We start from the raw sequence: 144,179 nt of genomic DNA, 5'->3' as shown, positions 1-144,179 counted from the left end.
GGTTTGAAAGTTCAGACAATTTTGTCTTAGTCTTGACGTCTTGGATTTGATTTTGGAATAACTTTTGGTCAATCATCTTTAGGTGAATCTTTATGTCTTGGTGAGCTTTGACAATCATGCATCTCTTTTGTCTTGGACTATTTTTCTTATACTTAGTGAATTTTGGAAGTTGTTGTGTTTGCTATGCATAGGCAGTTTGTCTTTCTGTCACATCTTTTTTTGGCAAAGTTTATTCCATTTCCATGTGATGCTTTATTTGTCCAACCCTAGGCGGGCTTGGATGATGTCAAATTTTTATGAAAAATTTTCATGCTTGTTTGTCCTGACAAGGTGAAGTTCTCAGTTTATTGGACAAATTTCGTGCTTGGTTTCTTTGGACAAAATCTTTGAACATGTCTTATTCCTCAGCGAATTTTGGAAGGCTTTCTTCGGGCAAAATTTCCACATCTTTGGACAAATTTCATGCTTTATTTTAGACTTGGAAGGTTATCACATGTGCATCAAATTTGAACAACCTTTCTGTTCTAAGGCAAGTTTAGAGGTCTGATCATGATTGTAGTAGTTGGACAATGTGAATTCAGATTACTTTCTTTTTGACAGGGTAGGTCTACACAAAAGTTCTCCTTTTTCTGGGAAGAGGATCAAGGAATCTATTAGAAGTTTTTCTTTCTTTATGACAAACAAGGCGAATTTATGAAAGCTTTATCTTTAGCAAACCCTCAATCTGCTGTGTATGATGATCTGGATGAGTTTTGTATTGTCTTTCTCCAGATTTGTCTTACTTCTTTATCAAAGGCAGATTTGATAGTCTTCTGGACAAGGTGAAGTGCAGATTTGAAGGATTATCTTTCATTCCCAAGGTGGATTCAAGGATAATTAATGGATGACTCGGAATTTTACCAGCAACTTCATTATTTTATCAGCAAACCTTGTTAATGGTGAACTTGAGCTTTTTGATTGTCCTCTCCAATCCCTAGGACCTGCCTTATTCCTCCTTTTATAAATTCGAACTCTATTACTTGGCACACAAGAAAGCGGTTTTAATCAAACTCTTCATTGCTTTCTTCTAGAAGGGAATTTGCAATTTTAGAAAGCTTTAATGTTTTATTCTATCCTCAAAGAAATTCGAACTCTTCTTTAGAAGCTTCCATTATATTTTAGAAAGTTTTATTTGTTTTTAAATCTCCTTCTAGAAACTTGAATTTGAGGAGGACATGTCACATTGTTTTATTGCTTTATTTGCCAAGTCATCATCTTTAATCCCTTTTGGAATGCCATGTCATCTTCCACTTCACCTAAGTGGACCCTACATTCTTCTTCAAGCTTTGGCGAGCTTTGCACATCTTCCTTGTGCCATTTTTTTTTCTTGCCTAGGCATATTTTGAAAGTGTGATGAACAAGGGGGCTTTGAAAATTCTTTGACATGTTTGTTTATGCCTTGGATGAATCTTTGCCATCTTTTTTTTCATGCCATAATTTTAAGGCGAACTTTGAAATTGTTGGACATGGTAAAAATTGTACATACAACCATTTTTCACTTGGTTTCTTGTTTGCTTAACCTTGAGTAGGAGTTAAGTAACCCTTGCCATGGGTTAGTTAACCCTTGGTAGGAGTTTAACACTTATTGGATATTTTTTCTTGGACAATCCTGCTCAAACTTCTTCCACATTTGACATCCTTAGACAATTTAATTGGTCATCGGCCATTCCTTTTGCTTGACCTTGAGCCTTGTCAAACTTGTCTGCCATTTTTATTTCTCCAACCTGGGCGAAATTTTCAATGTGCCATTTCACTTGCCTTCCTTTGACTTGGTCAACAGTGTTCATGCCATGCTGATACCTTGCTGGTTTATCTGAACACAATTCTACCCTGTTTTTTGCACTTGGAGACCTCATTTCTGAAATCTGAGAACATGGGTACTGATATTATAGCTAATCTTCTGGAACAAAACCCTAATTAGGGTTTGCATTCTGCTTTTTACCCTTAAAGACAATTTTCAAAATCTGAAAAACATGGGTAGGAATAATTTGGCATGAGGATCAAAACCCTAATCTCGAAAAAAGCAAAAAAATTCAAACCCTTGCTTTTTACACTTAGAAGCAAGATTTTCCGAATTTGAAGACGTGGGCCTGATCAAAACGACCTAAAGAACAAAACCCAGATCTAAAAAAAACAAAATTTTCGAAGCTCTACTTTTTATATCTAGAGGTAAGATTTTCAAATTCCGACAAAATGGGTAGAAATAAAATAGCTCAAAGAACAAAACCCAGATGCCAGTTTCAAAAAAGAAGAAAAAACAAAAATTTCTAAAAATAGCAGGTTGTCAGAAATGACTCAAAGCAATTGCGATTTTCGCCCTTTAGACCTTCTGAACACTTTGGCAGCATTCAAATTCAATTTTGATTATAAATTATCAATCTGGCCTGGAATGACCTTCAAAACTCTAACTCTTAATTCTTTGAAAATGAAGGTTTATGAAAATGCAGGGCTAGGACAACCTAAAAAGAAGCGAAAACAGGGGGTCCCCATCTGCGATGGGGCGATGTGTGAATTAGGTCACAACAGGTCCTAGGTGTTAGGGTCAAGGTTTTTTGTTTTAATCTTGGTCTAAGTGCAGCTTGCATAGGAGATATTGTTGTAGGAAAATGGTAGACACATTGTAATGTCCCTGTTACCAGATTTTCACCTACAGGCTCAATCAGGTAGAGCCACTAAGTTTTTGAGCAAGTGGTATTTCATAGCCCTTTTCAAAGGATGTTACATTCAATTACAAAGGAAATAGCCTCAAAAGATTGCAAAGTAAAATCATTTCATTGATATAAATGTACGAAGCATAGAAAGATTAGGCAAGTCTTTTTGAAGAGATGTAATCTTTATTAAAATGATAGAATGCATGTCTCACACAAGGAGCCGTGAGACTGACTATGTACATCTGATATAGTTAAGAAGGAGCATAAACATGAATGAATAAATATAAATTAAGCATGTTAAGAGGGTGACCAGTCATTGCTTGAATGACTGGTTCTATTGGAGTCATCCACCTTTGCTTGCTTTGCCTTGTCGCCTTGTCCTCCATCATCCCAACCCTTAAGTGTTTTTCCAGATCTTGCATTGAGTAAAAACAATGAATTAGAACATGTTGTTCTAAGCAATGCCTGATTACGATTTGAACATGTATATCTATCCATGCACGCATATGTAATTCCTACATGCATCAGGTGCATATAATCAGAATCACGGAAAATCTCAGAAGAGCAAGTATCAAATCAGAGGAAAACTCAAATGCTTTTCATTTTTAACTTGTTTGCTTCATGTGCAAGAATAGGAAAAGATAACTTGCTGGTCGTAAACTTCACGATTGAGTGGGGGTAAATGAGGCTCCCACAAGGGTTGAGCCCAACTCATATGAAATCAATAACAATGTCTCATACAATCAAGTTATATCAGAACTGATGACAAATGCAGAGCAACAAAATACCAATATGCAATCACATGATCAGCCAATAAGCGTAAATGATAGCTGCCCTTTTCAAAGGATGTATACAAGTATGTTTATGCAGTATAATGAGAAAATGCAGTACATACATGAGGCTGTCCATAAAGACCTTAATGCAACATTCAGAGTTTCAGACTCAAAAGACAGTAATAGTAATGTGCAGTCCAAATGGTTTTCAAAGCAAAACTATCATGGACATTTTCAAGGTCACAAAATTCCATTTGCAGCCTCATATCCCACAATAGCGTAGTGGTCTTAACTTCATGATTTGAGCTTTCAACTTCATACTTTGTAGTATGAGTATTGTGTAAGGAGTAGGACAATGCACAGACCTAAGCACCATGTATTCAAATACTCTTCTCAGTCACAAAGAGGTCTAGAGGGGGCTATCTTGTGGGACTATTCATATAGCTATCTTTTGCAGCAATTATGACAGTATGAAAACTTCAATAAATCTACATTTTAGAGTCTCAAGCACTAGGAGAACAGCGGGGGAACACAAGGAATGAGAGTATTCACAAATTTCTCAGTCCAAAGAGGGCGATGATCACCATCTCTAATACATTCATCGTGTTGTCAAAAGTGGACCCAATATGATAGTGGGAAAGATAGTGCTTTATCAGATTTTTGCAGCATAACAGTGATCAGTTGGCGGCATTCATAGCAGTCAAAAGGGAGCCATAACAGTGACAGCAAGCTCAGAAATTGCAAAAAATCACTCATATGCAGTCCAAAACAGCATTCAATGGAGCAACATTCCATTTTTTCAAAAAACAAAGAGTTTTTACCAGTCACATACATCTAAGAGCAGATCTGAGGGATGAAGAGGCACAATGAATTTTTAGGAGATGCATATGGAGAGGCAGGTCAGATAGGAGTTCTCCTTGAAATACACAACAGTATGCAAATAAAAATCCATGATCTGCAGAATATGCACAATAACAAATATACATCCACAAAAATGCAGTTACAACCTTAAGCAAATTCTTTCCCAAACAAGAAAGATATTCAAATTAAATTGAAATGCCATGCAATGATACAGTAAAATACAACAAATCTTCTTTCCAAGCGAAGTGAATGTTCAGAGCAAATTTCAGTTTTTTCTTTTGTAAAAAAAAAGAAGAAAAAATGTACAGCTGAAGTAGCCATTAATGGCGGAAATTTGCAGAAAATCGCCCAGAAATCAGAAAAATCACGCCCAACACACAGAATCGGCAAAAGGATACACAAGAACAGTCAAAAGTCGTGACATTGCAGGCCCAGATTCGACTTCAAATCATAAAAATGGAGGTCGCTTCTCGGAATTATGCAATATGGGCAGCTTCCCACACATTTTACGCAAAAATCCCAGTGGAGTGCGTTTAGAAAACGCCTAAGATGGTGCAGATTCGATCGCTCAAACCCTTGCAAAAATTTCCCAGGCGGCTTTCACATCAAGTGTGCCCAAAATCAATAACAAGCTTTTCGAAATTTTCTAGAAAATCGGCTATGGCGGCACCCAACACTCAGAGTTTACCAATTTACATCTCCAAAAACCTAGCATGGTGGCAGCAAAGATGAAATGTCGAATGCCAAAGGAGAAGAGAAAATGAATCTTTTTAGGGTTTCTTTTCCCTAAAGTGTATTTCGAGTTGCCTAAGGCATTTGCCTTTATTTTTATTTTCTTGCTTTCTCCTCTCTATACCCCGTAAAATGCCTATGGGAGGTTCGATTTTTACATTTATTATTTTTTGTAATTTCAAATACAATATCTATTAAGTGGTTTAGCAATTATCACTTAATAAATATTTGTTAAAATAAAAAATATAATAATATTTATTAAGTGAAAATTTATAAATCACTTAGTAAATATTATATTTGAAATTACAAAATAATAAATGTAAAAATGTAATAAGTATAATACTCATCAAAGTCAAATTATTTTCATTTTATTTATTACTTATTGCTTGGATCCCAATGTAATAAATGTGAGATAAAGTTTATTAAAGTGAAAGCAGATTTTCACTTTATTAAATTTTTTTTTTTTATCATTGTCTTGATCTTATTGTATTAAATGGTAAATGAATATTTGATAAAGTGTTAATTTTAAAGACCACTTTATTAGATATTTATTTGCATTTATTAGGAGGTCAAAGGGATATTTTTGCATTAATGAAGGCTTGGAGGCCTGTTTGGGGATATTTGGGGGTCATTTATGGTGCAATTAAGAGCTTTTATGGCAGAGCATGGGGTGGCTTGACTTTTAGCTCAAGTGCTTTCAGTTTTAGACTTGTTTTTGCCCCTAAAAGTAGGCTTTTTAGGTTGAATTCGACCAAGTGATTAGGGTTTACTTGATGGGGTGCAGCTGTTGGAAACAACATATATACTTCCTTCCTTCTTCATTGTTGGGGTTCTCACTTGTTCATTTTTTTGGCAGACTGTAATTTGAGATTTCTTTCTGTAGAAATGATTGATTTTGTAACACATTTTCAGGAATAGTACAGATTGGTGATGCCTTTTTGCAGTAACAATCAATTCATACCTTCCCATTATCTTCTGTTATTGTGGGTCCTTATTGTTTAGTGCAGGTTCTTGTGAAATTCCTTGTCCTTGGAGCTGTATTTTTTCATGTTGGTACCTTTATGCAGGAACATAATCATTTGCAGGTTATAAGCCGTGTTTCAGTAATTATCAGTTTTAGGTTGTGAAAGGGTTTTTTCCTCTTAGGACTGTGATTATCTAGCCTCCTTATAAATCACTGATGCAAAGGTTATCTTTTTCTGGGTTGTGAAAGGGAGCTTTATTATTACTGTTATACTGTGTGTCACTTTATTTTTGCTTTGAGTTTTTCAATATATCATCTGGTGTATCGCCTTAGGGTTAGATTTTAATTTTACATGTCCTCTTCCTTACTCTTTTCTCTACAAGAATTGTTAGTTTAGGTGAAGTACTTGGAAAGAACCAACTTACTCTGGAGGTCCACTTCAGTTTTAGGTCACCCACAACCTTGAAGTGTTCCCATGTTTCAATAGGCAGCTGAAGTTCACAGCTTTAGTTAGGGTGCAAGCTTTATTGATAACAGTCCCCTCCTTAGGCAATTCTATTTTTAGTAGGATTAGCCTATCAACAGGGTTCCCGTAGGCTAATACAATGGATAGGGAGCCTATTCAGGAGTCATGTGGCCTTTTTGGAGGTTTATGTGGCGTTTCAAGAGCTCGGGACCAGTCTCTTGTTTTTTAGGAGACTGATAGTTCACCTATCGACCACCCGGAGATTGTGGAGCCTTGCAAGAGGCTTGATGAGTCATTTCAGGTGTCCATATATAGTTTCCTATTTTTTAGGAGACAGGGAGTTGGCCTTCTAATTTTAGACATCACTAGAGGACTAGGTGCATCATCAATTTCTAGTTGGAGAGGTAAGTTGGATAGATTCAGAATAAACTTAAAATATTAAAGTACTAAATTTAATGTTTTAATTAAATAAAATAAAGTATTTTATTATAAAGTTAGTTTATAATAATTTAATAAAAGCGACTTAATAAAAGGGGGCCACCAAGGGGTACACCCACCTAGAGACATAAAGTTGTTTTTAAAAGACAAAAATAATAAATAAAAAGGTCAATGAGGAGGTACGCCAGCCTAGGAGAGAATTTAATAATATATTATTAAATCATGAGAAAACCCTAAAAGTGAAATTAGGGTTTGAGGATGAATAAAACGACATTTGGGCTTTCATTTTGGTAGCTTGGACATCATTTTTACGGATGGGAATTGGAGTTTTCAGAGCTCTGACATTCAGAGCAAGATTTGTAGGCTATAAGGACGAAAACCCTTGCAATTTAGAGGGCCCACAGGAGTGGAAGATCTCCCAACGGTTTGAATTAATAATTCTTTTAGAGAAAATTGTAGAAGAAGTTCACTTTTAGGTTGCATCAGAGGAATCTGCAGGGTATCTTTGACATTGCAGACCAAGGAGTAGATCTGAGCCAATTGAGACACCATTCATTAGCATCATTCACACCTACAACCAACCATACCATCCTTGCTTGCAAGAAAAATTATTACAAGGAGTTGGCATGTGTTTCAGAGAAGTTTTAGATTAGAGAAATTCTACAAATAATTCAGATCTGATAATTCCATCAGAAATAGCCTTTCATCAACAAATTTATCATTGTTCCAGTTAGGCGTTGGGGTTTGGGGCTGCTTGGCAACCCTAGGCATTGAAAATTTAGGGTTATTACTTATTGCTACATCTTCAGAATTATGGGAAACTAATTTGCTGCTGTTAGGAAAGATATCGGATATGCTGTTAATTGTATGTTGATATATCATGGCTTGGCATGAGCCATTGGGAAAAAGGGTATGTTCCAAATTACATTAATTGCAAATAAAAACCCTAAGTTTGTTAAATATCTTATAATTTGCATGTCAAAGCTATTTCATATTATTTTCCTGCATTTATTTCCAACATCTTAAAAACCACAAAAAAAAGGAAAATTGCAAAAAAAACACAAAAATAGAAAATCTGAAAAAAACTCAAAAAAAATCAGAAATTGTATTATCATATCATGGGTGGGATATTATAGTGGTATCAAAGCTTAGCTTTCTAGCCTAAGTCACCAGGTTTGAATTTGAATTCGAAGTTCGACAACTTTGAAATTCAAATGAAGTTCGATGAGGGAAAAATTTGAAATGTATAAAATTCGAATTAAATTCGCCATATGTAATTTTTAAATTGTTTTAATAAATATATGTAATATATCTATAAAATTGCCTAAATAGTTTAACATTGATAAATAGATTTGAAATCGTTCCAAAAAGATGACATATTTATAAAATATAAACCATAGGAAACATATGCTAGGGCATGAACGACAGGCAAAAATTGCAGGCGAACTTCTCTTGCAGGTTGCGACTATCACGGGTCTGCGACTACTTCTCCTGCAGGCCGCGACTCACGACAGACTAAAGATGTGTTTAAAAAATATTAACAGAAGAAGGCCAAAAAAATTTTAAGAAAAAAAAAAAAAAATTTTTTTTGTTTTTTTGAAGTTTGGCGAATTTCGAACTTCAAGGATGAAATTTGGCCGAACCTGGTGACTTAGTTTCCAGCTATCCTGTAGGGGTTCTAATAGTGATTGAATAGATGGATACTTCCGATAAGACAATTATTGAGTTGATAGAAGTACTCACCAAGCTTATGAGGGACCCAAATATCAAGGGGTTCTGTGAGGCAATGATTAGATCCAAGCATGAGGTTAAATCTAAAAATAAAAAGGCAACCATTATGTTAGAGCATGGTACAGGCATATAGGTTAGCACTGGTGAAGTTGATTTTATTTCAGAGAGGAAATTTGATTTATCTTTGTTTGCAGCTTACTTTGAGTATGAGGTTATGTTGTGACGTATTCACACATCGCCCCATTGCAAATGGGGACCCCTACCTTTTGCTTTCTAGGGTTAGTTTTCTTGGTCTTCTAGGTTCTTGTCTATTAGCCTTTGCATTTTGGGTATTGCCAAAGGGATCACTAAGATAGCATGCTCTGCTTGAGCTAGGGTGAGTCAATGGATGCTCCAGGTCAGGGTTTCTTTAAAGGCCTTCCTTAGGTCAAGTTTTGCTTTTGTGTCTGGTCTGAGTTCGAGGAAGTCAGTGAAGCTTTGTGAGTGAATATCATATTTGGGGGTCTGAGATAGGTCAAATTGATGAATGATGAAGTCTTGGGCATTGATTGATGAGTAGTTAACCTATTTATCCTTTGGGAACACCTTGGACAAATCTGGACTTGGAGATTTGATGAAAAGGTCAAAATTTGAGCCTAGAGGAGAAATTTTGCTCCTGACCCTTCCAAATGGTCCAGAGCGAAATCCTTGGAAAAGACCTAAATTATCATCAAAAACATTGAAATGATATCACCTTGAAGATGAATCGACCTGAAAAAGATGAAGGAATGATCTAATAACCAAGTCAAAGGGCAAAGTTGAGGAAAAAATGAGAAATTCTAGCCCAATTCACCAATTTTGCTCCTGACCCTTCCAAAGGGTCCAGAGCGAAATTGTAGGATAGGTCCTGTCCTTCTAGGGGTACTTGGGCGAAATGGTTAAAATGTCTTTGTTATCCAAAATTTTGAGCCAAGAACTCCTCAAGGTGGTTTGTTAGAGGTAGGATTAGTGTGATTGAGGTGGAAGTTGGGATGTTTGAGTGGTCTCTAAGGTAAAATCTCAAATTTCTCTCTTGGCCCTTCCAAAGGGTCCAGAGCGAAATTTCACCAAGGACCCAAGATTTCACCTAAGTCAAAGAGTGGTTGAGCGAATTTGCAAGGATATGGAAGGATATGCATCAAAAGGTTGATGTCTAAGGCAAAGTCAAGTCAAATTCAAGGTGAATTAAGCCTAGAACAAGAATTTCGCTCCTGACCCTTCCAAAGGGTCCAGAGCGAATTCCTCTATAAGACACTCCACCTTGCCCAAAACTATGAATTAATCCATGTCCCAGGTAATACTGAAGGAAAAACACTCATTTGGATGAAGAAATATGAGAGATGAAGCCGGGATTTGAGCCCAAGGAGGAATTTCGCTCTTGACCCTTCCAAAGGGTCCAGAGCGAAATTCTTGTAGGACCCTATTTCTTCACAAAATCTTGAACTAAATGCCAATTCAAGGAGCAAATTCACTTGACGATGATAGGAGGAGGCCTGAGAAGTTATGTCCAAAGCATGGAAAGGAGAAAGGAAGTGAGAAATGAGCCTAAAATGAAAATTTCGCTCCTGACCCTTCCAAAGGGTCCAGAGCGAAATTCACATATCCTCTATGTTGCTACTTGTTATGGACAAGTTTTTGACTTCTAAGGCATGGATGGAAGGACTTTGATGTGTTCTAGCCTTTGAAAGGTGGATTGAGGCGATGGAATAGTGAAAATCAACCCAAAATAAGAATTTCGCTCCTGACCCTTCCAAAGGGTCTAGAGCAAAATCCTCAATTTGACACTCTATTTTGCCTAAGACATTGAAAAGTGAGGATTTTGAGCTAAGTGGATGGAAAATAGACTTGATTGTGGTGAGGAAAGGTGAGTTTGATCAAGTTTGAAGGTGGATTGAAGGGAAGAAGTGTGAAATCAACCTAGAATGAATTCACTCCTGACCCTTTGGAAGGGTCCAGAGCGAAATTCTCCATAAGCACTATTTTCTTGTTTTGACCAAAGCCTTGTTCCTTGGACATAATGGGGGTAAATTAACATGTTTTTGCCTTTTGAAGTGATAGAAAGTAAAGAAGATAAAGGATTTTGTCCAAGATTATGAATTTCGCTCCTGACCCTTCCAAAGGGTCCAAAGCGAAATTCTTGAAAACACCTATTTTCTCTTTAGATGAGGTCCAAACCTTGGTTCCTATGGCGTGGATGGAAGTGGAGTGATGTATTCTTGCCTTTTGAAGAAGATTGGAGTTGAAGAAATGAAGAATCAAGCCTAAATCTTGAATTTCGCTCCTGACCCTTCCAAAGGGTCCAGAGCGAAATTCTCAAAATCTCTTTTTTCTTCAAATTTTGTGTCAAGACAAACATTGACCAAGGTGATTTGGATTTAAAGATGTCCCTAGGCATGCATTTGAATAATTGGTGGCTACCAAAACTCAGGAATTTGGACCTAATCATAAAAATCGCTCCTGACCCTTCCGAAGGGTCCAAAGCGAAATTCTAAATAGTTCCTGTCCCTGGCCATGGTTTTTGAGGGAATTTCTCCTTTCAGGCCTTTTTTGGGATCAAACAAGTGTTGTCTTCGTGTGAGAGGGATCCAAAGGTGAGAGTCAAAGGAAAACAAGGCAGGAAAGATAGAGCTAAGTGGGGGAAAGCAAGCAAACTATGAATTTCGCTCCTGACCCTTCCAAAGGGTCTAGAGCGAAACTCCCCAAATCACCTAATTTGCTCATGATGGAGGCTAAGATATAGATTCGTAGGCCTTGGTGGAGAGAAGACTAGTGTATGCTTGTCTTGGGAGGCAATTTGGAGTAAAGAAATGATGGAATTTGGACCTAATCATAAAAATCGCTCCTGACCCTTCCAAAGGGTCCAGAGCAAAATCCTTTGAAACTTCTATTTTTCACCTTGTTTGAGCTGGGCAAAAGGCTAGTTGTGAGATCATGATGGGAGGAGGTTTGAAGATTAAGTCTAGGATTGTGAAATGTTGAAATAGATGGTCTAATTGAGCAAAACCAAAAAAGTCACTCCTGACCCTTCCAAAGGGTCCAAAGCGAAAGTCTTATAGGGCCTATCCCTAGAGAGGATCCTAAGCGAATTCCATTTTGATGCTTTCTTATTAATGATTTAAGGTAAGAAATGCTATGATCGAGATACATATATCATGTGTACTTAATCATCTTTTGGTTTGTTTTGCAGATGGAGGAGGATCAGGCCAAGACAAGGATGACCTATTACAATCCCATCATCATCAAGGACACTCCAAATGCATGGAGGAAGACCTCAAGTGTTTGAGAAAAGCATTGGGAGATTATAAGTGTTCAATGAGTTCTAAGCTATCCTCAAGGACTCCATTCTACCACATAAAGACCACAAGATGACAAAGAAGAATGACCTTACCAACACTTCAAGGCGAGGTATGCTACCGGAGAAAGAAAAACTTGACAGTAAGGAAGCCTCATCAAGCACATAGAGAATCAAGGAGTGCATCATTCATCGCATCAAGGACGAAGGAGGATCAACCAAGGTCAGGTAAAGGATACAGTGAAGAAGCAAATAGTTTCAGAAGAGTTAATCAAAGATAAGCTTCTCATCAAATATCAAGAGATACAAGCAAGTACCAGACAAGGTGGTGTCCCAGTCACTATTCCTCCAGTCTGATAGGTCCACCTCAGCATGTCCAGATTCAATGTACCTGACTCACCAGTGATGGCACAAACTTCGAGGCACCCACCCCTGTTTCCTATTGGCTCTCAAATATTAAATGTAATTATTTCATTGGCTAAAGGAGTTTGTTGTAACAAACCCTAATTAGGGTTTTTCATCTTGAAATCCTAGCCATTGATTCTAAGTCAATCAGAGCCATCAAATTGTAAAGAGCTCCCTATATAAAGCTCTGGCTCTTCATTTGTAATGGTGAATGATGATGAATAGTTAGTTCATAGAGGTTAGAATAGCTAATGAAGAATAGCAAATAGAATAGCAATTAGAGTAGAATAGGAGGAGAAGGCAAGAAATTGTTGCCTAAATTGTAAATGAACTCCATTTTCATTGAAGTTATGGTGAAGTGTGTTGTTTCTTTGCAATATGCATGGTCTCTTGTTGAATCTTCATTTTAGATGGTAAATAATTAGATTGAATGAAGGAAGTTATTGAATGCACTCGCGTGGAATCCGCCTAGTCCAAACCACTAGCCTCTTGCTGATTGTAAGGGCGCCCTGCATGTTCAACTGGCATAAAATAAGCTTAATCTCGAGTTGTTACATGTCTATTGTTCATGCATTAACTTGAATGGTGATCAGTGTCCGATGGTGTAACAATTTGAACATCTTCAAAATTCCCTTAGAAGATCGCACTGAGTTGGTGTCAGATTGTTCAATCTGATGGTGAGGCCCAGCCCAACAGGACTTCACCTAGTCATTCATCCATCTTCTTGCATTCTAGGTCTTAGATTAGATTCTCCATACCTTGCACCTTTTGATATTTCTTTATCTTCCAGCCAGTAGATAGGATTCACGTTCCAGCAGATTAGACACTCAGGCATTCGAATGTAAGTCCCCTTGTGATTCCAGCATAATCACATCACACCAACAGAGCTTATCCACACGTAGAGACCCTACATACTAGAACCTTGGAGTTGCCTCGATTGATTCTTAGGCAAAATCTTCAGCATTCGGGGAACTTTGTTCAAGAGAGGATAAGGTACCTTTAGGTATTTTATTTTGTCATAGCATGTGCATGAAAAGCACATCAACAGGTTAGCAACCTTGATGTTTTGGATTGACAGTACGCCACTGAAAGTGATGAGGAGGATTCACAAGCGAGTTGGGACAGCTATGGGATCAGTGATGATTGGTATAATAATTCTGATTTAGATCTTGATCATAGCAGCAGTTCACTTCCTACACAAAATCAAATTTGGATGACCTTCATAGCCCGTTGTTTGAGATGGGAGTTGAGGAGATGTATGACAATCCACTGTATGAATTGGAAGGTGGAACATCACTTGATTCTAGCAATACACTTGGCAAACAAAGCATAATTTGGGATCCGATAGCTGATGCAAACATGAGTTGGAACGTAATTTCCAACTTGATGTTAACCTTATTCCACACCATAATGTGATTGGCTACCCTCCTAGGATACCACTAGCTGAGAGACGGTCTAAAGAGAAGATGTTACAAACTGATAATGTTTGGTTTGTTGTGCATATTTCTCCTTGGAGTTGGATAGAAATAGAAAACATATCAGCTATTGAGGCTAAGATTGTGCAAGTAGACTCTAGCATTAAAGTCTACCAAGGCAATGAAACACAAGGTATAAATAGTCCTAGTTTTTGGGCAAGGACAGCAGTATTATACCTCTTCATTCTCAATAAATTACAGTACCTATGCCACCTTTTGGGACTGCACTTGTAAGAGCACATGAAGTAATGGAAGAAGGCACTTTCCAGTTACTAGAGGATAGCATGATTGGACATGGCAGCAGGACTGTTATTCTGATTTATGGCAGCAGTTCTATCCCTTCATTTGTACTAGCCATTGTGCACGAGGAGAAGAAGGTAGAGAAACCCTACAAGTTTGGCACTTGGGGTTTGGAATCATCATGTCTTGAGGAGACTTCTTCCAATGTTGGTATACCATTCAAAGATAGGAATGAGACCTTAATTCTACATCCAAGGCATGAAATAAATAAGTTAGTGCAGTATGTGGCCAGGCAAGTAAAGCAATAAGATTCAGGGTATAATTTAGAATTCTTTTTGGGTTCACATAACTTGCTGTTTGTGGTTTTGGTGTCACCTCTAGTGGAGAGATTTTTGAGAGTATACTACATGGACTGGGTTGGAGTCATGGAGTACTTAATGACTATATCATGCCAAGTACACTCTAGCATTGAAGGCTTCAGAGGCAGCGAAAAGAATGCTACAGTCAGTCCTAAATCTCTGATTTATGACAGCAGCACTATACTTCTCCATATTCATGGGTTAGCTGCCCAAACTCATGAAAAAATAAATAATATTTCTTCTCCATTTGATGGTATACAAGAAGTAAGGGTTGGACATAATGTTTTGGATGATGCTTCTTGCGAGAAGACTGAATTTGTTCACCTTGGGACAGTGTAATGTCCCTTTGTCTCACATACAGACCCCCTCCGTTGTCTAGTTTGCTTGTGTGTGAGAGAGAGAGGAAGCTCCGAGTGTGCAAAGTCGGACTTTCTTCGGCCTTTGAAACAATCTGAAATACACCGAAGATGTTGAACGATTCTAAGAGGCCAAAATGTCTAAAACGCAAAGCAATAAAATGAAGTTCGAGCCTTTTTCCAAGCCTTTACTTTCATGCATGTTGAAACAAATCCCAAATTAACTGTTGAAGTCGTGTCTCCTTTGAGATAGGCAAAGTGAGGCGTTTGGTCGTAGTCTCCTTGTAAACATTAAGAGATATACTGAAAATCCCCCCGAAAATACTTAAGGCATCAAAACAAAGCAGACATATAATTCGAATCAAAAGATTTCTCCATCCTTTCTCCTGTCTATGTTGTAGAAAACATCGAAATCATTCTAAAATGTCAAAATGCTTCAAGTGCGTGCATGTAAAAGTTAGTCGAACTCTATTTTGCCTGCAAAAATACCGAAATGGTAAGTGTTGATGTGTTTTTTATGCACATGCGAACACAAAATAAAATACCCAAAAGTATCTTATCCTCTCTTGAATAAAATCTCTCAAATGCTGAAGATTAGCTTAAGGATCACTTGAGAAGACTCCAAGGTTCATGAATGTAGGATCACTACGTGTGGATAAGCTCTGTTGGTTGATGTGATTATGTTGGAATCACAAGGGGACTTACGTCGAATTGTCAAATGCTTGAAATGCTGGAAGTTGATCATCTGATGTTGCAATATCGTGATGCTTTATTGTCCTAACTAGCTTGATTTTGAAAAAATGACAAAAGGTGAAGGGTTGAGAAGGTCTATTCTAAGGCCTAGAATGTAAGAAGATTAATGAATGATTAGATGGAATCCTACTGAGCGAGGTCTCACCATCAACTTGAACAATTTGACACAAGCTTAGTGCAATCTTCTAAGGACGTTTCAAAGATGTTCAAATCATTACCATCAAACATTGCTCACCATTCAAGTTAACTCATAAACAATGGATGCATAACAATTTGAATTTAAGCTCATATCATTCTAGTTGACCATGCAAGGCATGCTTACAATCAACAAGAGGCTAGTGGTCTGGACTAAACGGATTCCACATAAATGCGTTCAACAAATTCCTCCATTCAATCTAATTAACATGAAAACAAAATGAGAAGTAGAAATCGTGAGACTTGTTGAAATAACACATTTCACCATAACTTCAATGAAAAGAGTATCTCATTTACAAGTCTTCAACAACAGTTTCTTCTCCTATTCTATTCTAACTTCCATTCTATCTTCTATTCTATTCTCCTCCTGCTACTAACTATTCGCTATTAGCGTTTTCAAAATGAGGAGCTTGAGCTTTATATTGAGAGCTCATTACAATGAATGGCTTAGATCAATTTGAGATCAATGGCCGAGATTTTACAATGAAAACCCAAATTAGGGTTTGTTACAACAAACTCAATTTTGGCCAATGAAATAATTACAACACTTTGGCATGACCAATAGATAATGAGGGTAGGTGCCTCAAAGTTTGTACCATGTACATTGAATCTAGACATGCTGATGTGGAACTTCTCAAATTGATAGAGATGGTGACTGGGATGATGACTAGGATGCCACCTTTAACTTGCACTTTGTAGGTTTGATGGATCATCATGAAGGAATATTTCTTGATACTCAACATCATTTAGCTTCAGCGATGATGACGATGATCTTCTAACTTTGATTACCTCTTCTGAAACTATCTTCTCGAATGCCTTGATCATGGAAGTCCAAGGTATAGATCTTAGTTTTGAAGTATTGATGAACTTCTGATGTCACCATTGTCTCTCTCCTTCGGAATTCCTTCTCTTGTGACTCCCTTCTTGTCATTGATGTTGTAGATCATGTCTTTGTGTTAGTGAATGCTTCTTGTGTGATCTCCTTATTTCTTTCTTCATCTCCTGCAAAACAAACAAGCAAGTATCAAATACACATGATATATATACCTTCCATATAATCTCCTAGTTTGATGTAATTATGTGATTTCATGTGGTTTCCAGGTTTAATAAGAGCAAATAAAGAGAATTCGCCTTCATGAAGGGGCACTTGAAGTTGTTTTTCGCTCGTAGAGAGGGGCTCTTGAAGTTTACTCCACCCTCTGAAGTTCATGAAGTTACCCTTATCTTTTGAACTTGCTCTTTTTCATTTTCTTGAACTTCGCTCATACCCTTGGATTCTTGAACTTCATTGATGTATCTCATTTCCTGAAGCTCATTCATCTCCTCCATTTTGTGAAGTTCGACATGAAGTTCTTGAGGTCTTGGAGATGAAATGAATTTCAAATGAACTTCCCTTCAATCTTTTTGTTGTTTCATTGATTTAATCCTTACACTTATACAAAGCTCTTAAGGAAAATTCGCTCATCACCCTCCAATCATGAAGTTCGCTCATGTAGGTGAGTTTATGAAGTTCAATTCACTTATGTATGTTGATTCATGAAGTTGATATTTACTCATGTAGGTTAGAACATGAAATTGAGATTCGCTCATGTAGGTGAATTCATGAAGTTCGCTCCAATCTTTCAACTCATGAAGTTTGCTCCATTCTTCTAACTCATGAAGTTTGCTCCAAATCTCCAGGTCATGAAGTTCGCCTCCCTTGTTGAGTTCATGAAATTCTTTTCAAACTGAATCCATTCAAGGTAAAAACTATCAAACATCTTACGCTCCTCTACTTCCCATTTTGCTCATGAAATTCGCTCCATTTCATCAACTTATGAAGTTTGCTCCAAATGTTCAACTCATGAAGTTCGCTCCAAATCTCCAACTCATGAAGTTCACTCCATTTGATCAACTCATGAAGTTTGCTCCAAATCTTCAAGTCATGAAGTTCGCTCCAAATGTTCAACTCATGAAGTTCACTCCAAATTTCCAACTCATGAAGTTCGCTCCATTTGATCAACTCTTGAAGTTCGCTCCAAATCCTCAAGTCATGAAGTTCGCTCCAAATCCTCAAGTTATGAAGTTCGCTCCAAATCTCCAAGTCATGAAGTTCGCTCCAAATCTCCAAGTCATGAAGTTCGCTCTAAATGCTCAAGTCATGAAGTTCGAACCTATTGAAGTCTTGGAGATGAAGTGGATTACAAATGAGCTCGCCAATCATTTCGTTGCATATGAATTCATTCTTCGGACTATCTCAATCAAACGCTCAAACTCATATTTACACACATTCTCAAACACGACACTCAAAGGAAATTCGCTCTTGATGCTTCCTACATGAAGTTCGCTCGTGTAGTTCCAAACATGAAGTCGAAGTTCACTCTCCTAACCTTGAAGATGAAGTCTCTCCTGAAGTTGAGCTTATGAAGTGGATCTCAAAACAAGACTAAACTCTGCTTTGCTCACTCTAATTATCAATCCCTCTTCACTCATGATTGAACTGTTGATATCTGGACTTTACAAACTTACTCCACACTCATACAAGGCTATCCACCTGACTCTTGTCCTTTTGACCACCTATACCCCTCCAATGCAAAGGCTAAAAGCTAAGGACTCTAACACAACCTAGGAAGCAGAAAAAAGTGGGGGTCCCCATTTGCAATGGGGCGATGTGTGAATACCTCACAACAATAAGGGCAAAATAACACAAAACGTGAGCCAAAGTTCAGCTAATGAGAATCAAGGATTTGATAACCAAAAATAAAGTGTTTTATTGTCGCCCTTAAAAGAGCCCATAAGAATCCGTGAATTGGTTTTAGAATGTTTGAGTTTAAGTGTGGCATGAAGAAGGCAAAACGTAATCGATTGTTTAACTTATCCTCGCCTTCGCTTTTACTGAAAAATCCAAATTCTGTGTGGAGCATTTTTGGGGGGCAAAGATTGATCTCAGTTTGTGTTTTGAGGTAGAATCTCCAGACTTGGCTCTAGCGGATATAATGGGAGCGATATTATTCCCTGCGCCCCCCTTCAAATATCTAACTATGCCAAAACATGGTGTTAAAAGCCAAAGCAAAAAAGAATAAAGTATAGGCTTTTTGGAAGAAAAGAGGGAGGATACAAAAATGTTGTCTCATTGGCTTTGATAAAGCCGTGAAAACTACCGAAAATATCAAAGCAAGTAGGGTAGAGAGATTGGAGGGTTCGAACATTGTTTTCAAAACAAAATCCACCTCTCCCAAGCTGAGGAGAATAGCGAAAAGGTGTAAAGACAAAGGGGTGTTTACAAAAGTTGATTTAAAAAAATGGGGGTGGAGTTAGGATTTTTAAAGATCACCTCGCCAAATTCAAGAAGTCTTCAGGCTTTCTATCATCAATTAAAACACCAAGGCGTTTATCCTCAAAAGTCCTATTGTAGCTTCTAAAACACAGAATTGCTACCAAAATGTGACTGAGGCAAAAGATAAGGTATTGTTTTATTTTATTTGTCTAGTTTTGATCTGTGGCATGTTCTTTTCAGGTCCAGGCTCAGCAATAAAACAAATGTTGCAAGGAGGTCACACGTTAATACACAATGAAGTTATGACAAAGAAAATCTCCATACCAAGAGGTTTAGGACATCGAATATTGACATTGCGACATGAGGAGACCAATATTGAGCATTCATTAATTCATGATGACATGATTAAAGATGAAGAACACAGAGAATGCCCAGTTGGAAACAACAAAAAAATCAGTTTGTAAAAACAAGATTGTTTATTGTAAAATGACTACCTGTGGGCCCCGTTTAATGCAATTTAAAACAAAGGGAACACAGGTTAGTTATTTCTCAACTACTTGATTTACCTTGAGCCCAAAAAGTCGTCTTCTAGCCAAAATTGATTGAGAACAGTTGCAAGTAGCTGAAGAAGTGGTTGAAAAGGGACAATTGAGAAGTTATGAGAATTAATAGGTATGGGCTAAGGATGTCAGAGCTTCTAGAAGGCAGATCTGAGCCACTAGATGGTTTCAATCCTCACCATTGATTCAAACTGTAAAACCTATAAAAGGAAAATGCCTCTCTCTTTGTAAAGAGTTAGATTTTTTAGGAGTTATAATTGTTAGACAACTAGCAAATCAGGAGCAGAAGTAGAATAGGACTGCTGGACAAAAATTGTTGTAATGGTAGTTGAAACAAATAAATAAACATTGAAGTATAGTGTTTGTCATTTTGTTTTCTTCTGTTTGCATGGTTTCTCTTCATCTAGTTAGTTAGAGTTCAGTGATTTTAATGGTGACTTGTGAGGGTATTTGGTGTGATTTCAGGTTCATACCATTGGGGGCTTGTTGATTGTAGGTCCATGTGCATGGTTAGTCTGAACCCTATTAGGTTATTATTGTTCTTAGTTCAGCTATGGGTATTTGTCTCAGGTTGCGTCATAATTGGGTGTCTGAATGAATATCCATAGTCTGAAAATCCTTTTATCCCTTGGAGATTGCACTATTCCTATGGAGTTGTGAGTATATCATTGGCTAAGCAGGAGTTAGTTTAGGAGAAATCTGTCTACTTGCTGCACCAACTGTTACTATCATTGTCCTTAGGATTCCTAAACCAACTTGTTGTATTCGTAAGTCCCCTTTGTGTTACTAGCAAAACATATCACTGCCGAGTTATCCTGAGCAGTCAAGACCTGACATTTTGAACCTTGAGGTTGTCCCCTTTGATCATCCAAAACAACATTAGGAATTTCCTTATTCAAGAGAGGGTAGGATACTTAGCATTCTATTTTGTGTTGACTGAAAGATTAGCGTGCCCTTTTCCTGCATCAAAAACAACAAACACTAATTATGGTTTAGGTGGCAAGATCTTGGCCATTCATTGTATTTGGGAGCACTATATAAGCTCCATTCATTTCATTTGTAAAAGATCGATTAGAAGAGTTTTGAAGAATTGTTGCTTGATGCTACCAGAATTAATAAAATCATTGAATTGTTGGTGACTTATTGTGTTATGGAGCATTTGCTTGTTTCTTCATCCTTTTAAGAGAGAACTTAATATTTGAAAAGATAAAAAAGATAGAATAGGATTTTCTTTAAGTAGTTAGATGAATGAAAGATGCATGTGCATGATTGATAGTGAAGCTCTCGTGGTTCATACTACTAGTACTCCATCGATGATGAAGTATCCCGCGTAGTCAACTGAACTTACTTTTAGCCAAACTTCAATTACTATTTCATCATTGATATGCTTCATCTTGAAGGTATCCATGCTTGTGGTAGTGATTTAAAAATCATAAAGCTATCCCTAGAAGATTGCACTAGTCTTGTGGAGATGTTCATGGCATGTCAAAGAAAAGCTTAGTTGAGCTCACTTGAGATTGTCCTTTGTCTTGCATTCCTAGCATTAGCATAGCGTTCCTAAACCTTACTCCTTTTTAAACTTTTTTATCAAAGATCATTAGTAGTAGGAAAGAGCAATATCGCAATATCATTTGAAGAACAACATTCTATGAGCTTGAAGAAACAATTACGTAAGTCCCTTTGAAGGTACAACAAACATATCACACCATTGAAGCTATCCAACACGTCAAGTCCTGACATTGTAAACCTTGGAGCTGTCTCAAGTGATCCTTTCCGTGTTCAGCTTGTTGGTTGAAAATTTTGTACACTTGGGAAGGCGTGCAAAATTATTGTTTCAGCACAGCATGCGACTTAAAAACTCTCCTAATTCTAAGGGAAGGATCCCCCTTTCCTACTTCTAACTATTACAAATTGACTATAACCTATAAATACTAGTTTCACTTGAGTGGGACAACATCTTTTTCTCTTTTTTCATAAAAGAAATTACATCTTAAAGTAACAAATTCAGAAAATTTAGAGAAATCTCAACAATTATAAAAGTGCTTATACAATAGGAAGCAAAGTTTCCATAAAAGCACAAAGTCTTCTGTCGCTTCCCTAGGATTGGAAAATAGAAATAGAAGCTCAAAGTCTTCAACTCTTCTACCATCCTATCAACCTTCTAAAATGATGATTATGGTAACAACGTACAACATAGAGGAGCTAAAAGTCTGTCAATATAATGCACTTCTAAACTGCTATGAACAAGAACAATTACAAGCACAAAGTCTTGTAACTTCTTTTTATCATGAACACTCAACTATGCTAATTTAACCCTCAATATTGGCAACACAAAGTCTGTAAATAATCAGATTAAAGCTCTTTCCAACAACCTTACTATAATCTCAAGTATATGCAGAAAAATATATCACTATAACATAAGAACACAATGAATATATGAACAAAGTATCAACACAAAGTTTAAAAACTGAAGTGTTCTCCTTATATTGCTTGAGAATCAAATTTACAAGTATATAACACAAAGTCTTTATTGTTGTAAATTTCTGCAGAGTTTCTCTTGCTTTCTAAAAAGATAGGTTCTTATTACAGAGAGTACCCTCCAATATATAGGAGAGGGGCTAAGAGCAAAAAGTGGGAGAAGTCCAACTAACTAAGACTTATTCCACAATTGACTATGACTTATTCCAAATTATAGTCCTACTGTCTTTCAACTTGTAATTTGTTTACATGTAATTACAAGTTATAAGAATACAAGTAATGTGACTACTTGCAATTACAATTTTTTATATTACATGTAATTTGTCAAAGGGAAATTACATCCTACAACAAAACAAAAATATGATTCAAGTGTCTGGAGACACTTCTTGTTCCTTCCTATTTTTGGCCATGAAAACTTGGAATTTGCGAATTGACTCCTGCAATTCATCAGGATTTGGACCTGTTGTATTTCTTACAACAGCAACAGTTTTGATGATGACATCGAAATATCTTATTGTTGCTACTCTATATTCCTCAAGAATAGTTTGTATCTTATCAAGAAAGATTTGGTAATTTACAAATTTATTGATTAAAGCCACTGTAAACTGTTTAGATTTAAGCTCCCGATGAAACCTTGACACCCACTTACAGAGTATCACATCTTTAGGAAGAAGCTCCTCATCTTGACTTACCACCTTCCAGGACATTTCTTAAAACTAGAACTGCTCCATTTTAGTACTCATTTGTAGAGCAACTTCCACATCTTTAATCAGGTCCCTGACAACCAATGACTTATTGATCTCGAGCTCTTCAAATTCAATGTATCTTTCTCTAGTTGCTATCATAGTTTTTTTGCACCGGATCTCTAACTTCACTTGATCCAACTCATGCCAAATTTTCAAATCCTTTTCCATAGATTCCAGATTTTTCTTAAAAGCTTCAGAAGTTTGGTTTAGCTTCATCTTTGCTATTCTCACATTGACCAGTACTTGTAGAGCTTTCTTCACCACTTAAGTTCTTTGATCTGCCAGTTGATCTACCCAAGAATTGATAGCCTTTACCTTTTGCCCAATTCTTTCAACTTGTTTGATGGATTCTTCGGAAGTGGAAGAAGTCAAGGGATCGATCTTTTCTGAAGGTTTCATGTTTTTTTGGATCACTGAAATAGTTGTGCATTCTCCTCCTTGAGTTTATCCTTCTTTGCTAAGAGCTTGTCATAACTCTAAACCAATGAGGCTGCAGAATCTTGAGCATCATGCATGTAATGTCCCCTTTTCCGCTCTAGTTTGTTTTGGAGACCGTTAGCCTATTTCGGAAACCCGTGGGCTAGTCAGAAGCAGAAATTAGGGTTTCCTACCTCTGGGAGGACGTTTCTGCATTTTCGAAGGCTTGCATGTTGGAATTTGTTAGTTTGGGTTCTGGATTCCTTCTGGGTTTTTCAGAATGCTTTGCAGTGAGGGTACATGCATAACAAGTTCTGGAGTTTGATTTACTTAGTATTTTTAGTAAGTGGAGGCAGAAGCAATTGAGTTATCTGGGTTTTTTTTTGGTTTTTTGTGAGCTCTGCGATGGTATAACATGCAAACCAATTTGAGGACCTTTTCCGGACTTACTATTTTTAGTAAGTTTGGCAGTTGCTTAAAATGTGGTAAAAATCACTAGGAAACACTTACTATTTTTAGCAGTATGCTATTTATAGTAAGTACTATTTTTGGCAGTGCTATTTTTGGCAGGGGGTACTGCAGCTCAACTTAGTGGCTATTTCTGGCAGTATTTTGGCAGGATCCTGTGTTCACTCAGATGACTATTTTTGGCAGTTCAGTTTAGAGCTCCAACTCAGTTCAGTTTTGGTAATTTCTAGCATTTCAATCCTCGGCTCAATTTGGCAATAATCAGTATTTGAGGAGAAGGTATTTTTAATATATTAATACCTTAGGCATAAGGTTTTAATATTTGATTATTTTATGGATGGACGTCTTAGGAAAAAGAAGAAAATAATAATTTTATCCTAAGTCTACTTGGGCGAATTATTTCACCCTCTTGTTGGACGCCAAAATACAATGTATCACATTTTGGAAATATTTAGTGGGACTTAAGCTTATGGATTGAATAATTTCGACGCCACTATGGATAAATAAGGGGGTTGAATTAAAAGATAAATGTATTTTACATTTTTGCCTTCACTGGAGTTGGACGCCCACCTTGGGAGTGGACTTACATTTTATTTAAAAAATTATTAAGTGATTTTTGGTGCCCATTCATGTGATGGAATTTCATTTCATTTGGAAATGAATTTGAAGTGAATTTGGGGGAGATTTGTTCTATAAATATAGGGTGTGGGGCTTCATTTTGGTATCTTAGAACATTTTACATTGTTATGCTGTCGGATTGACTCCAGACTATCTTCGAGGATGAATACCTCCTAGGGTTTTTGACAGACTTCGAGTGTGAGACATCACTCCTAGCTATGATTGGATCTTCTGAATGTGTGGTTCGATTTGTGTGGGCATTGATTTGTGTGGAAGTTGTTATTAGGGCGATTTCTACCTCAGAATGGCGAGATTTTCAGTGTGGTGTGGATTTCAGTGTTGCTAGTTTTTGGTGTGGCTGAAGCGAAGATTCGATCGTATCTCCTTCCCTGTGCAATCGATTATTCTGGGTAATAGCTCATTGGAAGCGTATTTGGAGGGCAAAATTTTTTCTACCTTGGTGTTTCTTTTGGTGTGCTTGCTGATTTTTGGTTGCAAATCGTATTTTTGCTGCTGGCTGTACCATTCCTGGGCTTCCTTGGGTTGCGTGCCGACTGTTTGTGGTGTTTGCGGTGCAGGTTTGGAGTTCTTGTTGCATCGCCTCAGTTGTAGTTTTCATTTGCTTCTGTTTTCATGTCATTCCGAGTTGTTTTGGGTGAGTTATGAGCATAATAGTGAGTTTGATAGTGGCTATTTTCTGCGTGTTATGCGGACAGCAGATTGTATTTCCAGTTTAGTATGTTATTTCTTTCTGGGTGGGTTTGAGTTTGTTAATTGTGACAAGTTTGGTGATATTCAGCAGTATTGGACAACCTAATCTCTCTTTCTTTTGCATTGCATCTCTTATTTGTAAGGTTGAATATTAGTACTATCAACCATTTCTGGATTGTAAAGCATACCCCGCTGAAAAGTGGAAGAGGCCGGCTTGCTGCCTACATTTGATCTTTGTAATTATGTCCTCCCGCTGAATAAGTGGTCGAGTGATATTTTTGTTTGTAATGGTCCTCTCGCTGCATAAGTGGTTGAGTTGAGCTTTGTTGTAAGTGTTTAGTCCTCCCGTTGAAATATTGCGGTTGAGTGATTCGTGCTTAGTTTTGTTCTTGTTCTCCTTGGCTGGTTTACTGCCAAGCATTCTAGTTTTCTATTCCCGCTAGAATGTGGAAGGGGCTGGCTTGCCGCCCAAATTTGTAATCAATTTCAGCTTTCAAGCTTCTAACGATCCCCTCAACACTGTATGCTCTCACCCTCCCAGATTGGGCTCTCGGTGATCAAAAGGTGGACAGGGTTACTTTCAACAACATTTGGTTTTCATTTCCTAACCATAACAAGTGTTGTGTTGAATATAATTGTGGAAAATATTGTGGGGATATTATAATGCATCACTCCGACATGCGTCTGTTTTCCTAGCTCCACTCTTGTGAACCTATAGTCAGATAGCTACATTTCCCCTTGTGGCTTATCAGTAAGAGGTTCTACCACCTTTGCATACTTCATCTTGTTGCTATCCGAATCACTTGCGAAACTTTTTTGGCTTTCTTGGCAGCCTTAGCTGCTGAATGTCAAACTCATTAGGAGAAATTTCCTGCTTCTTCCTCTTAGGAGTGATGGAGCTCAACGATGGTGGTAAATCTAATGACCTTGCCTCAGTAACAACAATTGTAGTTTGGGTAGAAACGGGCTCAGTTTGCACTGCAGTTGTTATTCTAGGGGTAGCTTCAGTTTGAACAACAACAAGTGTTTGCTTGGATGACATATCATGACAGGCTTCAAACATGAACCTATCAAAGTTCATAGCAGAGGTGTAAATTTCAGGAGTGACATACTTGATAAGATGGCATATGAAGGATTTGCATCAAAAACATTCTCCAAGTTGTCATGTGAGGTATCCAAAGATAATTTTATAGCTGATGATGAAACAACAGTGCAAGTGGATACACTTTGGCACAAAAGGAACAATATGAACCGTAGAAAAGGAATCAACATTTGTGTCTATTGGAGACATAGGGACATCGAAAGACATTTGGGAAGGGCCATGTGAGGAGAATCTGTGCTCAAAGTAGTGGGAGATTCTGGAGCATTCTCCTCTTGTTGTTCATCCTTAGGATCAATAACATGGATTTGCACTTGAGACTTTTCTTTTCCTTTCAACAATACCCCTTTTGGAGGAATAACCAAAGCTCTACGGACGCTAAGTTTGATTCTGGTACCAGAAGAAGAATCACCCTCTTTGGTCTTGTCTCATTTTTAGATTTACACCCAATAGGTCCCGCTGAATCATCCTTTGCTCCAACCTTAATCTTTATGATTTAATATCATTGCTCTTCAACCAAGCATTGGTATTAGCAAGGATAGATTGAAATCTATCAAAGATTGAGGTGCATTCTTTCTATGACCACTGCATAGATGGAAGAGGAGCCTTCAAAACCCTTTACTCTATATACTCTAGATCGAGTATTTTTCCATCATCTACCATGCCTTCTGGAATCTTAGTCAGATTCAAATCTACAATCTGATCCAAGGTGAGCTAGCTATAGTCCTGCTTCTTTATGTCTTCCTCTGTATGAAGATTGATCCGGATATCCTCGATGTGATGAACATGAGTGAAGGCCCTTTTGATTTTATCTTTCATACCTTTGTAGTCAAAATACTTCCTAGCCTTGAACTTCTTCAGCTTAATTTATTGAAGCTTCGTCTCCATTTCCTTGGCTCTTGCTGAAGTTGTCAAGGAGTATTTGCCAATCTACAATGGATTGTGTGAAGATATATTGACACCTGACTTATGTTGAGCTAATTGTTATGCATGAACTACCATCAGCTGTCTCCCTAATTCCATCAGGATGATCTGTCAGTGGGATATCTTGGAAGCATATATGGATGAGCTTCAAAACAACCAACTCTCATGTAAGTGAAAGTCGGGAATTGAGGAACAGGCATCCTTATTCATTCACTTTTTTGCAAGCTTCCTTGGACACTCTTTTGTTTTTAAGTGTCTTATCAAATAGACACATGAAATGACCAAAGAAAGCATCTTGCACCCTCCTGTAATGAACCCTGCTAGGTTTCAAGGTGAGCTGATCATAGTATTTCCACATTGGTATTAACATCCTATCACCCTTGGTAGAAAGACCTGGAAACTGTCTTAGTGATGTTGCTATGTATACCAGATAGGAATTCATGTAGAATGTGAGAGTGGTTGGAACTTGTGAGAGTTGCTCACACAAATTATCATTGATCACTTCAGCCCAAAAAATATGTGATTGAGCCTTCCTCATAACCATGATGTATTTATACATCCAAACCTCAAACACCTTAGATTGCTTCAACCCTATTATCATGCTCAAGAGTGTGATCATGTCACTAATTTATTCATTGAAATCAGAACGGTACAACTTGGGCCATCGAGACAAGCAGGTTTTGGGTGTCTTAAGCCACTTGGAATTAATGTGCCTTATGCAATCTCCCTTTTTTTGATTATAGTGATCAAGAGAACTCTTCATAGTTATATTCACATACACTGGAGCAGCAAGAACCTTAAAGATTTTGTCAATGGTCTCTACATCTAGTCTGATGACAACATTGTCATCATCATCCTTGATTGTCTTGGATTCCTTATCAAAAGGAGTAGCGCAGGCAAGGACAAACTTTGGTCTGTTAAGAAGCAATTGCATGCCATGGTCTGTTGATTTTTTTGCTCTCTCAAGGAACTGACATATCAATATGCCTAATTTCTGTATCTTTGATCTCATGAACAAAAGAACCCACTTGAGAAGTAGAAATCTCATTCTGGTAATTGTCATATTTGTACTTCATCCTCTTGTTTGAAGGGGATGCTGGTTCCTTTCTCATTGAGCAGGAATTTGTAATGTTGCAATGAAAATCCCAATGAGTTAAAACATCATCCCACACTATTGGAGAAGCCATGATATCTTCTTTAGATGAAAGAGTTTGTAAAACAATGCCCAAATCTTGACCTATCATGATATCTTATCACGGGGAAAGGGAAAAATGAATGGACTAGCTTGTATGACATGATATGAAAATGACACATATAGAGATAAAAGGCAAATTTCAGATCTTGGGAGGCGGAATGCAAGTGCAAGTGAAACATGGTTAACTTGGAATACAGAGTTTGTAAAAACGTGAGTTTGCGAAGGACACAGGAAATGAAGATGATTGCACTTACAATTGGGCCTTAAAGATTTTGTCACAAGTGAAGGTTATTGCAAAGAAAAATATTACCTTGCAATCAAGTCTCCAAGACCCGATTGCAAGTGAAACTTATTTAACATTCTTGCAACGACAGTTGCAATTGGGTTTCAAAACCCCGATTGCAAGTTAAGGAAAGACGAATAGAAGACAGGGGACATGCTTGCAATCGGGTTTCTAAATCCCGATTGAAACTTATAATCCAAAGGCAATAGAAAGACTTGCAATCGGGTTTTAGAAACCCGATTGCAAGTAATCACAACTTGCAAGAGAAAGATAAACACCTACATACTTGCAATCGGGTTTTGGAGACCTGATTGCAAGCAAACCACATGACAAGGAGATAAACGAAAAATTTCAGTCGCTGTGATGTCCCCGATATAATTAAATAATAAATCTAATTATTTTGTTGTAAGGCCCCAAATTTAATAACAAATCTTTCAGGCCCTTTTATTTAATTAGATTAGACAAGTTTTGGTTGGTCGTGTCGGCCCGTTTGTAACCCTTCGGGAAGTTTCCCGGAGCCCATATATATGGCCGTGTTAGTCATTGTTGTAGGCATGCGAATTTTGATATTTTTCTGTCTTGTGCGAATTCCTGTTTGAGTTCTGGTTACCGCCAGTTCGGAGGTGAAAGATCCTCCCTATTTGGTTTGTGTAGTTTCGGTGGGATTTCCCCCTCACCCTATTCTGTTTATGTGTACTCATTCCAGATTTGGCAAATCTTGAATCTCATCATTGTTTATCTCTCCAGTTGCATATCTGTTAATACATACTCAAGAAATTCCAAATATTCAGAATTTATTATTTGCAGAAGGTCAACCTTTCATCGCGCACTCACTGGAGTACCTCACATTGCCACCGTACACCCCTTACCGCACCGTACCTCTCATCCCATCATACATCACTCCAACCCACATTCCCGTGCGGCCTCTCCATCGTACGACCCTTCACCTCCACATTACCATACAACCCCCCTTCATCGTACGGCCGCTCAATCCTCTCCACCGTACGACCCTCCACCGCCACCCACTGTACAACCCTCTCCACCGTACGAACTTTCACCGCCACCCCCGTACGACCCTCTCCACCATACGATCTTTCACCGCCACCCACCGTACGGCCCCTCTACACCGTATGGTCACTCTGCCCTCACACCACCACCATACAACCTCTTTACCGTATGGCAGCCCCTGCACTTCACTCCGTACGGCCTTGCTGGTGCACCATCGTATGGCCAGTCGTTGAACAGTCTGGGAACATTACAGGTTCTTCAAAACCCAACATTATTGCCTCCGAAATTCTCAGAAGAAAAACGTGTCTTTAAAAACAAAGACGGATTTGCAACAAACCAAAAACAAAAGAAATAACAGAAGACAAAAATGCTAAGACACTAAGAAAAAAAAACAAAACAAAACAAGAAATTGAACTTGTAAGAACCCTATTGGTTCTTTGCTTCTATACTGCTCTACTACTGAATGCCCTGTCTGAATTTGTTTTGGTGTTTTGAATAGATATATTGTTTTTTTGTGTTTTGAGGGTTTATTGAAAACAAATAACCTAAAACTGAAACTAATTACAATAATCTGAAAATTTTGAAACAACTGAACTACTGCTGCAATGTATCTTTGTTTCTCAAGAGGATGGGAAAATACATTATTTTTTAATAATAAAAATAATGGCAGCAACAACATGGAACCTGATTTTTATTTGATTCTTCTTTGCCTTCAACCGGAATTGAAGCATTTTACTATTCACGGCAGCATTGTAGCGCGTCAGTATTCACGGGTACTATTCATGGGGTACTGTAGCACGTCACTGTTCATGGGTACTGTTCACACGTCACTGTTCACACGCACTGTATCAAATAACCATTCACAGCTGCACCTTATCTCTCCCTTATTTTGTGAATTTGATGAACACTGAAATAAATACTGTTGCAGCACAATCAGAACCTCTGTATGAGATTCTCTCAGAATTATCAAATTCACCAGGTATTTCACTGGCTCAAATGATGATCACATAGAAGAACTACGTTCTCCAATGGCAAAGCTGTAAACCCTTCTCAGAGTTCAAAATCACAATGATCAAATATATATTTTTTTTCCCCCAGAGAATGAGCTCTTAAGTCCCTTTTATTCTTTTCTTATGAGAGCTCACACACTAACCCGGCCAATGTGGGATAAAAGCTATATTCCCACTTTCAAAAAAAAATTCATTTAAAACTCCATAGTTGGTGCGCCAATAATCCTTTTACATTAATTGTTCACTTGGCCCCATCTATGAGAACTTGACCCTTCACTCAAGTGATTTAAGTTATAATATAAAAATCATATTATAACTTAATAATATGAGCTCAAAACTATTAATATTTATTTAACCAAACAAATATTAATATCTCTCTAAATACTCATCTGTTTTGCACACCGTCTGAACTGTAAACTTGTATGAGGATTTTGCATATGACCCACCCTTATTTCTAAAAATAGCAGGGGTCCATCTCGATCACCCATTGTCTTACTATAAATAGTAAGTTCTGCATGCGGGGCCCAAAAGACTTCAAACGAACACCAATCCTACGTAACTCTGACCATTGAAGGAGAAGCTCCCCTCAAATGACCCTCTATCCAACCTCATCAGCCTACGAGGGTCTATTATAGGCCAATCTACTTAACTGACGTAATGTCAACTAGAAGGGGACATCACAGAACTCACTTGGAAATGAACTCTTGAAATGTTGAATATGCTTGCTAACACATACTACAAACGTGGCTCCGAAAGGGAAGGGCTAAATGAAGATATGAAACTCCACACAAAGGCTCATATAGATGTTTTGAAGGAGGTGCAATCCTTTTTTGACCCAAAGATTGCGTTTTAATGAAGCTCCTCTTCTTACGCGAGTTTTAAATGGGTATAATCCAAAACAATGAAAGGAAAAACGAATTGGGTTTTGAAACACCCGATACAAGTTGCAAGGTACTTATAAACCCAAAGAAAATGATTTTCGGGTTTTAAGAACCGAAACGCAAGTGATTTGTCAAGAAAAACAAGTCACTAGCTTGAAATCGGGTTTTAGGAAGGAAAATTGCAAGTAACTTCATTTCCTTGTAAAGTGAACTTTACTTATAATCGGGTTTTAGGAACCCGATTGCAAGTGTATATGAACTTTATAATTACATATTAACTTGTAATCGGGTTTCTAAGAACCGATTGCAAGCAAAGACAAATGACTTGCAATTTGCATAAAAAGTCCCTACTTGCAGAGAGGGACTCAAAACTTGACTTTGAACAAAAGGCTAAGAAAATGAAACAAAGGCCGACAAAAACTTGGACAAAGATGTCAAACACACCCACTAATGATTTGACATCAACAAATACGAGTTTTAAACCTCGTAAAACGTGCCTTAGAGAAGAAAACTACGAATTTTGAGTAAAAATATGGAGGGGTTGTCTATTTTTGAAAGTTCGAAAATTGAGACAACATAGCATTTGAGAAGTCTTTGTTCAAGAGAGGATAGAGTATTCAATACTTTATTTTGCAATCGATCGTGCATAAAAACACCATCCACAGTATTCTCCTATTTTTGATTAGAGATAGGTAGGGGCTTTTGTAGCCTTGCTAGGAAAGCGTGCAGTTTACTCTACTGGTAGACAACACATTCCCAAATGTGTTTGAGTACATCATCCTTAAATCCTTTCCAGGAAAATATCTCCCTCGCTTGTAAGTTTTGAAGTAGCCTTGATGATCTAAAAGAGGTGTGTCATGGAAAACATTGAGAATCTTCTCCATTTTTTATTCAAATGTCAAGTAAATTTTGTCCTTATAATAGATAATGTCATCAATCACCTTGTAAGAATCATCTTGATTATTTTCATCCATAATTTCACATACAAAAGTATTCTTAGAGTATTATTCAACAGGAAGATGGGATCCAATTAGTTGAAATCTTAGACATAGCACACAATGTGGGTTTATTGGATAAAGCATTTGATACCAGATTGTTCTCCCCTTTAAAATATTCAATATCAAAATCATAAGATATTATTCGCTTACCTACTTTTATCCATTCATTTAAGTCCTTTTGTCCAAGGAAGTACTTCAAGCTGTTGTTGTTGGTGGCATATTGTATGTTGGGAATAAAAAGTAATTAAGCAATTAGGAAATACTTTATTTAGTGATGTAACTGAGGGTAGGTAGTTACGGGTGCGACAGTTGTCCCTTGCACCCCCTCGATACCTTTATAGACCATGTGATGTAACTTGCCATAAGTATGATTATGAATGGAATAGTATCTTTTCTGTTGGCTTGCAATTGATATTCATTGTGCAACTTAATATTGTGACTGTGCTTATTGGAATCTATAGCATTACTGTCCTATGTTATGTATTCTGTCTGGATGCATTAATTTGTTTGCCCAGAGGGCAAACATCTGGCGTCGTTGCCGAATTAAACTTGGGAATGACGGGAGTATACTACATGGCACAACGATAATGGGCCAACCATTGAATGAAGGGAGGAGCAGCCCTGAGGAAGACGAGCCCGAAGAATTGTTTGAAGGGGAAAGGGCATTGACGATAGATTTTAGGTGCTTAATACAAGCGTCCATTGAAACTCACGTATGAAGGGAAGCGGCATGAGAAGACGATCCTGAGAGTGTTGTGTGGACTTCCCTCGGAGTGAGCTCTGCGGTGAACCAGTTGATGAACAACTTGTCGAACCTATTGGTACAATCTTTCCTTGCCCTTCAAAACCGACGAGAGGAAACATACCGTGAGAACTAGCGGCAACAAATCTTACAGTATTTTTAAGAGAGGAGTCGGCGCGAGGAGGAAGAACGTGACGAAAGTCGCCGACGAACCTTCAATCCCATGGAACGAAGGAATTGATGCTCGTGACGTTGAATAAGGACAAAAACCGTGTGCCGAAGGGACAATAAGAAGACAGGTACTAGGCAGCAGCGAGGGCACTAAGGTTGGAGCAACAAGCCAAACGTCGAAGACGGTTGAAGAAACTTGTTGAAGAAGGAAGCGGAAATGGCAATGATGGCTCAAGTGGTGAAGGCCAAGTTTCTGTGTTAATAGAAACCACTAGAAAGAGGTTGGGGGACCTTTCCCTCACGTTGGAAGAGATTGGCGACGGGAGCCGTACACGCCATTTAGAGGTGCAGAGACTAGGAGAGAAGAGGAGACCGAGATCGAGAACAGAGAGGTGGAGGATACCGGTGCGAGCAAAGGTGTGGGGAGGACACAAGGGCACGGTAGTAGAAGCAATCTATTTGGTTCAGACACCCTGGTAGTCAGAGTAACCTGGTGGGACCCAACGTACCAAATCTCGGCGGAGTACCTTTTGGAGGACCAGTGTCTGGGGGAGTTCCTGGAGGGTCGAGTTCTGGATGGTAGACTAGGCCGCACCCAAGAAGCGTAATGGTGAATAGGCAGAAGTTGCCTAAATTCACTGGAGATGGGAAGGAAGACCGTGTACGACATTGTCGTACATGTGAAACGATTTGGTTGGCCAATGGAGTGACCGACAAGGCTGAATGGGTGGTGTAGTTCCCCACCACCCTATGAGGGGTAGCCATCGACTGGTATTTCGATATCGATAAAACGAAGATAGGAACCTGGGACGAATTACATAAAGCCTTCGAGATGGAGTTTCGACTCCTCTAGGATGACAATGAAATAGTTGCGGAAATCTTGAGTATGAAGCAAGGAAAACACGAGACAGTTAGAGCATATAGTTGACGAATGAAGGAACTGCTGGGAAAGATGGACAACCAGCCGGGGGATAGATTAAAAAAAAGGTGGTTCGTGGAGGGTTTGAAATCGTCCCTCAAGAAGAAAATGAAAATTGTACCACCCACGTCCTATGAAGATGCCTATAACTGCACCATGGACTTGGAAAGTGAAGGCAAGATGTCTAGTAAGAAGAAAGACAAGTCCTCTAGTGAGGAGGAATCCTCGGATGGAAGTAGTGGCGATGAGGGATCCAGCAAGAAGGTGCAAGCCCTCCAGAAGGACATGTACCGCATGATGAAGGAATTTAAAAGTATGAAGGGAAACATGAGCAAGAATGAGGAAGTGTGGTGCACAGAGTGTAAGGAGGAAGGTCATACAAAAGGCACCTGTCCTAAAAAGGCCTTCTGTGAAATTTGCCAAGTGTTGGGACACTCCACCAAAGAGTGTCCCTACAATATGAAGACACGAGGGAATCAGGTACTCTTCACCCAGGAGCAGCCGTCACCATCCACTGCCGCATCCCAACCTCAAGCCAACACCACGACATCATCCGATGGTTACAAAGGTAACCGAAGGGGAGGAAAAGGCAACGATAATAGCAACAATAACCGTAGCCGAATACAGTATGATGCCAAAGGACGGTTAATGATTCAATGTCGGGCCTGTAACCAGTGGGGACACTTTGTGCGGGATTTCCAGAAAGAGGAAACCCCCCCAGAACTTGTGCAGATGGCGCGGTCCTTGGGACCACGACGACACAAATTGCCCCAAGCCAGGGGTTAATCTTCTCAATATTGAGAAAACGGGCGATGATAAAGAAGTGTTGGCAATTACCCATGCTCAAGTCAAGAAGGCCACTTATCCCGACCCTTGTACAGAGAAAGAGAGATTACGGGAGGCAAAGGCCGACATTGAGCGGGAGATGACGACAGAACGACGCAAAAATGAAGAGATGGTGAGTACCTCATCCCGTACTGAAGTAGAAAAGAACATTATTGGGCAAGTCTTGCAGATGGAGGTGTCGATAAGGGTGAAGGATCTTCCGGACACAATGCCGCAGCTGAGGACCGCCATTCTCAACACCGTACAAAGCACCGCACACACACCTTCAGGTGTGACCCAGACGGAAGTTCCGGTCAGCCCTTCGGCTGATCCAATGTTGTTGGCATTAAATAGTGATCGACATCTTGCGGTAGTGGAAATGGGAATCTGGTGCAGGGCACCTCTTGGTTTTGGATTTTGTTTGTTGTTTGTGTGTTGGTAGATGGACCTACACCCTAGAATGGTGTTTTGAATCAGCATCGATCTTTGGAACCTATGAATGTAATAAAGAACCTCTTGTAAGGTCAGTTGGCTCTAGGTCATTTATAAACCTAGTGACCAAATCTGACCATGGGTTCATCTAGGGTAGGAGGTATGTTGTTAATTGTCCCCTAAGTCGTTTTAGGCTTAGGATTGGTCTACAAGTCCATTAGGGACTTTGGAATGTCAAAATTGAAAAGTTGTCAAAAGATGTAAAAAGTTGCTAAAGTTGCTTAGCAACATTTCCCCACCGATTGGCAAAGAAGTTCCAATGGTCCTAACTAGTTGAAAATCAGTTGTAGCCATTGGGGGAAGGACTATTTGTGCCTTAGAGATCATTGGTGAGTTCGTTGGATGATGAATGTAAGGAGTTGGTGGTTTGAATAAACAAAAACTCAGATTTTGCCCATTTTTTACAGGTTTTCCGTACTGTACGATCTGATAGAGCATTGGTTGGCATGAAGTTTTGAATTGGTTGGATTGTGGTGTGAGTGCAGGTTCGAATGCAAGTGGTTTGAGTCGAATTGGTGGAGTCTGGAGCAAGTTGTAGGCAGTTTATCAAAAACTGTCATTGAAGGACCCGATACATAGGGTTTCACCAAAAACATGACCCTAACCTACAAATCCTATTGAGGAACTCGTCGGCCCTTTGGGAAATGCAGGTTGAGGGTGTGTATATTGTGATTCTAAAGGTGTGGAACTTGGGAGTGAGTTTTGGTGTGGTTTCCACCATACCCTAGGTTAAACAAAACCATGTGTTTAGCCTAGCCTTGAGGAGGAATGAGAGAACAATCACCTAAGGAGAGTTTGGGAACCGATTTAAGGGTGGTTTTGGTTCATTAGATACCTAAGGAACATGCCCAAGGAGTGAGTTAGATTCTGCAACCCCATTCTTAAGTAGTTGCTTTGGAAAACGGACCTAATTAGGCCTATTAGGTCTGCCAACCCAGTAGGTGCTTAGGGGTGTTGGAGCAAGGTCATAACTCTATCTCTTGGAATTGGATGTAATTCCCAAAAGGGTACTCTGAAATGTAATTTGTTCCTCGGATTCTTTGAAGGAAATTTGAATTATTTGAGAAATATCAATCAGATAGGGCTACAAGGAATAGGCCTAATTGGGGGTTCCTTGACCCGGGTGCAGTAGGAAGTCTCCAAACTTGGGTGAAAGGCATAGGATGAGTGTCCTTGGTTGTCAAATAGCCCTAACCCTCCTTAGAAGTGCTGTGGTTGATTGAGTACATTAATGTGTGTGTAGAACCATAGTTGTGGGTTGAGATAAGCCTTGTTTAGGCTTAGAAGGGTGAATTGGGTCTTCTTACCTTCTTGTTGCCCACTCTGCATCAGAATTCTCGGGTCTATCCTTAAGGATACCATCGTGGACGAAGGATCTGGGGTGAATGTGCTACCAGAGGATACATGGAAGAAGCTCGGGAAGCCGACACTATGGCCACCCACATTCGATTTGGTGGGAGCAGACCAACATGATATTAAGCCACTTGACACCCTGATGGCCCAACAGGTGACCATTGACACACAACCCTTCTTACTAGATTTTGTGGTAATCCCACTTAAAAAGAAGGGCTATGATGCCATCTTAGGGAGAGGGTGGCTGGTCATAGCAAAAGTGAATCACAATTGGAAGAAGAACACCCTCTCCATAGAGAAAGGTTGGTGGAAGTACGTTATTGATCTGAGGACCTAGGCTGTCAGTGAGGAGCTTGCATCATCGGACTCTGACTCAGACGACTCAAACAGATGGGAGTGGGATTCCTACGAAGACAGAGACGAGATGGAGCCAAATAGTGAAGGAGTGCTTGAACTCGATGGCTGCTCGGAAGATGACATGTGCTCATTGAATGGACTCTTCCATTGGCAGATGGAGGACTACGAGCTGTTCCAATGCAACATGCTTCAGATAGAAGAGCCCGAAGAGAAAGATGTGTTCCCACTAGAGTACGGAGAATACAGAGAAGGGGAGGCCCGAGTGGATGAAGCTCTCGCACATTGGTTTGAGAAAGACAAACCTATTAAGTATGAGGAGTCCAAGTTGAAGGTGACCAACCTCGGAAAGGAGGAAGACCCAAAAAACATATTGGTGGGGGACGATTGGGATCCTGTGTTGAAGGCAACAACTTTCAAAATCTTCTTGGAGTATAAGGATGTTTTCGCCTGGACATATAAGGATCTAAAAGGAGTGCCCTGAGATGTGTGTACATCGCATTCAACTAGTACCTGGAGCCCATCCGGTGTGGAAGAGGTCGTACCGGATGAACAAAAACTATGCCGCAAGGGTCAACGAGGAAATAGAGAAGATGTTGGAAACTCGCATCATCTTCCGGGTCCAGACCAACAAATGGGTGTCTCCTATTGTCATTTCCTTAAAGAAAGAGGCCAATCGAATCTAGATCTGTGTCGATTTTCAGTGCCTGAATGCAGTCACTATCAAGGATCCTTTTCCCATACCTTTCACGGATAGCATATTGGAAGAGGTAGCCGGTCACGAGATGTATTCTTTCATGGATGGATTTTCTGGTTAGAACCAAATCTCCATCACCAAGGAGGACAAGCTCAAGACCACCTTCGTGGTGGAAGACGACGTGTATTCATACAACTGGATGCCATTCGGTCTATGCAATGTGTTGGTTGAAAATTTTCTACACTTGGGGAAATATACAAAATTGTGGTTTCAACCATAGCACACGAGTAAAAACTCTCCTAATTAAGGGAAGGCTCCCCCTATCTAACTAAAACTGAAATAAAAACAGGATGGTACAGTAGTCTTCCTTCTTTCTTCAAGAAAGACAATATCCTTTTCTCTTCACAGAAAAGGATAGCGATTGAATATGAACAGTAGTAACCACTTCTAAGTAAAATGAGAGAAAGGAAATGAAGTTTCCTGAAAGCGCAAAGACTTCCGTCACTTCCTTTGGGACGGGACAACAATATCAAGCTCAAAGACTTGACTATTGGAAGTCCTATCTACCCTTTGCTATACTAAATTTTACCATGAATAAAAGACGACAACTCAAAGACTAGAATAATTTATTCTTTTAACACAAAGACAAGAACTAATGCAAGCTCAAAGACTTGCTGCTATTTCTTATCAAACAGTAATTTTTCCTCAAGAATAGACGCAAGCTCAAAGACTTTCTGCTCCTTCAAGAGAGTTTCCTATTTTAATTAATCTTCTCTACTTGCAGCTCAAAGACTTCAAATCAGATTGGACTAAGCTCCTTTAGAAACACTTTGCATAGAAGAAATAAAAAGATTCAAACTCAAACATGTAGCTCAAAGACTCAAAACTTGAGTAATCCTTCTTTACTATTCTTCAAAACCTTCAATTCACATACATAAGCTCAAAGACTTCTTGCTGTAAATTTGGCAGAGTTTTTGCTTGCTTTCCCAAAAGATATCGATTACAAAGGACCCTCTCTTCTATTTATAGGAGAGGAGCCTTGAGAAAAAGGTGGGAGGATCCTAACTAACTTGAGAAATTCCCTGAACCACCAAGACCTATTCAACAACTAATTATGACTTCATTAACTAACTAAGACTTATTCCAACTACAGTCCTAATCGGACACAACTTGCACTTGCCTTACAAGTAATTACAAAAATGCAAGTGATGACAACTTGCAATTACAAAAATGCTTTTACTAGTAAACTTGCCGAAAGGGAAACTACAATTTTGAAATTACAATTTTAAAATTTTACAACAAGTGTTAAAAACACTTAAGTTGTAACTCTTGAAGATATGAACAATTCGAACTTCTGAATAGCTTTCTGCAATTCATCAGGATCTGGTTCATGAGTGTTCATAGCCACCACCCTAGTCTTTATGATGACATCATGGCATTGGCATAGCGTGGAATTGCCCTTTTCCAATGCTGACCAGATTTCCTGCAACTCAGTTTGATACTTAATCAATATTTGAATCGAAGCGACTGAGAATTGCTCACTTCTCCATTCATCATGAATCTTGAGTTGCAGATCTGCAAGAACTTCTTCCTTGGGCAGTAGCTCATCATTCTGATTTAAAATGTCACAGGATGCCTTCTTACAACGGGAGGTAACATCTTGAAAGACTGCTTCACGCAACTTTAAGGTTTCATCAATTTCTTCAATGAGTGATTTGAGAACAAGAGATTTGTTCTCCAGAAGTTTCTCATATTCAATGTACGTGACTCTGGAAGGAATTACGTCATGCACTTGAAGAACGCTGAATTGATGTTGAGGCATCTTTCGCCAAGAAACTAAATTTCCCTCAACCTTCTCCAAATTTAGTTTGAAAGCACCCAAGATTTGATTCAACTTATCTTCAATGATCTCCAATTTAACCATTGTTTCAAATACCTGTCTTATGACTTGTGAACATAAGTCATGCAGTTGATCAACCCAGGTGTCTAAGGCTTGAACCTTTTAGGCGGCTCTCTCGATACCTTAGATTGGTTCGCTGACCCTGGAAGAAATCAGTACTTGGCTTTCTCCACTTGAAGGTTGAGTAATACTTTGGATGGCTGCCATGAGTCTTTGATTCTCTACTTCCAGTTGATCTTTCTTAGTCAACACCTCATCATACCGTTGTACCAATGTAGCCACTGTTTGTTGAGCATCATGCTTGACAACCTCATGAGTCTGCTTACCCAGTTGAACTTTGGTGATCCGATAATCAGCTGCTTGCATTTCTTCAACTGGTTTATCTGATATTGGTTCAGCAATCTCTGCCACTCTCATCCGGTTTTCATCAACGATCACCCTTGAAACTGTCTTTGCCCTCTTAACAGCTTTAGGTTTTGATTGTTTCAACTGTTGGTAGTTGAAGGGATCAGGTGAGATCACCTGCTTCTTCCTCTTTGCAGTGAAGGAACTGAGCCATGGAGGTAAAGCCATTAACTCTGATTCTGGGATAGAGGGAGAAGCAGTTTCTATTTGAATAACAGTGGTGACCTTGGGAGAAGTGTCCGTCTGGATAGCCACCATAGTCTGCTGAGTGACGACAGGATGTGATGAAGATGTCATGAACTCATCAAAACAGGTCATAGAAGTATCAATATCAGACACAGGTACATATGAAGGATCTTCCGAAAAGATATTCAACAAATTTTCCTAAGGATGGCCTTGAGATGGTTCTGCTGCTGAAAGTGGGAGGACGTTCTGCGGAGATTCCGAAACTGAAGGGGCAGATTGAGAGCTCACATCTATCACAGGAGGAAACATGGGTACCTCGATAGGAAGTGAAGAAAGAGAATTATGTGGAGACTCTATAGAAAGTGACTGAGGAGCATTATCAGATTGAGTTTCTTCCTCTGAAGCTTCAAGATCAATCACATGAATTTCCAACTGTGGCTTCTCCTTGCCTTGAACTGTTATTTCCTAAGGAGGAAGCACCATTGCACGGCTGACTCGCAATTTAATCCTCGTACTAGAAGACGATGCACCTTCTTTGTTGTCTAGTTGAATTTCAAACTTCCGCCCAAGAGGACCTGTAGAATCATCTTCTTTCCCAACCTTAATCTTAATGAGCTTGACACGATTATTCTTTAGCCAGATATTGGTATTGGCAAGAACTGACTGGAATCTATCCAAGATAGAAGTACCTTCCTTGTGGGACCAGTGGATAGAAGGAAGCGGAGCCTCATCAACATTCTGATTGACAAACTCAGGATAAAGAACGTTACCATCATCAATCATACCTTGTGGCATGTTCACGAGGTTTAGATCCACAATCTGTTCTGCAGTGAGTTGGCAGTAATCCATCTTGCAAATCTCCTTTTCGGTACGAAGATCAGCCCAGATATCTTCTATCCGGTGTACATGGATGAAGGTCTTCTTGATCTTCTCCTTCATGCCTCGGTAATCGAAATCAGCTCTAGGTTTGAATCTTTTCAGTCTGATTTCCTGCAACTCAGTCTCCGTAGCCCTGGCCTTGATTGAAGTCATTAGAGAATATTGAGCAATCTTCAATGGGTTGTTGGAAGAAATACCCATGCCAACCTTGTGCTTAACTGACTAGTGTGTATGCACAACCATGATCTGCCTTCCCAATTCCATGAGAATAATCTTATCTGTTGGGTGCCGTGGGAGCATGTAAGGCTGCCCGCCATAGCATCCAACTCTCATGTAGGTAAAAGTTGGAAATTGGAGAAACAAACAACCATATTCTTTCACCTTTTCCCATGCTTCATCTGAGACTCTTTTGTTCTTCAGGTTCTTGTCAAATTGACACAAATAATGACTAAAGAAAGCGTCCTGAACCCTTCTGAAATGAGACCTACTTGATCTTAGAGGCAACTGATCATAGTATTTCCAAACCGGTACAAGCATGCGGTCACCCTTGGTGGAAAGACCTGGAAAATGTCTAAGTGACGCAGCAATATACACGAGATATGAATTCATGTAGAAGGTGAAGGTAGTAGAGATGACTGCAAGTTGTTCACACAAAGCATCACTGATGATCTCACCCCAACAGATGTGCTGAGACTGCCTTATTAACATAATAAATTGGTACATCCAAGGTTCAAAAACATTGGAATGCTCCAATCCCATCATACGGCTCAGAAGAGTAATAGTATCACCGATCTCATTCTTGAAATCAGATCGATATAACTTTGCCCATCTGGTAAGCGCAGTGCGAGGTTCATGAATCCATTTGTTGATATGACGCTTACAGTCTTTCTCCCTTTTGGCAAAGTATACAGCTGCACTTTGCTTGGAGATCTCTATATAAATAGTTTCAGAAGGTATTTTGAAAACCCTCTCTATAGCTTCTGCATCCAGGCGAATGATCACTTCTCCATCATCATTTTTAATAAGTTGTGTCTCTTTATCAAAATGATGGGCACATGCTAGAACAAATTCCGGTTCTAGGGCAGCAACTGGAAAGGATGCGGTATGATGGATATGGCTGTCCAGCAACCGTTGCATATCCCCCTCCTTCGGATCTTCAATCCTTTGTATGAATTTGGACATGTCAACGTGCCCTATCTCAGTATCCTTGATATGATCAAGGGAGGAGGAAACCTGTGACTGCGGAACTTCATTTTGGTATTTATTATACTTATATTTCATCTTTTTTCGAGTGGGAGATGATGGTACATCTATCATCTGGAAACAACTGGGAATGCTGCAATGTAAATCCAAGAGTATCAAGGCAACATCAAAGTCAGTACCTTTAGACATTTTCATTCCTCCAAATGGGAAAGTTCAACTTTCGTAGTTTGGCTTTGTGAGAGGAAATATAAGAGGTGGAAAAATAAGCTTTTGACTTATTTCGGGTTTTGAAACATGTTTTGCAAGTACACAAGAGGGAAGTACAAACGTGTAATCGGGTTTCCAAATTCCGAATGCAATTATAATTGCAAAACACGAAGCATGAATAAATGGAAGGAGAATGAATTTTCAGTTTGGAAGTTGGGAAGAACACATTTGCAATTGGTTTTCTAAATCCAAATGCAAACTTATTTACAAACTGAAAATCGAAGGAATGGACGAAAAAAGGTATTTAGGCTTGCGGAAAATGATGAAGATGATAAGTATGGATGAGGGAATTGGAAGCGGATAGGTAAAAATGCATTTCAGGAAGATCACTTGGAACTTTTTCATGCCGAAATGGGAAGAACTTTCAACTTGCAATCCGGATTTCAAAACCCGAAATTGGGAAGAACTTGATTTTTTCGTTATTGAAACTTGATTTTTGGACTAAGGAAGGTTAAGTCTTTGTCCAAAAAGGGAAGAACACATCTTGAGGTAGAACTTTTCACACTTGCAAATTTCTTTGCAAGTTAGGAAAATTGCAAATTGGGAAGAACACATTGGGAAGAACACATCTTTCTTGTTTTGAAACTTGATCTTTTGGACTAAAGAAGGTTAAGTCTTTGTCCAAAAAAGGGAAGAACACAAATTTTCCTCTTACTTGCAATCGGGTTTTTAAAACCCGAATGCAAATAAAGGAGGAGAATTGCAAAGGGGAAGAACAACTTTACTTTACAAATTTCTTTGTAAAATGGGGAATTTCCTCTCATAAACCCAATATGAACATGAACAAAACTAAAACTAAACAAGGAAATGCAAGGAAAGAAATAAAAAGGAAATACAAAAAATAAAAATTACCTTGCAAGGTTGAGAAGAGATCCAAACTTGGAGAAGCAACCCAACATGGAAGATGATGCCCTTTAAATAGATTTTACACAAAGGAAGAAACTTAGCCACGCATGGTGACCAAAGAAAAACCGATTTGCTATAAAAATGCCATGAAAAATGCCAAGGAAGTAGTTCGAAAATGATTTGATTCATCATTAAATACAAGAGAAAGCAAAAACGATTTAGGATTGAAAGCGTACCTTGAATGAGAAAGGTGCGAAACTTGCAAAAAACGTGACTGGTTTTTAGGGCGTTTTTGCAAATCGATTACCCAAAACGCGCATAAAACGGTTTGAATGAAGTTTGGAATCCAACACATTTATGATTAAATCAAAAACGCCTTAGGAATGAGTAGATTCGAACCTCCAAACCATGGCAAATGGCACGAATACAAGATTCAGAAAAAAACGTTGAAGAAGACAAATGGCGAAAATCAGTTTGATAGATGCGTAGAACAAGGGTTTGAATCCTTCAATGTTGCAGCAAATCCGCATTTGGAAGGAATCCCTATCTTTCCTCCAAAAAATTCGAACCCAAATCAGTTTGCAAAGGCATGGGAGAAATTTCAGGTTTTAGAAATGAAACAAGAAGTTTTCAAAATGTTCATATTTTTGCCTCTAAGGCAAATTTCGGGTTTTAGAAAAGGAAATACAAGTTAAATTACTTGTAATAGGGAAATAGAATTCCCTTTACAAGTGATTTTACTTAAAACATGTAAAGGGATTTTAAAATCCCATTTACAAGTTCTATTTAAAAAAAAATAAAAAAATAAAAAAAACTTTAAGTCATAAAAACATGTAAAGGGGTTTTAAAAACCCATTTACAAGTTTTACAAAACACTTAAAAGTCTTTCTACTAGTAAAGGGGGTTTCAAAACCCTTTTTACCAGTTTCCAAAAACTTTTAATTGGAGAAAAATTCCCCTACAAGACTAAAAGCTTCAAGGGGGTTTTGAAAAACAAATTACCAGTTACTGGTAATTATCGAAAAATTCCCCTACATTGAAGCAAAAACATAGCAAATGGACTCGTAACGCGACGAAATTCGAAACGTAGCTTGGGGATGGATCAACGATCGATCTAGTCCAAGGATGGGGCAAATTTTTGCCTCGAGAAGCGTGCCATAGAGTAAATGTTTTCATTTTTTAACAAAAATTTTCATGTGATAGTCCGATTTTTGAAATCAAAAATTGAGGACAACACAATGCGCCGACAACTTTTCAAAGGATCATCCCGCACATCTTTGACAAGATTTTTGTGGGAAACTTCAAAGCTTTCCTTGACGATTGGTCGATTTACAGTGGGTAGGACACACATCTGGTAGCCCTAAGGGAATGCATGGAGAGATGCCGAAGGGCAAGATTGGCACTCAACCCTAAGAAGTGTAGATTTATGGTGCTGCAAGGCAAACTGCTTGGGCACATCGTTTGTAAAGCGGGGTTGAAGACAGACCCTGATAAGGTCCAGGTGATCGTGGAGATGGAGTCACCCACATATGTCATAGGGGTAAAATCTTTCTTGGGTCACATTGGTTACTATAGAAGGTTTATAAAGAATTTTGCTCGGATATCCTATCCCTTCGATAAACTAACTCGAAAGGGTGAGCCGTACACATGGGGGACCCCTGAAGGTGAAGCTTTTGAAGAGTTGAAGACCAGGCTAGTGGCAGCCCCTATCCTTGCATACCCCAATTGTGACAAGGAGTTTCATGTCCATGTGGATGCCTCCAATTTCGCAATTGGTGTCACATTAGCTCAGGTGGGTGACCATGGACTGGACCATCCAATCTATTTTGCGAGTAGATTATTGTCTAAGGCTGAAAAGAATTACAGTACAATGGAGTGAGAGGCCCTAGGAATGGTCTATGCTGTGCAGAAATTTAGACATTACCTTCTGGCGACGCCATTCACGTTTTATGTGGACCACCAGGCACTTATGTATCTAGTCAATAAACCAATTATTCAAGGAAGGATCAGTAGATGGTTGCTTCTGTTGCAGGAGTTTACATTCACTATCATTGTGCGACCTGGAAAGAGCCATGTGATAGCTGATCAACTATCAAGGATAAGGTCGGGGGAGCTGCCAGAGGGGGTTAATGATGAATTTCGAGATGCACACCTATTCAAGATCGCAGTACTGCCATCATGGTATATTGCTATTGGGGAATATCTCTCCACCTCCGTGTTTCCGCAACGTATGCCACCTGGAGAACGGAAGAAACTTGTGTTAAGAAGCTGTACATTCCAGTTAATTATTGGATTACTGTACAAAATGGGGCCCGGCCAGGTGTTGCGTCGGTGTGTGATGGAGGAAGAGGTGCCTAGCGTTCTGAGGGAGGCACATGAGGGCCCCGCGGGAGGCCATATGTGACCGGACACTACGACACAAAAGGTGCTACTTGCAGGTCTATAGTGGCCCACGCTGTATAATGACGCTAGAGAATGGGTAGTGGGTTGCGACACGTGTAAGAGAGCCGGGAAGCTGCTAAAAAGGATTTCATGCCCCTCAACCCCTCGCATGCTCAAGAGTTATTTGAGCATTGGGGGCTGGATTTTATTGGGCCACTTAAGGCCAGTCGTGCTAGGAGGTGCTGCTACATTGTGGTAGCCACAAAGTATTTAACCAAATGGGTAGAAGCATGAGCCTTGCCTGACAACTCAACCTTGAGTACTGCAAAGTTCATTTATGAACAGATAATCGCACGATACGGCATCCCCATCTAGTTGACTAGTGACAGGGGTGGAAACTTTGTGAACCACATCATCAAACTACTCATGACTGAATTCAAAATTTTTCACTCGTTGTCCAGCCCTTATTACCCACGAGCCAATGGGCAAGCTCCAACAAGATTCTAGTCGGAGTGACCTATAAGTCGTGTGGTGTCGAGGGAGAAGACTGGGAAGAAAAGTTACCCTCTGCTTTGTGGGCCTACTGCACCACCTACAAAGTAACCACATGCCATATGCCATTTCAACTCATGTACGGGCCGAAAGCTGTTTTGCTAGCTGAGTTTATGGTGCCAAGCCTCCGTATTGCAATCGAGAATAGACTGGGGGATATGGAGAGCCTAAGAGAGAGGTTATATGCCTTGAACAAATTGGACGAGAAAAGGATGATGGCTTAGTGGGCCACCAAGGCAGCCCAACAACGCAGGAAAATGTGGCATGACAGACACTTAAAGAGGATGAGGCTCACTCCGAGACAATTGGTGCTGAAGTACAATGGGCACAATGAGATTAAACCCAACAAATTCAAAGTAAGATGGTTAGGGCCATATAAAGTTCGAGAGGTGGTTGAAAACGGGTCAATCAAGTTATGGACCTTAGATGGTCGAGAAGTGGTGGAGGTTGTGAATGGGTCTAAATTAAAGCCATATCATGAGCGCAGGCAGCGGATCGACCCAAAATCTTCTGGTGGACATATTTAGGTAAAGTTGTTTGTTTTTTTTTAAAAAAAGGAACACCGTTCGGTGGAGCCGTCGCTCCCGTGCGGTGGTGATCACCGCGTGATAGAGCCGTTTGCTCCTGTGCGATGTTCACCGTATGGTAGAGCCGCGTGCTCCCATGCGGTGGAGCCGAGGTGCTCCTGTGCGGTGTTCACCGTACGGTGGAGCCGCTCCCGTGCGGTGGTGATCACCGTATGATGGGCCCTGCTCGTGCGATGACCTCCATCGCCGATAAATCAAAAAACTATTTTCAATATGCGGGGAGATTTGTAAAGGAGGTTTATTGTGTGGCCTGGATCACTTCGGCCCTTGTATCGGGTTGCCTAGTTCACAATTTCTCGTGCGGTATACACTTAGTAACCGTACGGTGGAGGAGTACGGCGACGAGGCCACGATATCACCTCTTCCCGAAGGTATCATCTCTCCCCGACGGTATCGTTTCTTCCCGACGGATTTCTTTAGAGGGTTCCAGGGCGTCAAAAGCATCGTCCATAAGAATATTTGCGGTGGAATGTTCCGTATGAAGTGCTGAGCTAGCCCTATATAGTAGGGTTTCATTGGGAGGTAATCATACGAAAGGTTTAGTTACCAGCAGCCGTCCGGAAGTGATCAATCAACAGCGGGCCTCTCACGGTATTAGCTAATTGTCAGAAGTGTTTAGCGGCGCGCGCTATAAGGTGAGTTTGTGTATCATGGGAATTCGTAGTTGGAAGCCGTGGGACATGGTGACGGATCGATTTGGGTTAGCATTCTAAGGCAGCCACGTATTGAGGGGAGTAAGCTCTTGTTGAGATTGTTTCCCTAACCCTATTTCTTTTAATATTTAAAAGCACAAGAGACAAAACAGAAAGCAGTTAATGGACCCCAGTAGAGGAAAAAGTTGGAAAAAACAGTTGCAGCAGCAGCTACCTGCTACAGTGCCGTCACCCTCTGCCAACAAGAAAGCTATTCGGATTTTGCCTTTAGGTATCAAAGTAAGGGGCAACATGGGAGACAACAGAAAGAGTAAGGCTCATAAAATTAGTTCGAAAGTGCAGATACAGATGGCGGCAAAAGACGAGGTAACATTTGAGACAGTCACTTTCAAGGGCTTGAATGGGGCTGATTGTAGGAAGTGGTGGTTCGAGACGCCCCACGACGATGCCATCAAGAAGCAGTTGAGACATGCATAGGTGCATTGGGCTATCCGGATGCCCATCTTTTGTATTAAGAATTTTGAGGTAGTGCTCAGAAGCATGATCCACGCGTATGACAAGCATCAGCGGTAGTCAGTGTTCAATTTGAACACCACCAGATTGTGGTTTCATTTGCCTCAAAACTGTTTACGAGAGTTTTTGGCATTCCAGGGTCTCAAGGAAAGAAAATTGACAAGAATCAGAAACCTAGTGCCAACTTCAAAGAGATGCTCTTGAAGTTAATGTGTCGCAGCGATCTCACGCAAAGGGAACACGATAACTTGAAGCATGCAAGCAAGGGCAGAGGGATGAAGAAGACTTCTCTACGCGAAGGGGAGTGGAAATGCTTGTTGGATGTATTGAAGAGTCGTCTCATAGGGGCAAGTAGGGCATCCGACATCGCCATTGCCCAGGTTGTCCTCATGAATGGACTAAGGAATCGGGTGGTGTATGACTGGGCATCCCCCTTGGCGAACCGGATGGACGAGTTTATGAGATTGCAACAACGCACATTTTACATGCCCCACCATGCCATAGGATTATTTCTCGATGTGGTGCATCCGACATCGCCATTGCCCAGGTTGTCCTCATGAATGGACTAAGGAATGGGGTGGTGTATGACTGGGCATCCCCCTTGGTGGACCGGATGGACGAGTTTATGAGACTGCAACATCACACATTTTACATGCCCCATTTTGGAACTTGCAATTGGCAACAAAATCTTTGTTTCTCTGTTTAAATGCAACTTTGAAATCTATTTGAAATTCTGAATCCACTTCCAATTTGACTAGGATGCAATCTTTCATTTCCAATGACAAATTACCCTTAGGGTTTTCATCCTAGGGTTTTGAGTTGAACAGACAGTCCAAACTTCACAAATGAAAAATATGAAAATGCCTTAAGATGTGTAAATGAGCTCCTCCATCTTTTTTTATAACCTTCAACAAAACTTTTCAGAAGTTTTGTTTTAAATTCATCTTTTATTATAATTATAATCTTTTAGGCCCACATAAAGTGACTTCATTTTATTTTTTCTTTTAGAATCTGACTTTAAGTCATTTTATAAAAATTAATTACATACATGTTGGCCGCAACATTAATTTAAGGCAACTTAATTTAATTATTCCCTTTCCAATTCTCCGAATTAACCCGCGGGAATAAAATAGGCTAATAGAACTTCCTTGAACATCTAGATTGAACAAGAGGACATTATAGGTAGGCCTTACATAATCAACACAAACCCTCATCATTTTATATCTTTTTTATCACCCACAAATGAAGAATGTTACCATATAAGTTTGTTGGCAATTTCTTTATTCTTGTAACCCTTTCTTTGTGGTTGTTTTCTTAATTTCTGTTGTAAACTGAGAGTATCGTATTAATTTTATCTCCAACTCAGAGTATTTATCTGTGACCAACTTAGTTTGAAACTTTGACGACTGCATCACATGAAGAAAATGGCGGCAGAGATTCTTGGAATATGAGGAGGATGGGCCCTTCCCTGTTTCATAACAGCATAGGAATTTGTTTGTTCTCTTTGTGAATCAGGGTGAGAAACAGCCTTCGCCTTTCTATTGTCAGTTTTTATAGGGCACTCCTGTGAAGGAGCAGGAGTTGAGAAAGCAGGGTGAGGGGGATTATCCTTGATCTTAGGTTGCTTAGCTCTGGACATGCTTGAAAAAGGTTTCCTTTTTGTCATTGTAACTTTATATATATAATAAGCACATTCTCACAATCTATTGGCTGCTTTTGAGACTGTTCCAACTAGTATAATCTTGTTTTTTTCTTTTCAAGGTCAACATTAACACAAGTTCTAGCATGTTTAAGAAAAGCTTGCTGCAAATTAATATTAGAAGCTGCAATATATTGCACAGTGCATTTCTTGTGGCCCTGTTCTACAATCAGTTGATTCTCCACAAAGTTAAGTTAGAATATCATTGATTCTTGTACAAATGAGATCTACATTGGGTAAGTTATTCTGTTGAATTGAAAGCTGGAACTTTAGATTGAAAACTTGCTGAGTACTTATGCAACTTGCAATTGCTCACCGGAACATCTTATTGCTGAGAAAATCGCTCATTTGCTTGCCTACACCAAGTTTTTCTGAGTTAATGAAATTGAGTATTTTTTTTATGTGCTAAATTTTGTCACATTTTTTCTCAGTCACCAAGTGTCAGTCAAAATTGGGTCTGCTGAGTTTTGTTTTGCTAGGTCACAAATTTCAAAAATTTGCCTGGAGCACAATGCCCATTTAAGAGAGTAGCTCATCTGGATTGATTAATGAATCAATGTCCTTCCCGAGTTTACCTTGGTTGCAAAAAAGTCAGTAAAATAAATTCATGTCATCATCACGACTTCAGTTGGATTTGACATCTCTCAATTCAAGAATCCAGTTTGAAGTTTTTGGACATGGCCATGATTTGATAAGCCTAAAACTTATTCCTTGACTCTCACAAAAGTTTTGTTCAACTTCAAGTTTCTTGAGTTGTATTCTAATTCATGGCACTTTTTTCAATTTGTGGTTGCAGCCATTAGAAAGTCTGATTCAGAGAACAGGTTCCATCACTGTATGTATACATACTGTTTTAGAACTCATAAAAATATCTTATTGTTATGGCTGGAACTGTCAGCAGCAAGAGTCACCTTGCGTGATTGGGTTTGACTTACTAAAAAGACCGTAACCCATACTTATACTAGCACCATCAAACAAAACCAAGTTTGCAAGAAAGGAGGAAACAGCTTGAAAGAATATTAGGAAGATATGGAAATGATATCTTTTTTTCTGGCTTTTGTTCATTTCTATTAAAATCCATAAATGAAAGATGTTTCAGCCAATTAGAGTATATGTAATGCAAATCATCATGACTTTATCATAGAAAATATGGGAGATAGTAAGCCACTTAGCTATGTTGGTTTTGTTTACATATAATCAAGTTGACCTTGAATAGATTCTTGTCTTCCATTTCCATAACAGAAATAAATTGTGCAATAGATTAGGAATCAGATGAATATATTTTTTCAAATTCTATAAAAATGGATAACATATAATATCATAAATTGCATGTTGGGTGGAAAAATATACAAATCATGGCTGATAGATACCTAAACTGCACTATATTTTGCAGCCTATTGCACCTGTACCTAGAAAAGTTTGATATTTCTAATTTTTAGATGAAGGTCTTATTCTACCAAAGTCAATATCAATTTAACTAGGAGATAATAAGGATTGTTCTCTTTTATTTATTTCTGGTATATATAAGGGTCTTCCTTCTCCTATTGGATGGTTAATCCTCGCAAAATGTAAAGAAAGTATATCAGAGATATGGCAACAAATGTTAGTTAAGAGGGAAAATGGTTGTACTCTGTCAGCATGCATACTTTCTGTTTAAAACATTTTTTTCAATATTTTAATAGTGATAGCATGTAAGACAGTAAGCTACATCTGAATTGGAAGTATATACAAGTCATTCCTGATAAATACTTACACTTTGACATATTTTGCAGTCTATTGCACTTGATTTGTGCCTTGAACCTTTTGATAATTCAGAAACTTGTTGTGAGAATATATTTATGTGGAATGAAGGTATCCTTCTACCTAAGTCAATGTCAAAAATTGACCGCCTAGCCAAAGGTACTGTTGACTATAGAATCAACAACATGCAAAAGTTGGATAATCAAGTACAAGGACCTCTTGCTTTCAGGTATTTTACTCATATAAAAGGAAATAATTTAATATAAGGTTGTTTTTATATAACATTTATAGTATTTGTTATAGTGGTCAAACAGAAATGGGATTTGATGTATCAACTTGAGGAAGGGTGGAGGACAAGGAAATTGTTGGTTCTTTAAAAAAACTCTTTGAGGTTTTGATTGCTTCTGTAGAAAGCAAAGTGATTTTCAGAACATGTGAAATCAGTCATTCTTTTGAATTTCCAGTGCACATTTCAAATTTTATTTGGTTAAAGTAGATTGCTCTTTTTTCAAATGGGAACCAAATTAAAAGACATTGAATTCTCAAGTCCATTAATAAATCTAAACAATAAAAAAGTGGACTATCTAAGGTCTCACTGGGTTGTTCATTTGCTTAGGACTGCCGATAACCTATGTAAAATCTTGGAGCATGCTCTTGTTAACTGGATAAACTATTATAAATATAAATATAACACCCAATTGTTGCTTTTATAAAAACAATTTTCTTACCCATTGGATACAAATACTGGGATGCCACCTGCTCCTTTACAATCTTTCTTTTTTGTTTCCATCAAAGCGCTTACTTACTCGATTTTTATCATCATCATCAGAATTGAATGAAATCACTATCTTGTTCATATCTCTTCTTGGTATGAACTTTACCATGGGAAAATCCATGTTCCGAATCTTGAGATTGAATACTTGATCACATTTGTGGCAAACCATAAAATGGGGACCCAATTTGATGCAGTTCCTGCCTTGTGAGAATCAAGTGCAGGGTCCCATGATCAACAAAAAACTCCACAGAATAGCAACACAAGAACATAATCATACAGAATCTTTTAGGGAACCAAAGAACAATATACTGGATATAAATAGAGAAGACTGAATGAAAATGAAAATGGTTGGATGGGTAAAGGGCATAGACCCCTATTTATATACCTATTGCTAATATATGATGTGGGGAGAGTTAATACTCTATGGGCTACATGGAAAACAAGTATCCCTCAATCTGTTCAATAAGATGGGTTTTTTAACCATTAACATGTCTTGGATGCTATTAAAAAAATGCCAAATTCAGAAATGGACATTTGCAGCTATAGTGCCATGCTTCTTCTGTTATTTAAATTTCTTAAAGGCTAAATGAAGGAATTTACCCAATTTCCTTACCTGCCATGAGTTGGGGATTGCAAATAGACTTCCGGCATAAAAAATAATGGACAAATAGACTTGTTAAGACTGGTGGTCAGAAATAATAGATTCTATACCAATTTAATATAATACCACATTCACAATGGTTGTAACAGGGAGCCTTCTTTTTCCCCCTGAAATTTGATTGTAGCAGAGTCAAGATTGAGATGCAAACATGCCAACCGGAAAGGAATTGGAACTTTTCACATAGAAAAAAGGCAAGATAATTCACAGATAATAGAGAGGAAAACTGTAACAACCAACCCCATTTTTTTTCAAATTCGCCCAACAAAATCAACACATAATCAAGGCAATAAACATGCAAAGAAGGTTTTTGCTATCACAATTTCTGATATGTTTGGCAATATGTTAATTCTTCTGTTAAAGGTTTGCTATGATGTTTTGCATTGTTGCTGCCCTAATCACCCTCCAAAAATGATGGTGCAGCTCCTCAACAAGGGCAATCGACAAATAAAACAATTCAAAATAGAAAGGAGCCCTTGAAAAGAGTTGGTGCAACAGCAAAGCGTTTCCAAAATCCTCAGATCATCAAAAGGAAACTTGGCGACCTCTCCCAAGTGATGGTGGTCAAGATCTAGCAAGCCTTACTGATGAAAAAACTCTTGAAACTCTGAATTATGCAATAAAAGCCTTGAAATCTAAAAATGATCCAATTAGCACACATGCATCTCTGGAATGGAATTGCCAATGTTGGAGGTGAGGGTTTTTCGTCCTCCAAGATCCTTGAATCAGCCAAGAGTTTCTGTCCTTGTAAGCCAAGTTGAAAACAAGGCTTAAATTTTGAAAATTGGATAGCAAGATGTTGTCAAAAACTTGATGATGCAACTGAATCTAGGCACCCTCCTTTTGTAGCGCCTTAATTGGGTCCTTGGGATCATTTTCCTTAAGTATTAATAAATATTTTAAATTTTACTTTATATTAAGTATTCAAAAATACTTTCTATTTTGTTAGTGTTGGAAATATTTTTTATTTTAATAGTAATATGATTTAAGTTGCCTCTTAAATTTAAAATTGCTGGGCCCAACTCAAGATAATATTGAAAATTATTTCCCTTGCTTTTCCTTTTAGCCTAAGGAAAATGGGAATAGGCTAAAGGTCTTCTCCTTGGCAGTATTTCTGAAAGAGGGCATTATAGTAATCCAATCACGTCTCATATCTCTCATTGATTCCATGGATTGCTTTTTCTTGTATTATTTATCTTGGGATGTATCTTCAATTTGCTTTTCAAGGATTTAAATTCTTGCTAGAGAGCATCTTTCAGCTCTTGCCTTATCTTGCATTAAATTGCATCCACAGACATAAACCAATTGATTGCACTCCCTTTCAAAGTAGTAGGGAATACCAGTAATTTAAACTTTCACAAGTATCTTGATTTGCCACCCATGTCAGTTCACAAATATATCATTGGCAAGCTGGATCAACATTACTCTGGATGAAATATCCAAACTTCCTTTCCATATTGTGGAAGAGGACTGTTTGGCCTTCCTAAGTACCATTCCCTTTTTATTCATGTTCTCTACAATCTTTTAAATGATGCTCCTTTTTATCATGCATGTAGTACGAAAGAGAATACATATCTACTGCATCCTTAAAGTTAGTTCAAACCCTCTTCACTTGAACTGGTTACGGCTATATATGCTGCTTCACTATGGCTCGAATATCTATTTCTGTTTACCACCATTGTGGATAACTTCCTCCTACTTCTAGGTTCTTAAAGTTCAGACTGTTGTTCCATATCTGTGTGCTTATTTATTGTAGTTTATCTACATACTTATTATGGTCGCTTCCTAGGTTTCTTGGTTTCTTTTTCTGTCTTCAATGCAGATTGGATATTGCACATGGAAAACTACAATATAAATGCGCTATAATCTGAGTATATAATCCTGCATGCAAGTAGCTTACAGTAAATGCAGCTAAACTACATTTAGCTCTATGGGAGGGCCCATGTATGTTAAGAACATAGGGTAAAATGGAAACTCTACAAGAACTTAAATATGTATGGAGTGTATGTAAGTATCAAAGGGAGCCACAATGTGTAAAGACTTTGCAAAGTGTTATCTTCCTTCATAAATACTTCTGTTAAACACAAATGTATACAATGTACATGCTTTATTGCTAAAAACTAGTACACTGACGGTACATTCTCACCATAACTTTCATACTAATCTTTGATAAATATTATCATAAAAAAATGTGACTTGAGCTAATGGATATGATAACCTTAGTAAAAAATTATGAAAAATATATAATAATCATTAGTTTATCTTATTAACATGTTTAATGCATGTAGGGAATGTTTCAAGGTTGGGAGAGGATCAGTTTACAGTCTAGAAGCCAATACAAAGATGGAAATTGTTTTTGAAGTGGTGCTTGTTTTGGAAATTGCTAAAGATACAAACAAATCTTGCTCAACGGAATCAACCATAAAGGCAAAGGTAGTTAATTTATTCCAAAAAAATGTACCATATCAAGATGGTTTCTTGCTTATACTACTTGTGGACTGTCATGGTTCTTGTTTTTGAATGCATATGAGCTAGTGGCCTGACTAAATTAAATTCTTATATCATATATGTGATATGGAATAGCGAACACTCTAAATGCCTAAAACATTATGGTTCACATATACATAATGCATCAAACAAGTTACCACTGTGAGAACAAAAATAATCTTTTAGAAGGTTGCACTAAGAATGCAAGTTTCTTGCACATTATTCAAATCGTGATCTTCTGTTTAGTCATGATGGTTACATTAGAATTCCTTTTTGGTCTTTTTTCATTTCAAGTACATTCTTTTCATTTAACTAGTGATGCATTAATGATGGTTTTAGAGCTCTTCAAAGGACAGTATGGTCACATTCTTCATATGGTGAGCCTGATAAGGTCAACCATCTGATAGTAAAGCTTTACTTCACTCATAATCTATTATGTATGGTAAGTTGTAACCCTTGAACTTGGATTTTCAATGCTAATTGGGTCATTCCTAAGGGGTCTGACCTCATTGTTGGTTAGCCATAAGACAATCATGCTCTTCAAATCCATTAACTCACTCATTAATTTCTTTATAAATGTACTATGTTTAGGTGAACATTCTAGGAAATGCAATTAATGCTGTCTATGGTAAACATCTCCACAGGTTGGCTAGTCATACCCTTTATAGATTGTGTTGGCTGGCCCTACACATCAGATTTTAGTCGTCTTATTGCATTGTCAAGATGAGACTGGTGTGCATTCATCCTATTGTGTATTAGTCAAGCATAAATTTGAAAAATCCCTTGAATATCTAACTTTCTTCCTTAATCTCCAGCTTTCTTCATTTATTCATTGATATGCAACAGCCTAATGTTATCGATTAGTCTTATACCAAAAGATGTGTGTGTCAAGGTCTTGCATTGTCTTGAAAAGAGTAAACTCAAGACAAGATCATCCGATCTACAAAATTTGCCATAACATTTTTACTTGAATGGTGCAACTTTAATTTCAATACATGCTGCAATTTGCATAGAATTATCATCTAGATTTTTTAAACAGATAACATCATTGCTAAGGACATGGGGTACTTAAATACCATTCTAACAATTTTGAGCACTTAAATAAAATGGAATTTCACTTCAATTCTCTACAAGCCCATACAAATACAACGTTTTGTTCATTAAATTGTTTAGAACATACTTATTATTCTCAAGCGAGGCTCAACAATTGGAAATTTGTATCACAATATTTGATCATTTTCATTTACATTGGCTTTGGAGTGATTTGTTGATGTACTGGTATAATTTCTACCATATTATATGTCATTTTATAAATTATTTGTATATAATTGTGAAGTATATTTACATGTTTAAATAGAGGTTTTGTTCTATGTACTTAACAAAAGTGTGATCACACCTAGTTTGCAATTATCTAAGGTGCAACAAAAAGTGATTTTATATTATAATAAAGCTATGTGCTTTGATATGATTGTAATGGATTATGTAATCACATCGTTATTTTATCAGATTGACATAGCTAGGTGCTGCTAAGCTATTCAGCAGTCACATGGAGTGGGTTGTGATTTTGTCTTAATTCCCTTTTCGGATTTCAGTCCTTATTGTTGAATGTTGTATAAATGTATTATATCGACTAGAGCATCAATGGGACTCACCACGTGTTTACCACACACTCCTAGAAATCACCTACCATTTTATGTATATTTAGATTTGATATTGGAAACTGAAAATTTCACTACATATATTTCTAAGGTGCATTTTATTAATATGTGTTGTGCTTGAATGTTTATCTGTGTGTGCCTTGTTCCTCATTTGGTATCAATCCTCCCAACTACTAGACATAAAAATCACGGTTAGTTTGTTGTACTTGCTAATGTTGGTGGTTTATATGACTTCCAAGCATAAAAGGAAGTCTTTGATACTGGGATTGAGCTGAGTACAAGATTGCAAGCAGTTCAAATGTTTGGTGTAATTGTGTACACTACTTTATTAGATATGCACAGATAAGCTTTTCTACAAAAGGTATGAGCAATTATTTATAAAAAGAAATGTCACACAATCTGCTAACATTGCACAATCTGATATAAACAAGAATACCTTCACTATTCTTATATTAATATGGATGTTGTATGAAATACTTGGGCTTGACTTACAGATTAATATTGCTAAGTATTTTGGTCCAATCAGGACATATAAGAAAGAAGATGGTAGGGTGATGTTTAATTGCAGAGGTCCGTGACCTTAGTATAATCAGAGAAGTTAAAACTCAAAGAAATAAAAAAATATGTTTTTAATTAATGAGTGCATTGATCATAAGAAACATGATTGATTTAAATGTTTATATTGGGTGTTTCTTAGTATCACTAACTCCTAATAGCTAACATAAAATTAGGTGACATGACCTCACCTGAAATATGATTGAGTTAAATGTTTATATTGGGTGCTTCTTAGCATCACTAACTCCTAATAGCTAACATAACATTAGGTGACGTAATCTCACTTGTTCATATTTCATGTTATATTTCTTAAATTCCTTGTAACATAAATATATATGTGGCGCCTCTTCCAAATTATCCAAAATTCACTCAAAGCACTTCTACTATTATTTAATTAGTCTTTATTTTTTTGTCATGCATAACATTTTTAGCATCATTGCAATAAGAAATGAATTAACAAAGGAAAGAAAAGCTGAAACTGAAAAAGGTTTTAAATTTTATGATTGAAAATCAAAGAATTTACTCCAAGCACAAAGTTAAATGCTTGAAGTTATCAAAAAAATACAAAATAATATTAAAAATGGGATAGAGAAAAATGAAAACTTTCCCTAGTGCTCAAGAATGGACTTGGTTTAAGGTGGGGTAAAGAAGGATGGAAGTGCTAGGGAGGTGAACAACCACATTTTATTCTTTGCTTTCTCCTTCCTTCCCCTTTATTGTAGCTTTCTTGGTGTCCATGAATGTGGTTTTGAGATTTTTGTTTTTGTATTTGATTGGTTTTGCTAGGTGGGTGGTGCTTTCTTGATGGGGTTATTTTGAATCTTTATTTTTTATTTTCTTTTGCCTAGTTTAATTGAGTTAGGGTATTGTAATATCCCCAACAATTTTTATTTTTTTTAAACAGATTTACAAGCACACCAACACCCGTTAGGGTTAGAATAATGAAATCTAAATCAGTTGAAAGGAACCCTACACCTTTTGATCCCCAAGAGCCCAAGCTGGGAGGGTGAGCGCATACGGTGGCAAGGGATCGTTAGATGCAAACTTCTGAAAAATGCTTATTACAATAATGGGCGGCAAGCCAACCCCTTCCACTTTCCAGTGGGTAAAACAAGGAAACTTGGCGGTAAACCAGCCAAGTAAACAAAAACACACTCAAGAACAAATCACTCTACCGCGATATTTCAGCGGGAGGACTTATTACTAAACAAACTCAATTCAACCGCTTATGCAGTGGGAGGACAATACAAAGAAATTACAAATCAACTCTACCACTTATGCAGCGGGAGGACATGAATGAAAATTACAATCACTCTACCGCTTGTGCAGTGGGAAGGACAATATTACAGAGACAAATGTAGGCGGCAAGCCAGTCTCTTCCACTTTTCAGCGGGGGGTTGCTTACAATCCAGAAATGGTTGTTAGTACTACTATCCAACCTTACAATAAAGAGATACAATGCATAGAAAAGAGAGATTATACTGTACAATACCGATGAATTCCTCCAAGCTTAACGCAATTAGCGAACTCAAACACACCCATAAAGAAATAACACACCATGAATCACTAAATTGAAAATACAAACTGCTGTTCGCATAACACGCAAAAAACGACCACTACCAAATTCATTATTATGCTCATAACTCACCCAACACTTCACGGAATGACACAAAAATAGAAGCAAATGAAAGCTAAGACTGGGGCGATGCAACCAGAATCTCAAACCTGCATTGCAAACACCACCAGAGACTTGCACGCAACCCAAGGAAGCTCTAGGAAAAGTACAACCAACAAGGAAATACGATTTGCTGCCAAAAATCAGAATGCACACCAAAAGAAAAGCCAAAGTAGAACAATGATCGCCCTCCAAATATGTTTCCAATAGGCTAATACCCAGAATGATCGATTGCACAGGCAGGGAGATATGAACCAATCTTCGCTTCAGCCACACCAAAACCAGCAACATAGGAAAACCACACCTCACACTGAAAACTGAAAATGCACACTGAAAACTTCATCAATATTCCACCACTCAGCTAGGTACTATGTCTCAATTACGAAACTGACAAAAATAAGGGAGCCACAACTCCGAAGCTCAAGTTCACTCACCATTCCGACAGCATAACGATATGATTTCTTCAAGATACCCAAATGAGGCGCCCCCACCTTGTATATATAGATTTTTGAATCTCAAATTCACATGAAATGGCGCCCAAATTTCCTTTCATTCATTTGCATTTCATTTCATATCCCCCTCCAAGTATGGTGCCCACTTTCCAAACTCCCTAGTTGCACTTTTCCCAAGGAAATCACCATGTTCTGACATTAACATTACAAAGCATAAACACATTCATTTTTGACACCATCAACTAAGGGAAATAAAAATGTGACTTAGGATGAATAATATAATATTTTCCTTCCTAAGTCATTCCTCCAAAATATAATCAGTGAAATAATTAAATATTAAACTTTAGAATAAAGTAATAATATTTAATTAATCAATTATAAATCGCCCATTGATCACTGCGAAATCAACCATATGAATTGGAGCACAAGAAATACTAATTCTGGACTGGATTGGAACTCTACTCAAGACTGCCACAAATAGCTCTGCCTGAACTGATACTTACTAAAAATAGTAAGTCATGAAAACATCTCCGAAAGACATGCTCGTCCAACCTTGTGAGAGAGCTCAGAAAACCCAAAAAAACCTCAAAATCCAGTCAACTGCCACCAACTTACTAAGAATAGTAAGTTCAGAAATCACTCCGGAATAAAATGCATACTATACCACCGTGAAGCTCTCGAAAAACCAAGAAGGAATCCTCAATTATTTCTGCCAAACTTCAACCATAACATCCTTGAAAACTGCGAAGAATCCTCCTAGAAAATAGGAAACTCTAATTCCTCATTCTTGTTAGCCTACGGGTTTCCAAAATAGGCTAATGGACCACTGATTACCTCCTATTGAGAAGGAGACATTACAGTACTCCCTCCCCAAGATTGCTTGCCTTCAAGCAATGGCAAGCCTGGATGCTGCAGAATCTCCTCATTCTCCCAAGTGGCATCGTCAATCGGTAAGTTTTTCCATTTGATCATGTACTCCTTGATCACCTTTTTTCTCAAAGAACGCTCCCTGAAGTGAATGATAGCTTCAGGAATCAAAACCAACTCTTCCTCATCAAGTGGAGGCAACTCTGCTGAAGCTACAACATTATGTCCAAGAGCCTTCTTAAGGCGAGGCACATGAAATACATTATGAATCTTGCTGCTCGTCGGAAGTTCCAACTCATATGCCACTTCCCCAACTCTCCTGTTGACTCTGAAAGGCCCATAGAAATGTGGCTTCAATTTCTCAACTCCACTCTTTTTGAGAGTAGATTGCCTGTAAGGTTGGAGCCTCAAGTAAACCATGTCGTCCACCTCAAAGGTGCGCTCAATCTGCTGCTGATCAGCATACAACTTCTGCTATTTTGTGCATGTTGGAGATTGTCCCTCAAAGACCTCAAAATATCTTGACTCTGTTGCATCATATCCTTCGCCTGAGGGTTTTGCTATCACCAAATATCAAATCAGCGAAGCTAGGAGCCTCATAACCATATAGTGCCATGAATGGTGACATTCTGATGGACATGTGATAGGAGTTGTAACAATACTCCCCTAGGTGCAGCCATCTCACCCATGCGTTTTGCTGCTCGGAGACATAGTTTCTGAGATACTCTTCCAACCACTTATTCACAATCTCGGTTTGCCCATCAGTCTGTGGGTGATAACTTGTGCTTGGAGTGAGCACAATACCACATAATTTGAAAATCTCTTGCCCAAAGGTACTTAGGAACTCGTTGTCCCTATCACTAACAATGTTCTTCGACAATCCATGCAATTTGAACATCTCTCGAAAGAACACATCAGCAACTTGAGCTGCTGTAAATGAGTTGGTAATGGCAAAAAAGTGAGCAAACTTGGTCAATCTGTCCACCAGAACATATATACAATCCTTCCCCATGGCCCGTGGCAACCTTGTGATGAAATCCATGGATATACTTTCCCATTTTTGATTGTGAATGGGCAAAGGTTGTAACAAACCAGCTGGTAAAGTATTCTCATCATTGTTCTTTTGGCATGTATGACACCCCTTGATGTAGCTCAAGACATCATTTTTCAATCCTTTCCAAGAAAATCTTTCTCGGATCTGCCTATATGTCTTGAAATAACCTTGATGACCAGCAAGAGGAATGTCATGGAAGGTCTGCAAAATCTTCACCTTGAGCTGATTCAGGCACAATGAAGATCCTTCCCTTGTATAAAATCAACTCACCAACCAATTTGTACTTTTCATCATGAAAAGTACCCTTAATGATGCTGGTTGCAAACTAATTTTTGTCATAATCAGCAAGCAAAAAGTCCCTCCAATCTGCTGTAAGCTCACATGAAGAGATCAAGTGGGGTCTTCGAGAGAAAGCATCGACCACAATGTCATTCCTTCCCTTGACATACTCAATGTCAAAGTCGTAAGCCTGTAGCTTACTCACCCATTTTTGCTGTCTCATTCAAGTCCCTTTGGTGCATAAAGTGCTTAAGACTGTTATGATCAGTCTTAACAACAAACTTACTCCCCACAAGATACTGCCTAAACTTCGCAAGAGCATGCATTATAGCAAGCATTTCTTTGTCATATATGGAATATAACCTTTAAGCTCCTCTCAACTTCTTACTTTCAAAGGCAATAGGATGCTTGCCTTGCATGAGAACCGCACCAACACCTTCTCCTGATGCATCACATTGTAGCTCGAAGGGCTTGGTGAAATTTGGTAAAGCCAAGACAGGGCAGGAGCTCATAATCTCCTTAAACTGATCAAACATCACTTGTACCTTTTTTGACCATTCAAAGGCTCCTTTCCTAGTGAGATCCGTGAGGGGGGCAGCCAACTGAGAGTAACCCTTAACAAACCTCGGGTAGAAACCACATAGACCCAAAAATCCCTTGAAATGTGTTATGTTTTTCAGGTGGAGGCCAATTAACGATAGCCCTTATCTTTTTAGGATCAAGCTTCACACCCTCTGCACTAATAATGTGACCAAGATAGAGCAGTTCTTTCATCCCAAATTCACATTTGGAATCCTTAGCAAACAGGGATTCGGACTCTAGTATACTGAGCACTTCATCCAAGTGCTGCAAGTCCTTCTCCCAAGACTTGCTGAAGATGAGGATGTCATAAAAAAATATGAGCACAAACTTCCTTAATTGCTTATGGAATATCTTATTCATGCAAGATTGGAATGTGGCAGGAGCGCTAGTCAAGCCAAAGGGCATGACTAGAAATTCAAAATGCCCAAAGTGGCATCGAAAAGAAGTCTTCTCAACATCTGATGCCCTCATTCTGATTTGATGGTAGCCTGATTTGAGGTCAATCTTTGAGAAAAACATGGCACCATGTAGCTCATCAATCCTCGGAATGGGGTACCGATTTTTGATGGTTTTCTGAATGAGTGCCCGGTAATCCATGCACATGTGCATGGTCCCATCCTTCTTCTTAACCAAAACTACAACTGAAGCAAAAGGTCTCCTGCTTGGCCTAATACATCCAAGAAGCTCCTTAATGGATTTCTCAATCTCATCCTTTTGCTTCTTTGGGTACTGATAAGGAGTTGTCATAATAGGCTTAGTTCCTTCTTCTAACTCAATGACGTGTTCAGTACCTCGCTTGAGAGGTCTACCAGGAGGTGGATTCTCAAACACCTTACTCCTTTTTGTAATCAAAGCTTGAATGTCATCGGGATAACTTCTTTTCTCTTCAAGTGAATTAGATGGCATGATCATACAATCAGAAGGTCTACCAAGAGGTGGATTCGCAAAAACCTTACTATTTTTTGTGATTAATGCCTGAATGTCTGCACAATAGCTTCCCTTGTCTTCAAGTGGACTTGATGGCATTATCAAACACTCTGCTGCCCATTCCACTTGATCATGGCAGATCAGCCACTTCATCCTATTCAGTGATACAATTCTAAGACCACAATTAGACATTCTTCGCAACACTACCCTCTTCCCACCGGACATGAATTTCAATTTGATGGTTTGCAGATTTAGAGTGATCTCACCAAGAGATCTCAGCCACTGAATGCCAAGGACTGCATCATCAACCCCTCTTATGCTCACCACAAAGAAGTCATCTCGAATCTCGTGATTTCCCAACTTCAAAGACATGTTGGAAGAATTATCCTATTGCATAAAATGGTGGAGCCATCAGCTACCATGACTTTGAATCCTTCAACTTCTTCAGTCACTAGCCCTCTCTTAGCAACAATTCTTTCATCAATGAAGTTATGAGTTGCTCCCGTATCGATAAGAGCTATGACACGGTGTTCTCCCAACACTCCCCTAACTCTAAAGGACTCATTCTTGTGAAGGATCGAGAGTTGAGAAACCACACCTCTATCATCTTGTTCACTTTCAGGCCCTTCAGGAGCCTCTTCATACTCGCTGTCCTCAATTTCAGTCTTCTGTTCGGAGATTTCAGAATCAGATCCATCAGCTAAATAGGTCTCCATTTGATGTAAATTACCCTTCCCATGACACTTATGTCCCAGGGCCCAAGGTTCTTTGCAAGAATAGCACAAATTCTTCCTCCGGAGCTCTTGGTGGAGCTCGTCATCCATCCAGGAAGGAAACTTTTTATGTTGATGGGAAAATTTCTTCTTGTCCTTCTAAAATGAAGAAGGCTTGGACTGAAATTTGGACTTAGGGGCAGCCAACTTGTTGGTTGAAAATTTTGTACACTTGGGGAGATATAAAAAATTGTGGTTTCAACCACAGTGTGTGAGTAAAACTCTCCTAATTAAGGGAAGGCTCCCCCTATCTAACTACAACTTTGAAAATAAAATGGGATGGGACAACAATCTTTCTTCTTCTTTCAAGAAAGACAATATCCTTTTCTCTTCACAAAAAAGTGATAGCGATTTGATATAAAATAGCAGTAACAACTTTTGAAATGAAATGAGAGAAAGGAAATGAAGTTTCCTGAAAGCTCAAAGACTTCCGTCACTTCCTTCGGGACAGGACAACAATATCAAGCTCAAAGACTTGATTATGTGAAGTCCTATCTACCCTTTTCTATACTAATTCTATCAAGAACAAATTATAACAACTCAAAGACTGGAATATCTTATTCTTTTCTACTTAAAATAATGGGAAGTAGTATAAGCACAAAGACTCACATCTATTTCTCACAAAATCTACTCCTAAATTCTCCTAAGAACAAGTGAAAGCACAAAGACCTCAAGCTTCTCTCAACAAAATATTTAGTTTAATCTATATTAACTTCAACTACTTGTAGCACAAAGACTGCAAATCAAATGTGATTAAGCTCTTTAAGAAACACTTGCAAGAAAGATAATATAGAACACAAACTCAAGTATGTAGCACAAAGAGTCAAAGCTTGAGCAATTTCTTTCTATTCCTTTCAATTTTTGAATTTACACATGAAAGCTCAAAGACTCCTTTGCTGTAAAATTGGCAGAGTTTTTGCTTGCTTTCAAAAAGATATAGATTACAATAGACCCCTCAAGTATTTATAGAAGAGGAGCCTTGAGAAAAAGGTGGGAGGATCCTAACTAACTTGAGAGATTCTCTAAACCACCAAAACTTATTCAATAACTAACTAAGACTTCAATAACTAAATAAGACTTATTCCAACTATAGTCCTAATTGAACACAACTTGTAGTTGCTTTACATGTAATTACAAAAGTGCAAGTAATGAATTAACTTGCATTTTACAAAGTTACTTTTACATGTAACTTGTCAAAAGAAAAACTACAACTAAAGATTACAAATGCGGAAAAATACAACTAAGTGTTGAAAAACACTTAAGCTGTAGCACGTGAAGACATGAATCCTTCAAACTTCTGGATGATCATTTGTAGTTCATCGGGATCCGGTTCATGGGTGTTTTTGGCAACAACCATGGTCTTCACAATGGTATCATGGCATCGGAGGAGTCAGAGCTGTTTTTCTCCATGATGGATTGGATTTCATGCAAAAAGATTTGGTGTTTCATCAACATTTGAATTGAAGCGGTTGAGAATTGTTCGCTCCATTCATTATGAATCCTCATCTGTAAATCAGCAAGAACTTCTTCTTCTGGAATCAGCTCTCCATCCTGACTTATTATGTTGCAAGAGGCCTTTTTACAATGAGAGACAATATCTTGGAAAACTTCTCCCCGTAATCTCATTGCATCACCAATCTCCTCAATGAGGGATTTAAGAACAAGGGCCTTATTTTCCAGAAACTCTTCAAATTCTAAGTACATGACCCTGGAATAGATGGTGGCATGCTCGTGTAGAACACTCAACTGTTGTTGGGGCATGGTACGCCAGATTGCCAGACTATCTTCAACACTTTCCAGATTCTTTTTGAAAGTATCGGAAGTCTGATCCAGTTTCTCTTCAACGGTTTCCAACTTAGACATCATCTGAAAAATGTCTTTCATCACTTGTTTACATAGATCATGAAGCTGATCAACCCAGGAATCCAATGCTTGTACCTTCTGAGTAGCTCTTTCAACTCCACGAATTGATTCTTGGGAACCGGAAGAACTTGTGGGGTTACTCCCTTCAGCAGCACGTTTTGTAATTTTATGAACGACTGCCATAAGTTGTCAGTTTTCCTCTTCTAGCTTGTCTTTCTTTGCTAGAAGTTCATCACACCGCTGTACCAATGAAGCTACAGAAAACTGAGCATCATGTTTAATCACCTCATGCGTTTCCTTACCCAATTGTATCCTTGTAACTTTGTAATCAGCAACTGACATTTCTTCAAGTGGCTTATCTACAACAGGTTCAACAATTTCAGCTACCTTCATCTTGTTGCTGTCAACAGTTACTTTGGAGATAGTCTTGGCCTTTTTAGCAACCTTGGATCTAGACTGTTTAAGTTGCTGATAATCAAAGGCATCAGGTGAGATTTCTTGCTTCTTCCTTTTTGGAGTAAAATAACTAAGCCATGGAGGTAAAGCCATCAACTCTCCTTCAGTAGTAGCTGTAGGCAAAGGAGAAATAGTTTCTGTTTGAATAACCGTGGTCATCCTGGGAGGAATATTTGTTTGGATGGTGACCACGGTTTGCTCAGTTACCAATGGGCATGAAGATTGCCTCATAAATTCTTCAAAACCAGAAGTGGAGGTATCAATCTCTGATAGCAGGATACAAGCAGGAGTATCCTCAGGAACTTCCAGCACACTCTCTTGTTGATGATCAGGAGGTGGCTCGTATGTTGAAATAGGAATGCAATTCTGAGGAGATTCATCCACAAGCAAGTCAGGAGGAGAAAGGGGCGTCTCAATGGAAATTGGGGGAATGATCTCATGAGGCGAGTCCGATGCTGGAGACTTGGGAGCATCATCAGATTGCTGCCCTTCTTCTGGATTGTCCAGATCGATCACCTGAACATGAAACCGTGACTTTTCCTTCCCACGAATTGTCGCCTCCTCAGGAGGAAGCACTACTGCCCAACTAACTTGCAATTTGATCCTTGTGCCTGAAGATGATGCGCCTTCCTTGTTGTTAATCTGAATCTCAGACTTACGTCCAAGAGGCCCCGTAGAATCATCTTCTTTTCCAATCTTGATTTTTATGAGTCTAACAACATTACTTTTCAGCCAAGCATTGGTGTTAGCCAAGATAGGCTGAAATCTCTCAATAATGGATATGCACTCCTTGTGTGACCATTGGATTAAAGGAAGTCGAGCTTCCTCAACCCTTCTTGAAATATATTCAGGATCAAGTACGTGCCCATCGTCAATCATCCCTTGTGGAATATCCACCAAGTTCAAATCAACAACTTGCTCAATAGTGAGCCTGCAGTAATCCATCTTCAGAACCTCGACCTTTGTACAAAGATCTACCCAGATATCCTCAATGCGATGCACGTGCACGAAGGATTTTTTTATCTTCTCCTTCATACCGCGGTAATCAAAATCAGCTTTGGACATAAACCTTTTGAGCTTAATTTCCTGCATTTCAGTCTCCATGGCCTTGGCTTTAACGGATGTGACAAGAGAAATACCGACCAATTTTTAATGGGTTTGTTGTAGAGATTCTCATTCCAACCTTATGTCTGACGAACTGATGAGCATGGACATCCATAATCTGTCTTCCCAACTCCATAAGAATAATCTTATTAGTTGGGTATCTAGGGAGCATATATGGTTGCCCACTATAGCATCTGATTATCGTATAGGTGAAGGTCGGGAATTGTAGAAACAAGCATCCATACTCATTCACCCTTTCCCATGCCTCATCTGATATCCTTTTGTTCTTCAGAGTTCTGTCAAACTAGCACATGAAGTAACCGAAGAATGTATCTTGAACTCTTCTGAAATGCAATCTGCTGGGTCTCAAAGGCAACTGATCATAATATTCCCAAACTGGTATAAGCGAGCGATCACCCTTGGTAGAAAGAGCTGGAAAATGCCTAAGCGATGCTGCCAAGTACACCAAATATGAGTTCATGTAGAAAGTCATGGTGGAAGAAACTGTTGAAAGTTGTTCACACAAGACATCTCTGATGATTTCTCCCCATGAAATATGATGAGACTGCCTTATGAACATGATGAACTGTTACATCTAGGGCTCAAAAACATTAGAATGTTCAAGGCCCATTATCCTGCTGAGGAGGGTTATGATGTCTCCTATTTCCCATTTGAAGTCATAGCGGTACAACTTAGCCCATCTTGAGAAGGTGGCTTGTGGCTCATGGATCCACTTGTTGATATGACGTTTGCAATCTTTTTCCCTTTTCACATAATATTCAACTACACTCTCTTTAGAGATTTCCATGTAAACAGGTGCAGGAGGTATTCTGAAGACTTTCTCAATTGTGTCTGCATCAAGGCGGATTATTGGTTCGCCATCATCATTTTTAATGATTCTTGTCTCCTTGTCAAAGTGATGGGCGCAAGCGAGAACAAATTCAGGTTCTAGGGCAGCCACTGGGAAAGAAGATGCGTGATGGATATGGCTGTCCAACAGCCGCTGCATATTGCTATCTTGTGGATCCTCAACCCTCTTGACAAATTCTGACATGTCCACATGCCCTATCTCTGTATCTCTGATACGATCCAAAAGAGAGGAAACTTGGGAAGGCGCAACTTCGTTTTGGTACTTGTCATATTTATACTTCATCTTTTTCGGAATTGGAGATGACAGTAAATCTGACATTGATGGACAACCTGGAATACTGTGATGAAGACTTAAAAGTGTTAAGGCAACATCATTTTCAGCTGCAACTAACATTTTTCCTTCTTCAAAGGGGAAGAACTTTGACTCTTGCACTTCACGATTTTTGCGAGAGAAAGAGGGGAAATAAATGGGAATGGGGAAATCTTGACTTTGACCAATTTCGCATCTTGGGAAAATTTTTGCAAGTATACAAGTTGGAAAGAGCATACATGCAATCGGATTTTTGTTGACGTGTCTGAAATCGTATTACTACGGTCCCATCCGGCCAACACAAAATAGAATACTAATAATCCTATCCTCTCTTGAAATAAGGAAATCCCTAGGGCTGTTTTTAATTGATCAATGGGGATTACCTCAATGTTTCGGTTGTCAGGTCTTGACTGTAGGATAGCTTAGTGGTTTGATGTGTTTTGCTGGAAACACAAAGGGGACTTAAGGTTAGACGGTTGGCTTCGAGCAAGTTCCCTAAAGTTTAACAGTCTTATATCATTTGATTTCAACTGGATTGATATTATCTCAGCTTGACTGTATGGTTTCCTCTTGATAAAAAAAGGGGGGAAAAGGAAAGGGGAAAAGAGATAGAGAAAATTTGATTAATTTATCTAAGATAACATGTTCAGGAAAACAAACAGAAACCTCCAAAAAACCAGATTTAACTTTATTAGCTAATAAAGCACAATGCTGTCAAATCTAGTGCAATCTTCAAAGGGAACTAAATTTTCATGCTACTAAACATAAATGCAGAATTTGACATTCATTCATTTAATGTTTAACAACCGAACTGAGCACAGAAATGGGTTCAGACTAACCATGCAGGGGGAGTGACAATCAGCCAATCCTTAATGGTATGAACACCAAGGCTTCTATCAAATATTATCCTGTACTAGTATCTGAAAACAAAAGACGTAACAAGAATATTAAATGGTGAAGAAGGATACCATGCACTCACAAAGAAATGAAACAACTTAAATTTCCATTAATTCTGCATAAATTTCGCCAGAGCTTCCGCAACAATCTTAGACTTCTTACAAAAATAAGGGAAAACCAACCCCTTTAAATAGAGTTTCAAAACTTAGATGAATAGCCAAGATTAAAACAAAACAAGTGGCCCAGATTCATCAATACAACATAGTACCCATGCCCATAAATAGGAGGTAAAATATCAACAACTACCCAAGGAGGAATAATAACTACCTAAAAAAAGGCAATTAATAACTACCCAAAAGCAGCTCAAAAAGTGCACATGCACAGAGCTCAAAATTTATAGCTGACTTGGCAGTTAGACATGAACTTTATGGCCAAAAAGTGTCCTTTTAGATCTTAAAAGAATTGTGCACTTTATGAAGGCAATTTTTCTTTTTCTGCTGCAGACCCCTTTTCTAGAAATTCATCTTTGGCATGCAAATATTCTTTCCAGAGGTCCCGACCTGCCGCACGTTTTGCCCGAACATACTCTTGAAATCTGATGCACAGCTAAAACAACACCATGAACTGAGGCATAGGAGGATTATGTATCTTATATTGCATGCCCTCCAAATGACGATCCACATGCTTTAATCCATCCTTCCAGTCGGATCGATGAGCCTCAAAACATAAAATATTTGAATGCAATCTATTGGCAAAATCTAGGTCCTTCTTGGAGTAGGCAATCTTATCCATTCTCAATCTATCCTCCCAGTCCGGCTGCACTATGTCATCGGACAAAGTATTTTTCCAACCCAAAACCATAGATCAGAGGATCCTCCCACCAAGGTCCCTCATGTCCTTCAAGATTTCGTTGCATTCCGCTTGCTCTTTATTAATGGTATCTTTTGTTTCGCTCTTCATGGTGGCGGTCCAGTACCATTCTTTAAAGACGATGATGTCATAGGGATCTAGGATGGTGGACAATGTAGGAATCTGCGTATGGGTACAGAAAAGAGTCCTCATGAGGGGGAGAGTTGTAGCAACGACCTCATGAACCCTGAGGCATTCCCTCTTTACCTCGAATAATTCGACCAAAATGGTCTCTCGGTGGTGGGCCATTTCTTTTACATCCTCAATGATCAGTTCTCCCCTTTCTTTAATGTCTCAAATCCATTCTTTGACAGCCTTGGCGGTATCCTGTCCTCCTTCAAACTCTGTTGTAGTCCTTTGCGACAATGCTGATGGGGGAACATGGGATTCGGGGGCATGATGCAACGGTCTCAGCAAGTGATCAACGTACCCCTCGGCCTGTTCAGCACGAACTCGGTACATGTTTCTCTCAGCAGTTATCTTGTTGAGTTGCCTGAGCATGTTTTGCACGGAGTCCTTGAACTCCTCCCTTTCTTGTTCTTTGGTGGCTCGCCCTATCGGGATGGTTGTAATGCTATAATCGGCCAACGCAATTTGATATGCTGGCTTATCGACAGGCGGGGTAGCGATATGGATGGTGCGGTTCCTCTGCTCATCCTTGGTGATTCGAGAGTAGGTCTTAGGCTTTTTCTTCCCTTTGGACTTTGTTTCCCCTATGTGAGAGAAAATATCCTCCAAGTCGGTAGGTGGCTGCCTTTTGCTATGCACGAGCAACTAACCAGTCTTGAGGTATGGTCTGCCCGGATGCTATGGTCAAATTCCCACTCTTCTCTTTAAAGGTTTCAGCTGGTTCATTGCGTATCTGTAACTGATCCGTTATAGGAGGAGCAGAGGAAGTGTCCAGTCCCTTGCTTATAGCTGAGTTCTCCCCTACCTCACTGAACAACTGTCGGGTATCCCCATGTGATGGTTGCTCCTCAGTTCTGTTAGGCTCGTGGGTCTCATCCGCCCTTCGTTCTCCTTCGATGGTGGTGTCATCTTTGCCGGTACTATGCAGTTGCAACTCGTGCCGACTCCCCATAGGACCGAGATAATTTGTATTGCATTTTTCAGTGCTTAAATACTTTGGAAGCATTATAACAATCATCTGTTTGTAACTTTGTACTGTTAATCTGTGGTATGAGTTGAGGTGGAGGCCGTTAGGGTTGTATGTGGTTACTTCATCGCAGTTGCTACTTCTGAGTATTATCATCGTTGAAATATTCTCATCAAACTCAGAAATATATATATAATCTGAAACTCATTTCTGAGCATTGAGATGTCTGAATAGTCACTGCTGAAGTTTGTCTGGGCATGCTGGGAATTATTTCTGCTATGAACAAGGCTCAGATTTTGTTGCTGTAGCTTCACTGAGTTTTTGGAAGTCATAATTTGCAGTCATATATATTGCAAATCAGTCACACTGGAAGCTCATAATACCCTTTGTATGCTTGGAAAAGTCAGAAAACATTTGCATTGTTCATTTCCAGTTATTAGTTAAAGTCTTGAAATTATTTTTTATGTTAAAAGTCACAAACAGCGGTTTAAAGAAAACACAAGCAGATTGTTGACGAAACCTCTGGAGTTAAAAATTCAGAATTATGGCTTCTAAATTTGTTGACGAGGTAATGGCTGCTTATGAAGAGTATAGAGCACTTCCAAATAAGGTCAAGGACCGTCTAGACTTCCAGCAATATATGGAACATCAGATGGATTATAGCAAGCAAAACAGAAAGTCAAAGAAATGTGAGCCGCCAAGTGTTGAGAGCATCTTGAATAATATCCAGCGAAAACTTATGCTTTCGCAATGAAGATTAGCTCGTAGCTTGCAGCAATATGAAGATTCCATTTGAAGACAAACCTCATCACGAAGCAAGAATGAGAGACTCGGTGAAGTATCTAAAAGTCTCTATGATGAGTTTAGTTTAAAATGTCAGAAGATTAGCTGATGATTTTCAACCTATAGGTGGACATGGGGTTGAAAATGAAGTGGTGGTTGATAAGGAAATTTTACATCATGAAAATAGTATGGTGGAACCCCAGAATGTTGACACCTTCAGCACTCAAGAAGTTGTTATCAGTCATGATAACAATTCTGATATTCATGACAGCAATGAGGTTCCTTGGCATCAACATGAAACAACGACTATTTCACTTGAGGGTGATGGTTCCATGAAGTTGTCAAAGGCAAATACTCAAGGTTTGGGTATTGAGGATGCATTGGGTCAGATGGATTCATGCTACCATGAGTCTGATTTTTCAAATCAGACCATAGAAAATAAATTAGGAAATTCATTAGTTGGCAATGAATCCGAGGATCGTGAGTCGGATAGATATGCAGATGCCTTGGAAGAAGAAGTGTTCAAAGATATTGTCAAAACAGAAGCTTCTACAAGGTCTGTTGAGCCAATTCAAGAGTACGATTCAATTTATTGTTCCAGGGTTTCAGAGGTGGATGATTCAGATTAGCATGGAGTGATTGTGCAGTTTGTGAACAATCCATTATTTGAGTTTGATGGTGGTTTGATCTATGATAATCCACTCTTTGAGTTGGAGGCCCATCACACTCCTGATACTAGTTCAGGGTTGAGCAATAACCGCAATGCTTGGGATCTTTCTAGTGCATCGGGATACCAAACACGGCTTACAGAGGAGTCTCATAGTGTGTACACGGTGAGGAGTACTTACAGTTTTGCCTTTGATTCACCTATACATGATCCATATTCGATGCACAATTCTTGTGTGCATGATGATTCTCTTGCACAATCGAGGGTGATACTCAGGACTATATCGGTCAGCTGTTAACAAAGGTTGGTTCTTTTTATCAGGACTGCATAGTGAGGAGTGCTCATCACTTCTTTCTTGGTCCACACACGAAGGACTTGATGATACATCGGTGTGGATTGGCTCCAGGATTATACCATCCATTGTGGGATGGAGAGCTGCCATCTTCAGGAGATGGGACTAGAGGCTGCAAGTACCCGACTCAGTTGTTTGCAGGGGATTACTTGCAGGTTCAAAGGTTGTATTACCATCATGTTGGTGTGTACGTGACTAAGTTTGCTACTTCAGGGTTTCAATGGGACATAGGGCTTATTGGAGGTTGTTGTGGCAGCAGGCATGATGGCACGGTTGGATATCACATCCATGAGAGATGTAGCGTAGTAGACACTTCCAGATATTCTTACGTCCTTATGATTGATGGATGTGAGTATCGTCTATATTGGGATCTAGGTGGCAACAAGTTTGGCACTGTGTATTAGACAGGTCCCTTTGGGTTACTTCACTATTGCAGCATGGTGAAGTTGAGATCAGATTTGAGCAGTGGAAGTCTGAGGGTGTTTTACATGGAAGACTTCTATTTTGGATTTGGGATCCAGGTATATTATGCCAGACACTCCAATACGTTGAGGGATCCTTTGTGGCATCAGGGTTCTGGTCTGGATTCAACGAGGAGTATTGCCGCATGTACTTGGTGTGGTTCTGTTGTGCTTTGCACACACTCCCCGTCGTCGATAGGGTCCCCCTTTTGGAAATTTTGATTTTGTTCGCAGAGGAGATGCAGTAGTTAGAAATGTTGAGCATGATCCCGTTTGTGAAGGGAAAGATGAATTATGAACCGTATGAAGAGATCGCGATTGTTGTCGAATTGACGACCCTCATTAGCAAGTTGAGGGTCTAAATCACGATTTTCCTTTTGGCAAAATTGCAAGGCGAAGGGTGAATGCAAAGAAGGAGAAAATGTCAGAAAGTCTCATAATTTAATGTTCAAAATTCTCACAAAGGAGACTAATTTTGGCATAAGTTTGAATTTCGGCTAAGTTGGCCGAATTGCAAAAAGGAGATGTAAATTTGAAAATCGCCTAAAAAAAAAATCGGCTAAGAAGGCGAAAATGCCAATTATTCATAAGTTTTGCAAAAAGGCCTTTTAGGTCAAAATCACTAAAAAAAATTGCAAAATGGCCTTTTGGGCCGAAAATGATAAAGAAGGCAAATCATTTTAATACGAACTTTGCAAAAAGGCCCTTTTGGCCGAAATGTCATAAGTCTCCTTCTAGGCGTTTTCGATAAAACATTGCATAATACCCTTTTGTGCCGAAAACCCAAGAGAGGAGTTTAAACTATAAAGTTTGAAAATTAACCTTTTAGCCCAAAAGGCCGAAAATGCGAAATGTAAGAGAGAGGGTGTTTTAACTCAAGTTTGCAAAATAGCCTTTCAGGCCAAAAAGCCGAAATCGCGTGAACAAGTGAAAAGGTGTTTTCATAAAGTTCGAAAATTAACCTCAAAGGCTGAAAATACGAAATCGCACAAGTAAGAGAGAAGGCGTTTTAACTATGGAATTCGCAAAAGGGCCTCAAAGACCGAAAATGCGAAATGCAAGAGAGGACGTTTTAATTTAAAATTGCATAAAGGCCTCTTAGGTCGAAACTTGAAACTTAGACATTTTCTAAATTCGCAGAAATCTCCAAGGTCGTGCGAGTTCTCCAGAAAATCCCCTTAGAGCCCGAGATTTGCAGTAGGGGCATTTATGCCAGAAACAAAGATAGAGGGCATTCATGTAGAGAAGGAGGACCCTGGTTTGCAAAGATGTGATCTGTCCAATCTCACGACATCGCCTAGCAAGCCGAAAATCGTTACATAGTTCCGCAGGTACTCTCGAAACCCTCTTTAGGCCTCAGTTTTTGCAAGATAGAGGGTGTTCAAATTGCAGAACGGAGGGGGGTCAAATTCGCAAACGCCTCTTCCAGGCCGAGGTTCGAGGAAATTGCGGGGTTTGCTAAGAACGTTGGGAGTCCTCAAAGGGCAGCGAATCATCATTTCCTAGGAATCTCCAAGTCTTTGCAAAATCGCAAGGTTAACCTTTCATTCACCAAAGCGTCCAGAGTTTCCAAAATTGCACAAGTATCAGCATTTGGCCGAAAATTATTCTACATTGGCCAAAGCTATTTTCACCATGTAAGTTCAGATTTCTCCTTTAAGTCATTAAAATTGTGCAAAATGATCATGATAGTTAGACTAGGGTTAGAATGTAAGTGAAAGAGTGAAAAATTTGCGGGTTATGATTTAAGAAAATATCAACATAACATGCAACAACAACCAACTAAGGAAATCAACCTTTAGACTGGAACTTCAGACTTAGAGAAATTTTGGAAAATTCACGTCTAAACTAAACACAAAGCACTCTTTTCCAAGTGCATTCTTGAAAACGAACATCAGTTAGCAAAACCAACCCGACTTTCAGCTTCAAATTGCATCTAGTTTCCAGATTATTAGGCTTTATTTATTGAAATGTCGTGTTTTAGCATATGTTCAAATTCTGATTTCCCCATTGATCATTAATTTTAAACACTAACGTCGTCCTTTGTTTTGGCTAACCCATTTTTGTTGCTTTATCTCGTCTTGTAATCCGTGTCCGGTTGCGCAGGATAGATGCCTAAATCGGCAGTTGAGTCCTCAAAGGCACCTGGCGCAACTGGAACGTCCCGGATTTCCAAAGTTGACATTCCCCGCAAGGTCGAAAAAATAAAGTACCAGTACCAAGGTGGAGGGGTTAGGGAATCGAAGGTCCAAAGTGTATGGGAGAACATAGGAGACACGGACCTAGGCCATATTGATATCCAGGATTTAAGGAATAGAGTGTACTCTCCAAATGCCTATGGCAAGCCCAGACGAATGATGGAGAGTGGTATTGCTCAGGCAGCTGGTTTCCTTCCGGTCGTGCAGAATTATGAATTAGTGGTTGAGGCTGCTAAACATTATCAGTCGAAAACCAGATTAGTGGTGCTAGAGGGGATGGTACTAGCTGACTTCACGCCTGAAGCCCTTGGGGAAGCATTTGATATCCCATTTCCAGGTAATCCCATTGCCACAACTATTGATGAGGCTCAGGTTGTTTATGACATGAATCCTGCTAAGTGCAAAACATTGATAAAGGAAGAATGGTTCAAGGAGAGAAGACCCCCAAGCATTAGAATCAGTATTTTCACAACGAGTATGGTGATATGGTTACCTTACCCAGTCGAGTCATGGGACTTCCTCAATCCAATCTTTTTGAGGAATGGATGTTCTACTTCACTGAGCAAGTCTTTGCTGGGAAGTCTAAGTTCAACTGGGCTCAAATCATCAACGACAATATCCATGCACAACTGGTTGAGCTTGAAGAAAAAAAGTACTTTGCCATGACTTCCTACTTGGTCTACATGTTTGCCCGATAGAGCCGCTAACGGGGTTAATTATGAAAGGTGAGATTGGAAATGGGCCGAATCAGGTGAAGGTATATGACTGCTACCCTCAGCTGCATTATTATGACATCGCTCAAAGAGAAAAGAATAACATCGCATACGCAATTGGTCAATATGAGCGTGTTAATGATGCCTTTACAATGCGCCTGATTAGATTAATGCAAGGAGGATTGCATATAAGGCTCTCAGAGCAGGCTATCACTCTGATTCGGAAATACGGTGCGTGGTTCATCCAGTTTCCTCGGTTCATGTACATCAGAATAGTGGGCTTTGAGGGAACACCATTTCGGCTTCCGCGCTATCCATCAGACAAAGTAGTCCTCATGGAGGTGGCAAGGCATGCACACCCAGCAAGCAGCCTACTCAGAGATAAAAAGCAACCCGGGTTCACCTTCCCCATGATTTTGGGTACTCTTGATGCACACTTCAAAAATTCGGTGTAGGCTGAAGAGTCATTTGTTGAATTGGCATCCTATTGCATACAGGAATGTTTCCCTAGGAAATGCTTTGATCATGATATTTGGCAAAAAGGGCCTACGACAAGCACTACAGGGCCAAGGCGTCGATAGAGGACTATTGGAGCAACTATTCAGATGACTTTGAAGTCTGTCGGCGTGAATATTCTAGGTTGAGTGTTCAGCAAATGCCGCTTTATGAGTACCGCTAGGTCCCATATCAAGTGACAGATTATGGAAATTGCTTGCAAGTCCGAGAATTTGAAGCAGTCGAGAACCTCTCGCCAGGCATTGATTGGACTCAGGACCCAATCACAGATTTTGAGGCAGTTATGGAAGCTCCAAGAAGGTACACCGATAATTGGCTATCCCAACAAATTGAGAGCTGACCCATGAAGGGATCCAATTCACATATAATCTAATAGGTAGTCTCGATTCCCAGTCTTCAGAGGATGAAGGAACCTCAAGCGCGCCAAAGGAAGAGGTTGAGAAACTTGAAAAGAAGAGAAAGAAAGCGAGGGCCAACAGAGGGACTCGAACATCAAAAAGAGCAAGGAGAGAAAAGATCCCCATTAGGAGGCGAGAGGTTACTTCATCATCCAAGGACCCCAGTTTAGAGGATGATGTGGTTGAACTTGATTACATACCCACTCCACCTTCACAAAGTGATCTTGCTACATCCGAGGCAAATAATCCTCAAAAACAAAGTGAGCAAGAAGCAGAGGTAAGGATCGTTGGCTTGGATGAACTTGGAAATCAAGTTGAGGAGGGAGAGATTGCACTTGATCAGGGGACTGGTAAGCATGAGCTCACGCAGGGAAGCAGGCATGAGTTGCAACTGAATAGCGGCAACAAGGATGACACCACTGTTGAGGGAGAACAGAAAGGGGATGAGACTCAAGAGCCCAACAAAACTGAAGAGCAACCATTACAAGAAGATACCCAACAATTGTTCAACGAGGTAGGAGAGAACTTAGCCATGAGTAAGGGATTGGATACTGCATCCATTCTTCCTATGCCCGATCAATTACGGATATGCAGTGAGTCAGTTGAAGCCTCCAAAGAACAGAGTGGGAATCTAGCAATTACATCTGGACAGACCATCCCTCAAGACTGGCTAATTGCTCGTGTGCAGCGGAAAGCAGTTGTCAAACCACCAATTAACCTGGAGGATATCTTCTCTCGAATAGGAGAAATAAAATCCAAAGGCAAGAAAAAGCCAAAGACTTACTCCAGGATCACTAAAGATGAGCAAAGGAACCGCACGATTCATATTGCCACCCCACCTGCAGACAAACCGGTAGATCAGATTGCATTGGCTGATTATAGTGTTACAATCATCCCAATAGGGCAGGCCACCAAAGAGCAGGAGAGGGAAGAATTCAAAGATTCCATGCAAAATATGCTCAAACAACTCGACGAAATGACCGCTGAGAGAGATATGTACCGAGCTCGTGTTGAACATGCCGAGGGGTACATTGATCACCTGTTGAAACCTCTGCAACATGCCTTTGAATCCCATGTTCCCCCTCTGGCATTGGCACAAAAGAGTACAACTGAATTTGAAGGAGTGCGTGACACTGTCAAGGCCATCAGGGAATGGGTCCAGAGCATTAAAAAGAAAGGAAAGAAGATTATTAATTATGTATTCGAAGTAGCAATCGAAATACAAGCAGCACAGGTCAAAATGTTGGAGGTGCAAAAGGAGTACGCCAAAATCCAGGAGGTGGTTGCCTTAGCTCAACCACTCCTGAGGGCTCTTTTCTGGACTCATGCTCGAATTCCGACAATCCCTTCTATCCTAGATCCCAATAATATCAATACTTTGAAGGAGTGGTACTGGATTGTTTGCATGAAGATGGACATGGCAGGTACTGTTAAGAGGATTCGGGAGGAATGTGAGATGGACCTATCCCATATTGAAAACGACGGTGAAGATGTTCATAAGGCATTGGTCATTGGCTGGACAGATACCATGAAGGATGCTGATGTATTGTCACGATGGAATGCTAGGTTGAGGCCCGATAAAATTGCATACTCTGTGGAGGACATAGAGTGCATCAGCAAGCTGCATTCAGACATATTGCGCTTCGAAGATCAGCAATCGGATTGGTGCTAGCGACTAGGGATATTCGACTCTAATCTTGAAGGAACAAAGTTCAAAATGCGCAATCCTCCTTTTCCCCCTAATGAGGAATTGTTTCCCATTTGTATAAAATTCCAAGAGTACATTCGGGAGGAACGTGCAGCACACCGGGACATTTGGGAAGGTTACTTGCATGAAGAGGATGAATTTGTGGAGAAAAAGTCCATCAAGGGGAAGGAAAAAGTGCATTCCTAAAAATATATGTTTCTTTTAAATTTTAAGTGTATTTTTCAAACATAAAGTTTCTTTCCCAACTGCCAAAGTTATTGTGAATTTCGAGCTCCGTGCAAGTGCACTTTTTGGAGTAGCTTTATATTTGGTAGTTATTAGTTACTTTATGGTTGTTGATATTTTTTGCTTCCCATTTATGGGTATGGGCAGCTTTATTTAGGGGATGAATTTGGCCCACTTGTCTAAGTTTAATCCTGGCCATCCATCCATTTTGAGAACTCTATATAAAGGAGTCAATGTCTCCTTTATTTCAGGCAGAAAGTTAAAGATTGTTGCAAAAACTTTGGCAAAATATATACAGATTTTAATGGATGTTAAAGTTGTGTCTTTTTTACTGTGAGTGCATGGTCCTCTTCTCCACCTCTTTTAAATTTCTGCAACTGTATTTACTTTCAGACAGTTTGTTTATGCATGTATTTGATGGAAATCTTGGTTCATACCATTAGGAAATAATTGATTATTATCCCCTCTGCATGGTTAGTCTAAGCCCAGTTTTATGCTAAGTTCGGTTGTTAAATTTGAATGAATGGGTGTAAATGTCCAGCATTTGTATTCAACAACTATAAAATTCAAAATTCCTAGATGATTGCACTGGTTTTTACCTAGTTGTGCTAGTTTGCTTGCAAAGTAATTTCTAGTTATTTTAAGATTTCTGTCTATGTGTTTAAATATGTTGTCTTAGTTAAGTTAGCTAGCTGTTCTTATTACTCTCTATCCTCATCCCCCTTTTTCCTTTTTTTTTAAACACCTGCAAGTCAAGTTGAAGTAGCATCATGTTAAAAGAAAATCAGATGAAATAAGACTGTAAGATTTTAGGGAACTTGTGCGAAACCAATTCCGTCTAACCGCAAGTCCCCTTTGTGTTTCCAACAAAACACATCAACTGTTGAGCTATCCTACAGTCAAGACCTGACAACCGAAACCTTGAGGTCATCCCCCATTGATCAAATTAAAACAGCATTAGGGATTTCCTTATCTCAAGAGAGGATAAGATACTTAGCATTCTATTCTGCGTTGGCCGGATGAAGTCGTAGTTTTGCGATATTAGCCACGTCAACATAATTGGCGCTAGGAGGGAAAGCTGGAACGAATTGGATCCTTCTCTCCGGAGAGGTTCGAAAGAGTCTTGAAGTCCACCCCAGAATGAGAAAGATTTGCTCGATTTTAGTTCTATAGGCGTAAAAATTACTGCAGGGTTGCAGACCCCAGCGAGCCCAGTTCGTCAAACCAACAATTTGCTATCCCAGAAAGCACTGTTTACACAGTCCCAATTGTTACTACTCCGGTTGCCCCTTTAATTCCATTGATTCAGCCACAGATGGCGGGAAATCAACCTGCTCCAAATGGTGCGACCTTGTTGGTGGACAACCCGTCCCCAATAGTTTTCACAAATTACCATGATATGCCCAAAAGTCCAGATAGGTTCTATTCAATCTTTCATGTAAATGATCTAAACAGGACAACAGAAGAGCATATCAAAATATTTGAGGATGTGTTGCGTAACAGACGGATCGAGTATGCAGACGTTGCATGTAGGCTCTTCCCTTACTCCTTAGGAGAAGATGCATTTTACTGGTTTATCCACTTGCCAATATCGTCTATTGATTCTTGGGAAAAGATGAAGACAACTTTTATAGGAAAATATGGTATTCCCATAACTCCCATCGAGCTGTACAAACAGTTCGTAGAAGTGAAGAGACAAGGCCACGAACCAATTAGTTCTTTCAATAACAGATCTCAGAAGGCCTTCACCCGGTTGCAAGATCCGTATGTGGTGAGTGATGCTTCAGCAAGGGAGATTTATTATTCAGCTCTGAATTATCTGACAACGATGTTTGTCCAACAATCCCAACCCGCACCGACTACATTAACGGAGGCGTATGTTAAGGCCATGGAGATCAGTAAGGGTTTAGGCCAGAATATTGCAGGACCATTGCTGCAATTGGGACCGCTTGCGATGCCCAATCAGATTCAAGAGATCAGTCAGGCCTTAGCCCACCAAACACCTATCATGAATCAAATCCCGCAATTGGCATATCAAACCCCACAGCCTGCAAATCAGTTGGTGCTCCATCCTGGACCACCTATATCTCAAATCCCTCCCAACCAACCCATGGATGGGTTAAATCCTGGCCATTGATTCAAAATGTAAAAATCTATAAAAGGCCAGTGCCTCTCTCTTTGTAAAGGGTTAGATTTTTAAGGTTAGACAGTTAGCAGATTAGGAGTAGAAGTAGAATAGGATTGCTGAACAAGAATTGTTGTAATGGCAGCTGAAACAAATAAATAAATATTGAAGTATGGTGTTTGTCATTTTGTTTTCTTTTGTCGGCATGGTTTCTTTTCATCAAATTAGCTAGTTAGAGTTCAATGATTTTAATGGTGAAGTGTGAAGGTATCCGATTTGATTTCAGGTTTATACCATTGGGGGCTTGCTAATGGTAAGTCTCCGTGTATGGTTAGTCTAAACTCGATATTGTTCTTAGTTCAACTGTGGGTGTTTGTTTCAAGCTGCACTAGAATTGGGTGTCTCAATGAACGTCCATAGTCTGAATATCCTTTCATTCCCTTGGAGCTTGCACTATTCATGTGGAGTTGTGAGTATATCTCTGGCTAAGCAGGAACTAGTTTATTTGAAGTGTGTCTACCCTCAACACCAACCATTACTGTAATTGTCCATAGGATTCCTAAACACTATCCCTTTTGTTATTTATTTTTCTAGCTTGAGATTCAAAGCATCGTCAGATGTAGACCAGCTTGCCACATTCGTAAAGTCCCCTCGTGTTTACCAGCAAAACACATCACCGCTGAGTTATCTTGAACAGTAAAGATCCAACAGTTGGAACCTTGAGGTTGTCCCCTTTGATCATCCAGAACAGCATTAGGGATTTCCTTATTCAAGAGAGGATAGGATACTTAACATTCCATTTTGTGTTGACCGAAATATTAGCATGCACTTTTCTCGCGTCAATAGTAGGTAGCTAACTTTGTCGTACAATAGAGTAACTTCAAAACCCATACATAGGAACATGCAGCTCGTATGGAGATTGTAGCACATTGTACAAAGGGCACATAAGGTGGGCATATAGGAAATACATGGAGAAAGGATCGTATAGGAAAGACTATAGGTGGATGGGTGGCTGTACAAAATCGCGAAGGTGTAATATCCCCCTTAATTTTTTTAAATTTTTAACACAACAAGATTCACCCGTTAAGGTTAGAATAATCAAACTTGCGTAGAAAGGAAATGCTGAAAGTAACCCTTTTACTTTCTGATCACCGAGAGCCCAATATGGGAGGGTGAGAGCATACGGTGTCAAGGGGATCGTTAGCTCAAATAATTGCTGGAAATGAAATCTCAAATACAATAATGGGCGGCAAGCCAGCCCCTTCCGCTTATCCAGTGGGTGTAAGGACTTCTACAACAGTATGGCGGTGCAACCAGCCAATTAGAAGATTACAAACTGAAGGAACAACAATCACTCAACCGCTTATGCAGCGGGAGGACTAGAAATGGAATAGCAATCAACTCCATCACTTATTTAGCGAGAGGACTGAAAATGAGATTACAATCAACTCAATCGCTTATTCAGCGGGAGGACAGTGTTACAATAGATAAGAAGGCGACAAGCCAGCCTCTTCCACGTATGCAGTGGGACAAAGAGAAACCATCCAAGTATATAGCTGTTAGTACTACTAATCAACTTTACAATGCAAACATGGATTACAAATTTACTAGAATCACTGTCCAAACTAGGTGGCAAGGCCAACCTCTTCCACTTATGCAGTGGGACTAGGAGAGATCAAGAAATTGTTGTTAGTACTACTACTAGCATTACAATATGAATCATAGAAGATAAGAATGAAGAACCAACATCTGCAAACAATTACCAAGATCACTTTCTCTCCACACCAAAGAACCCACACACCCTATAACCAACTCCACACAAGCAAACACTCCAAAACGGAAAATCTCTAAATCTGCTATACTCCCCACACGCTGAAAACACACGGACCAGCAAGCTAAGAACTCACTAATTTACTCATAACTCTTTCCCCACTTGACAGAATCACCTCCAAACACATGCAAATGAGAGCTACAATGATGGCGATAAGGATGGAAGTGAAAGACATCAACTAACAATGCCCAAACCCATGGCACACAACCCAAAGCACTCCCAACATAAGGCGTTTACAACATAAAACTTTGACTTGCATAATAAAATTCATTACTCCAAGAAAACCAACAAAAACTTACAAGATGAATCGCCCACGACATAGGAAATGAATGAGCAAATACCTAGAATGAGCTGACACACGAACTGAGAGTTATGAACTAAAACATGCTACAACCACACCAAAACCAGCAAGCTGAAAATCCACACACAGCACTCCAGAATCAAAAAACTAATACATAAATTTGCAACATTATCTTCAATCCACTCCTATGAATGAAGAGCAGTCTCTAGCTCGACTAGTTGCTGTATTGCAAGCAAGAAATCAAGCTATGGGCTAGGAGGTAAGCATTCCCCAAAGCTTTCACTCTGCATTTCAGCAGCATTTCATTATAAAATTGTTCTTGGATGTCCAAAAATGAGAGCCAAGGTGCATATTTATAACTTTCTCTACAAGTCGAACTTTCTTTCCCTCCAATATAGGATTAGACATCCACATTCAAATCTCCTATAATTTGCATTCATTTCATTTCATTTCACTTAGCATAATACGCCCAACTCATATTCACCCTTTATTGCCATTTTTGATAAATATAAAGCTTATAAAATAATATTCATGAAATTGCAATTTGGCGTCCAAAAAGAAGGTGAAATAATTCACCCAAATAGACTTAGGATAAAATTAATATTTCTCCCTTCCTAAGTCGCCCATCCATAAAATAATCAAATATTAATACCTCATGCCTAAGGTATTAATATATTAAAAAATACCTTCTCCTCAAATACTGATTATTGCCAAATTGAGTTGAAGACTGAAGTGCTGGAAATCACCAAAACTGAATTGAGTTGGAGCTCTGAACTAAACTGCTAAAAATAGTCATCTGAGTGAGTACAGGATCTTGCCAAAATAATACTGCCAGAAATAGCCATTGAGCTGGGTTGCAAAATCCTTGCCAAAAATAGTACTTACTATAAATAGCATACTGCTAAAAATAGCAAGTGTTTCCAAAGTGATTTTTACCACATTCTAAGTAGCTGCCAAACTTACTAAAAATAGTAAGTTCCGAAAAGGTCCTAAGATTGGTTTGCATGTTATACCATTGCAGAGCTTTCAGAAAACCCAGAAAAACCCAGAGAACTCAATTGCTTCTGCCTCCACTTACTAAAAATAGTAAGTCAGTCAAACTCCATAACTTGCTATGCATGTACCCTCACTGCAAAGCTTTCTGAAAACCCATAAGGAATCTAGAATCCAAATTGAAATATTCGAAGGCTTGCAGTAGTGAAGCATTACAGGCATAACGGTCCTTGGAATAGGATAATGGTCCTTGGAATAGGCTAACGGTCAGTCAATTTGATTATTGCTGAGAAGGGGACATTACAGGCATCGGGTCCCATGTGGCCTCTTGCCAACCCCTCATGAGAATCCTTCAACACTCTTGTGATCTTCTCCTGCATCACACACCTCCGTAGTACTTGGTCTAGGCCCATCTTGTACAACAACCCGTTAATGAGTTGGAAGGTTTTACTCTTTAGGGCTAGTTTCCTTCTTTCACTTGACGACATGTCCCTCGGGAAGGTGGAAGTAGACAAGTACTCTCCTAGATTCTTGTACCATGGTGGTAATGTAGCAATTTGGAATAGGTGAGCATTGGGAAAGTCCTCATTCAACTCGCCAGGTAATTATCCTGACTTAATCTGCAACAACTGGTCAGCAATGACATGACTTTTCCCTAGCCGCATGATGATGGTAAAAGTGAATTCCTACAACAAGAGCAACCACCTACTCACTCTCCCTTGGATGATGGGCTTGTTTACCAGGTACATCAATTCCTGATCGTCCACATAAAACATGAAGGGTGTTGCTAATAGGTGGTGGCAAAACTTTTGTACTGAGTATACCATACCAAGTGCCTTCCTCTCTATCATATTGTAGTTCTTTCGAACCTTGGAAAGTAGATGGCTTGCAAATAAAATTGGATGGTCCAATCCCTGTACGCCCACTTGTGCCAGTGAGGCCCCAATTGCGTAATTGGAGGCATTCACGTGCACATTAAATTCTTTGTCCCAATTCGGGTATGCCAAGATTGGTGCACTCACCAGTCTTGACCTTAAGTCATTGAATGCCTTCTCTTATTCATCTCCCCACATGAACGGTTCTCCCTTTCATGTTAGCATGTTGAGTAGGTATGAAATTTGTGCAAAGTTATTTATGAATTGGCGGTAGTAGCCTATGTGCTCGAGGAATGACTTTACGCCAGTTATGTTCTCTGGGGCTTCCATCTCAATAATGATCCCTACCTTGTTAGGGTTTGTCTTTAGTCCCTCCCTGAATATTATGTGGCCAAGCAATTTGCCTTGTGGCACCATAAATCTATACTTTTTTGGGTTTAAAGCCAATTGTGCCCTTCGATACCTATCCATACATTCCCAGAGTGCAGTGAGGTGGTTCTCCTACCCGTTGTATATGGACCAATCGTTCAAGAAAGTTTTGAAATTGTCCACCGACATTTTATCAAAGATGTGCAATATTATCTGCTGGCAGGTGGCTGGGCCATTGCACAAGCCGAACGACATCTTGTTGTATGCATACACCCCATCCTCCACCATGAAGGTAGTCTTGAGTTTTTCCTCCTCGGCAATGCTTATCTAATTGTACCCAGAGAATCCATCCATGAAGGAGTATATCTCATGGCTTGCAACCTCTTCCAATATAGTGTTGGTGAACGGGATTAGGAAGGGGTCCTTAATAGTTACCGCATTAAGGCACTTGAAGTCCACACAGATCCTTATCTAGTTTGCTTCCTTCTTGAGGGATATGACAAGTGGAGAAACCCAATCACTCGTTTCCACTTTGAAAATTATGCCTACCTCCAACATTTTCTCAATTTCTTCTTGTACCTTGGCGGCGTAGTTCTTATTCATCCAGTAGGAACTCTTCTGTATGGGTTGTGCACTCGATATGAGAGGGATTTTGTGTACACATAACTCTGACGGTATCCCCTTGAGATCTTTGTATGTCTACGAGAAGACATCCTTGTACTCCATTAAGATTTTGAATACAGCCGCCTTCAATACGGGGTTCTATTGACGTGTCTGAAATTGCATTGCTACGGTTCCATCCGGCCAATGCAGAATAGAATACTAAGAATCCTATCCTCTCTTGAGATAAGGAAATCCCTAGTGCTGTTTCTTTGATCAATGGAGACGACCTCAAGGTTTTGATTGTCAGGTCTTGACTGTGGGATTAATTAGTGGTTGATGTGATTTGCTGGGAGCACAAGGGGACTTATGTTTTGCAACAAGGTGGTCTATTGCGATTCTCAAACTACGAAATAAAATCAAAAGGGAAGGGTTCAGGAAGCCTAAGGACAAGGATGATAACCGCTGATGTAGTGGGTAGACAGATTTCGATAAACCAGTTCTTATTTCGCCAAAGATACCCTCACAACTAGACAAAAATGGTGCAAGCTCCAAGGGATGAAGGATTTTCAGACCGGAGACACTCGTTTTAGGCACCCAATTCTGGCGCAGCCTAAGAAGAACACCTACAGTTGAACTAAGCACAGTTTGGGTTCAGACTAACCATGCACGGTGACCTATAATCAGCAGACCCCCAATGGTATGAACCAGAAATGCATCAAATACCCCTCCACACTTCATCGTTAAAATCCTTGCACTCTAAAATTTAACCAGCTGAAAGAAACCATGCAAACAGGATGAAAACAAGACAATAAACACCAAATCAATGTTTATATATTGATTTCAGCTGCCTATTACAACAATTTCTGCAGCATCTCTATGCTACTGCTAAGATCTAACCTATTCTATCTTCTAAAATCTAACTACAAAATTCTAACCAACTGTCTAACTATCTAACAAAAATCCCTAACCCTTTACAAAAGAAAGGCTTCTGCCTTTATAGATTTTACAATTTTGAATCAGAGACCAGGATGGACTGCATCCAGGGGTCCTGATTTGCCTTCTAGAAGCTGGCAGCCTTAACCCATGCCCATTAAACTCTCACTCATCCATCCAACCACAATTCTAACTACTTGCCATTAGTTGGCTTTAATTCGGTCAATCCGGTAGTTGGACATAACTGTTCACAAAAATATCTTGCACAGGACCCATAGGCAGTTTTACAATAAAACAGTTTTAGTTTTTAAAACTGAATTCCTGGAATTAAATCTAGTTGTGCACTTTCTTGAAAACGCATGATTGTTGTACTCAGAGTGTTCTTTGGTCTTTGGTCCCAGTGGTGGACTTCAGCTTTGTTCAACGACATGCTTCCCAATGTTTCATTGCTTTGATCCTGCTCTGCATCTTTTCTCCTCCAGCTTCCAGGGCTTGGCCTTTGACGTTTCAGGCCTTTTCCTGGTTCTTCGATGACGTCCTGCGACCTGCAAACAACTGATTTCACTTTAATAAATTAATTTGAAAAATTAAAATTAATTCAACAAACATTAAAATTTATTAACGACACCCGGCTCGAGAAGCTCTTTGTGAGATGTATCTTTTAAATGCCCTCGAACGCTTCACCATTAAAATGTGAGATTTTGGCTTTTCATTTTAACGCCATCCTTGTGAAATTCGCTTGATTTCACCTTTAATCACCTAAGTCCTGAATTTCGGGAATACTGAAGGTTTTGCAAGATTTACCTTTTAAGTTCTAACCTCCCTTCTGGCAATTTCGGGCTCAACAAGTGAAATTTAAGTTTTATTGACAATCACAATGTTTGCCCACTTAATTTTTTGGCCGTAGAGAGGTTATGAAAACTTAATAAAAATAACGCCTTTATCATGATATGCATCTTGGGCAAAAAAGGGGGGTATGAAAAAGTTCCCTTTAAGTTTACACTTTTAACCCTATGCAATTTGCAAGTCAAAAAGGGTTTTTGAAAGTTTGAAGTTTAACTTTTAACGCCCTCCTTTCATATTGGCAATTTCGGGCTAAAAGGCCCTTTTGCAAACTGTTATAAATTTAACGCTCTCCTTACTTTTGCATTTTCGGCCTGAGAGGGGCTTTTGTAAGGTTTATAAGTTAAAACGTTTACATCACGCGATTTTCACCCTATTTGTCGAAGTTCGGGCGTTTAGGACCTCTTGCAAACCCTTTATACTTCGTAGTTTTCTCTCTACTGCCGAACTTCGGCGTTTTCGACCTATGCTGTCGAACTTGGGCGATTTTGACCTCTTTACAAGGATTAATAGGTTTCGTGTATTTACCTATGGTGAACTTCGGCGATTTTGCCCCTTTTGCAAAGTTTTTACTTCGCGATTTTCACTATGGCGAACTTCGGCAAATGAGAGGCCTTTTCAAACTTAAAACAAAGCGATTTCGCCTTAGTTGAAACCTTGGCAATTTTACACTTCATGCAAACTTCGGCGATTTCACCTTTTATGCAACTTTATACTTCCGCGATTTCACATTTAGTTGGAACTTTGGGGAAATAGAGTCCTTTTCAAACTTTTATATCGCGTTTAATGCCCTTGATATGAACTTCGGGAGTTTTGGCTCTTTTGAAAACTTTATAAATTTTTCGCAATTCTCCTTTAGATGCCGAACTTCGGCGTTTAGGTGGATTTTCAAACTTTAAACATTTCGCGATTTACCCTCTTCAACAAACTTCGGGCATCTGTGCGATTCTCTTATATTAACCTTATTGGCCATATTATTCAGAATGCGCGACTTTCAACTTATAGATGGACTTCAGGAATCTCTTGGTCCGACCTGAAACTCGGGATTCCAGACGAACACCAGGGGAGGAACTTCTCTCTTTCAGAGACCGACAAACTACTACCACGGGGGTCCCTATTCGAGGAAAAATAGGGCGAAGTGTGCAAAACGCACAACAGGTTCCAGTCATCACCGACCAATATCATCTTTAGATTGTCTTCATCATCGAGGTTCACCTTCGTCACATTCGATTCATATTTTATGATTTTATCCCATTCAAAGTAGTGTGTGGATGTGTCGTCTACTTGTGCTACTCCTTATATTCTTTATACTCTAGAGGAAATGTGGCACCTTTGTATCATTATCAACTTCCTTAATCTCCAAGATTTGCAACATGTTACACTCGGGGTGGAAGACTTCATAGTGCTCCATCTGCCAATGAAACAACCCATTCAAGGAACTTGTCTCATCCTGCAAACAATCTTCCAATTCAAGTACCCCTTTGTCGTCAGGTTCCATAGCCTTCCGCCCTTCATCCATCCTGAAATCTTTGCCCTCAGACTTTGAGTCAGAGGATGCAAATTCTTTGTTCACCACCTGATTCCTCGGGTTGATGACGTACTTCCTCCCTTCGCTCTTGATGGAGAGTGTGTTTCGCTTCTAGTTGTGATTGCCCTTGGCAATGATTAGCCAGCCCCTTCCGAGGAGAGCATCATACACCTTTTCCAGTGGAATCACTACGAAGTCCAGGAATAAATATTGTGTGTCGATTGTCACCTTCTGTTCCATCAATGTCCCGAGTGGCTTGTTGTTGTGCTAGTCGACACCTACTAGGTGGAAGGTTGGCGGTTAGAGTGTTAGCTTCCCCAAACATTTCCATGTTCCTTCTAGCAACACATTGATGCTTGAGCCTCCATCGACGATGGTGTTCGTCAATTTCCTTCCCATTATTTCCATTTTGACGATGATTGGCTTCCTTTCAATTCTCACTATCAGCAACATGGATAAGTGGCCAACTTGCCAAGTGACTTCACTGTCGGTTCCTTCTATGTATTGTGTTGTTCTTGGCTGAGTGTGTCGTCACCAACTATATTAGTGATGGCCATTTTTAATTGTGGCATGGTCTGTAGAAGGTCCGTTACCCTTACAGGTATCGTGGTTTGCAACTCCTATCTCACTATGCGTTTCTCAGACTTTGACCGTAGTGGAGTTTTGGCTGTAGCAATTTCATTAGAAGCTCTTCTTTCCTCCGCCATCATCCATTCCATGATAGTTTTGGCTTCCCGTAGTCTTTCCTTCTTCGTACGAGGGTTTGGATATACTGCTTTCTTTGTTTGTAATTTGGTGATTGCCAATACTTCCTGATCTGGCTCTTCCACAACCAGCATGTTTACTCTTTTCTGTTTCGGGCAGTTAGTGTTTTTTGTGGTTTCCAGGTCCACACCACTTGCATAGTAAACCTATGTTGTTATTTTGACCACTCTGACAGTCTTGCGTGAAGTGACCCCATTCATTACAATTTTGGCATTGGATCATGGGTCTACCCTTTGCGTCGTATTGTAATCTCCTTCGTGGGGTGTTGTTGTTGTTGTAGCCATTGTTGTTATTCCCTTGCTTGTTGTTATGGTACCCACCAGGCAATGCATTAGGATTGCAGGTGGTTTTGGAGGTGTGGCCGGAGGGGTTGCTTGTTCCCCTTGGGCAAAGAGCAATTGTGTGCTTCTCGTCTTCAAGTTGTACGGGCATTCCTTGATGGAATGTCCCAGTACTTGATAGATGTTGGTAAACAATTTTTTGCTAAGTTACCGATTCAGGTACAAGTACGGATTCGTGGATTCGGCAAAATTTTTTTTCCTTGGGTACGGGTACAGGTGCATCTGTACATATATATATATTTTTAAATTATATATATATATATATGTTCAAGTGCCAAAATCATAAAATATAATTTTTTAATTTATAAACTATCACTACCATTATTGATTATTACAATGATACAATCCATACAAATATGAAATATACAATGTGACTTTCCATACATAAATGATAAATGATAAATCGCCAATAAATATTCATATATCGCAAATGTAATCAGTAATAACTAAAGTCTAATATCATATTCATAATTTGCAAAAAAGATAATATTCAAGTTTCAAGTTTCAACTGATTCAACTTTCAAAATGTGAAACTGTCATGACACAATAAAAATTCAAATTACATGTTAAAAAAATATTAAAAAAGGTTTTAGATGTTAAAAAATATTAAAAAACATGTTTTTTTATGTTTTTATTGTTTTTTTGTCTTTTATGACCTGTGGGCCCTGTTTTTGGGAACCAACGGGCCTTGGTTCTCTCGGGTCCACTCGAGTTCTCCCTGGGCTCCACCCGAGTCCTGCCCAGGTGGCTGGGTTCTCTGTGGGGCCTCTGAGGTGGCTGGGTTCTCTGTGGGTCCTCTGTGTCAGGACCCACAGAGAATCTAGCCACCTGGGCAGGACCTGGGTGGAACCCAGGGAGAACTAGTCTCAGACTAGGACTGGGCAAGAACCAAGACCCGAACCCAGCCCTTTCAGACAAGAACCAGTATCTTAGGTTTCTTGGGACGGGTTCTCCTTTTTGGCCTTCAATTCCTTCATCATTCTCAACATATCCTGTCGGAGGGCTTGTATTGTTTTAGTTTCATCGTCATTGCTGCTCTCCTTCGTAATGTCATTATCACTGGCTTTCTTCTTTCCTCATGAGTCATGATGTTTTGCTTTCACTTTCAATGTCCATCACCTTGTTGTAAGCATCCACGTACGATGATGGGCTACCACCTTAATTTTCTTCCTCAGTGAGGGGATCAACCCCTCAATGAACCATTGTTTCTTCAACCCATCGCCTAGTGGTTTTCCATCTCACCCAACAACTCCTTGAGCTCACGAATGTAAGCTCGTACATTTTCATTTTTTCCTTATTTGGTATTATAGATTTCCATCACAATTTCATTTTCATCCTGTAGGAGTTTGAATTCCTCTTAGAATGCCTTCTTCAGGCTATCCCACGAACTCAAGTGTCTTGCTTCCAATTTGAATACCAATCGATCACCACTCCCCTTAATGTTGCAGAGAATGACCTCAACCAGTAGTCTTTGTCATTTTGACCGCGTGCTATCCAAATGGTTTCGTATGTCTTGTAGTGTCTTAGGATCCTTTGATCCATTATCGGTGAACTTGGGAAGATTCTTCCTGTCCACGACTAGACTTGCCAAGGGGGTCACCATCATCCTTGAACGGTGTGTACCGTGTACCTAGGACTAGATTGGATTGCCTAGCTCTCGATGTTATGGTGCTTCACTTGCACTCTCAACCATGTGCAAGCCCTCTACACGTCCACCATTTGCATCCTCCGCACCCTGGCTACCTGCCTCATTCTTGGACTCCCTCCTCCTTGGGGTCTTTGGCTCAGGCCCCCTATTCCCAACCCCTCTCTTATGGATAGGCACTATAATGCATTGCAAATTATGTTAAAAAATCTCAACAACCTCGTTGTGGAGGTCCCTTCCTTCGTTGTCTTCTTTGTCATGTACCAACTGTACGAACGGGCTACTTTTTGAGGAGTCGGTCCCTTCGTATGCCACTAAATGTATAGATTGATTATATGCCTGGTCGACGAGCTCCTTGTTTACTTCCTTTGGGAGTGGTAGGTTCCTGGCAAATTCCTCCCACTCACTCCACGTACTTGGTCTCTACCTCTCCTGACTATGGCTTCAGTTGACGCTTCTGCTCTTTCTCCTTGATGGACTCCTCAACTATTCTCCATAATTGCTTTCATCTGTCACTTTGTTCCTTGATCTAGAGAGATCTTCTCACTAGCCCCTCTCTCTTCGCTCAAGTGTTTGCAATATGCTTCCTTTCTTTGTTTGGTCATAGGGGCATTAATTGCCAGGGGTACAATGTCTGCTCGTATCCCTCTCTTCTTCCTCCCTATGGTCTCTCTCTTCGTATCGTTGCAATATTTGTTGCCAACACTACTCTTGATTGTTGTTCTTCTGCGGGTCTTGGAGGGCAATGAGGTTATGTGCCAACAACCTTGGTAGTCTAGAAAGGAGACGATCAACGACGCCGCTCATAGTCAGGGCATCTTGTACAATGCTCTCGGGGACCTCGTTTTCACGAGCCTCTCGTCAAACGTACTAGTTGATGGACACCTCCCATAAGTGCACAAAGTCTTGTCTCAACTTGTCCTACCTTGAATCATCCTGTTCCTCAGATGAATTTGGTCGTTCAATTGGTTGGCCCATTACTTCTCCATCTTGCTTGCTGCCATTTTCAGTCACTCTCAAATCTCCAGTTTCGAATCAGTAACAGCACCAAAATGTTTACTCTCAAAGGAAATTACTTGCTTACATAGAGTAAACAAAATACAGAAATGGAAACATACTAAAAATAATATCAATTAACAACATTCAACACAATACATGGTAGAATGATTTATTCTTTACTATCAAGTGTAATGTGTACAATCATATCCTTCCCGATACAACAATGAGAGTATATGTAGTGCTTGACGGTCGGTTAAGCCTGCCAACCATCGACAATTGTCACAACCTCTTGAGAACAACTAATTACACTACCAAGCATACTAACAAAACATAAACAAAACATTATTTATTTATTATGGCAAAATTGCCATCTATAGGCAACAAAAGTGGGCTAGTAAACTACAAGATTACGATTTGACTTTGAATATCTCAAAGGGAAATAAAAAACACAATGGCTGATGCATTATCAAGAAGGCCACATTTATGTTCTATGATGGAGATTTCTGCTGATTAGAAATGGCAAATTTTTGTAGAGTATGCTAAGAACTCTTTTGCATGATGATAGGTACAAAATGGTGAGTGAACTTATTCTTTGTAAAGAAAGAATCTACTTAGTACTTGAATCAAGACTTAAAGGTAAGATTATGTGCATATTTCATGATGCACCCTTGGTTGGTCACCAAGGTCAAGACGTATAGGTGAATCTAGGAAAGATTTAATTTGGAAAGGTCTTAAGAAAGTAGTCCTTAAGTATGCTAGAGTGTCTTGTGTGTTACCATAACACAAATGAGCATTATTTTCTTGCTAGCTTGTTGCATCCATCACCCATTCCCAATAAAAAATGGGAAAATATCTCCATGAACTTCATTACAGGTCTTCTCAAAGTGCAAGGGAAGGATTGCATCTATGTTGTTGATGGGTTAACTGAATTCGCACATTTCTTTCCTATATTTACAGTGTTTACAATAGTATAAGTGGCAAATTTGTTTTTCAAAGAAGTGCTCAAGTTGCATAGATTTCCAAATAATATTGTAGGTGATAGGGACACCAAGTTGTAAGTTTGTATTGGTAGGAGAATTGAGTGGGACTAAGCTCACTAGCACTAGTTATCACACAAATGAATAGGAAAAAAAATATTGTCAACAATTGGGTGGAAGGGTACCTTAGGAATTAGGTTTCAAGGCAGCAAAAGGCTTGGGTGGGATGGTTACATTTTGTGAGTATTTCTATAGTTCAACTTGGATGGTTACATTTTTGTGAGTATTTCTATAGTTCAACTTATCACATGTCTATCAAGATGTCTCCATTTATTGCATTTTATGGGTATGAAGTTCCTAGCTTCATTGATTTATTGTTTGGTGATAGTAGAGTGCCCGGTAATATCCCTTGCCCAAACTGACTGATTTTGGCTCAAGGAATATTGTCAAACACTTTGTATGCTGTCTTTCTCTATTCTGATTTTTGTATTTCGGATTGTTTGATACACTTTGAAAGTTGCCAAGAAATTTAGGAAGTTCACCAATGATGTTGACAATACCTCTTACAATGAACTAGTATGCGAGTGCAGTTCTCTTTTGGTATTTTCAATGCATTTACATGAAAATTAGATATGGATTGCATACCTACAGCCAACTGACATTTCGACAAACAATTGGCATGCAACTATTATGCTGATCATATATGCTATTAAAAGGACATTTCGTCAAACAAATGGTATGCAACATATATCTTCTTTATTGAATTCATTCCTAAGTACAATGTTGCTATGGATTTGCCAAGACTAATTGGCTTACAAAAAGACTACAGCAATGCCAAAACTGATTCTAAGTTATCACTTACAACAGCAAAATTATATGCCTAAGATTTCAATACTAGCTACTAATAGTTGCAAGAGGAACCTGATAATAGTGATGCTCGATGATGGAGATGAAAGTTGCAATCGGAATCAAGCACAAATACTGTAGCGCGGCACTGTTCATGCACACTGTAGCAGCAAGAACAAACTTGCAATCTGCTCTTAAAACCTTGAATAATTTGTTGATAATCTCTCCCAACAAGAATGATATAACTCCATGTGCCAAAGAAGGATGATTCACAACCAATTATAAATGTTCTCCAACAATAAACTTCAAACCCTTGTAGAAAACTTCACCAATTTGCACAAATGAAAGAACTGAAGTATTCTTTCCCACAACTGCAATAATTCAGGGGTTATTTCACACCTTCAAAATTGCTATCAATAGGAAGTTTTCGTTTCCTATGATCAAAGAAGAAAATTGCGAAAGCCCTAGGCTCCACAATAAAAATCAATCAAAATACTATTCATCAACTGGATGCCGAGAATGAACTCTTGCCTTTCCTTTTATTCTTTCCTTAAGAGAGCTCAAACACGTTCCTGGCCAATGTGGGATAAAAGATTTATTCCCACATTAAATTATTCACTTAACGCACTTTATTATATTAAAGTGACTTTATTATTATAAAGTTACTTTAGAACTTTATAATAATATTAAAATATTAAATAAATCACTTAAGTCACTTAAACTTTAATATCTCTTGATGTACTTGTTTGATTGCTAAACCGTCTGAGCCAAGAGTCGACTCTCCTTGTTCTCCATGTGATTGGATGCCTGTCTAAAAATAGAAACCCTGAATAGTGACTTACTATAAATAGTAAGTATGTGGAACTGAGTCTAGAAATAGCTGCAAAGGCCCAATCAAGGTCGACACTGCCAATAAGCTCTGCTCAGGTGTCTTTCTATTAATAGGAACCCTGACTCTCCCAAAATAGTAACTTACTATAAATAGTAAGTGTGCCAATTTGAGTCAAAAAACCTGTGCAAATGCCAAAACCTGAATCCAGCTGAAGAGTAATGTCTCTAATCGCCAAGTAACTGCCACACGAGGCCCTCTATCAATAATTATTAGCCTACGAGGGTCAAATGATAGGCTAATTCTTACAAACTCTGATGCTCGCAAAATGGGGACATTACAAAGCCAAGAATTTGTTGCAGCAAAGTCAAGACATAATGAAATCCTTGAAAACAACCTCCAACATGCTCAAAATCAGTAGAAGTTGTATGGAGATTGGCATTGTACAGAGTGTACATTTGAAGTGGGAGACATGGTTTATTTGAGGTTGCATCACTACAAGCAATCCACTCTCAAGAAGAGTGGATTGGAGAATCCAAAACCACGTTTCTATAGCCCATTTAGGATCTCCAAGGGCATTGGAGTGGTGGCATGTGTTAGGTTTACATAAAAGTAGCAAGGTGCATAATGTCTTCCATGTATTACGCTTCAAGAAGGTGCTTGAACATAATGTTGTTACCTCATCATGTTAGCACTTTTGGATGAGGAAGGCAAAATTGTGTTGGTTTTAGTGTTAGTTATTAATAATAGGGAGTGTACTTTTTTTTTTAGATTGCAGGAATCGGGTATAGCACCCCCCTATAAACTGCAGTGCGTCAGGTAAACTTTTCAACGTGATTGATGACGTTGGCATTACACGTCCTCCGGCACCACATGTGCTAGGGGGAGACTAGATCTCGTGACCTCATGCTTCACTACTGGAAGCTCTCGCCAATCGAGCTAGGCCCCCAACCCATAGGGAGTGTACTTTGAGAAATAGGACCATTATATAATATTTGAAGTGGAAGAATCTACCTATGTAGGATGCTACTTGGGAGAGTGAATAGATTTTACAACATCCAGACTTGCAATTGTTTGGCGACAAGCAATTCTTTTGAGGGAGGATTGTAATGTCCCCTTCTCAGTCTAGTTAGCTTGGTGATCATTAGTCTATTCTCCAAGTTCCCATAGGCTAATTGGTATTGGTAAGGGGACTCCATAGATCTTGGAGAGCACTAGTTCAACCTTTCTTGGTTTTCGTTGATGCATTGAACTTGGTGTTATCAATTGTAGTGATGCTTTCAAAAGTGTTTTTGGACCTTGGGGTGTTCTCCAAACTTATTGGAGAGAACAATTATTTTTAGTAAGTCATTGAGTTGGCACCTATCATTGCCTCACTGCTTTAGTTACATGGCATGATTAGATTTGGATTCCAAAGCCTTGACAGTGCTTTCTGCAACTCAGATGGAGTATTTAAATTATACACTTAAGTTTCTAATGTTTAATGTTAAATTATTTGTGTTATACTTTATTAAATTTGCTTCATGTCCCCTCAAAAGTGGACACTTGGGCAAAAGTGAAGGGGACTTGCACACGAAAATCATTTTATTATTTCGAAAAGGACATTGGAGGGAAAACTGAATTATTTTATAATTTCAAATTATTTTTTCCCTCCAAAAGCTATAAAAGAAGGTTTTGGGTCTCATTTGTTCATATGCTATTTCTCATATCATTATGTTCTTGAATTGAACCTGCATATTCATCTAATACTTTGAGGATGAAAGCTTTCTTTAGATTTCTAGTTTTGAATTCGAAAGATAATCCTAACTAGTTTGGAGTGGTTCTACTCAAGAATCACCAATATTCTTATAGAGTTTTCAGTTTTTGGGGTTTCAATATGAAGGTTTTGATGTGTTCTAAGTGCAGATTTTTGGAGTGCATTTAGCATCACTTCCAAAGATTTTTGGGGTATGTTTGGAACATTTCTAAATGGAACTTTGGGTTGGCCGTACCATTCTCCAAGAGTAGGTTGTACCATCCAATCCTTGTTGGAAAACGTTGTTACAGGGTTTGAAATATTTGGGGTGTGCATATTGCTTCTCCATTGTAAGGCGGCTCCTTTGAAGGGGATTTTTGGAGCTGTTTGTAGGTTGTACAAAATACTAGGAGGGTTGTATCACTTTCCTAGAGCATTTGGATGCTAGGCATGTGATCTCTTTATTCTCAACGCTGCCCTTTGGAGGTTATTTCTTTTCTGTTATGAAGTCCTTTGACCTTTGGTGACCTTGGGTAACCATTTCAGGCAGGTTTCTTGGTGTTTGAATGCCTAAATGGGAGCTGTACAACGTGCTGGGTTGGTTGTACCTGCTGGTATAGAGGTATGACAGACCTGATATGATTTCAAGATAATTTCCAGACTTGGGTATTCTTCCTTCCAGACAAGTTGAGAGAATTTAGAGCGAAGTAGTGAAGAGTTTGAACGCTGTTTATTGATAGAAAATGTATGGCAGCAGTTGAAACTTTGTGTGGTTTAAATTGTTATATTATCAATTGGTAAAAATCAAAGTTACCCCGAGTTTCCGGGACAGGGACGGCAGGGGACGGCGGGACGTGTTTCCGGGACGGCAAATTTTTTTGCCAAATTTGGGGACGGTGGGGGACGGCAAAGGGGATGGCTATATAAAATATAGGAAAAATTTAAAATATATAGTAAAAATTCAAAATTCTAAATGTTCATATGAAAACATGGATAAAGCATGCATACATACATTATATTCATATGAAAACAATAAAACATGGATATAGCATGTGTATGATACTATGAAAAGTTGAAAACATTTTAGAATGTAAATTCTGAACATACAACATTGTTAATACTCAATAGACAATATGCAATTATGCATTCATAAATCAGAATTTCAATTCATTCACATTGTCAATATGCATATCATAATAGATATAAAAGAAATAACATACAAAATGTCAAGACAAAGAGGTTAAATTTTCCCTACTTCTATCGACGCAGTTTCCCACCATATTTTTCAACGGGGGTTTGGGGGCAGCGCCCCTTACGTGCTCCCTGTCGCGATACAGGGCGGGGTCGAGGGGTAGCGCCCCGCGAGGCCAAAAAAACTTATTCTTTAACAAAGGCGTTGGGTGTTATTTTTCTATTGACTCGCCGAGTTTGATGATTTTTGGGCGATTTTCTAATCTCTGTGTCAAAATGCCCAAAGGCTACACTGCTGCCATATAGTTTCATTGTCAAAATTATGAATTAAATTAATAAATTTAAAATTTAATTAATGTTATCTTTTAATTTTTTTAATTTTTAATAACAATTTGAATTAATAAGGGGCATATTAGAAAATTTTTTAAAAAAATTGAAAATACAACTTTTTTTATTATTTTAATATTTTTTAATGGCCTTAGATATGGGGGACGTCTGGCTGTCCCCGGGACTGATTGGGGACGTCCCAGCCATCCCCAGCCGTCCCTGGGACGTACGGACGTCCCCCAGAGCTAGGGCAGGCGTCCCCCCATTTCGGGGACGTCCCCTCAAAATGCAGGACAATTTGGGGACGGGGGGAAACGTCCCCTGGCCGTCCCCAAGTCCCCGAAACGTCCCCGGGACGGGGACGGGGGTTTTCAGGTTGGGGACGCGTCCCCAGGCAACTCTGGTAAAAATAATTTTTTTTCAAGGGTGGTTATTACAATTATATTTAAGCAGCCTACAATGTGCAATTGTTGTGGGTGCCAGCATTGTATTTTTGTCATTATATGAAGTTATTAATTTGACAATCTACAACAATGTTCTATAAATAGGTCTATGTCAATTATTCACCCACAGACACATTTCTTTATAGTTTTTACAATAACAGGGTTTACCTTTCCTTTTGGAATATTAATTATGGAAAATTATTGGCAAGTCATTACTTTTCAAAGGCATGTTCCTGGAGCTTATTTGATATTTTTATTTGTCAAACCTCAATAATGTCCAAGAGTAACCAGAGGTATAAGTCCAAGTTTACATAACCTGATTACGAAATCTATCTTGAACATGTCCAAGACATGATTTATTTGACGTATGGCAGAAAATGTAAAATAAAAATCCAATGATAAAATTTAACATGAAATTCTTAATTTACATGATTTTCGTTATTTTTATTCAATTATATGATTTGTCCAATCGATGACCCATTTGGAATGATATGCTCATGGTATGTTTTGCTAATATCCTCTATATAGATTCTTGAAATCATCAAAACACTTTTTCGCAAAGTACTTGTAACTTATTTTTGACCTATAAATTTCATTATGTCCAAAATCAAATACAGTAACTTATATTTTTTGAGGACCCTCAATCTTTACTTCAAAAAGTGTATGTTCAAATTTGTTTTAAGATCTGTTTGGAACAAGATAGCCTCATGGAATCAAGCTTATCCCCAAATTTGTAATAACTTATATTTGTGACCTTGAGGGATTACCTAATCATTCTAAACGTCACTATTCATTTCATACTCATTTATTAATGGCCTAAGACTTTTGTATCTTTGTGTTGCACTGAATGTTTTCTTTTGTTCTTGGAATATTGGGCCACAATACCTGTTTTTTCTTTAAAGTGATTTTTTCTTCTTTTACATCTTCAGGCAAATTATTACCTTCAACTCTGACTTGTAGCTGTGACTAGATTTAAGTGAAGTTATTGAAGGGTTAGAATAGAGATTGGGGGCGCCTTAGGTGGTTTAGCATTTGTATTTTTGTTGGTGATAGGTAGTAGTTGGGCACATGTTAAGTTAAAAAAGCCACACTTCTGTTTGATGTTACTGCTTTTACCATTTTGAATCTTTTACATGCTTAGATTCTATGATGGGTGTATAAACTCCAGTTAATGCTTTCTATTTATACTCGGTGAAAACATTCTAGATTTTGAAGATCTTCAAAGAAATTTTATTCCAGATAATTGATGCACAGCTTTCTGAGTAAAGGGAAAATATATGCAGGCCTTATATTTTGAAGAATACTTTCCAAATTCTGTTACAGTTTCAATGGTACAAGCTTTAAAGAGTGTTGATTGGAAAAATTATGGGCTACATATGAAAGGTATTGAAGTAGACAATTTTGGTGATGCTTCCATTGAATGGGAAGGACTGCAGACAATTGTAAATTTGGATATTGTTCTTCACAGATATAAAAGAGAATATCCACCTGAAAACATGATTGATTCGGTACAAGTTTTTAGGCATTTGTTTTTTTAGTTGTTTGAGGATTCAAGGCACTTTGATTATTTATCCTTAACTTCGTAGCAAATGCTTAAAAAGGAGAAAGAAGGCATTTTCTGAATTGGTAATTGTCAAGAATGCTTTGGGAAAGGCATTGAATGAATTGAAAGAAAACAATCCAGAACTTTTCCTCAGCCAGCGTGCATGCAAGGTATTTGTAAATTGCAAGGATATTTAATAAACATATCCTGAGATTCAATGCTGAGGAATCATCCTTCACTTCAAGTTTCATAGTTTTCCATATTCTGGTCTTCCATTTATTTCATCCTTTAAATAATCAATTATAAATATATTTTGTACAGTTGAGAATGCTTATTCTTCTTTCTATCAACTGCCCTCTCTTTTCATCATCAGGCTCTAATCTTTGTTAATTGTAAGAATCTGTGGCTATTAACGATTTATGAACTTGCAGATGAAAACTTATGCCCCAGATTTGTCTAGATCTATTTCTGGTTTGATCATGTCATCAAATGACATGAATTTCAAAGAAGAATGTGCCCATATTGTTGGAGTATCTCTAGAAGATTTGTGTCAAGAAAAATTGTTGTCTTGCATCAACAAAAAGATTCTCGATGTTATCAATATTACTGACAGAAATCCAACCAAAAGAACTGCAAATACAGATGTCCAACCTACATGTGAGGAACCATCCAAAGAAGAGTGTGAAGATGAAGTTGACAATGAAAATAACCTGGATGAATATACAAGCATATGGGACTTCTTGTAGATGATGCTACATTAAATCATCTGAAACGTTAACCTCTTTCATGCCATACAGGAAGTATGTTGTCTCTTTTCTGGTACTGCCGACAGACTTATTGTCGGCTTTTTTAGCAATTTTTTTTTTCACAATATGAAGTTTGTTTATAATTCTATATTCTAAAGAGAACTTATTTTCTTGTTTGGCAGGTTATTTTGAAAATCAGAACAAGAAGAGAGACTTGTGCTGGGGAGTATGCTATAAGGGATACACATTATATCAAGCATATAATTCTTTCTTACAGAAACAATTTTTTTTGTTGTTGTTAGATATGACATCTTAATTTCCACTAAGGGATTTTGATGTTTTTTAATCTGCCTTTTTTTAATGTTTCTTAGTTTTTGAAATATTGACCATGCCACGATCAAAAAAATCTCATTTACATATTTGTACAATTTGTTGCCACCATAAAATATGGTGCCTGTGAAAACCTTTCTTGGTATATTTTAGCCTTTGGAACAAGATCCAAGATTAATTCAACTTGAAGCATGATTTTTTCAAAAGTTTCTTTCTAATAAGAGAAGTAATATTTGGCATGTTTTTATTTTTTATTTTGGTTGTTGTTAAGGTGTGTTCATGAGTTAATTCCTCCAAACAAGTTTACCTAAGCCTTACAGTACGCAATTAGTCACATGCTTTATGAACTAGAAATTACTAGCATATAACTTTTCTATTATTGCAAATGGTAAGATGATTGCAAGAGATATTATAAAGTATTTATAAAGTATTACTTGGTCATTAATATAGCACTGTAGAAACAATCTGTGGGCAAGAATTACCTTTGTTTTTAGTTTATTTTTCATTTATGGTCATAAAAACAATACCTTCGGCACCCTATTAAAACACTGAATGCATGCAAGAACGTTAAGATTTCATTTCATGATTGATGTATAGAAGACGTGCTTGTAAGAACAGATTATAATGACACAACAAACTTCTCACATGTTTATTCAAATCTACTATCTAGATATAATTATGTTCAATCTACTTAATTTTATCAACATTTTAGGCCTATCTTGTAGACATCTCTTTAGAAACAAATATTTTGAAAATGAATTTCTATGAAAATGATCTAAAAAATTCCCATGGTCTCCTTTCATGATTGATGCTGAGTGGGAAAAGCAATAGTAGTCTCTTAGAGTTTTGATTTCTCTTGTGAGATAACACATAGTAAAACTGCTCTAATTGTAAGGGAAGCTCTTTGAAATATAACTAAACCTGAACTAAGACTATAAAGCAAGCTTACAAATATGCTTATTGTACAAAAATTTACTGAAGCTTTGCATTAAATGTAATAATTTAATTGATTGCATTTTTGCTCCAGATTGTCAATAGTCAAGCCTTGTATGAAGATTTTCAAATATAACAAGGTTAAATTGTCAAGAGCAAAAATATACACAACTTTTAGTAGTTGAATGGAAACCGATATTTTATTGCAAACAAAGATTTGTAGGAATGACCAATGAATGGTAACTATTGACAAAATTAGAGGCTAGTGAATTAACATTAATAAGAAAGGACTATGCGATGAACATTACATGTGTCATAGAATAAACAACTGAATTGCATACGTGACTACAATTTAGAAGATGAATATTGCCAATATTAAGATTGGCTAGTTATAATCTTGTCATTTTACTCCTTGAAATTACAAACTTTCAAACATTGAATAACACAATGACTTTAGTTTGGCCTGAATTGTTATTAACAAATTATGTGTTCACAAATACTTATTTGTAAGATCTTAAGAGGCCAATTTCAGGGAATTAAAGTAAAAATTAAATATTATAAAAAATCATTTTAAAGCAATTCTATCCCTTTTACAAAAAAAGAGGAAATAAAACATTTTTAAAGAAAGCTAGTTCTAAAAGAAGCAATAAAATAAAGATAAAAAACTAGCTTATCCATCTCCCCATAATAGTCATTTCTTGATGATGATAACTTTTGTTGGCAATATGTTGGATTTGGTTAAGTGTTGTCATTGATATCAACACTGTATACCAGTTGGATATGGTTCTGCTATCCCAGTTGGACCTATCTCGGTTTGTCTTGGTGTTTATCTTGGTTTTGGCTTCGATTCCGATCCGGTATGATTAGATCCTTGGATGTGGTTTTGGATGCTTTCTGGATGGTTATATGCTTGCCATATTCTGTTGATTCATGTTTTGGTGCTTCGGTAACTATCATTTATGTTCCTGGTTGGTATTTCCTGGTATCGGTTAGCTTTACCGGTAAGTGATATTTGATGTCTTGATCAGACGATTTTGGTCCGGCTTATGAAATTGGTTTCTATCACGCTGAAGGTGCTTCTTGATCATATTCTTAATGTTTGGTGACTTTGCATTGGTTGGTGTGTTGTTATGGTGGTCCTATTTGGATCCGGTTAGACTTTCTGTGTTACTTTACTGAGGGCTTCTACTAATTGGTGAAACGTGTTGGATTTTGGTCTTAACGGAATTTCCAGCGGATATAATTGTTTGGATATTTGAATTAGGTCCATGCTATGTAATGTAAATCATAATATTGGTATGGTGATACTGTATACTGTAATTTTTGTTATTATGGGTTTTTGGGTTTAGGGTTTAGCCAACCTTATCATAAGGTTGATGATTTGTATTTATAGGTGACTTATTCATGTAATTTGGATATCGATATGGTTTTTGGGATCGATGGTTATGTCTACATTATCAGAGGAAGTTTTATGTGCGAACAAGTTATATATTATTTGACAGAAGGTTTTTGGTGTAATGTCCTTAGTATAATTAAATAATATTAATTATTGTATGGCCCTAAATTTAATAATAAAATTTGTCAGGCCCCCTTTTCATTTTATTAGTTAAGTTATGTTTGTGTCGACCTGTTTGTAACCCTTCAGGAACTTTCTGGTTCGGGAGCCCATATTTATGGTCGGGTCTGTCATTGTTGTAGATATGTGAATTTGGTATTTTCCTTTGTGTAAATTCCAATTGGAATTCCGTGGTCAGTCATTTCGGAGGTGGAAGACCCTCCCTACTTGGTATCCACAGTTTCGGTGGGATTCATCCCTCACCCTATTCTGCTCTGTGTACTTGTTCCAGATCTGGCAAATTTGGAACCTCATTATTATTAAATCAATTTTTATTATTGTAATCTGGAGTACCTATCTATATCAATCTGTAGTGCTACTATTATTTCCTCTTGCTCGTGGTTATTCTTGCTCCAAAACTATTTTTCACTCATCATTTCCTCTTGCATGTACGAATCTCTATCCTAGCGTAATACACCATCTCCATGGCTTGAACTATATTTCTTTCTGGCAATCATATTATTGATGAAGGCAAATACATAGCGGAAGAGTGTGCAATACTGAATTGTCTGAGTTTGGAGGGCTCCGGGGTGGTCATTCACTTACCGTATGGCCAACATCTCCAACCGTACGATCAAAGTTGTACATATCGTACGGTTGCACCACCCTCACCATACGACTAGCACAAACACCACCGTACGACTTGCACCACCCTCACTGTACGACTGGCACAAACACCATCATACGACTACCACAACCTCATCGTACGGCTAGCACCGTACGCCTTCTTGGTGGTCTTCGCATCTTGTTGTGGGCTTTGTGTGTTGATTGGTTCAAGGACATTATAGTGGTATCAAAGCTAATAATTCTGCCAGCCTATTGGGAGAATCATGGCATCGAGTGATGGATTGATATATGTGTTGAGGGATTTAAGAAGTGAGTTGAAGCTCTCTCAAACCCTTGTGAGAAGGCTTGCCATATGTTCTCTATCCCAAATTTCGACGGATTGGAAAGGAACATATGTTGGTTGAATACTCCAAGAATACTTTTTCCTGCAAACTGATGGATGGTCAAATGCAGGATGACAGACACAAGGTGGTTGATGACATCATTTAGTACAAGGATAAAATCTATCTAATGCCCGAGTCGAAGATGAAGGAGAAGATTCAAAAGGAAATGCACGACTCTCCCTTGGCCGGACACCTAGGATACTTGAAAACCTATAGATGGGTCCAGGAGAGGCTTTCCTAGAAGGGACTTAAGAACGACGTTCTGCAGTACGTGCGAGAATGCTCCACTTGTCAGCAAAACAAATCTGAGCACACCTTACCCGCTGGACTGCTGCAACCATTGCCAATCCTCGGCCAGAAATGGGATAGCATCTTGATGGATTTCATTACCGGGCTTCCCAAAGTACAAAGAAAGGATTGTATCTTCGTCGTGGCAGATCGTTTGACCAGGTATGCCCATTTCTTTGCCATCTCCATCGGATATCAGGAAGCTCAAGTGGCCAAGTGGTTCTTCCATGGGGTATTCTGCCTCCATGGTCTTTCGTAGAACATAGTGAGTGTCAGGGATTCTGGAACATCGCAGTGGTATGAAGAACATGCGGCAGACATGAGCGTTGCTTTTCAGGAAGAGCGACATCTACATAAGAAGAACCTGTTGCAAATGAGTTTTGAGATTCTAGACCATCATGGGAAAATGACTGATTGGCATGATGGCATGGGTATGTGCAGGATCATGAGGGGCCAAAAAGTGGTGATATTCTGACTAAAGTTCTGATTGATAGGCTGATTGAAAAATATCTATAACTTTCAAATTGTATCACATTTTTTGAATCTGAAACATGTGTCACATTTAATGCTTCGTATATTATAGGATTAAAACAAAAAAAATTAAATTTCATAAAGTTTTGGCCAAGTTATGGTGGTCAAACATACACTTTTTTTATATTTTTAATAAATGTAGTAAAAAAATCATAATTAATTATTTATTTAAAACAAAATACAAAAAAATATGTATCTCATTCGGATATGAGTCTTCTACTTATATCTAAAATCTTATAAAGAAATATTATGATTTGATTGTGATTAGGGTGGTCAGACAGACACTTGCTTATTTTTTTTTTCTTGAAATTTAAGTACTATTGTTTTGAAATTTGGAATTTTCATTAAATAGATTTATTTTTTTCAAAAAACAACTAGTAGTACATTTAATTTTCTACAGATTTTATTCTTACATATTTTTGAAATAATGTTGGTAACTTATTCAAATTTTTACGTCAAGTTGCCTAACTCTGTTTTCTGATTTTCATTGCCACTTAAGGGCCTTTTTGGCCCACGATGATCCTGCACATACCCGCATGATAGCTTGGGATCCGGGCATCGATGTGTTTGATGATTGGTTTTAGTGGGATCCTGACGACTCTAGGCATGACAATATTTATATCAGAGTGGAGCAGTGGAAGCTGGAGGGAGGTTTACTCTTCTCACTTACTTCCATGTGTGGGCACGTGGTCATGTTGCGGCATGGAGATTTCAGATATGGCTATCGGTGTCTGCGCTTGGATTGGGACCTTGGATCTCTACAATGGGCAAACCGTTTGATGATGGATTGCTTGAGGGCAAGCAATCTTTGGGCGGCGAGGATTTGTAATGTCCTCGATATAATTAAATAATATTAATTATTGTATGGCCCTAAATTTAATAATAAAATCTGTTGGGCCCCCCTTTTTATTTTATTAGTTAAGTTATGTTTGTGTCGGCCTGTTTGTAATCCTTCGGGAACCTTCTGGTTCGGGAGCCCATATTTATGGCTGAGTTTGTCATTATTGTAGATATGCAAATTTGGTATTTTCCTTTGTTTGTGTGAACTCCAGTTGGAATTCCGTGGTCAGTCATTTCGAAGGTGGAAGACCCTCCCTACTTGGTATCCGCAGTTTCAGTGGGATTCATCTCTCACCCTATTATGCTCTGTGTACTTGTCCAGATCTGGCAAATTTGGAACCTCATCATTATTAAATCAATTTTTATTATTATAATATGGAGTACCTATCTTTATCAATCTGAAGTGCTACTATTATTTCCTCTTGTCTGTGGTTATTCTTGCTCCAAAACTATTGTTCGCTCATCATTTCCTCTTGCATGTACAAATCTCTATCCCGACGTAATACACCATCTCCATGGCTTGAACTATATTTCTTTCTAGCAATCATATTATCGACGAAGGCAAATACATAGCGAAAGAATGTGCAATACCGAACTGTCTGAGTTTGGAGGGCTCTGGGGTGGTCATTCACTCATCGTACGACCATCATCTCCAATCGTACGATCAAAGCTGTACATACTGTACAGTTGCACCACCCTCACCATACGACTAGCACAAACACCACCGTATGGCTAGCACAACCTCATCATACGACTGGCACCGTACGCCTTCTTGGTGGTCTTCGCATCTTGTTGTGGGCTTTGTGTGTTGATCGGTTCAGGGACATTACATTTGGTATTGTAGGGCAGAAATCTGTGCTTAACCGGAATTGTATCAATCATTAGGAGATGCTACTTTCACAATTCATTCTTCCCAAATTGTAGTCCGATGTTTTGTAAGTCAATGAGACTTCTCTAATGTGATGAGCAGTGAGCTCTACATGGTTGGCCTGATTGCAAGTGAAATCCCCATTGCAATTATTTCACATACTGCTGCAAAAGTATTATCTGATTGTGGGTAGGATTTCCCACCCTGGTTTTTCCCTTTATCAGGTTTTCCATGTCAAAAATATTGGTGTTGTGTGTATTGTGCTTTCATGTTTTATCCTTCATTGTGTTGGTTTCTTTGTGCTTCGTTTAAAGGTTTTGAGATGCAATAAGTTTGATTTCTGCTAGTAAATTGATTCACCCCCCCTCTCAGTTTACTCCCAGTATCATATATGTCTAACAATTGGTATCAGAGCATTGGTCCTCTTTGCAAAAGCTTAACTTCTTGAGGAGATCCGATGGCAACTGCATCTAGTTCTACATTCAACCCCTACCGAAAGGATAGTCTTAGATTTGATGGTACAAACTATAAAATATGGAAGGAGCGAATGAAGATTCATTTGAGATGACTTGGAGTTGAAGTTTGGGAGATAGTGGAGAAAGGGTATATACCTCATGATCCTAATTCTGGAACATTGGCACTTGCAGATGAACATAAGAGAGCTGAAAATGATGTTAGAGCAAAAGAACCATTGTTAAGCGTCTTATTTGATGAAAAGCTATTGAATGTCATAGAGTTGGAGAATGCAAAGTAGATATGGACAAAGCTTGAAACTATTTATGAAGGCGACCAAGTAGTAAAGATTGAAAAACTTGAAAGTTTTTGGGTAAGCTATGAAACTTTGAAGATGGAAGAAGATGAGAAGATAAGTTCTTTTATGGATAGAGTAAATGAGATTGTCATGGGAATCAAATGTTGCGGCAGATCAGTTAGTGAGGATGAGATTGTGTCAAAGGTTTTGAGAGTTCTACCTCCAATTTATAAGATGAAGGCTACTGCAATCCATGAACTCTAGACAATGTCAAGTACCCCTGTTACCAGAGATGCATTACTTCGGAAATTGACTTCTTTTGAACTTGAGGAACTTGGAGATCAGAGTGCTACTAAAATTGAAACTACATTGAAAATCATTTGCCTCCAGTAAGCAAAAGATAGATTGGAAGGAATTGTATGTTAAAGATTTGGAGGACATTGAAAGGGAAGACATAGAACTTGAAGAGATGGAAGCCCTGATTGCTAGAAGAATTCCTAAAGGACCGGCTGGAAGTAACTATGAAGGAAAGGTGTCTTTTATATATTTTTCATGCAATAAGATTGGTCATTTTGCTTCTAGATGCCCTGAAAGAGCTGCTAGGAATCATGAAAGATTTGTGAGGAGTTATAAGCCTAATCCGGAATATCAAAACAAACCTAGATTTAGAAGGAATAAGGAGAAATCATGCTATTATGTTGGTGATGATGATTTTGGTATTACTGATGATGATGATGAACCTGTAAGTGGAACCGACAATGGAAGCTCAGGTAAAGATTGGGTCTTTATTGCTATCAAGGATGATTCTCCGGAACCTGTCATTGAAGCAACTCATACTGAGGAGAAGGCTTTAGCTGCTAAAATTGAAGAAAGTGATGAATGGGTTATAAACAGTGGATGCTCACATCACATAACCGGTGACAAGAGAAAAATTCTATCACTACAAGAATTTGATGGCGGACTAGTCATATTTGGAGACAACAAGGCATGTAGGATCAAAAGCAAATTAACAATATCATTGGATGGTAAGACTAATACTGATAATGTTTATTATGTTGAAGGCTTGAAGCACAATATTTTAAGTGTAGGTCAGATGGTGGATAGAGGATTTTATTTGCAATTCAAGGATGGAAAATGCAAGATCATCAATAGATCTGGATTGGAAATTGCTTTCGGAACCCAGACCAAAGGAAACATTTTTCATTTGAACTTCGGTGAGAAAGCTTGTTTGAATGCCCAGATTGATGAAACATGGTTATGTCATAAGATGATGTGTCATGTAAATTTTGATTGCATAGTGAAGATCAGTTCAACACAAGCTGTTAGAGATTTGCCCAAGATTGTCAAACCTCATAATCCGGTATGTAGAGAATGTCAAATGGGTAAGCAAGTCAGAACTTATTTAGAAGTATACATGATAAATCTAATGAAATTTTTGATCTTATTCACACTGATCTGTGTGAACTGACAAGGACTAAAAGTTTTCAAGGCGATAGATATTTTATGTTAGTTATTGATGAATACTCTAGAATGACGTGGGTTGCATTTTTAAAGGAAAAATCAGAAGCTCTTGAGAAATTTAGAATTTTCAAAGCTATGGTTGAGACTGAGACAAGATTGGAGATAAAATGCTTAGGATCAGATCAAGGTGGTGAATTTACATCCGCTGAATTCAACAACTTTTGTGAGAAGAATGGAATCAAAAGACAACTTTCTACACCTAGAACTCAACATCAGAATGGATTTGTGGAAAGGAAAAATAGAACCATATTGAATGCGGCAAGGACTATGATGACTGAAGCTAAATTGTCTGATATCTATTGGAGAGAAGTTGTCAATATCGATGTATACACTTTCAACAAAGTACACATAAAAGGTGGTACTGACAAGACTCCTTATGAATTATGGTTTGGTCATACTCCTACTGTTAGATATTTCAGAATTTTTGGAAGTAAATTCTACATTAGAAGAGATGATGCATTGGGAAAATTTAATCCTAGAAGTGAGGAAGGAATATTTTTGGGTTATTCTACTAAGAGTAAAGCATATAGATGTTATAACAAAAGATTGAAGAGGATAATGGAGAGCATAAATGTTAAAGTGGATGAACAAGGTAATAATAAGATCAGATAATATGACTATGGACCGAAAGATGAATTTATCAGACCTGAACTGGTAATACAAGAAGCTTCTCAGAGCATTGAATTAGTGACTCCAACAACATCAAAAAATTCAACTGTGATTGTTTAACAATAGAAAGAGTAAGTAAATCAAGAAAATTCAAAGACTTCCAGGTATGTGAAACTAAATCATTCTGAAGATCAGATCATTGGAGATTAAAGAAAAGGTGTGATGACTAGAAGAAGACTAGCTACTGAAGAGGTATGCTTGATTTCTCAAATTGAACCGAAATCATTTATTGAAGCAAGTAAAGATGAAAATTGGATGAAAGCAATGGAAGAAGAATTAGATCAGATAGAAAAGAATAAGATATTATTGGAACTAAATGTGTCTTCAGGAACAAATTGAATGAGGAAGGTCAAATTGTAAGAAACAAGGCTATATTGGTTTGCAAAGGTTATTCATAGGAAGAAGGTGCTGATTATGGTGAGACTTATGCTCCGGTTGCAAGAATTGGAGCGGTAAAACTATTTGTTTCCTATGTTGCACACAAGAACTATAAAGTATATCAAATGGATGTCAAATACACATTTCTGAATGGAGATCTTGAGGAGGAAGTCTACATTGAGCAACCTAGTGGATTTTCTTAATTAGAAGACAAGGACATGGTTTGTAGATTGAAGAAATCTTTACATGGACTAAAACAGACCCCTAGAGCATGGTATGCTAGATTGGATAGATATATTTCTAAGCTCGGTTTTAGCAAAGGTAATGTTGATAGTAATTTATATTATAAAATTGAGCATGATGACATACTGATTATTGAAGTCTTTGTGGATGATATCATTTTTGGAGGAGAAGAAAGCCTATGCATGAAATTTGTTGATGATATGAAGAATGAATTTGAAATGTCTATGATTGGTGAGATGAAATTTTTCTTAGGTTTGCTGATTACTTCGACTGATAAAGGTATTTTCATTTGTCAAACTAAGTATGTGTTGGTGTAAATAATTATTCATCATGGATATTATTACACTTTACTTAAGTTTACTTAGGAAATGCATTTCATAGTAGTTTGGGTATGAGACACTTGGGTGTTTGTGCTACATTGGGATAGTGTGTGTAGGAGAATTTCTACCTTTTATGGTATTGATCTTGTTACTACTTTATCATATCCACTTATTATGGAGTGATAATTCCACCTTCGGTGGGTGATCCACCTCATGTGGAATATTTTATTGTTTCTCCTACCTACCCACACCTATTTTCTACCTACCCTTGTTTCTTATTGAGCCACATGTCATGTTTGTGTGCTCACATATCCATATAGCCTTTCCTATATAAGTAGTCTCATCTGCATTAGACAACTATTGAACAACGCGTAATGATCCAGTTGATTAGTATTTTCATCTTGATAGAATATATTTTATTTCTATCATCTATTTTGTTATCTCTTATTTGTGCTTTCCATTGCCTCTAGATCTTGACAAAATCTCACATGGTATTAGAGCCATTAGAGTGTCATTAGTTTGCCAATTGAGAGAAATTTAGGGTTTTCGATTTTGGAGCTTTCTATTGCAAGTTATTATTGGAGCTTGTTGGGTCAAATTTGAGGTCACCATTGGATTGAGGAGGTTTGAGAAAGTCAGAATCACCTTTTGTCTTGTCCAAATCCAACATCCGAGGCCAAATCTAGAGTTGTTTGAAGGTGGAGGGTGGTGACTTGTCCCGACAACGATCTCCAATTTTGGAGTATTTTTGGCCAAATCCGTCACCGCCATTGCACTCAGAAGGCCCAAAAACCCCAAGATCGACTATCAATTCATCGAAATCAGCGTCCGTTACTCTGAGTTGAAAAAATTTCCCCTCCCAGCTCATCGTACGGACTATTTTTTTCCATTTATTATTTTTTTCGGAAAATTAAAAAAAAAAAAAAATTCATTTTATGGTGGGGGGGGGGGGCATTTTTGGTTTTGTTTTTATAAAATCGGAAAAAAAAATATTTTAATTTTTTTGTGGGAAAGGGGGGTCACTGCAGTACGGTGGGTGATGTAGGTTGCGGTCACCGCAATACTACGGTCATCACAGAGTACCTGCAGTGGTCTTGCAGGGCTCTACGAGCCCCTTCCCGTGAGGGGGGGGGTCCAAATTAACTTTAAAAAAAAAAAAAAAAAATTTCTTAAATAAAAAAAAAAAAACTTTTTCTTATTTTTAATAAGTTTTTTTAATAGTAATAAAAAAAGCTTTTAAAGTTTTTTTTTCATTTCAAAATAAAAAATTGCCTTTTATATGTTTTTCTTTATTTTTTAATAAAGTTTTTTTTATGGGCATAATAAATTGTTTTTTTAGATTTTTCAAATCTTTTAAAAACAAAAATATCATGGAATAAGTCAAATTGGGAACACAATTTTTTCTTGTCACTTCATACCTGTCTTGCAGTGCTTTCAACCGACAGTCAAGGGGAGGCGGGGGTGGGGGTTGATTTGCTCCTTTATATCTCTTGGCCACATCCCAATCGGAGGCGTCCTTTTCTACAGTATTCTATAGGGCTTCTTAGTGGCATCATTTTCATTTTCCAGATTTGCACTATCATGTTGTATGCTCTTGCATGAGCAATGTTGTACTCACATTATCATAAAGTGCCACACCTCTTTGTATCTTGTCATTGTTGACATATTTGATGTAATACTCTTGTACATGTAGATTAAGAATATCTTGTGAGACTTGGTGCATGGCTCCAGTTGAGACTTAGATTGTACACATTTGTGCATGGCTCCTGTGAGACTTAGATTGTACCAGTATTTCTGCCATTTACGAGTATCTAGATGATGTTCAAAGTAGGTTGTCTCCATGCCTAATCTTTATCATGTTGCAACGAGTGATTCATCATCATCGACTTGGTACCTAGTTTTGTCACACTTTGATATTATTGGTGCAGCATTGGCTCTCTTTCTTCCTTATGGGGAGGTATTTTTGGTCAACATCTTGGACCATCCTTGCAGGATATTCAACATTGAGGGGGGGCTCCATGGTCTCTCTTCTTGCTTATGGGGGGGACTTTTTCCTCACATGAGGTTTTGTTCTTCTCATTCATCATTGAGAGCATTGTGTGCTTTCATCATCTCTCTTTTGGGGGAGGGTTTTTTCCCATTGGGTTTTTCTCTATTTCTCCGTTTATGGGAAATTGCATTTGTACATGGGTACCTAACATGGCCTCATAGCCGGGACCCATCTTGCATTACTTAGATGCATTGTAGAATTAAGTGCACTCCCCTAAGTTGCACTTAAGGGGGGGTGTTGGTGTAAATAATTATTCATCATGGATATTATTGCACTTTACTTAAGTTTACTTAGGAAATGCATTTCATAGTAGTTTGGGTATGAGACATTTGGGTGTTTGTGCCACATTGGGATAGTGTGTGTAGAAGAATTTCCACCTTTTATGGTATTGATCTTGTTACTACTTTATCATATCCACTTATTGTGAAGTGATAATTTCACCTTCTGTGGGTGATCCACCTCATGTGGAATATTTTATTGTTTCTCCTACCTACCCACACCTATTTCCTACCTACCCTTTGTTTCTTATTGAGCCACATGTCATGTTTGTGTGCTCACATATCCATATAGCCTTTCATATATAAGCAGTCTCATCTTCATTAAACAACTATTGAACAACACATAATGATCCAGTTGATCAGTATTTTCATCTTGATAGAATACAATTTATTTCTATCATCTATTTTGTTCTCTCTTATTTGTGCTTTCCATTGCCTCTAGATCTTGGCAAAATCTCACAGTATGTGAAGGAATTGCTTAAGAAATTTGGACTTGAGAATTCAAAACCTTTTGGTACTCCTATGATAACCAGTTGCAAATTGTCAAAGGATGATGAATCCCCTAAACTGAATCCAAGTAGATACAAATCAATGATTTGTGGATTGTTGTACTTAACTCAGACTAGACTTGATATAATGAATGATGTTTGTATTGTTTCTAGATTTCAGTCAGATCCTAGAGGAACTCATGATATCGATGTCAAGAGGATATTTAGATATTTGGTAGGTACAACATACCTTGGGTTATGGTATCCAAAGAATGATGTTTTCAGATTATGTGCCTATACAAATTCTGATTGGGTAGGAGATGTGGATGACATGCACCATCGACGATGCATTCTTTCTTGGAAAGAAGTTGGTTTCATGGCTTAGTAAGAAACAATCATGTACTTCATTTTCTACTACTGAAGCAGAATATGTAGTTGCTGCATCCAACTGTACTCAGATTTTATGGATGAAACAGATGTTGAAAGATATAAGGATAAGTTATGCTGAGCCTATTGTTATTCACCGTGATAATACTGTTGCTATTGATATGTCAAAGAATTTGGTGTTTCATTCCAAATCAAAACACATTTCTATAAGGTACAATTTCTTGAAGGAAAAGGTTGAAGCAAAGGAAGTCAAATTGGTTTATGTGCCTACTAAGGAGTAGATTGCAAATATTCTAACAAAACCATTGCCTAAAGATACTTCTGAATATCTCAGAGATCAGTTGGTGGTTACCAACCCTCTAGAAGAGACTTAGAGATGCAGGAATGCATCAATCCAGTAAGCTTATCAGATATTTTCTTTGATCTGGGTTGATGAGATGATGCTACTACTCAAGGGGAGTAGTCAGCTGTTTGGTTCAGTATTTTTGGTTTGGTATTCATCCTTTGTCATTGATGTCAAAGGGAGAGAGATGGTATTCATGTGAAAATCAGTCATATCTTTGAGGGGGATTGTTGGCATTCCTCGGCACTTGGATATTTTTCACATTCAGTGTTGTCATCAATGCCAAAGGGGGAGATTGTTGGCAATATGTTGGATTTGGTTAAGTGTTGTCATTGATGTCAACACTGTATCCCAGTTGGACCTATTATGGTTTGTCTTGGTGTTTATCTTGGTTTTGGCTTCAATTATGATTCGGTACGATCAGATCCTTGGATGCAGTTTTGGATGTTTATTCTTGATGGTTATATGCTTTCCATATTCTATTGATTCATGTTTTGGTGCTCTGGTAACTATCACTTATGTTCCCGGTTGGTATTTTCTAGTACCGATTAGCTTTACCGGTACTAGATATTTGATGTTTTGATCAGATGATTTTGGTCCGGCTTATGAAATCAGTTTCTATCATGTTGAAGGTGCTTCTTGATCATATTCTGAGTGTTTGGTGACTTTGCATTGGCTAGCATGTTGTTATGGTGACCCTTTTTGGATTCAATTAGACTTTCTATGTTACTTCACTGAGGGTTTCTACCGGTTGGTGAAACATGTTGGATTTTGGTCTTAACGGAATTTTCTACAGATATAATTGTTTGGATATTTGAATTAGGTCCATGTTATGTAATGTAAATCATAATATTGGTCCGGTGATACCGTGCATTGTAATTTTTGTTATTATGGGTTTTTGGGTTTAGGGTTTAGCCGACCTTATCATAAGGTTGATGATATGTATTTATAGGTGACTTATTCATGTAATTTGGATATCGATATGGTTTTTGGGATCGATGGTTATGCATGTATCATCAGATGAAGGTTTATGTGCGAACAAGTGATATATCATTTGGCAGAAGGTTTTTGGTATTGCAGGGCAGAAATCTGTGCTTAACCGGAACTATATCAAGCATTAGGAGATGCTACTTTCACAATTTATTCTTTCTGGATTGTAGTCCGATGTTTTGTAAGTCAGTGAGACTTCTCTTTTGTGATGAGAAGTGAGCTCTAGGTGGTTGGCCTGATTGCAAGTGCAATCCCCATTGTAATTATTTCACATATTGCTGCAAAAGTATTATTTGATTGTGGGTAGGGTTTCCCACCATGGTTTTCCCCTTTACCAAGTTTTCCACGTCAAAAATATTGGTGTTGTGTGTACTGTGCTTTCATGTTTTATCCTTCATTGTGGTGGTTTCTTTGTGGTCGGTTTAAAGGTTTTGAGATGCAATAGTTCTGATTTATGATAATAAACTGATTCACCCCACCCACCCCCCTCTTAGTTTATTCCTGGTATCAGATATGTCTAACAACTATTAGATGTGGTTGTCTTAGAAAAAAAGTAAAAAATTCACTTAATTTATCTTTGAAAATTTAAAATGACTTTGACTTGCAAATTTTGCCTACATCCTCTAAAATATGGTTGATTCTTTCTTGAATCCTTTGAAAATTGTTGAAATTTTAGGATCCTTAAAAAATATTGTCATTGCCTATTTGATGTCTTGACACATGAACCTTGACCATGATGAATCTTTTGATACTTTGTTATGATAATACACTATTATTTATTACTTTGGAACTCTTAACCTCAAAATGCTTTGAAAACTTCTTTTGTGATGATGGCTAGAGTTTTGAATAGATGAATTCCTTGTGAGGTTTGTCATAGTATTTTTAGGTTATCGATCTCAATCAATTAGTTTACTGAGAAAGAAGGAAATGAATCAAAAAACTTATTCAACAATTTGTATTACAAAAGAAAAAAAAATGAGGAAAATGAGGATTTGGAAGAGTGCTTCCTAGTTCTCGTGACAATGCTGTGGCCTTTGAAGACTTCTTCAAATTGGCATTGAAATGTTTTAAAAAAAATGACCTTTTTTTTCTTATTGATAACAAATGAAACTATTTTGTGAAGTTTACAAGGATGACATCCTTCATATATACACAACATGACTTCAATACTTCTTTTCTTTTTCTTTTAATCATGTTAGAGAAATTAGGTGGGTGTGCTAAAAGGTATATGCTCAACATTTTTTTAGTTAACTCTCTCTTGGTGTCCTTCACTAATGCTATTGCAATCCTTTAAAAGTTGGGTAGAGATTTTGTTATCCTTAATCACCTAAAGGTACACAATTTTAGTTTGTGTTTGCACCTATTTATATGAGGCATTGATCACTTAGCTAATTGCCATCTTGTCTTTTGTGTGGAAAAGAATTTGAGTGGCAAGGCCACATGAAATGTGTGTCTTATTTTCTCTTTTAATTTGTAAACCTTTTGCTAATTGTCTTACCAACTATTGATGTGTGGTTTATTGCTAGCCATGCATCACTTAAAATGTGTGCCAATTTCATGTCTCATTTTCGCTTTACTCGCTGGGCATAGTTTCATAAATACTTTGCCACACTTTTGGAGTTTTAAGGTAGAAATTTTCGATGAATTTGCAAGGACAAAATAATTCCTAGTTGATGTTTTATACTTTGACTTTATATCATTGTCCTACCCGACTCAATTTCCTAATGGTATTGTTAATTAAATTATATTTCATCCTCATAATTAGACTTTACTTCTTTCCTTCTACATTAGGCACACTTTGCTAAGTCTATCACCATAATTCTAGAGCACCTTTTGTGTGGCATTTCCACCCACTTGGTGTGCCAAACATTGGGTATTCAAATGCTTTAAGCTTTGGGAAAAGTTTCATAATGCACTTTTGATGGCACGAGTGAGATTTTGTCTTGGCATAACCACTTTGGATTAGCACCAATATTGAAAATTTGTTCTTCTTTTTCATAAGGTGTTATTTGTGACTATTATTGTCATCTCTATGCATGATTTTGGAAAGGTTTCACCACTTTATTTTTTGTAGGAAAAAAAATTGAAGTAGCATTGCCACCACAAAATAACACTCAAACCTTGCTTATTTTTCCTTTATTCTTTGGTATAATTTTAGAAATTCTTTACTACTTGTGATCAATTGATATGTAAAACATAAAACAAGGACTCAAGCTATGCATTCAAATCCTATTCCACACCTAATTGACACCTTATTTAAGATAAGGAGTTACACAAAAAGATGAATGAAATTAGAGTTATCTCACCATAGCTCATATGTGTGGTTGTGCTCCAATGGGTTTGTGCTTAAGAGATAATTGTATGTGGGTGCTTAAATTGACAACATAACTTTCAATTAAAAGTTTGTGTATAAATAGTCTACAAAAGGTGTTATTTATATATTATTGAGATGGATGATCAATAACTAGGATTGGATTTGAAGATTAAGGGATGTGATTAAATGAGATATTGGAATCAATGAAACAAACACCAAGGGGCACCCTGTGATTGGTGGACAATGTGGGTTCAATGATTCTAGGGGATTTGATGGATGGATTTTTCTTGCAAAAGGATGGACAGATGAGGTAAATTGATCCATTTGGAAGACTAAAATAACCATTTTGAGATTTATGTGAAGGGTCTAGGATTTTGCGAAGAAATAGATGGATGTGATTGAACAAGAAGATATTGGAGAGGTGGGAGGCATGAGACAAATGCACATGCAATGTCCTTTTGATGACAAATGTGCATCATAGGAAAATTTATCTTGATTAATTATGAGTTGATTTATGCAAATGGGGTAAGTGCACCAAGATGGTGAACAAAAAGGGTGGTATAAGTGGCCGCCTTTTTTTCCAAAATCAACTACACTTAAACTTGGAGAAGCAATTTGAGATTCATCCACTCAAAATTTGAAGATAACAAAAGAACAATAATTGTACCAATTTGAATCTAGTTTTTAAACTATGATTTTTTTTCAAAAATAGATAAGATTAAGGGGGTCAAATATTTCGTGCACACAAAAGTGTTCTTGGTTTTTTCAACAAAATATAATATAGTTCCTTGTGTGTGCATAAAAAAGCTATATTTGCATTTAGTATTTTGAAAAACCTTTTGATTGAAATATAGTTAAGAGTGAGTACGAGAAGTTGTGTATTTTTTTATAATTTTTTATTGAGAATTATTTTTTATGATCTTTCAAAATGGGCGCATCCTGAAAATTAGGTATATGTTCGTGTGCGTCACATAACTTGCACCAAAATAATTGAAAAATCAATTTTTTTTAAGTGTAAAGAATGAAATGCAGAACAATAATATATATTTTGTTTCAAATTTGGACAAGTAATTAAAAAATTTATTAAAAAAATGGTACACAAATGTCTTTGATAACTTTGGAGACATTGGTAAAATAAATTAAAAATTAATATGTTTTTTATTAGAGAAAAAACAGGTTTTGAAGGGACTCGAAACCCATTAAAAAAAGATTAGTTTGGACTTAACAATATATTAAGTCAAAATAGATCACTACAAATAAACATCCCCATAGAAACATATTCAATAAAACATCAACGGGGTAGAGACAAAACCAACCTCCAACAACCAGTTGTCTAAAAGAAGAGACATGAAATAACTAGACAACCGAGGAAAATAAGAAACCCAAAACAAAGCCATGGAACACAAAGAGGGTTTAACCAATAGGCACCCACAACCTAAACAAAAGCTACACAAAAAACCATCAAGTAGCCAAAAGCCAAAGAAAGGGCAAGAGAAAACTCCATCCCAATCACCCACAACCAGGGACCCTCAAGATTTACCTTTAGTACTTCTCTTGTGGGAACAAAGAGTCATGTCAAAAGAGGGCTTAGGAATCTTAGATTTCTTTCCCTTAACAATTATCCATCCCTCTTCCACCTTAGTAACTGCATAAAACCAATCTGATAAACCCAACGCTGAACCACCAAAAATCTAAGAAGGAGCACCAACAACACCCCCCTTCTCACAGTTGCTCCCTCTAGGCAAAGCGTCAACATGAACACTACTAGAGTTGACAACCAAAGCACCATCACTAGATGTAGACACTCGGGGCACAATTCCACCCGAGCAATCAACATGAGGGACATGAGACTACAAACCAACCTCAACAACCACTCCACTAGAAGCCAGCACAACCTGAGAAGAAACAACAATATCCTACACTACCATTTGAGAGCTCTTAGGAATATCAGTTTTCTTCTCAACCATGTAATGCTGATTTGAAGCACCCTTCCACCATGAGGCCAACAAATTCTTCTTCTCAAACCCACAACGCTCAATTGCATGACCTGTTTTGAAACATCTTCAACACCTGAAGGGTATCCCTTCATAGTCCAAATTTTGAACCCAACTGCCCTTAGAAGTATTGATAACGATCTCAATGGGTAGTCCTTTTGAAACATCTAGCTCAACCAAAATACAGGAAAAGGTGGAGTGAAGAATGTCAAACAAATCATCATCCACCAACAGAAAATCCCCAAGAGCATTACCTATTTCCTCAAAAAGAGAGTCAACCCACAAATGGAGAGGGAGATAAGGAAGCCTATTCCAAACCGGGATCTTATTAAATGTTTCAAAAACATGATTGAAATTAGAGTGCCAGGGTTTAACCATTAAAGGGAAGTTGTCCTTCCAACAATTAAAAATTAATATGTTAATGTTGTTCAAATCTAAAAAAAAAGAAAAATGCTTAGAAAGCTCAAAAGACGTGCAAAATTATGGTGGCAATTTTACAAATACTCACTTGATAACATGTAAACCTAATGACAAGGAAGTTGAGATACTAGATTTGAAGAAGAAAAAACATAAAAAGGAGGGAAATGAAGCTCCCAACCTTAGCCTTTCCATCCAAGCCTAATTACAAGCCTTAATGTGTACGTGTAAAATCCTGTTTGTCATCTTAATTCAAAAAATCCGATAGGGCTTTAATTTGTTAAAAACCTGATCGAACTTTTTTTATATACACACATACACGTGTGTGTGCGTATTATATGTATGTATGTGTGTGTGTGTGAGTATATATATATATATATATATATATATATATATATATATATATATATATATATATATATATATATATATATGTATGTATGTATGTATGTATGTATGTATGTATGTATGTATGTATGTATGGACACACACACACACACATTTTATATATGTATATGTATAATATACATATACATATACATATATACATATATACATAAACACACACACACACACATACATACATATACATATATGTAATGCCCCGCCAAGAAACCCCGAAGGGATTAAGCCATAACACAAGAATAGGGTGCAAATAATTTTTTTTTTTTTTAAAAAGTTACACCACATTAAGATACAACAAGATATCAAAGATTCATATTACATAGCGGAAGACATCAACTAACACCTAAAGAGTTTCCCAACGAGATTACTTAAATTTCACAATTCACTTAACTCACACAATTTATCCAATAAGCTGATTATCTTAATAACGAGATAATTCTTAATCAGGATAATTTCTTTCAAAAGATGGAAATATAAATCACAAGCAATGACTCATCCATTAAGATCTATTCATAATCTTCATTCAAGCTTTTCATTTAAAAATTACAAGCCATACATCTAATATTCTAACACACTAGAATTTCATCATAAACATAAGAGATCTTTTCAAGCATACTTAATTTCCTTAACAACAACTGAATATATTCCATTACTCTAAGTTACATTCTTTCATATTCCAACTTATTGCATTTTAAAAGACAATTACATACATGCATCTACGATAAATCTCATCTAAACCACTTATGCATTCGATCAACATGGCATTCAAGAAAGGACTGAATATAAACATTTAAAGTTAATTCCATTCATCCACTTATCCATTCTAACATAAGCTATTCATACATGATAAAGCTGAATAAGAGAAACATAAGAGAATACATCACATAACACCATAATGATCTCGGAGTTCACCCCTAAAGGGCTACATCTCCGGGTCCGCTCAACTGCAAGACCCCTCTGATAAAATAATAAAGTTAAGAATACAAGAGGTTACACCAATTACAATCCTGCCATCAAGGTGAAACATAAACGATATACAAACGACCGCATCAGTCAATAATACATAAACGATCCTTGAAAAGAACGGGATCTAGCTGAACATAATCAAAATTAATACAAAGGTCCAGAAGAGCATCCATAAAACTGAGTCATCACCACCCAAGGTCTAACATGAAACCGATACTCACAAGGGCAGAGAAAAAGGACGACCCACAAAGGTACTCCTAACAGGACAAAATGGCAACACACTAGCGAACGTAGGGACAAGTGTCATCACACAACCTGGTATGGTTACCATGGCAGGTCTTCATAGGTCTCGGCCCCATACGCTGGGTTACCCTGGCAACCTAATCTGAGCCTCCAGCCCATCCAAGCCTCATGTGGACCCACACATCCTCTTGTGAAGACAAGGATGGTGGTTTGCCATTTCAGGCCTTCTCACAGCATGTCGAGTCTATGTTAGCACTCGTCCCATGTGTGAGGCACATTATCTTACTTAGAGATTACATTCTAATCTACTGATAGGTTATCACTTATTAGACTCACTTTCGACGGGTTACCCAAAAGCCACTTTGGGCGCGGCCCCCAATCGAAAGCCACTTTCCCATACGACACTAGACTAAACTCCGACGAACTCAAAAGCCAAGGAATAGACATGGTCAGACGAACGGAGTTCAAGAAGGGAGAAACAAACATCTGGTCAAACACGACTCAAAGAGGTATACTAACATACGGTACTCTCACTAGAGACCTGACCGACTAAGGTCAACCACGAATTATCAATCGACACCCACACAAGGGATATGACCAAATACGACACTACCACAACACAACAGTCAACTCGGAACCGAGGACTGAAACAGGTACTCCAAATCATTCCATACGACAGGGACCTATCAAACAAAGCACTCTTGCCATTTCATATTAAAGGTGAATATAGAAATTAAACTCGCAAAGGCAATAATCAGAAAAGACAATATTTTCTCAAATTGATTTAAGCATAACAGTTGATCCAATTCTCTGATTGATCTAAGTTTTCAAAATGCATTGACGGGAAATCACCGTTACCAGGTGAGTACAATACCACAATCTACAATAGTACCATTGTCTATTTCTCAAACAAAGGGAAAATATAAATTAACCATTCATTTTACTACATGAGCATATCAGTAACTAAACAATTTCCCAAATGATACTAAATTAAATTCCCAAAAGCACATCATTTAAATTCAAATATCCAACGATAAAATATCTCACTTACTTCTCGATTACTCAAATGATATGTTCTAGAATAATATTTAACATCATCAATTAGTAATTATATCATATATCAACAATTTTTCAATAACATAATATTCTATTTTATTTTTAAACAATACTACCTCAATTAGCCAAATGCTCTAATCAGCTAGAAGGTAAGGTATAAATTCATTAATCCAAGATTAGTCCAAAATATGACCAATCATTATTCGATGACGAAATTAACAATTTTAGAACTTAATTAGAAAAAGTGCATAAGTCAAAAATGAAATTGAATAATAATTAACCTATAAATTCCATTATAAAATTAATTAATATCAAATTATCACTAATCATGATTATGCCACCTTAATCACAATTAAAATCTGATTACAACTTAACATTAAAATATCTTAACATTAAAATAACATTAAAATATTATATGCATTTTTTTTTTGAATAAAAAAAAGAATACATTAAAAAAAAACATTTTTATAAACTAATTTAAAAAAAAAAGCATTTAAAAAGGGGCGAAGGCAAGGCCCACCTCCCAACGGATGGCTGGGCGCCCAAACCCTAGCCGCAGGAAGAACCTGCGCGGCGGCGCCACTGTGGTGCCCGCAGGTCCCGCGGCGCCCTGCGGCCATTGCTGTGAGCCCGCAGCCACTGTGAATGGAACAAGGCACGGGGGGAGGGGCGGAGGAGGCAGGTGGAGCTCCGCTCCCCGCCCTCCGAACCCCAACCGAAAATATTTAAAAACAAAACGCACAGTTCGTTGATTTTTATATTTTTTAAAAAAACACAGTTCATTTTTCTATAAAAACGGAATAACAATGAAATGGTTCGAAATTCTATATTTCGATTTAACATACAAGAAATCCATCTTTCTCTAATTAGAGATAGGGGTTTAAACACTTCCTTTCAAAATAGCAAATCCCATAATAATAAAAACGCAGTCTCATAAAGAGACTTACAATATGATTTCCAGAATGGTAAGGTTTCCCAACCCCAACCCAATTTTTCAACAAAGACTCATATTGGCCAAAAGAACCATTTTAACACAATGATACAACCATGAATCTTCTTGAAGAACACAACCTAAAAGCATGGATCTAAACCCACAAATCCAAATTTAAATCTGATAACAATATTTAAAAAGATTGGATTTTGACAACAAGCAATTTCATTCACCCAACAGACCATTTCCATAACAACGAGGAAGAACAGTTAAGGTAAATCCTACCTTCATACGCATTCCTAGAATAGCTGAAGGAGAGCCCAATCCTGCCCGATCCAGAAGAACTTCCTTTCTCCCAAACCCCCAATTTCATCCCAAAAATATTTTTCAACCAACATTTTTCCAAAAACATCCATCCTTTCAAAATTTCCCAAAAAATTAGGTTATAAGGAAGAGTTGACCAAAATTCCATTTTTGGAATTAAAATTTTTATTTAAAAATAATTCTCAAAATTAATTCTTTTCTAACTATAACAACAAATTAAACTTGACTTTCAATTCCAAATTAATTTCCTCATTTAATTCAATTTAACCTTTCTAATTTAAAAAGCCAACAGAATACAATTAAATCTATTGCACTTAAATACAAAACTTTCTTTTCAACAGCATATCCAAAATGCATTTAATATTTAAATTAACTATTTAAATTGAACTTGCTCCCAATTTAAAACGAGCAATCCAATATCAACGATAATCGCATAACGAAATCTCGATTAATTTAGTCCATTAATCTTCAATGCACAAACACATATATAATCAAAATAATTACTAAGGACTAATTAATCAATTTAACCATACACACCAAGCACGCAAACCGAGAAGGTCAACCAAACAGACGACTCGCAAACCTGAACAAAAAGGGAACACCGACGACGACTGACGATGCTCACTTGAGCACGACTAAGGTCGACTAGGGTCTTACGACCACCTAATCCAACTCTAAGGATTAAAGAGGTACACTCAAACCTGCAAATCCAGGTGAAGACGAACCTTGCACTCATGCGGCATTGTACCTGAAATCTCCTGCAACCAAGAGTCATACATGCATACATATATAAAATTTAATGAAAGTGTTAGCCCGATATTAATACCACGAAATAGGTACACTTAAACAACTTGCATACAACTAGTGTGAAAACCACATCAACAACTATGCATTAAATCAAACATCTGACTATAACATTATATTAAGATAAACTAACCAAGATTAAACCGAGATTAGAAATTGATTAGGGTAGGGGTACTACAATATACATATACATATACATATACATACACATATACATACACATACATACACATACACATACATACACATACATGTACATATATATACATATATATACATATACATATATACACACACACATATACATATATGTACATATATATGTATATATATGTATATACATACATATATACATATACACACACATACATGTGTGTGTGTTTGTATGTATATGCATATGTATGTGTATATGTATATGTATATGTATATATATATATATATATACATATATGCATGTATATATACACACACACACACACATATATATATATATGTATACATATGTATAAATGTACACACACACACACATATATACATATATATGTATACATATATACATATATATGTATATATATGTGTGTGTGTGTGTGTGTGTGTGTGTGGATATGTATATGTATATATATGTATGTATGTATGTGTGTACACACACACACATATAATTTCCCACCCCATATCATTAGAGACATTGTCAAACTCAAAAAGATGAAGTTAGTAGCTAGAGATCTTGGAATTTCTCTCTCTCCCCCCCCTCTCTCTTCATCCCCCTCCTCTCTCTCCCATCTCTTTCTCCCCCCCACCTCTCTCTCTCTCTCTCTCTCTCTCTCTCTCACACACACACACACACACACACACACACACACAATTGGAGCCATTGGGGTCAAAATTGGGTTTATAGTTTCAGAGTGGATTTACAAGAAACATGTTAAAGATCTCAAAATAGTATATGGTAGCCAATATAAAGAAGAGCTTCCCAATATTGTTATAATTCTCCCTTTATGCCCCAATAAGGTGGAATGGGTGAAGGACCAACTTGCTCACATTCATCCATAAGTTATTTTGTTTATTCCAAAATTAAAAGACTCTTCATTCATAAAGATGTCTGGAATAAAAATCCCCAATTGAATGAAGTCTTTGTGTCCTAGGAAATATAATTTCAAAGCATGAAGAATGAGGGAAGTGAATCATTTAGTCTCCATCTATAGGTGTCCTCGAGGGAGAATATTCAACATGACAACAAGTGGAATTAAGGGATTCTTGACTACATTCCCTCAACATTGGGTAAAATGTTTCTCTCTCTTGTAAGGAGTGCAATAGGGGATTCTCCCTCTATGAGATCATATTGCTTCAAGTACCTCCGTATTAATATTGCTTCTTATTTACACAACTAAGATGAATTAGGGAATAAATCCAAGCGGATTTGAGGATAGGAGAAGTCATGTTATGTGAACCTTAAAATGCCTATTGCATTCCCATTGAAGCTCACATAATAGTTCCAAGCTTTAGAAAAATATTAGAAGAAGCAAGTGAAGAAGGCCTAGAAAAACCTTATGCCCTATGGTTTACTAGAGTATTCATAATACACTCATGCCTTGACAAAACAAATTCTCTATATTTGTTAGGAGTGGACTATGTGTTTTATGGTCCTTGTACTCCACATGTATTCAAAGTACCATTGGTTGGCTTGTGAATCTCTTTGAGGATTTATATGTACAAATCCTTTGTTTTATTGTTGAACATTGGAACAAAGGACATCCAATCTCTCTACAATATTTTCCTTTTTAAGTTTGACAATCTCTCTCTCTCTCTCTCTCTCAGGTTCCTCCCCATTAGTCTTACCTCTTAAGTTTACAATTTTTTGTTTTTCAGTGGTTATATGGGATCCATAATGCCAAACTTGTGTCTGCTTCTGTGGGCAAGTGGCACAAGCTAATAAGAACCAATATATGGATTGTAGAAGGGATATTTTCACTTTCACCTATTATTTCTCTCTCTATCTCTCTTAAGTTCCTCCCCATTAATCTTACCTCTTAAGTTTGCAATTTTTTGTCTATTAGTGGTTGTATGGGATCCATAATACCAAACTTTAGTTTGCTTATGTGGGAAAGTGGTACAAGATAATAGGAATCAATATATGGGTTGTAGAAGGGATATTTGCACTTTAACATGCCTACATGAAAGTAAATTTTAGTGGACTCGGAGCGATAGACATTCCCAAGCTAAAACACCTTGATGCTCCATTGCCTACAGTTTCTTGTTCCATTGGAGAAGATCAAGTTGTAGTTTCTACGAGAGGAACATGAATGAATTCAAGAGTTATTAAAAAACGCTTCTATAACTTAGGTCAAATATGCTTGGAATTGAAACCCTTTGGATCCTATGATACCATTATAGTTGTTGTTCTCAATGTATGAATCTCTTGGAGCTTAAAAGCTATCAAAAGCAGTAAAGAAAAATTAGGTGTCTATTTCAAGTGGCAACTATTTTCATAGGCTTCAAGTAGATGAGGTTTCAAGCATTAGGTGCCACCTTCATCATAGGTTCTATCTATTTGATAAATTAAGCAACCAAGTCCAATGGTAAGTGGGTCTTATCAGACCCAACAATCTCTCTCTCCTCTCTTCCCCTCCCTTGAGCCCTCTCTCACCCTCTCTCTGTCACAAAATTTTGTAGAAGGATGGGAAAATAGATTGAAATTTTTTAGAGAATAAATTGGAAATATGAAAGACTGCACACTCAGTTCTTTCAAGATTAAGGACGTGGTAAGAATGTTATTTCAATTCAAAATCATACAATTTCTATCTATGTCATAACTTAAGAATCCAAGGCCAATGGTGAGTGGGTCTTCTCTGTCCCAACAATCTCTCTCTCATTCTCCCCCTCCTCTCCCTTCACCCCTCTCTCTCTATACTTCTTTTTCATAGAAGAAATGGACATATCAAATTATGTGTGCCTAATGAAACCTTTATTCCCATCAACCTTTCATTGAAAGAGTTATTCAAAATAATCTCCTATAAAGGTCAAATTTTCTTGGAATCCTAACCCTTTGTACCCCCCCTCTCTCTCTCTCTTCCCCATCTCACTCTCCCTCCCCCCCTCTCTCTCTCTCCCTCTCCCTCTCCCTCTCCCTCTCCTTCTCCCTCTCTCTCTGTGTCTCTCTTTGTCCCTTTCTCTCTCCCTATCTTTGACTAGAACCAATATTATTGCACAATAAATGAAGTCTTAGATAGGCAAGCAATTATCTTCTCAAATAAAGTCCCACAAATGAACTCGAATGCATCGAAACCATCACATTTCAACTTAAAGTCCTATTTTTGGTATGTGTGTGTACCCAAAGGATAAATTTGAAACACAAGGGTGAGTTTTAAAGGAAGGATGGGTGCTCAATTAAGTAAATTTAATAGCACATTCTCTCTTTGTCAAATAAGTAGTGGACATATCCAATTATGTGTGCCTAATAAAACCTTTATTATTAACAACCTTTCATTGAAAGTTATTTAGAAAAGTTTATACAAAGATCAAATTTACTTGGCATCCTAACCCTTCAAATCCTCTCTATCTCTCGCATTCTCTCTCTAAACATATCTCTCTCTCAACCTCTCTCCACCTCCTATCCCTCCCCTCCTCCTCTCTCTCTCCAACCTCTCTCCCCTTCCTCTCCCTTCCCCCACCTCTCTCCCACTCCCCTCCTCTCTCTTTCTCCACCTCCCTTTCCTCCTTTTTTTCTATCTCTCAACCTCTCTCCCCCTCCTCTCCCTTACCCCACCTCTCTTCCCATCTCCCCCTACCCACCTCTAATCCCCTCTTTGTTTCATAACACTTAGGTGGAGACCAAAGTTTAGGACCAAAACCATGAAAAGTTAAGTTTCCTAAAACTATTCACATTTTTTCCCCTAAAAGGGTGCTCCTGTCTTATTTGGGTCTATAGTTTCAAAAACCTGTACATGATTTTTATCATATTGAACTCGCACGGATTTTTAAACATTATCCGTTTTGCAAAACCATTTGGACACCTGAGCATTTTAGATGCCGAAAATGCGAACTATGTTGAGTTAAAGTGGATTAACAATGGCCAAAAAAGAACAAAAAAATACTGGTGAAGGTCCCACTGCAAATTTTTATGTTTACCCGTGACATTCTTGGATAGTGTAAGAGTTTCTTTTGTTTTATATGACTACAAATGATTAAAATGTATAAGTAATTTAATTTTTTAATGGTCTCTTGTTTGTTTAATACTTTTGATTATCAAATTCATTGATTTTCATTATTTTCATGACATGATTAGTTTGTTTAATTTGTATAATATTTACTAGCACATATGATGTTATTTAGGATAATTGATATTAATGATGGGAAGGAACAAATGAGGAAAAACTAAATAACAAGAGGTTGCAAAGGAAAGACAAAGGGAGCACATGAAAAGACTATGTGAAGTGATAAAAATGGGAGGAGAAGGTTGTTAGAAGTATGGTTGTCGTTGCACCAAAAGATCACCTGTTAATTCCTGATACAACCACTAGACTTATAGAATCCACAAGAAGTGGTTAATCCATGTCACAAACCCAAGCACTATGTTGCATAGCATAATGAGACAAAGGGTACACACCTTGCAACAATCTAGCCCAGTGTAAGCGAGGGAGTTTGAACCTGTGACCCAGACTCTGATACAACTTGTTAGAAGTATGGTTGTTGTTGCACCCAAATATTGACTTGTTAATGCTTGATACAACCACTAGAATTATAAAATCCATAGGAGGCAGTTAAGCCATGTCACAAACCCGAGCGTTGTGTTGCACAACACAAGGAGACCAAGGGTGTATACCTTGCAACAAAGGTATGCCTTCTACAACAAATCAATTACATGTATTGATTGAACCTAATGCAAACTGAGAACAAGTGCCAATAAATGATCAATAAAATGTACTTAATGCAAACCAAGAACACACACCAATATTAACACCTCTTAGAATTATACACAGAAAATAAAAGTATCTAATTAACATTGATGAAAATATTTTGAAGTTAATGCCTGATAAAATTCCCAAATACACTTGTAGAAGAATGACTAATAGAATATGGAAAAACTATTTTGAGAGCTTAAATCAAATTCAAAGATGCCAATTAATTGTTGAAATGATAAAAAATCTGAATTTTAGAGACACGATGAAAATCATTGGCTTAAGATCATCCAAAAATAATAGTGAAAAAACTATAGTAAGAAATCTGTTTGATGCTTATCAAGAAATTGGTTCGACATCATGCTCTAAAGATGCCAAAATTACCTGATGTGTTCTCACATCAACCATAATGAGCAAGCAAACTAAAAAAATTGTTTAATAAGCAAAACGGGCCATTAAAGATAATTAGAACATCACTTCTTCTCTTAGAGAAGCATGAGAAATTTGAGGATCCTAACAATAATTCTCTTTGGTCATTCTTGAGTAGACTTCTATGGAAAGACAAGGTTGTTGTTGATGCATTAAGAAATTTTCTGGCATGACAATACAAGAGTTTTTCCCAGATAGAGATGTTGTTAGAAGGCGAATTGGATCTCGAAATCGTGAGCTATATTCGAAACACATTTTAGATATGTCTCAAACACAATTTTGTGATAAACTCATTCAAATCTATCCTCAAATAAGAATTTGTCAAAGGTTTTTTTAAATAGAAAATCCTATTTATGTTAATATAAATCATGCATGCACTACATGTTGTAGAATGCATATTGAATTTTCCATTCATTATGATGTTTATTGTCATATATATTGTACTTTGTACACTAATAATATTTTGCAGGAATGTGGTATACAAGTACCTACAAAGGCATCAAGAGATTTTATTTCAAGTGTATTATGTAAAAGAGATGATGGCTGCACTTTTTATAAGATGATGTGTTTGAAATGTTCATGTGCTACATGTGGTGGTTTGCAACATGAGAAATTTGAGGATCCTAACAATAATTCTCTTTGGTCATTCTTGAGTAGACTTCTATGGAAACACTTGCAAATATGTGTGCATTTAGAGAGCATACATGAAATTGGAGTGTAACTATCCTCTTTTGGAAAATACAAGTCAGTCACATATCGATTTAAAGATGGAAAAGAGTTGAAGAGATGTGAGTTAGTGAATAAAGATATACTTGTACCTGAGTTTATGAGTATTTTTCAAGAGAAACTAGTATATGACTATGTAATGCATACACATTGAGATTGATTGCTGGCTGAGCAATATAAGTTATGTAAGGCTACATTTTCTCTCGATCCTATTGTCTCTTGTAGATTTTGTTGAGAATTATACACTACAACCTCAAAATGAAGTACAATCTTAGTATTACCACTCTAAACAAGTTACTATTTTTGTACACATAGCATTCATGCATGCACATGATAGCACATACGAGGATAGAAATATATTAAGAGAGTATCACTTCTACATAAGAAATGATTGTAGTCATTCATTGGAGTTTGTGCAAGGATATTTTCAACTTTACTATGAGAATTTAAGGAGATGAATATCAGATATAACCAACACATAATATGGTTAGATAATTGCACATCATACTTCAAGAATGCAAGGATGTTCTAGTGGTTGAGTAGGATGCATGTGATGAGTGGTGTACAATATTTTTGGAATTTCACTGAGGCGGGACATGGAAAGGGAGATGGTGAAAGAGCATGTGTGTAGTGCCTCTCTCTGATTCATCTTGTCTTTTGTGCATCAATAGAACATATTGATATAGCTTAGTCTAATTTATGATGATTTGATGGTATCTTACCATGTACTAACCTAATTAATGATTATATTGGATATGATGGTGATTATGATAGAGCTTGGTTGTTGTGATTATCTTCTACTGCTTTTGTGTTAGTGACGATGCCATACCACTCATTCATGAGCACAATATGACATTGTGATTCCCCTTCACTTGTCTATTTATTTCATGATATATGTTATGGTATATGTTGTTGTATGTGTGTTAGTGGTGACAAGTTTGTAGGTACCAGACATCAACTCCACCTGGCTTCACAGGTTTGAGTGTTTCTTCATCCCAATGGCAAGTTGATCAAAGATGATAGGAAATCCCATTTTACACTTTAGGTTTAAGTTGGTACCCTGTTAGTCTTAGTTTTGTGGTTAGAGTTGTCTTGTGGTATTTTATGTTACCTTATGAGGGGTTGTCTTAAGGAGTTGTGCTTATTGGTTAATTAAATTATTCATTAATTAATGGTCTTATATAGTTTATTAATAACAAATTAAATTATTGGATGACATTGGTATTTAAATATAATTGCTTAATTAATTATTGAGGGTTATTATTTATTAATGTTATTTTGTGGATCATAATATTTGGCATTTATAATTATGCATGGAAGATTATTTATTTATTTATTATATTTTATATGTATGTGAGAGGTAGTAAAGGTATTGAGTTTAAATTATATTGGCTGGAGTATTTTTATATCTATCCGTACATTTAATTATTTGTTTAGTGTGTATTTATTTATTTATTATTGACTCATCTTTTTATTGATTATTTATTTGTTATTATTTGTTTATTATTTATTTATTTACCCCTTGTTATGATTAACCTTTTTGGGAGTCGTGTTTGTGAGATAATATTATTTATTGTTTATTGATTTATTTATATTATTTTTGTGATTTAATATTTATTTGGCTTTTGATTCATTTATTTTATTTATTAGCCCTTTTCTATTTTATTTATTGGTTAGTGGCTTTATTTATTATTTATTATTGTTTATTCTTCCTACCCTTTATTTATTTATTATTTATCTTACATGCCCTCTCTCATTATTAGCTGTGAGGTTGGAGATTGTAATAATATTATTTTATATTATTGTTGTTTAATTTTTGAGATGGTTGGTAAGAAATATATTATTTTGGATTATTTTGATTGGACCTTTGATTTATTGGGTTTATTTTACTGCTTTTATATTTTATTTATTGGTTATTATTATTTAATTTCCATTTTCCCATTTAGTTTAATTATTTATCTATTATCTAACTATTTACCCTACCTACCCTATTTTATTATTGGTTGAGATATTTAGGTTAGTTAAGTAATATTATTTTAGATTTTTCTTACCTCAAACTTGGGTAGGGGTTGGTATGAAATATTATATTTCTAATTATTTTTTATTGCCCGACATGTTCCATGGATTTTGAATGGAATTCTATTTATTTGGTTTTTTGAGATTGTCGTGGTGTGGGTTTGGTTGAAGAAATTTTGCATTTTTTGAAGATTTTGGGATTTTTGGTTTTGGAGCTTGGATTTGGGATTGCGCTTCATCAGATTGTTGTCTTTCCATAACTTCTAATACCAGGTTGGAGATCTACTTCTTTTGTTATCGAAATGGACTATTTGTAAAAGATTGTCTACAGGTATAATAAATTGATGTTGTTGTTAAATTAATTATATGGGTTTAATAACATATTATGCGGACTATTGTATTTTGTGATTATCTTTTCTAGAAAATCCTATTGTGAATTTTGGATGGATGGATTGCTGGTGTTGTTTTGGTTAATTCAATTTATTTCATGTTGTGACTTATTTACGCCTCATTTTTGTTAAGTCCGACTTTGGCTTAAGTGTTTAATTTATTTTTTGAACTTGGTCGAATGTTTTTAGGCCTTTTTGAGACCTTTTTGTGCTTTGTCTTATTTGCGCTATTGTATTACTTGTATGCGCTACCCTGTTGGGTGTATGCGCTAGTCTGTGTTGTATATGCATTGCCTTGTCTGGTATTGTGTTGTTTAAATTAGTATGTGTGCTGCAGAGTCTTGTGTATGCACTGCAAAAGTTTGTGAATGCACTATAATGTTGTTCGTATGCGCTAAATTGTTAAACAAAAGCACTGTTTTTATTGGCACAAGTGCTGCACTATTTTTAATATGCGTTGAGATAGTCTGCGTAGACACTAGACTATTGTGTTTGATGTTTTGAGTCATCTTGGCTTTCTGTTCTTTTGGTTTTGCCAGTACAGAGGCCCTCCTTTTGGCTTTTCTGAGTTTCCTAATGTTGTTCCGAGAAAGATTTATCGAGTTGAGATGATTAATTGCATTAATGGATTGAGCAAGATGGAAAATGCCTTGCTGTTATACTTTGGGCTCATATTGGATGCTTTTGATAATGAGATTCTTGATGTTTGGTGATTCTTGGTTGCCTATGTAAGGTTATGATTTTGGCATATGTTGTTCATGTTATTGGAGATTATTATTTGATGTATAACCTTGGTTATCTGGTTATGATGTATTGAGAGCCCATGTTTATGTTATGTGCATTTTTGTCACCATAAGGTCTAAGTGCATGCTAGGGGGAGTGGGCTTCCAAGTGAGTGACTAGGGTTGCGATGGGTAGATAGCTAGGTTACCTAGGGTCTAGACCACCCGAATATCTCATTGGTAGTTTACCTTGTAATCAAGTGATAATTTAAATTAGTTAATTCTAGGAGGGTTGGGTAATAGTAATTCACCATGATAAATAAGAAATGGTTATGGTGGCTCCAATGCCTTTCCCAGGGGTGGTAATCCAGGATAGGATTGGGAAGGCTTTGGTGATCCAGGTAAGCTAATCTCCCTTACTCCTTCAAGGTTGAGATAGCCCTGCATGGGCATTATGGATGTCGAGATGGGTTCCCAGGTTCCCATTATGATTGTATGCAATGACACTCTTTCCCTACATGTAGGTCCTAGAACCTTGTCTTTATTTGTTGAGAAGCCTCTAGAGGTCTTATAATTCTTGATCCTTGATTTAGCCATGTGATGTGTGGAGTGTTATCCTTTGGTTGTCAAGTGTTAGCCTAGATCTAGAGTGTGTGTGGGATCTTGTGTCATCTCCTAGCATGAGGGGGTGGCTCCTTATGGTTCCACATGGTCGAGTGGTTTGATGCCTTCTTCCATTGGGATGTTCTTAGTTAGATTCTCATGTGCATGATGTGGATTCATATCTCTTCAACTATGGATGGATACTTGTAGCAGATTGATGTGGCATATGTATATGTAGAATTCATGATGTAATTGTATTTGTAGTTGAGAGCTATGCTCCTTGATCTAAAATGGTTGATGTATATGTAATGGTAGATGATGTATTATGCCAAGATATAATATTTGCAAGAGAATGTAATGTTGTATCTTGGATAATGCTCATTAATGGAATTGGTTCTATGGATATGCATTTATAGTTATGGGAATGCCTATGATGATTAAGGAAATGGATTAGTAATGTGGTAATTAGCATTATAAATGGAATAATGATGCTAGTATGTTGAATACATAATTGGGATTAGAAACATTTGGATTGGTGCTCTTAAAATGAATCTTAGGGGTTCAAGGGGATTTGCATTATTAACGGATATATTCATGATAGATAAACTAGTGAGGTATCTTATGTATGCATGTGTAGACACCTAAAAATGGTCAACGCTTGCGGGATCATACTTTAACATTTGCGCATTGCCTTATTTTAGGGATTTTGTGTCGCATTAACATTTCTCCTATGTCACGCACTTGGTCTTTATCATTTGCGAGCATCGAGTCCTTCTTCTGCATTCTTCAGTTGTCTCGCTTTCGAATTAGGTCTTGTTGATAACCAATTTTCAGTCATGATTTTGGTCGATCCTTATCTTTTTGTCAATCTTGTCATTTCGCGATCGATTTGTCATCGATCGTCGTCCTTCTCAGTCGTGTCAATTTGGATCAATTTGTCATTGTTCCTCGTCAATTGGCGCATTTTCTCAATCAAATCATTTATCACATTGGTCATTTATCAATTCAAAATCATGATTGATATCAATTATCTTCAATCAAGACCTAATTGTCATTCCCACATTGCTAATTCATCTTCTAGGGTTTCGTGATTTAATCATTTAACCTGGTTTGTCATTTCCCTCTCTAGGATTAATAAATTATTTATTTATCCTAAGTCTTCTTGTCACAATTAAATGTTCATTTAATTGGCTAATTATTCCTCTTTGTGAATTGATTAATAAATGATAAAATTATTAATTAATTTACCTAATTTCTAATTTCCATCAATTTCTTAATTTTCTAATTTCTAAATTCCTCATTTCTAATTTTCTAATTTTCTAAATTCTTAATTTCATTTCCTCCTATTTCTCTCCTAAATTCATGGGAATGACATAGAAATTTGTCATAATTTGTCATAATTGACAATCAATCAATTCTTGACATAGAAATTTGTCATAAATTGTCATAAATCATCAATCAACAAATTTTGCATAGAAGGTGCATAATTTGTCATAATTGACATAATTGATTTGCAATTTCCATTTGAATTGAATCATGCTAATCTTGTCATTTCTCCAATTTGTCTATAAATTGGATGAATTTCTTCAATCAAATCCCTTGATTCTTGACCCCTAATCAGATTATCGAATTTCTAACCACTTTGTCAAATCACGCTTCGAGTATTCTTGTGTCAATGTCAATCTTGCTTTCACAATTAGGTTTATGCACTTGAAGGTGAGATCTACAACAAAACTATTTGGAGAAGAAAGAAGGACAATGGAGCCGCATGAAAGAGCATTCAAATCGTACATATGGTTTGCTTAATTTCTAGTTTTGAATGCTTTTATTTTATGTCTCTATTGAGTGTTGTTTAGGATAGATCATTGCAATGAATGCTTTTGTGATTGAGCTATTACGTTTATCTTGCTTGTGATGATTCCTAATTTCCTAACATACATTAATTGGTGAACCCGATGTGAACACTAACCATCTAACCCCTTTACTGTGTCTTTGAGTGCTTTTGAGTTGATTTGCAGGCCAAAAAACCCAAAAACAGGGTAGTGCAAGGTTTTCTGGGACATTCTGCACCTGTGTAAGACAACTTGCGCCTGTGTCAAGCAACCTGCGCCCGTGTCATGACTTCTGCGCCTGTGTCATGACTTCTGTGCCTGTGTCAAGACTTCTATGCCTGTGTCAGGACTTCTGCGCTTGTGTCATGACTTCTGCGTTTGTGTAAGGTATCCTGCGCCTGTGTAATCCTGCGCCTGTGTCATGAATTCTGCGCCTGTGTCATGACTTCTGTGCTTGTGTCATGACTTCTGCGCTTGTGTAAGGTATCCTACGCCTGTGTAATCCTGTGCCTATGTCATGACTTCTGTGCCTGTGTCATGACTTCTGTGCCTGTGTAAAGTCCAGAATAGAGGTAAAAAATGCAGTATTTTACTTGAAATTTGTTTAGTTTTTGCATTTTGTTTTCTGTGTTTTGGTTTTTGGTACTAATTATCTGTGTAGAATCTTGGCATACGCATGGAAAAGACAACAAATCAAACTACTAACATGTGTTATGCAGAATCGATAGTCAAAGAATAAACACCTCAAACTTCTAACTTGGGTTTTGCAGGTTGCCTTGGAGAAACAACTAAACTTGGTGTTTGTCATTAATGTTTTAGGCACCTAGGGATTTTTAAATAGGTTGGAATGAACATGTTTTTGCTTTGATTTTTGAGTGTGACATTGGAGTAGGAGAGTATGCTCTCATCCTTCTTAGGGTGATCAGAAATCCAGATCTTCGATACCATGCTCGTGTCTTTGATTGTGTGTCTCCTTTAGAGGGCCTGCCTTCCTGACCATTTGCTTTTGCAAGCAAGTGATAATCGTGAGAAGGGAACGACCCAAAGTGAGTACGGCTAGAATACATTGGCATTCTAACTCACTATAAAAAAATACCCGATGAGCGAAAGCTTTGAAGGAAGTGTTACGTGGGAATTGCAGTTACTTGGGAAGTGATGACCCTTGAACTCTTTCTCATATCAACATCTAAGTAGGGCCTCTTGGTCTAAATCATGCTTGCGTGACTACATTTGTTTGGTATCTTGATGGGCTTAATGTCTCAATCACGCTTGCGTGACATCAAGGAGTAACACTTAACATAAATCCTTACTAAACACCTTGTTTTTAGAAGCTAAAAACCCTTCTAGTTGCTTGAGAAGGACAAGTTCAGATACTTGGAAGAGATACTAAGTTCACCATGGGGAGATTTCCATGGGGACTGATGCTTGGTTTCCCTGAGAAGTGAGTGCCTTGGAGGGGAGCCCGTGGGGTCAAGCATCTATGTATTCTCCTTGAACCCATAATGAGTCTACCTCTCAAGTACCTAATGCCCTTGCCTACCATAAGAAATTTGTGAATGAGCATGATTGTCTTGAGTCCAAGTTGAAATATCTTGTCTTCTTTACTTGTCAAAAGTTGAATTGCATCTCATTTCAAAAACAAGACAAATTGATTCAAAACAAGGTTAAACATAAGAACATTTCATCCAACAAACTTCAAAACACCTTCAAACATGGTTGTCAAACATTGTTCAAAATCTTGTCTTAACATTCATGTCACTTACATTTAGGTTCATCCTAGGTTGCATTTTGCAAAGTTCATTGTCAAGTACCAAGGTTAGGTTTCACCTAAGTCATACTCCTTTGCATATCAATAAGGGTCATCCATTTGCATATGTCCTCTTGCATTAAAGTCATACCATTGTCATACATTGCATACCCTAGGTCTCTTCATTAAGCTTGGGTTATTATCATATCATATTAGGGTCACTTGAAAATTAATTGTCCCTTAGCATATAGTGTCAAAACTAGGTTTTGTCATACTTGAGTAATCCAAATCTTTCATAAACCCTAAGTCGTTGTTAGGAAGTCTAGACCTTATCAAACCTTTTGTCCTTTTGTCATCCATGTCATTTGGTCAAACCTAGCTTAGTACCCAAGCATATAGGGGAGACTTTGTCATTTGTCCTTTTGTCACTTGGTCCTTTTGTCCTTTGAGGTCTAGATATCATTTCAATTTCCTAATGGTCTCATTTTTAGATTTGCATTCAAAAGTTTGTCAAAATCTTGAAAAACAACAAAAACATAGATTGCATTCTTGCCATAGATTGCATTTTCATCTATTTAGTTTGCATTTAGTTGCATATCATATATTGTCCTTGAAAAATTCCAAAAATATTGCATTTGCATAGTGACATGTCTATTGAAACAAGGTTCCAAGCACCAATGATGCAACAAAGTTTGACATATCAACCGACAATGCAATCACAATTCTATCCAACCCAACAACAAATCAACATTGATCAAACTTTTTATGATGAAACAAGTCTCCAAATACAAAAACTAGAGGAGAAACTAGCTCAAGAACAAGAGATATTGGAACAAAGAGTGAAAAACATTGAGAAGAATAGATCACAAATGTCCAAAGTGTTTCGAAAATTTCCAGGTCAAAATCCAAAGATTGAGCCAATTGATGTAAGATCTCTTCTTGAACGATCAGACATACCAGCTCTCCTCTCACAAATAGAGATGATGAAACAATTTCAAGAAAAGAGACAACATCAATTTCAACATTATGTGCCTCCACAACAAGAACAAGAAGGTGCTTACTATCAATCACATTTTCAACCATCACAACCAATTGTTCAACAGCTCCAACATTTCCAACAGACACAACCAATGGTCCAATTTCAACAATATGTCCAACCAACTATACAATGTCAACAAATGGTTCAACCAATGGTGGAATAGCAACAAGTTCAATTAACATATCAATGTCAACAACAACAACCAAACATTCAAAAACAAAGGTTGCAGCCCACACCAAGCCAAGTGTCAAACATGCCGGAACAATTGAACCAAGTTTGAAATCAAAACATGACATCAAACCAAATTCTTTCCAAACAAGTTAAAATTTCAGATACTACCATGTCAAAACCTCGAAAGAAAGGTGGCTTTATTGCAATGATCTTAAGGAAACTACCAAGTGAGTTCTTTGAGGAAGATCAAAATAATACACTTATGTCTAGCAATGCTTCATCCCCCCATAAACAAATTGACTCTCCAGTGGCATCTATCCCTACACCTCTAGAAGTTTCACAAGAACCTTCCATATTGTCCTCATCAAACAATACACCCAAGGATGCAATTATCCAAGAGCTATCCATAATTTATTGCCAAGATAATCCAATTCATGATGCACATCCTTGTCATGTTTCAGAAATACAAGACCCAATGCCACCATGCACTTTATTGCCATTACCTGTTTTAGAGGACCCCATTCGAAGTCCCTCTTCCTCATGTTCAAGCATTGATTCCTTGCCAAATTCCATCACAAATGTTCAAAGTGTATTTCCTTCATTCCAAAACATTGATCCCTTGTCAGAATCCCCCATGCATATCCAAAGTCCAATCCCATGTCAAGAGGATAATTTAGAGCACGAAGAAATGAATCCTAAAGAAAATCAAGATCAAGATCCCGAAACCTTATCATCCCATTCAATTGTTGACCAGGATCTCATCTTCCCAGAAACTCATGATGATTCCCCTATTCTTGTCCATCCTATCCAAAGTCCTATTGACACTCCATTCCCCAAGCAAGATCAAGATATCCCAGTTCATCCAATCCTAAATGATCCCCTTCCATTTCATGAACACAATGTCCTTTCAAATCCCATTGGCATTCCACTTCCTGAGAAAGATCAAGATATCTTTTCCATCCTTTATGATGATCCCATTAAAAGTCAAGAGAAAAGCACCTTTAAAGAGGAATCCAATGATCTTCCTCCTTGTCAAGATCAAAGTATCCTTCCAAATTCATTTCCAACACAAGACCCTATCATTCCTTTAAATCCTCCACAAGATCCACTTGTTCCTCCATCTCCTTGTCCTAATGCTCCATATACAATCCAAGATCGCATTTCTTTTGATGATCCCATTATTTCTCCCATTCCATCTCTTGAAGAGCTTGTCATCGAACCATGTCCACTACATGATCCTAATCGCCCTCATGATCCTAATTCCCTTCATGATTCTAACATGTCAGTGCAAGATGTTCATGAACCCTCGACATGCATAATGGGTTCTTCCTCTTTGGTCCAATTTGATCCACTTCAAGATCTCATTATTTCTCTCATATCATATCCACCTCATAATGGACTCACGTCTTCTTCCCAAAGAAAAGAGTATCCTACAAGTCAAGATATTCATAAAGGCAAAGGAGTAGATCTCCATAAGCAAGAATCCCTTCATGTCAAAGGATATCTTAAGGGTCATGTATACACAACTCACTCTCAAGACGTTGGTATCCCTCCATCAAAATCAAAACATATCCCTTCCCCTTCATACTTTCCATCCATCTTAGGTCCTTATATCCCTTCGTCCTCTATGCAAGGTCAGCAAAGGCACACATCTTTGAGAACCTTTCATCCATCCAAAAGAAGTCCATTTCGTTCATATCCATCCATGCATTCCTTTCCCCCTCCAAGCAATTTGGATGCCAAGTATAAAAGTCATAAGTCTAGCAATCCACATGTATTCAAGGATCAACATGTCCAATATAATCAACATGTCAAAACAAAGAACAATATGATCTATAAAGAAAAAGAAATATCCAAAAGGCCACAAAGGCCCACTGAGAAAAATCAAACGAAGTCAAAATATATATGGATTCCTAAATCCCTTGTGCAAGCAATGCACTCCAAGGAACCACAAAAGCATGAAAAATCAAAAACCATGTGGATCCCCAAGAAGCTCCTTGAAGCACAAAAAGAACAACCCAGATTGGCATCTAAAATTGTTGTTCCTCCATCCAAACCTTCCAAGTCTATTTCTCCACCACCTTCTTCATCCATTTTGGGCCCTTATGTCCCAAAATCCCAAGCTATTCCTCCATCCAAATCTCACAATCTGAGATCCATTTTTCCTCCATCAATCCACCACCCCTCAAGGTGTATGCCAATGTCGATCTTGCCTTCATTTCCATCCACTGAAGCCCAATTATTCCAATACCCTATCCATTATCCAATGCATATTTTCCATCCTTCGATCCCTTTGATCCCATCCCTTGCATAAATCCTTGCCTTAGTTTCATCTCTTTTTCCATGTCCTTATCCTACCAACGTCTTTGAGAATACTTTTAAAGGTCATGGTCCATTTTTTTTCAAAGCTACTTGTTATCTAAAATTTCATTACCCATGTAATTTTAGCCAAAGGATGCATATTTATCAAATGATTGCATTTACAAAAGGTACATTGCAGTGTTTAAAAAGAAGAAAGGGCATATTTTTCATTTGTATTGAACAATGATAGATTACAAATTG

The 144,179-nt window shown here is 38.0% G+C and overlaps 1 protein-coding gene across 1 annotated transcript; it reads left to right on the top strand.

Annotated features, from left to right (window-relative positions):
• Positions 1-47,975: 47,975 nt before the first annotated feature.
• LOC131066128 (type 2 DNA topoisomerase 6 subunit B-like) lies at positions 47,976-103,405 on the top strand. The gene is made up of 9 exons (XM_059210307.1): positions 47,976-48,225; positions 48,465-48,706; positions 50,822-50,941; positions 51,798-51,994; positions 55,487-55,631; positions 101,816-102,069; positions 102,119-102,245; positions 102,507-102,875; positions 103,004-103,405. Exons 1-8 carry the CDS (start codon positions 47,976-47,978, stop codon positions 102,819-102,821), a joined length of 1,650 nt encoding a protein of 549 aa, XP_059066290.1. The 3' UTR covers positions 102,822-102,875; positions 103,004-103,405.
• Positions 103,406-144,179: the final 40,774 nt, after the last annotated feature.

This window comes from Cryptomeria japonica, chromosome 1, assembly GCF_030272615.1.
Source record: "Cryptomeria japonica chromosome 1, Sugi_1.0, whole genome shotgun sequence".
NCBI lineage: Eukaryota > Viridiplantae > Streptophyta > Pinopsida > Cupressales > Cupressaceae > Cryptomeria > Cryptomeria japonica.
This window is presented reverse-complemented; position numbering and strand designations above follow the sequence as displayed.

What these genes read in the sequence shown, in the direction of transcription:
- LOC131066128 (XM_059210307.1), top strand. Translation starts at nt 47,976, where the DNA reads ATGGACCCCAGTAGAGGAAAAAGTTGGAAAAAACAGTTGCAGCAGCAG. An exon ending in GGGCTTGAATGGGGCTGATT is followed by an intron (nt 48,226 to 48,464) that starts GTAGGAAGTGGT and finishes TTGGCATTCCAG; the next exon opens with GGTCTCAAGGAAAGAAAATT. An exon ending in CAAGGACCTCTTGCTTTCAG is followed by an intron (nt 51,995 to 55,486) that starts GTATTTTACTCA and finishes TAATGCATGTAG; the next exon opens with GGAATGTTTCAAGGTTGGGA.